Consider the following 125,644-nt stretch of genomic DNA (forward strand, 5'->3'; position numbering starts at 1 on the left):
AGTTAACCCAAATGAAGCCCACATCCACCTCCCCAGCAATAAAGGTCTTGCCTTTGTGTATATTTTCTCTGGGAACAGGCATGCAAAGCCAGGATAATTTCCCAACTATTACTGCCTATCTTGGTGAAAATCCAGGTCACACTCTTTAAAATGATGAAGGCATTTACTTGGATATATGCAGGTAATCTATTTCCTCTGTTGGAGGAATCCAGGACAAAGTGACGTGTAATCTTCAAATTAGAGCAGGCCATTTAGGATTGAACTCGAGAAGCATTTTTCATATGAAGGACAGAGGGAATTCAGGAAGTACCATTGCTCCCCACCAGTCTAACACACTCCACATCTTATAAACTTCCAAAAGGCTATGGATGTTGGTTCAGGTCCAACTTTCAACCCAGATAGCAACAGCATCAATAGATTCTCATTAGATCGAAGCATCAAGGGATATGAAGCAAAAATAGGCAGAAAATAAGTTAAGATATGCTTAACTAAGATGTAATAGAACACCAGAATAAGCTCTGAGGGACAAATAGTCTCCTTGTTTCTTTGTTCCTAAATATCAAAGGAATATTTTCAAAGCAATATAATCAACTTAAAATGAATTCTTACATGATTATCTGACTAATTACAAAACTGTTGAAATTCAAAAATGACTAAAGAAGTTAATCTAAAACATCCAATCTATTGTTGTTGCTCTATAATATTTCACAATTTTTAAACTTTCTGATTTGATTGCAATATCACAATAATCACTAACTCCTTCAGCTTTCTCGCTTCCTAATTTTACAGACGTTGACTATTTTTCCCTTTCATGGACTGATGCCATTCTTCACCATTTGATGGTGGCTCTTCCTTCTCTTTTCTTTGAATACCAATGATGTTGCACAGTTTCATCAGCAACAGGTCAATTACTTCATCTTCCAAAGGCTGAAAAATAAAAATCCACCAGATGATGGAATTGTTCAACAACTCAATTGTAACACTCCTAACTAATCTTAATTATGTTTATACAACTAATGAATATCATTGTATGATTTTTAATCAACATAATACAAATGACTTTAGCCCTTTACCTGTGTCATAACTTTTATTCTTTCATGGGACGTGAGATCAAAAATAACACAAAATCGGCAAAAATAATTTTTGGACCAAAATAATGAAAATTGACATCAATTGCAGCAAATATCAAAATTTTGAACAATAACTTTGCAATCCTATGTCTTGATCTATTGAAGAAGCCTGGAGTAAAATATTAACTTCTGTACTCATTGTACTAGAGCACAGTCAGCACTAAAGCTAGAGACCTCTGGAAAAAAAAACATGAAGTGCAAGAGGTTAACACACATCATTTTCATGGCTATAATGGGATCTCTTTTGGTTCTTCACTGATTGGTTAAGGAGAATGCAAAGTCATGAACTGTCTCAAGTAGCTTCTACCTCAGTGACTTAGCAGAAGTGGGTAAAATAAATCTCTGCTAATCTCAAATGTGAATTTCTGTCTGTACTGTTAAAGCACTTGCTGATTTTTCATTATTTTTGGTTTATTCCTTTGTCAATTTTGTGACCTGAGAACAGTGAGCTGAATATGACCTTTGGACTGTGGGCAGCAGCTTATGATTCAGAAAAGGAAGTGAGAAGAAACAAGCTATAATTAACTGTGAGGCCAGACCTAGAAATTAGTTGCACATTGATTCTCGATCAGATGCTAGGAGGGGTTATCCAAAAGGTGGGTCAGGAACCACTGGGATCAATTTTGAGGGTCTTTGAAGGTTTTAATTTTACCATGTTATGAATACAGAGGTATAAATTCTGAGTTCGTACAACTGTCTGTTTCCATGTTGTAATAGTGCGCAAGCGTATGTGCATGTGTTGTATTTTTCCTTTCTGATTGTTAATCCATAATAGTCGGCAAAAGCAAAATAGAGGTTCTAGAATCTTTTTGGTACAAACCATTGGGTGATGCCGTTCCTCACTGAAGGACATAAGTAAGGCAGAAACAAAAATGTTGACGAGAATGAAGGTCATGATGATAACACAGGTACTGATGATGATTGCACCCAAGAATGGGTTAGTTCTCAGCACCTGAACAACAGGAGAAAAATAATTGATGTAAATAAATAAATATCTAAATTAGTGTTAAGCTTTCAATGATTAAACTCTTAAACCCAATTATTTTCTTTACAACATTTATTGGTAAAAGCTGGTATTAAGTAGCATTACTGTTGGGTAGGGCTGAAGATAACACGAACTGATAAGAGGCTTTACAATAGTCTGTTACAATGGGAGTTACACTGTGTTATTCAGGTCCACTAAGAGACAAGATTGCAAGAAATCAATAACCACTGTCTCTACCAAATAAGATTTGTCACATATACAGATAATTCCAAATAAGGCATAAATTGGCACAGAGACCTATCCTTGATTTTCACAAGACTTTGAAGAATAACTCTGCAGGAGGTATCCTACATCAGGAGGCATGGTGAAGATGCCAAGAAGAGTTCCAGCCTGCCCAGCTGCCAACTCTTCCAGGTAATAACATTTGGGGTTAGTTACAGAATTCAGGGTAGTGAAAGACAGTGATTGAGATATCTCCAGTTGTCAAAAGCATGCATTATTTATTTAAGTACTTGATAAATTAATTGGGTTTTATAGAGCTCTAAATGGCTCTGATGTGTCTTCATCTATGTATATTCTGTGGTCTTTCGGAGATGAGCAACATTACCACATTCATTTTTATATGGATAATATAAAACCTGTAGTTTTTTGCTCTCTTTCAGGGCTAAAATTCCTGAAGGATTCTCTTGATCTGTCATTAACTTTGGCAAAGATTTGGTGGAAAATGAGTAATAATGCTCTGGCACAAGATAGTAGGAGAAATCTTGAAGTAAGTCGCAGGGATGATATTTACACCAAACGGTAAAACTGGGAAAGCATGTAAATCAGATTTATTTGTTGCATGAAATAGTGACCTGTCCATTGTATATGGCATTGATGTTAAAAGAAAGATGTAATTTATGGTATTTGAAAATTCAGCAAGGTCCTACTGTCTTCCTTTGTAACTGTTAACATTTAGCAGTGGCACAACATCATTCCTCAAAGACATGAGGGATGAAACTTCAATTGGAATCCATGTGGGGTGAGTCTGAACCGGATGCAGTCACTGAGGAACGTGATGCAGCTGTGGAAATGAGTTTTAGAAAATACTTGGTGAAACACTAGACCTGACAGTGAAATTAATGTCAGTGGACAAGAAGAAAAATTGGAACGGGAATCCCATCGGAGAAAGGAGCAGAATGTCTTCAAGGTTGGCATGCCCAGAAGAGATGTGGCCATGGGTTAAATACTAATTAAAAACCAAAGGAACTGCAGGTGCTGTAAATCAGGAACAAAAGCAGAAGTTGCTGGAAAAGCTCAACAAGTCTGCAAGTATCTGTGGAGAAAAAAAAAATCAGAATTAACATTTCAGGTCTGGTGGCCCTTCCTGATGATATTTTCTTACAGAAGCTGCTACACTTGCTGAGCTTTTCCAGCAACTTCTGTTTTTGTTCCTGATTTACAGCATCTGCAGTTCTTTCAGTTTTTATCATTCCTCAAAAACCTGCTGATCGTTCTAGGCACCAAATCGCATGTGTGTCTGGAAAAGTGCATATCAATACTGAACTCTCAGTATTGTAGCTAGGGTTGGAAGTTTTTTTCCCCTGGAGAATGCATGGAATTGTTTAAATGCATTTAATAAGAGAATGGATAAGCATGTTGGAGACAAGAAGTAAATAGGAAGTGGCTCAAATAGAAGTATGGATATTGGCATGGTCTTGCTGGTTCTCCCCAGTTCTAAATGGCTGACCTCTTATCCTGAAATGATAATCTGGAATCTACATTCAGAGAAAACAGCCTCTCAACAGCCACATTGTTAAGCCTTTGGAGAACCTGATATGTTCCAATGGCTACATCTTTATAGTTCAGAACACCAGAGGCCCATTCTACTTAAATATTTACTGATAGGTCAGCTTCTTATCTCAGAAATATACATACTGTACCTTGCACCCCCAGTAATACAGATATCTTTTTCCTCAGATACAAGATGACCAAAAATGTCACAGTACATAAGGATCAGAGCTGAGCCTTGATCTAATGGTAATTAACTGATTACATGCTGCCATCCCTAAAATTACTCACATATCTCTATTCTCTTTTCTGTCTGCTGACAATATTCAATCCACAGTTATACATCATAGGAATTCCCCCAGTATTAAAATCGGGCCGTTTTCCCACGTTTCTGTCTCCATCTTTTCCTGACAACAAAGTTATATTTGCTACCTTCCAATCCATGGGGACTATTCTCATGCTCAATTAACAGTCAATCATCATACGTTGCTCAAATTCCCTGCTTTAAAGCAGGCAGCAAAAAGCTGCAAGTTTACAGAGCAAAGCTATTTTTTTCTGCAGCACCAAAATACAGCTGAGCTTGGGACACTATGCATGAATCATTAAGGATTTAGCAAGGTTTATATCTTCTTTTTAAAGTCCTAAAGATTTAAGATGGTCTGATTGAAGTGAGGATAACATAATATTAAAAAGGGTTAAAATTAAAATGCATTGAAGTCTTGAAATAAGAGCTGTAGTTAGGCATGTTATGCATTGTTAAACAGAGCAAAGAAATCAAGGAAACTGACAATTTATGGAGCCCTGGGATTAGAATGTGTAGTTATATGTGTAAGGAAGTGTCAGCTATGCAGCGTGCTGTGAGTTGTGCTGGTATGCTGTGCCACTGCATTGATAGAGGAGGCTCCTCCAGACTATCAGCACTTTACCAGGGACACAACCAGCATTCAGAGTGGTGTTGGCCATGCTAATCTATTCCGGAATTTCCCTGGCGTGTTTTCCTGGCTGCAGTGAGTGGTAAATTCAGGCTAGCATTGGACAAAAGAAAGAAGGGGTGCAGCATGTAGTGTACGAGGCATGTTTGGGATAGTACATCTAGATAAATCAACAGGCTCCATGGAAAGAAACCCTTTGCAGAGTTGGACAAAATGGCACTGACCAAATATGGTAAATTCATCCCTCTGTGTTTTTGAGAAGTTCTTTAGGGAATGAGATAAGCTTCTCTTTAACTATACCTGTTTGAAACTGGTCATTTTTCACCACAACACAGGGATTTTGTTATATTGAAAAGTACCATAATGATTTCATTTTAGTATGCTTCAATAAAACTACCTGGCTAAATTTTCAGGATCGGTCCATTTTGCTATAGCCTCACAAAAGGTCTTGTAATTGCACAGTTTAATTCATAGATGGTACACTAATACTGTAGCAATGGGTACAGTACTGTATTGTAATAACATGAAACATATAATGTGTATCATTACAACATGATAAGTTAAAACAACTGATTACTCACTTGGATCATTCAAAGTGAATTGGTTTTCTGCTGTACACTTAAGAAACACATCACATTCTCTCCAACAAAACAAATCCAACAGTCTTACCCAACTACTCCAACAATTTATCTTGTCTTTTAAAAAAAAACTTATAACTTACTATAAAACTTACAAACTATGAACCAAAAACAGTAACCAAAAAAATACTACATAACATGCTGATAAATTCCTCAGAAGGGCCCTGCAAGGCATTTAGTGGTCAAAACAATCCTACGACATTAATAGGAGCACGATTACCACAATGACTGTAGTAATTCAATAAGGTACACCAGCACAATAATAAGTGAGCAACAAGTTAACCTTTGGCATGCTCCAAAACTTAATTTTAACAACAGCTTTTGTACTAATTTTGTTTGTTGTTTGGAGAAAAATTAGAACACCCATGATAATTGAGAACGGCTACTTCATCAAACTCATGCTCTTCTCTTCATCCCTTATCAAACATCTCTCTCCTGTGCATTAATTGTTTTAAAAGATGGACAAGCACTTATAAGAAATGAGGAAATATAACAATTGCTATTGCGATATTAAATGAAAAGTTACATTTATGCAGACGTTTGGTGAATTCTGTGGTGGGATTAGAGGTCTGAATAAACTTTCAAAGAGATGAAACTTTCACTAATGTGTACATTGTGCTTTAGCAAAATTATTCCAGCATAAACATTTACCAGTTATTGATAACACAGTGTGGAGCTCAAGGAACACAGCAGGCCAGGCAGCAGAGGAGCAGGAAAGTTTGTGTTTCGGGCCAGGACCCTTCTTCAGAAAATCACTTTTTATCAGGTATTGGTATGTTTTCTGGTACATACAATTGGTCAAAGCTGCTAGCAGATTGTCCTGGGTTTTCATGTAACTTATGCTGTAATTGTATAAATCCAGTAATCATAGACTAAAGTAATCTGTGCACCATCAGGAAGGACACGTCACTTCTGTGGTGAGACATAGCCCAAGTGAGTATATAGCTCAGGGGATTTGAAGGCAGTGGTGCGGAGGATGAGGTATTTTTTGCTTGTCTTTTTTGGTTCATAGTTTGTAAGTTTTTTTAAAAAAACAAGATAAATTGAAGCCTAGGATCAGGGCTCAGCATGAAACAAAGAAAGATATCATAGGAAAACCATAAGTTCATTCATTGGTTAAAGCTACTAATTTCACTCTATTATTGATTACTTTCAGATTGAAGATAAATAGAGGAAATATTTACAAATTACAAATTAAAAGACTAGTAGGGAATTAAGAATAAAATTAAGGGCTAAGTAAAATAAAATAGAGATGCAGGGCCGGATGATGTGTTGCACCTGCATGATATGAGAGCTGGAGAACCCCAATGTAGCAAAGCGATCACATCTGTAGCAAGTGTTGGTGGCTTGAGGAACTCTGACTCAGTTTGATGATCTGTTTTGAACACTGACACATCAGGGAGAGGGAGAGTTACCTGCTGTGTTTCAGGAGGCTGTCACAACCCCTGGAATAACTTTTTCAAATTTGTCCATTAGTCAGGGCCAGGAGGGTGTGACGACAAGCAGGGCAAGGTAGCGGAATCCAGGAGGTAGTGCTGAAGGAGCCTCAGCCCTTGAACTCATCTAACTGGTTTGAGATTCTTGCTCCTTGTGTGAATGAGAGCGGAGGTTTTAGAAAGGATGAGCAAACTGAACATAGCACTGTGGTACAGGGAGCCATTCAAGACAGAGAGGAAAGAGAAATTCAGTTATAATCAAGAATAGTATAGTCAGGAGAATAGACTGTTCTCTGTGGCCAAGATCAAGAGTCCTAAAGGCTGTGCTTCTTGTCTGGTGCCTGTGTTCAGGATATCTCATCTGGGCTGCAAAGGAACTTGGAGTGGGAGAGAAAAGATCCAGATGTTATTATCTACATAGCTACCAGCAATATAAGTAGAAAGAGGAGAGGCTGTGCTGAGGGAACATGAACAACTAGGGACTAAATTAGAAAGCAGAACGAGAATGTTAAAAATATCTGGATTACTACCTGACCCATGAGCAAAGTGATACCGAGTCAACAAGATCAAAGAGGAAAACACACGGCTCACGGATTGGTGTCGGAGAAACAGGTTTGAATTCATGGAACCAGTACTGTTCTGATGGGATGGGTTCCACCCGAGTCATGCTGAGACCAGAGTCCTAGTGAATTGCACAACTAGGGCTGTGGATAAGGTTTTAAAATAAATAGTGGGGAAGTGGATTCAGTTGCATGGAAAATTATAGAAAATGTCAAAGGCGGAGAGATGTCAGAGAGGTTATTAAAGTTCTGGATGTGAGTTTGCTCACTGAGCTGGAAGGTTAGTTTTCAGACGTTTCGTCACCATTCAAGGTAACATCGTCAGTGAGCCTCCGACGAAGTGCTGGTGTTATGTCCCGCTTTCTATTTATCTGTTTAGGTTTCCTTGGGTTGGTGATGTCATTTCCTGCATTGGTGATGTCATTTCCTGTTCTTTTTCTCAGAGGATGGTAGATTGGCTCCACATCAATGTGTTTGTTGATGAAGTTCCGGTTGGAATGCCATTCTTCTAGGAATTCTCGTGCGTGTCTCTGTTTGGCTTGTCCTAGGATGGATGTGTTGTCCCAATCAAAGTGGTGTCCTTCCTCATCTGTATGTAAGGATACGAGTGACATCAGCAACAAACCCAAATGAACAAACAAAACGGGCCCAGAAACCATAACCACTCTCCCCTACATCAAAGACATTTCCGAAATGACTGCCAGACTACTTGGACCTCTTGGCATCAGGGTAGCCCACAAACCCGTCAACACACTAAAACAGCAGCTAATGAACTTAAAAGACCCTATACAGACAACAAATAAAACAAACATCATCTACAAAATACCTTGCAAGAACTGTGACAAACACTACATTTGGACAAACAGGCAGAAAGCTAGCCACCAGGATACATGAACATCAACTAGCCACAAAACGACATGACCCACTATCACTCGTATCCTTACATACAGATGAGGAAGGACACCACTTTGATTGGGACAACACATCTATCCTAGGACAAGCCAAACAGAGACACGCACGAGAATTCCTAGAAGCATGGCATTCCAACCGGAACTCCATCAACAAACACATTGATTTGGAGCCCATCTACCATCCTCTGAGAAAAAGAACAGGAAATGACATCACCAACGCAGGAAATGACATCACCAACCCAAGGAAACCTAAACAGATAAATAGAAAGCGGGACATAACACCAGCGCTTCGTCAGAGGCTCACTAATGATGTTACCTAGAATGGTGACGAAAAGTCTGAAAACTAACCTTCCAGCTCAGCGAGCAAACTCACATCCAGAACCTCAACCTGAACTACAAATCTTCTCAAAACTTGCTAGGTTATTAAAGTGTCCAGAACAAGTAAAAGGACAAAGAGTATGGAAAGGATCAGAAATCTAATTTCAGGAATGGCAGATAAAGAAATAACTTTGGTGAAAGGCGCAATCAATGCAGGACTGATGGTGTTGTACTTCAATGCACACGCTATACAAAACAACATTGATTGGCAGGGGGCCTAGCAGAGAAGACAATACAGCAGCAATGGCAGAAGTTTCTGGGGCTAATTTCTGGAGGCACAGCAGAAATTCATCTAAAGAAAGAAAAAAACATACTAAGGGTGGATGAGGCAACCACAGGTGACAAGATAGGGACAGCATAAAAGCAAAAGGAAAAGCAATACAATGCTGGTAAGATAAGTGGGAAGCCGGAGGATTGGAAAGCTTTTAAAACCAGCAGAGGACACTTAAAAAAGAATAAGGGAGGGAGAAAATGAAATATGAAGGTAAGCTAGCTAGTTATACAAAAGATGATTGTGAGAGTTTTTTTTAAGATATATGAAAAGTAAAAGAGGCAAGAGTGGACATTGGACCACTGGAAAATTAGGCTGGAGAAGTTGTAATGGAGAACAAAGAAATGGCAGAGGTACTTACAGTTTTCACAATGGAAGACATCAGCAGTATTGCAGAACTTTAAGAGAGTCAGGGGTCAGAGGTGAGTGTAGTGGCCATGAATAAGGAGGTGGTGCTGGGGGAAGGTGGAAAATCACCTGGACCAGATAGAGTACACTTTAGAGCTCGAAAGGAGATAACTATGGGGATTATGGAGACATTGGCCATCTTTCAGGAATTAATCGAATCAGGGAGGAAGGGAGGGTCCCAGAGGATTGGAAAATGGCTAAGGTAACACCTCTGTCAAAGAAGAGAGGGAGACAGAAGACAGGAAACTATAGGCTGGTTCACCTGACCTCAGCTGTTGGTCAGATTTTAAGAGCCCATCATTAAGAATGAGATTGCAGAGTACTAGGGAAGTACAAATAGTAAAATAGGACTGGGGGAAACATGATTTTGACAAGGACAGGTCATGCCTGACAAATCTGTTGGAATTCTTTGAATAGGTAACGAGCAAATTAGACAAAAAAAAGGGCTGTTTGGGTTTCTAGTAAACCTATGACAAGGTGCCACACAGGAGGCTGCTGAATAAGATAATAGCCCACAGTGTTTGGAGCAAAGTTCAGGCATGGATTAAGGATTGGCTGACTGTCAGTAGGTGGAGAGTAGGAATAAAGGGGTCTTTTTCCAGAGGGCAGATGGTGACTAGTGGAGTTGTGCAGGGGTGTGCTGAGACCACAACTATCCACATTATACATTAATGATCTGGACAAAGGAGCTGACGCCATTGTTGATATCTTTGTGCCATCTGCAAACCTAAGTGGAATAACAGGTAGTGTTGGTGAAGTAGAGAGGCTGCAGAAGGACTTGGACAGGCTAAGGGAGTGGGCAAATAAGTGGCAGATAGAATACAATGTGGAAAAGTGAGAGTTTATGCTCATTGGTAAGAAGAATAGAGCCATAGACTATTTTCTAAATTTTGGAATCTGAAGCAAAAAGGGACTAAGAGAATCCTGAACAGGACTCCCTGACATCAACATGCAGGTTCACGTGGGAGTTAGAAAGGCAAATGCAATATTAGCATTGATTTCAAGAGGGCTACAGTACAAGAGCAGAGATGCATGAGTCCTTATAAGGCCCTGGTCAGACTGTATTTGAAATATTGTGAGCAGTTTTGGGACAGGTATCTAAAGAAGGATGTGCTGGCATTGGGTGGGATCTCGAGGATCTTTACAAGAATGACCCCAAGGATTACCGGCTTGTCAAATGAGGAATGGTTGAGGACTCTAGGTCTGTCCTCGAGGGAGTTTCAAAGGATGAAGGGATCTCATTGAAACTTATACAATACTGAGAGGCCTGGATGGAGTTGATGTGGAGAAAATGTTTCCCCTAATAGGAGAGACTAGGACCCAATGGCACAGACTCAGTGAAGGGCCGGCCCTTTAGAACTGAGATGAGAAGGAATTTCTTCAGCCAGATGGTGGTTAATCTATGGAACTCATTACCGCAGAGGGCTAGGGGAGGCCAAGTCATTGAACGTATTTGAATAGTAAGGCAATCAAGGGTCACAGCAAGAAGGCATGGGCCTGGGGTTGAGAAACATGATTGAACGCAGTGCATACTCAATGGGCCGAATGGCCTAATTTTCCTCCTATATCATTACAGTCTTATTCTGTAGAGATAGTGTAATCCCACCTCATTATAGTCGAAGGCTCCAAGCTGCAGACGGATAAGTGTTATAACTGCAGTGCTGAAAGTTCTGTACGAAGATAGGTTTAAACCAAGCACCAGGTTACACTGAGGGAGAGAGAGTCAACCGTTAAATTTACATAATATAGATTCTAATTAATCGTACTGAATTGGAGTATTGCTGAAGAAAGACAATTTTAAAAAGCTTTTCATCTTGCAGTTAGTTGGACAATTGGCAAGAATAATATTTCTAAGAGATAATTCTACATGTGCACCCCAATGAGAGGAAGGTACTGATTGGTTGGTAAATTAACCTTAGGCGCAGCCATGGAGAATGCACCAAATGATGAATGACAGTTAACAGCTAGACTTTGCTTAAATTTCAGACTGTATAATTTAACGCTGATCAGGACATTGCTCTGAGAAATTGACCAGCAAATCATTGTTATCCTATTTTGTTGAATTGACACAGGCAAAGTGTATATGCATGTTCTTTCAGTCTACAAAGATTAGGACATTAATATGTTTAGCTTCCATCACATGTAAATATGCCCACACTGCTAGCTTAGCTGAAGATCCTAAATTAGTTGTTAGAGTAATTCTTTGCATACTCAGGATTATTGAGCAAATGGTGTCTAATTGCAGAATTACATCTAATGTTAGATACTGAGTTTTGTAAGCATGGGCTGGTTGGGTATCATCTACACTTTGTATGTTGTCCATCGGGTCCTGGTAATTGATCTTCAGACCTTTCAATTTTTCTCGCACCTTCTCTTCAGTGATAGCCACCATAGTCGTCTCTGCCCCCGACTTACTTGAATTTTTGGAATGTTACTCACGCCTTTCACCACAAAGGCTGATGCAAAGTGTGTGTTCAGTTTACCTGCCATTTCTTTGTTCCTCATTATTAATTCGCTAGTGGCCTAATGTCCACTTCTGGCTCTCTTTTGCCCTTTATATATCTAACAAAACCCTTGCAATCTTCTTTTATATTACTGGCTAGCGTAACCTCATATTTAATCTTTTCCCTCTATTTCTTTCTTAGTTGTCCTCTGTTGTTATTTGTAGGCTTCCCACTGCCCTTTACCACATTATATGCTTTCTCTTCTGCTTTTATGTTGTCCCTGACTTTCGTTGTCAGACATTGTTACCTAGTCCTCACTGTACCATGCTTCTTTTTCCAAGGGATGAATTTTTGCTGTGTCTCCCGAATTACTCCCGGAAACCCCTGCCATTGCTGTTCCATTGTCCTTCCTGCTAGGCTACTGTCCCAGTCAATTCTACCCACCTCCTCCCTCATGCTCTGTAGTGGACTTTATACAACTGTAATACCGTTACATATGATTCGAGCTTCTCCCTCTCAAATTGCAAAGCAAATTCTATCATATTATAGTCACTGCCTCATAAGGGAGCATGAAGTAAAGAAACCCTTATCAAGTCTGCCTCATTACACATCACTAAATCCAGAAATGCCTATTGCCTAGTTGACTCTACCACAAGTTGCTCCAAAAAGCCATCTCGTAGACATTCCACAAATTCCTTTTCTTGTGATCCACTACCAACCTGATTTTCCCAATCCACAAGCATATTGAAATCCCCCACGATCATTGTAACCTTGCCTTTCTTACACACCTTTTCTATCTCCTGGTATACTTTGTGCCACACAGCCTGGTTACTGTTGAGGCCTGTACGTAACTCCCTTTTTAAAAAAAACTTCTGTAGTTCCACAACTCTACCCACAGATTTCACATCAACTGACCCTACCTCATATCTTACTGCCAATTTAATTCCACTTCTTACTAATAAGGCAATTCCATCCCTCTGCCCACCTGCTTGCCTTTTTGACAGGATGTCCATCTTTGGATCTGTGACTACCAGTTCTGATCCCCTTACAGCCACAACTCCGTGATGCCCACCACATCGTACCTGCCAATTTCAATCTGTGCCACAAACTCATTTACCTTATTTTGTATACTGCATGCATTCAGATACAATGCCTTCAGTGCCGTATTTACCATCCCTCTTCACATTGACATCTCTTTATCTGATGTGCTTGAAGTTAGATTCCTAACCCTTTCCAATCACTCTGTCCTATTTTGTGCTGGAGACGTTAATAACCTCTCCTGATCTCCTTTCTTTTCATTGTTTTCATACTTTTACATGGAGTTGAATCCACCCCCTCACATGCTAACCTGCTGCTTTGTATCCCATTGACCATTGTACTTCTTGGAAGTTTTATCTTTCCAACCCCCCCATCCCCTAACTTTCTAATTTTAAGTCCAGTTGACCAGCCTATTTGCCCTTTTCACAAGAACATTGGTCCCAGTTTGGTTCAGGTGGAGACTGTCCCAGCAGTACAGATCCCTCATATTTCCAATACTGATCCCAGTGCCCCGTGAAAAGGAGCCCCTCTTTCCCACACCACTCCTTTAGCTACATGTTTAGTTCCCACATTCTTGAATCCCTATGCCAATTTGCACATGGCTCAGGTAGTAATTCAGAGATTATAACTCTCGAGGACCTGTTCTTTAATTTAGTTCCTAGTTCCTGATAATCCCTGAACAGGACCTCTTTCCTCGTCTTGCCTATGTTGTTCGTCCCGATGTGGCCCACAACTGCATCCTCCCCTTCCCTCTTTAATATTCTTGCAAGCCAGTCAGAGATGTTCCTTACCCTGGCACTGGGCAGGCAATGTACCATGGTGGACTCTTGATCCTGCTTACAAAAGATGCTGTCTATTCCCCTAATTATAGAATCCCCTACAACTACCACTTGTCTTTTTTGCTCCTCCCTCTCGAATGGCCTCCCATACGATGGTGCAGTGATAAACTGGCTCATCCTCCCTGCAGCCCTCTTCCTCATCCACACAGGGAACAAGTACCTCATACCTGTTGAACAAGGCCAAGAGCTGAGTTGCTCCTGAGATGCTGCTTGGCCTGCTGTGTTCATCCAGCTTCACACTTTGTTATCTTGGATTCTCCAGCATCTGCAGTTCCCATTATCTCTTCTGTTCCTGACTGCAGGACCCCTCTACCTGCCTCACTTGCAGTCATACCGTTCATGTCCCTGACCATAGACAGAATTTGAGGTATTTAACCTACCAGGCATGACCACCTCCTGAAACAAAGCGTCTAGGTAACACTCCGCCTCCTGGGTGTGCCGCAGTGTTTGAAGCTCAGATTCCAGCTCTTCAACTCTGAGTTGAAGTAGGTCCAGCAACCAACACTTGCTGCAGATGTGATTACTGTAGCCTGCAATGGGATCTGTCAGCACCCACACCATACAGCTACAACACATCATCTGTCAGTCATCTCTACTTTGTTAATTAATTTATTAGCTAGTTAATCCCTAGTTAATTAATTTATTAATTGGTTTTGCAGGTTTATTTTAGGACAATTTAGGACAGATTTCCTACCAGCCAATCAGGTCACAGTTCTGCTGTGACATCACCTTTTTCAGTTTGGCTTCAGTTACTCTATGCACTCACTGCTCCGTGCTCCTCCCTCTGACTCCACTCCCTGGAAACTTGCGATATTACATTATAGCGTGTGGAACTGTAGGAATCCCAAATCCATACTGAGCAGTGAAGATAGATTTGTCGCCTTAGAAATATACCTTGCAGTTGCACAATTTAATGCATAGATGGCACAGTGATACTACAGCAATGTGAAATGATTTTCTGCTGCTAATGGTGAAGAAACACTTAATAGTTGAAGAAACACTAGCCAGATTTAACAGCCTTACTCAATTAGATTAGATTAGATTAGACTAGACTCCCTACAATGTGGGAACAGGCTCTTTGGCCCAGCAAGGCCACACCGCTCTTGAAGCGTCCCACCCAGAACCATCCCCCTATAATTCACACACCCCTGAACACTACGGGCAATTTAGGATGGCCAATCCACCTAACCTGCACATCTTTGGACTGTGGGAGGAAACCGGAGCACCCACAGGAAACCCACGCAGACACGGGGAGAATGTGCAAACTCCGCACAGACAGTCGCTCAAGGCTGGAATCAAACCCAGGTCCCTAACGCCGTGAGGCTGCAGTGCACTGAGCCACTGTGTTGTTAGGTTTGTACATAATTCCAGTCTCAAACTATATAACAGGCTGATAAAATCCTTTGAAGGGACCTGCAAGGCATTGAATGGCCAAAACAATCTTATTACTACAGTCAGAGCACCATTGCTATGCCAACTGCAGTGATTCAATAAGGTACACCAGCAACTTTCAGCGCAACTACAAATGGGCAATAAATTAACCACTGGCATGTTCCAAAAGTAAATTTTAAAACGCACTTGCTTCAATCTTGCAAATTGTCCTGATGAGTTCCAGACAAAACGCTTTAACAAAATGGTCCTCTTTTAAAACATATTCAAAATATAAATCACAGTACAGGTACCATTAACATAGTAAAATGTCTCAAGGGGCTCAGGGAGAATTATCAAACAAAATCCAGCATTAAGCACAGAAGGAGAAATTGAGAAAAATGACCTAAAGCTTGATAACAGAAGTAAATTTTGAAGAATGCATGATGAGGTAGAGAGTCAGAGAGTGTTATGAGGTGCTGCTTCACCAATGACATAGGTCAGCAGGCACAAGATGATGGTTGAATGAGAATTGTCATGTGCAAGGATACAATCTCAATTTTGGATGAACTTAAAGTTATGAAGTGTGGACACAGGGGTTAGCCAGGATTGTATTCAAACAGTTTAGAGATAACTATGGTAGAGAAGAGGGCTTCAGCAGTTAAGCTGATGCAGAGGCAAGTTAATGTGATGGAAATAGATACTCTTAGCAATGGTGCAAGTATGTAGTGGGAATTTCACCTCAGGATCAAACATAACAACACCAAGGCAGTCAATTGTCTGGTTCAGTCTTATTCTGCAGCAGGGAAGAAATTGGTAGCTTATGTTAGAGGTAATGGTCTTTCCAATATTTCATTGGAGGAAATTTCTGTTCATAAATACTTTATGTCAGACAAACAATGAGAAATTTGTGATAGTGGAGGGGTCAAGTGAGGTGATAGTGAACTGAAAGTAGGTGCTGTCAGCAAACATATAAACATGTTTTTTTTCAGACAGTGTCATAAAGGGATTGCATACTGTTGAGAAATTAGAGAAGACCAAGTATAGATCCGAGAATGGTATGAGCTCCCCAAATTTATACATATAGAATTAATGTTTAGAGATATACTGATTTGTTTTTAAAAGATCTACTGTCAGCAGGAAAGTCTTAATTCATAGATCAGTAATCTATTCTCTATGTTCTGTAATAGAGTCGGTTCTAAACCAAGACTTATCCATGAGATTATTAAGCTGTGTGTCTGAAGGAATGGTAGCTGAAGGTGTCAATGCCTTTCTTATATTTATAGGCCAGGGTTGGGTTGGACAAGGCTCAGGAATCCCAACTTCCTTTTATGATTGATAGGCTACATCATATTGCAGGCTGAAGAACATCTTGAAGGCATGGATTTACCTGCAAATATCACATAATTTAACCTGCCAAATTGGCTAATTTCTGAACATGTTATCTGAACTTGTAGCCCCTCCAGGTGAAGTGACCTGCAAACTGTACTTTACAGTATGGTAACTGAGATTGTACAGTATTTAAACCTCAAGGACACACACACAAACACACACACACACCACAAACAAATACATACAGAATAAACCCATACATACCACAAACCCCCACACTCACATTTGAATTTTCAAAAGTATCTTTTGGAAGGTCTCCTCAAGAGGCTCCATTTTCATGTTGTTCCAGAAATTCTGGTCATATCAGGATTATGAAATATTGTCATTCCATCTGGAACCAATGACTTTCCCTTTCGATAGCAAATTATCTGCCTGCTGTCAGCAGCATGGCTTGGATCTCTGGAGCCAGGTTTTCCTCAGCTGCTATATATCTGGTTGTCAGCTACTCTATCTCTGTCACAATGACAGAACCACTTCATGTGTTAAAAACTGTTGTACAGTAAAGCTTCTGATTGCACAGTCACATTCTTTCCCATCTTGGCTATGACTGTGTACGGCCTGAGGTAAAATGGCGCATCCATTTTATCTGATTCTCCCGGCTCACCATCACATCAAACTGCCTAGCTTCCTTTCTGTGCTCTAAATAAAACTTTGCAGCACTCTTTTTCTCAGCATGATCTTGAACCTCCTGATCAACACTGATATCTCTCAGCTTATTGGAGCAGATTACCCATCCAAACAGTTCAGCTTTCTTTTTCCTATTGTGCATAGGATTGCCCTATATTTGTCCATATTTGACATTAACATCTTCCATTCGGAATCGTCAGCCTGAACAATCCTCATCCATTTCTCTGAAGATTGGTTTTTGTTATTCCACTTGTGCACATGCCTGTGGCCAGTTAGGGGGTCACTTGTGAGATGGATTGTGGCCCATTGTCTGAATAGAGGGTGACTGGTTGACTATACCCTTTAAATAAATTAGCGAATGCGGAAACTATATTTCCTCTGTTGTAGTGAGAGAGAACCATTGCAGAGCCAGAGCCACAAATAGTGCAGACCAAAGCCACTCTTGGTTGGGAAGTAACAGAGGAGTGGGCTAACAGCTGGGAAAGATCTAGGTTGACTAATTGTGCAAAGTCCCTGAGTTCACAGAGGTCTTGAGAAGGAGGAGGATCGTTTTGTGGCTGGGAGGCAACATTGTTGTTTTACATGGTCAGGAGAAATTAGTGTAGGAGTTCCTCCAAGCAAACATTGCTGGCTGATTTGATATCACAAGTTAAACACGACTAAAGTATCCTGATAGATTTTCACCAACAGACAAATATCCATCATAAATAGTTCATTCCTCTCAGTTACACATTTCCATTGATGTTTATAAGGATTCACTACCAGTGGAACAAAGAATCCCTGTTTGGTAATGTGTGCAGTACATGTGTTGACTTTGCCAGTTACACAAGCAGTCAGCACTAGTATGGGCTCTCCTGGTGGTAGTGGATCCATGAAGTCAGCCATTACATCTTCCCATGTAACTATGTGACATAAACTGGTTCTTCTTGATTGGGTCTGCTGACAAATTGACATCCCTGACATGTTTTTAAAACCTCTGCTACATCTTTCTCTATCCCTGGCCACCATCTGATGATTTGTAAGTTTTATTTAGGAACACCACTGCCTATGAGTTAGTGTCACCAATTTAGATCTAAGCTTTCGATGCACATCAAATGTGATGCCTCTGAGAACACATTTCCAAATTGTGCACAGTTCAAGCAGCTGCTTGGTCTGCTGTGCTCATCCAGCTTCACACCAGTTTCACGTGTTATCTCAAATTCTCCAGTTCCTACTATCTCTTGTGCACAGTTCATTTTGTTTAGCAAAGCATACATTGAAAGGCAATTTTCCCCATTTCTAGCATTGGTTCTCCCTCATAGCATCCAATTCTAGATCTTTATCTGACTCGATTTCAATCTCTCTAGTTGCTATTTCTCTGGGAATAGCACAAGCTGCTCCAAACCAAGTAATGATTCAGCTTCTTCTTGCAATGATCTGTGTGTTTGATTTTTTTTCTCAATAGTCATGGTAGTGGGTCTGCATTGCTCATCTTTCCTGCAGAGTGAACCACCTTGTAGTTGTACTGCTGAAGTCTCACTTCCTAACCATTGATTCTGGCACATCTCAGATCTGAGAGAATAAATCAGTTCTAATAGTTTGCCAGGTTCAAACTTAATTCCAAACAAGCAGTGTGGACAGGCAAATGATTCCACACGTACTTGTTTGATATTGTGGTAATGTCACTCAACCAGCAATCCAGAGGCCTAGGACACCCAGGCGACACAGGTTCAAATCACACTCTGGCAGCTGATGCAATTTGAACCCAATTCACATATCTGATTTGGAAAGCTAGTCTCAGTGATTGTGATCAAGACACCAATCATTAGTTGTTGTAAAAACCCACTGACTCACTGTTGTCCATTATGGAAGGAAACTGCAGTCCTTACCTGGTCTTGTCCACATGTGATGCCCCACAACAATGTGGTTGGCTGTGAACTGTCCTCTGAAATGGCCTAGAAGGCCCTCAGTTCAAGGGAAACACATCGGTCTGATCAGTGATACTCGTATTTCATGAAAGAATAAGAGATCAAAGAATCCCGACAGTGTGGAAGCAGGCCATTCGGCCCATCGATCCACACGACTCTCCAAAGAGCATCCCACCCACACTTATCCCCCTACCCTATCCCTGCATTTCCCATGGTTAATCCCATAAACGGCACATCTTTGGACTATGTCAAAGGGTTTATTTCTCCAACTAAGAATATATTTCTCCATCTGTCTGAGATCTGCCTGCATTGGCAATGGTTCTTGAACAATCAGAATGCACAATGCTGTTCCTAATCTTAATGCACTATCTCTGCTATGATGCTAGTGGGCACATTTAGGTCACAGCATCCCAGGGTTTATGCACTGGTCAAGCCGTCTTTCAAAGCTTTGAAGGCAGCTTTCTGTACTTGATCAAATCTGAACAATATGATACATAAAGCAGAGGACCACAACCCCCCATCATGCATTAATCAGATATTGGTATCGTAACTAGATTTCTGCTCACCAGGGCTGTCTTGAGTAGTTCCTGGGCACAGCCCTTTGACGCCAAGGGTGAAAAAAAATGATCCATTGGTCAATCTTTTCAGATGCAATTACCTTTCATTTGGGGAACAGACTCTAGTATCCACTCAAAGCTTATATTGAAAGTCTATCCCTGATTCAAAAGGCAGGAATGTGACTACTAAGCCAAGGGTTCACTTATATTACTGGTTACCATTCCAAAATATAATGCATTTCCTACCAATAAAAACACAACATCATACATGGTCCATAGATTTCTGACCAAGATTTGCTGGAGGAAAATGAAAAAAAATTCAGGATAATTTTTGCATTGTTATCTCATGAGTAAAGGATTTGGAAAAAAAACAACTGATTGGAGATAATTCACTCTGAGCTTGCAATGGTTCCACAATATAAATATCAATTTTTGCTGATCTCCAGAACCTTGTGAACAACTTCAAGACTCAGTGAGTGGTTCTACAAAGGACAATCAAATGATGCATGCACGTGTAGCTCCCAAGTTTAATCAAAGCAAAAAAATGCTACTCGCATTTTGAGTCAAATAGCTCAAGAATGTCATAGGTAAGTCTTGACTGAAGAACTAGGTTACGGCAAAACACAATGGATGAATTAATTAGACACTTTTAATATATTAAACTAAATAACTCATTCATTGTCCTGGCATTAGTAGATTCATAAAAATTAATATTTCTATTCTCTTTTCCCCAAACTTTGGAAAATTAAGCCTCCCTTGTAAAGCACCTGTATGTTGCACCAATACCTGGCTAGTGGCCTCATCTTAGGGCCCTTCAATGTCTTAATCCATCTCTCTGCCCATCCCTCTTCAGGGAAGTGCTTCCTATTTACTTGATGTTGCCGATCACAGCTTGGCTATGAGTATACAGAGAATCATTTGTACCACCTTAATCCAATCAAAAGCGTGACATAAATTTGTTTAATCACAGGGTCAGATCATCAGGTTAAAGCTTTCAAATTCAAATTTTTGACAGAATTCTCAACCAGGCTGCATCATTTGGGTAGATTTCCATAGAAAATGTCAAAAGGTTATTATGAATAAATTGACACAGTACATGAGGAACAAATGCCACGGTTGTTTCCTAGTTCACTCTGAGCTGTTCGTACTTTGGAGAAGGGGTCCTGTTGAGATTAATTTAAATTCCATTAGTGGCAGCATAAGCACCATACCCGCTGACATATATCCCTGCAAAATAGGGTCTTTGTGCTATTTGGTTGTCTGAATCTAAACAGTGCTACAGAGATCAAAAACCTTTTAAGTTTTAAGAAGGTATGGGTTTCTTACTACAGAGGAATAGGCAATAAGTAACACCATCAAGATGACCAGAAGTCCCAAGAGATTACTCCAGGCTCTCTGTAGTGAAGAAGTAATCAAATGCATCTTGGGATTCAAACGCAGCAGATTCCACAGTTTAACAATTGCCAGCGACATTAGGAAAGCAATCACATATCCCAGACCAGAGTCTGTAATTGCAGTGTCGTAGAAATTTACAAACCTGGAAGTAACGACCAACATAATTTAGATTCATAATGGTTTTGAAAAATAATGTTTATATATTAATAACAGCCACAGTCATATTGAACTATTCTCGTGTTTAAAGCTGCAATTTGACATAGTTATTGCAGTTATAGGTTTGGAGTTGTGTCTTGCCAACTCAGAACGTTCTGGTAGAAATGTGGGAACAGCATTCCTGATCATGTAAAAGATTCTGACACACTTTGAAGAAAAGCACAACATGCTGACCAACAATGAACCCTCAACTAATTCAATGAAACCTGGATTCTCACTTACAAAATATTTTAGGTGAGATAAATATCAGTAAATAGAACATGTACAACAGAGAATTGCTGAGGAGAGGAATGATTTCGCATCAAATTTAAAAAAAATGTTCAAACTCAATGCCTTGCAAAATCAATAACCTTATCTTTAAAGTAAATTGTAGTTCTCAATGTAACATTTGGGGATTATAGTTGATTCATTTTATTAAATTGCTGTCATAGTTCTCAATATCAATCATAACATAATTGAAATATTAAGGGCATTGACTAAAAATAAAGACAAATCAATCATTTAGTTAACTCTGGGGAAATATGAGGCATGCGAAAAAGGGACTTTTGCTGCTTAACAGTAGTTACAAGTTAGAGGCGGGGCTGGAGCCAGTAAAGGTGAGTGTAGGTGGGGAGGCAGGGAGGAGATAGGTCAGTCCAGGGAGGACAGACAGGTCAAGGGGGCGGGATGAGGTTAGTAGGTAGGTGGTGGGGGGTGGGGGTAGGAGTTGGGAGGAGGGGATAAGTGAGAGGAAGAACAGGTTCGTGAGATGGGGGCGAGCTGGGCTGGATTTGGAATGCAGTAGAGGAACAGGAAATTTTGTGAAAGCTTGTGAAATCCACATTGATACCATTGGGCTGCATGGTTCCCAAGCGGAATATGAGTTACTGTTCCTGCAACCTTCAGGTGGCATCATTGTGGCACTGCAGGAGGCCCAGGATGGACATGTCGTCTGAGGAATGGGAGGCGGAGTTGAAATGGTTCGCGACTGGGTGGTGTAGTTTAGTGCGAACCGAGCGTAGGTGTTCTGCAAAGCGGTCCCCAAGCCTCCACTTGGTTTCCCCGATGTAGAGGAGCCACAACGGGTACAGTGGATGCAGTATACCACATTAGCAGATGTGCAGGTGAACCTCTGCTTAATATGGAAAGTCATCTTGGGGCCTGGGATGGGGGTGACGGAGAAGGTGTGGGGGCAAGCGTAGCATTTCCTGTGGTTGCAGGGGAAGGTGCCGGGTGTGATGGGGTTGGAGGGCAGTGTGGAGTGGACAAGGGAGTCAGAGAGTGTGGTCCCTCCGGAAAGCAGATAAGGGTGGGAAGGAAACAATGTCTTTGGTGGTGGGATTGCAGATGGCGCAAGTGTCGGAGGATGATGCGTTGTATCAGAGGTTGGTGGGGTGGTGTGTAAGGACAAGGGGGATTCTCTTTTTGGTTGTTATTGCGGGGACGGAGTGTGAGGGATGAGTTACGGGAAATGCAGGAGACACTGTTGAGGGAGTTCTCGACCACTGCAGGGGGGATGTTGCAGTCCTTGAAAAACTCATATTCCACTTGGGAACCCTGCAGCCCAATGGTACCAATGTGGATTTCACAAGCTTCAAAATCTCCCTTCCCCCTACTGCATCCCAAAACCAGCCCAGCTCATCCCCACCTCCCTAACCTGTTCTTCCTCTCACCTATCCCCTCCTCCCAACCTCATCCCACCCCCTTGACCTGTCCGTCCTCCCTGGACTGACCTATCTCCTCCCTACCTCCCCACCTACATTCACCTTTACTGGCTCCATCCCCACCTCTTTGACCTGTCTGTCTCCTCTCCACCTATCTTCTCCTCTACCCATCTTCGATCCTCCTCCCCCTCTCTCCCTATTTATTTCAGACCTCCCTTCCCCACCCCCATTTCTGAAGAAGGGTCTCGGCCCAAAACGTCAGCTTTCCTGCTCCTCTGATGTTGCTTGGCCTGCTGTGTTCATCCAGCTCTACACCTTGTTATCTTGGGTTGAAAAGTAAATTACTTACACAAACTGGAGTTTGAAACAAGGGAAAAAAACAAAAGGTTGCAGCAACATAAAATTGTAAATGTTAGCAGGAGTGCAGAAGTGCAGTTATATTTATCTTAACAAGGTAGCCTGATCCTTTAAGAAAGGAATGGTTTTGCAACAGACTTAAAAAGCAGAGATTTAAAACCTAACCATTGAGAGAAGTTCCAAGATGAATTGTGAAATTACTGTCTGATAGGCACCAGTATTTATCCACAACCCAGAGGTGCAGTTCAAAGAACATTTATTCGCACAGGGTGGGTCAATAGTAAGTACTTGCTGCCCCATATACATTAAATCCTCAAGAATGTTAAAGTATTTCTTTTGACAACTTTTAAAACAATTGCTGCACCAGTCCCCAAAGCACAATTCAGCTGCTACTTTCTTTGTCAATCAGGAATGAAATTTATCTTTTGAAAGGAAATTAATCAAAACATTTTTTACTAGACCAACAATGTATGCTCATCCCTACAATTTGTTAGAGCTAAAGCGTAAAGTGCTTCATTTCTGCAGCATTAAATTTTAATTCTTAAAACAATGGGTCATATCATCCTGCAAGCATTATGTCTGGGCACAGACCCTGGCAGTAAAACTTTATGTCCACTGATTGGAATATATCTTCAACAATATGTAGGGTATAAGAATTTGGCTACTCACCTGTCCTGATTTTGCAAGTAGTCATTCATAACTTGAGTTCCAAGGACAGTCCGTTTTATATACAGTCCAAGTGCACTGCAGCTGCACAAGATAATGGCTAAATTAATCAAGTTCCATTTGTCCCAGAAGTACTTCATTTTTTTTTGCTTTGGGAGTTTTCCCTGAAAGAGGACAAAACACAGTTTGAGTCAATCTGGATAGATTGAAGCTCTTTCTTCACAATCACAACATTGGGTCAAATTGTAGTTCTGACCCTTTTTATGTCTTTTTTTAAAAACATGCCATTTTCTTAAAAGTTCTAAATTCACTTATTTCTGCATCTCTGGTTGATTTCTGTTTTATAACTATAGGATTCATATCATTACAGTGTCTTTACTCAAAAATGAGGCAAACCCTCTGTTGTTACAGCTGGTTAATGAAGCACTTAGTTTAATCAAAAGAGTTGTGGTTTGTTGATGAAATAGCTGGTGTTAGGAAGGGCTTGAAGTAGGATTGTTACAAATTAGCCTCATCCCTTGTGGCAGGAAAGAAATTTGGGTCCCACAGAGGGATTATTTATCTTTTGGAAAAATTGTGCCCTATATATATAGTTTTTTTAATGTTGTGTAGTGGAGACATTGTAAAAGAGTGATAGCCCAGCCCAGAAAAAAAATTCCTGAATCATGACTGTGGATGATAAGTAGTGGATCAAATCTCTGGATAGTAGCATATCAATGTTTAACCTGCTGACCTAAATGGTCTTCCTCTGACTTTTTTTAAACTAAGTAGGTTCACGCCTCCAGTAAAGTAAAGTAGTTAATCTGCAGCACTTCCAGGTTTTGTTTCAAGGTCAGAAGTCACATGACACCAGGCTATAGTCCAACAGATTTATCTGAAATCACAAGCTTTTGGAGCGCTGCACTTTTGTCAGGTGAAGGTTTTGTTTCAGTGTAGTTGATTATCATTGGCATCACCACAGCTCCTTTAAGTGCTATCAATGTTAGTTTTATGAAATAATAAAACAATATTTCCACAACCAGTTGATTAACATTTCTCCCTTAGACTTCTACTTGGAACTCAGACTGAGAAAGAGATTTGTTTTAATTATCAAGTGATTAATAAGCAAATTTCAATGGTTGTCTGCCCCACTGCATTGTGCTAGAGAAGGCCTGTGCCATTTTAATGGTGGGACTTGGCTGAAGTGTTTAGCTCACTGGTAAATAGGTGGCTGCTGCACAGGCTCAGAATGAGAGAATTGGACAATATAGTACTGTATGTGTTTCTGGGTGAAGCAGAGTGGGACTATGTATGACATGTTCCATCACTTGCTTGCACAAATTAAAAACAGGGTTCTTCATACATGGCAGAAACATGCTTTGCATGGACTATTCCTTCAGAAGGATAGGCACCCCAGCTGTCCTTCATCTGACCTCTTTCTAGTTTTGACGGAATCACAGAAGAAAATGGCTGGTACATTTTTTCTGGCAATTTTGATGGGACAGCCCACTGTGTTAAGGAGCCACTGTACATCTCTCCCAAAACATTCACAGTCTCTTGTTCCTCTTATAAAGTCCAGTCTGTCACTGGTCTTGGGTGTTCAAATGTATTCCATCCAAAACAATCAGATTGAAATAAATGCTGTGTGACTAAACAAAGAATCACAGCTTATCAAACCTCTCCCTTTTTACTCCATTTGCTTGTAAGCTTTGATCCAAGAACAGGATTTAATATTAACACCTTGATTCAAATTCTAAAGATTTACCAATTACCTTGGCCCAATAAATCTAGGTACTCCACTACCAAATGACACATCAGATTGCAAGGCATTTTACTGCATATTTACCTTTGTATAAAACATGTGCCCAAAGCATTGCATTAAATGAATGATTAAATCATTGACTGATTAATTTTAATGTTTGTTTGTAGAAATCACAATGTAATTATAACATGTATTTATTCGGTAGTAATTTATGAAAAAGATTAAACTTATTGAAGTGATATTCAGTTTCATCTTAAGGAATTCTTCTCTTCTACTATAACTACGAGTTAGTAACTTAGTTATTCATATTTGTTGCATATTTCCAATCGGGGAGCATGATTGCATCCAAAAGGTTGCTCCCACTGAATGTCACTGGTCATAGTTAACATAAGTTTCCTAATTGCCAGACAAAGCATCATTTCAAAGAATACTTTTCTAGATTGGTGCTGGCTGGAGATTAGTAGTCAAGTACATTGCAGATGTAAATACAACTTTCACAAATTCTCAAACCCAAACAAGGCTGAATCATTTGCTAAAGCAGAGCCCATACACGGGATGGTTCCATTCCACCAGCCACGTACAGAATGGTTTTACCTTGCTGTTAATATCAATGGCAGGTAACACATATTAAAAATCAATTACTAGTGACATATGAAGATGGGACATTGCATAATTTCCAGCTGTCAATCTGATGATTCTCTTGTCACTTCAATGAAGGTTCACTCAAGGAAATCAATTATTCTTTCTTTTCATTTTGGTGCATCCCAAATGTGAAATTAAACTGAATCTTGATTAATAAACCCAATTACAGATGCTTCATATGAAGTCAGTGATGGAGAGGTGTGTAAAGAGGCTGACTTTACAATGTGCTCAATTGTCCTGTAGACAGCTCACACTGTTCTCTCCAAATGTTGAGATCTTTTGATAACAGAGCCTTCTGCATTTGAATCTGTCCAAGTTTGTTTTATTTTATTCCTCCCCATATAGTGGGAGCTACCTTACAAACTCTGAGATTGGCTTTCAGAGTGGCTTTCTATCTGAGTTTAGGATGTTTCATGGTGTGAGTTCCTGTGCTCAATTGGTGTGAATCACCACCTTTGGTATCAGAAGTCCTCTATGCAAAACACATGGCTGACCCAGCATTGTTGACTTCTGATGAGCACATTGTTGATACTAGGCATGAAGCACTTTGTAAGAATTCTTTGTCTTTTATGTCCTGCCGCCACATATTGCTGATAGAGCTTAAGCAGCAAAAATGTAAGGCATCTAATTGCGTAATGTGGAACTGGTACATTGTCTGTGCTTTATAGTCACAGAGGCATGATGTGAGAGCCACTGACTGAAATCAGCTTTTCAAATAAATTTCATGCTTTCTCCCAAGCTTGTGAATTTACAAGTCAAATGCTTACCTTGCTTTTTCAAGGGGATAGGTAATTTTTCATTTGTGAGACAATGGGCAATATTATTGCACAACTTAGTGTTGTGGGAGATGAAATTCCCAAAATAACATTATGAATTGAGTTAAATGCTTCTTTAAAAAAAAGCTCACTCATGAGATATGGGCATCTCTGGCTGGCCAGCATTTATTTTGCCTCTTTAGTTGCCTTTGAGAAGGTGGTGGTCACTGCCTGCTTAAACTGCTGCAATCCAAAGCTGTAGGTAGATCCTCAATGTCATTTGGGAGGGAATTTCAGGAGTCTGACCCAGTGCCACTGAAAGAACAGCGATATATTTCCAAGTCAGGATTGGGAGTGACTTGGAAGGAAACTTGCAGGTGTTGGTGTACCCATGTATTTGCTGCTCCTGCCCTTGTGTGTGTTTGGAAGGTACTGTCTGAAGTGTTTTGACAAATTTCTGCAACACATCTTGTAGATGGTACAAATTGAAGAATTTAAAGGGTTCCATACATTTGGTACAGGTGTAAACCAGTGAACCAGAAGCTGACATATGTAGGACTCCTCTATTCATCTTCGATTCGGCTCTCCCTCTCTGCCTATTTAGTTCAGAACCCTCTCCCCCTCCCCCTTTTCTGATGAAGGGTCTAGGCCCAAAACATCAGCTTTTGTGCTCCTAAGATGCTGCTTGGCCTTCTGTGTTCATCCAACTCCACACTTCGCTATCTCAGATTCTCCAGCATCTGCAGTTCCCATTATCTCTCATATGTAGGACCTCACAGGGCTAGGAAACCCATTAGCTTCTTCAGATTAACCTGGAGCCAGGGTATTATACTCCATGGCCACAAGGACATTTCCGTAACCTCACTCTGTATAAACAAAATGAAAATGAGTCTGACTATCATAATCATTGTGGTGTTTCCCTTCGGTCCACAGCAAGAAAACTTCATCCAGTGGTTAGTCTCAGGGGTTGCCTCTGATTTTACAGACTCAATGTATCTCTGTGGATTTCATGCCAGATGATGAAAAGTCGATGGAATCTTTGTGGTACTTCAAATTCAGAAAAAAGTCCTGCAACAGATCAGGAAGATCTACATGGTGTTCATTGGTCTGATCAAGGCCTTTGACACAGTGGTCCTTGAGGCCTGTGGGAGGTACTAGATGAATATAGCCCTGAAATGTTGATCAGGTTCATCCACTTATTTCATGATGGCTTGATGTCCAGTACAGTGCAAAATGGTGTTATCAGATGTTCTTCTTCTCAATAAGCAATGCTGCATAATGCCCCCAGTTCAGTTTGCCAACTACTTCTCAGCCATGTTCTTATAAGCACTGGGTTTACACAATTGGCTCAGGACAGGTGACAGTTTCCTCAATCTGCAAACGCTAAAAACTCAGATAAAGATTACAGGACAAATACTAGTGAATTCTTGTTTGCTGACAGCTGTTCTGTCATAGTGTACACCCTGAGGGACATGTATCTGCTTCTTGACATTCCAGGATAATCTCTTACAAAAACATCCGAGGCTTATATCAAGTTTGTATATTGTTTTCATAGACACTTCAGAGAGTATTACTCAGTTTAAACAGCAGACAAAGGAATCATTACCAATATCTTCAAACAATATCATTATGCAACATAATCTTCAGGATTTTACCTCAAATTCACTAAAAAGCCAATTTTCTAACTTCACGTTCCATCTACCTGCTTAACCATATAATAAATAACAATGATGATGAGGACAAATTGTGCCCCAATAACTGCAGAATAATTCTGGTCTACATAGTGATAGAGGTGGATAATTTCCATTTCCACATTACCAAGGAAGACACCTGAAAAATTAAGTTTATAAATGATGAGGGTTTCAACATGTTAAAGGTTGGTCAAGTGTTTGTGTACTGCTCACCATTAAATACAAGAACATAGTGTTAAGCATTACATGACTTGAACAAAGGTTTTTGGCTGCATCATTTCATTATAACTATTTCAAAAAGATATTCAAAATTAACTAACATTCTGAAATATCAAGGACAGAGTACATATAAGTCTTAGATCACAGGTTATTAATCAGCTGTTCCATATCTTAAATAATTTAACATTAGGATTCTACAGGGTATATCCATGATGAAATATTAAATTAATTCAAGTATTCTGAAGGCAACTTTCAAAATATGATTACTTTAGAGCACAACATTTAGTCAATCTTTGAATTCTTCAAAAATTCTTCTAGAAACAGGAGTCAAAATATATGCTGAGTATAAAATGCAAAATGCTGCTGTTGGTGTAGGGCATCACAGCTAATTCATAATCAGTTGCTGTGGCACAGTTTATTGAATGAGTTAATTCTACAAGAATGCTTTTACCTATAATCAAACCATTTTAGAACCATAAAACTCATTGTCATTGACATCTAAAACAAAGAATTAATCAAATTCGCTGCAAGTCATTTCAACTGTAGCACCGTCAGGTGGATCCTGCTCTGGACTTGATGCTTTTATCCTCAGCATCATCCCTCCATAACAAATCTTCCTCTTCATCAGTTGAATTGAATATTCTATATTTTTGAACAATCTGATAACACTTTGTGCATGATGAGCATCCCACAATTTGTTGATTGAAACTTTACAAAACATCAAGTGGCATTTCCATTTTTACTGAACCATCCACCTATTTCATTCAGCATGAATATGATCCTGGAGGAGACAGCTATGCAAAGATTGACCAATGGGTGTTTGAGCCCAGGAGGGCTGCAACATGGGTGTTATTTCTTTCCAGTTAGCCCTTGATCTCATTAGGTCTATTACATCTGAACATATTCCACATAAGTTTAATTCATTATATAGACCATCAAGCACCTAGTTCATGCATTATAAATTCATAACTTCACTCTATCCTCATCCAATCATTTCATGGATATACACAAAACCCCTCACAAAGCACTTAACTTTGATGTAGGGTCTCTCGGTTGGGAGAAGTGCCTGACAATCAGGGGCACCCCTGAAAGGCAAACTTTTCAGCATGTGTTGGATGGCATTCTGAGGCTCAGGAAAACCACGTGGCTCCCATGTAATCCCTGAGCCACCAGTGAATTCTAAATTTTTATAATCAACCCGTTCAGAGATGTTACTACACGTCTCTTGAGCAGGCAGAACTTAAATCCGGGCCTGTCAGTCTGGGGTAGGAACGCCACCACTGCTATCCCACGAGCCTAAATGAAGTCCTTTGCATCTGTCAGTTCCTGCCTCCAAATTCAACCGGAGGTTTTCCTGTCACCAGGAGTCTGCTATCTGGACGACTCTTTGATCAGGCCGATCCAGCCTGTTGCTGTTTTGAGAGCTGGGTTAAATTCTGTCCTAGACTGTTACCCCTGAAACATGGTATTAATGATAGGTGTCCATTGCTGTCTCTTAATGGGAAATGTAATCACAGCAGATACAGTTATAATATATGTGTGAAGCAGTCTGTAGACGTATGAACCTCACCCCTCACAATAAATTTCCTAAGTATATGCTATTTGTGTAGAACTTACGACAATAGGTCTCTAAAGTTTATATCTATCCTCCACATGACATTTGTCCAAATTAATGTGTAAATATCATATTCTTACTTCACATAGCTGTCATGTCAGTTCTTCTCCTTGTGCCATTCTCTGAGTAGCTGATGTATAATATATAGCAATAGCTTTGTCTCTTACCTATAGCATTCATCTCCAGCATCAGTGTGACTACACAGAATAGGTTTACATTTGCCTTATAGACTGTGAACTCCACAAAGATGGCTCTCGTGTACATATCAACCCAAATGTTTTCTTTCAGGTAGTTAATAACTCTGTGGAGAAAAATACACAACAGCAATTATCTCATTGAAATATTTGAGATAAATTGACAAAACATGTATTCTAGTGGAGAAATCTACAATTGTGTATCAAATAAAACACATGAGCCTAAAGGAATGGCTTTGCCTTTTTAGGATGTTAATGGCTGGGAGTGAACCAGCGAGGAACAAGTAGGCAACAGTCAAGCATATAATGTGATTGGCCCAGAAGAGAAAAGACAGCTGGAGCTTGAGCAGTATCTTTAGGGACTTCCTGCTGGGAAGTGTTTGGATTATTGGCTGTGACAGATTCAAGCTTGGCTACAATGTCAACAATGAATGGACAACTTACTAACACAAATCTCTAGTCTTGGACATGAAGATTAGGCTGCACCTTAGTGATGCGGAACCAATGTCCAATGACAAACAACAGATCCATGAACAGAAAATCAGAAATACTTGAAGAAACTTGCAAAAAACAATTGCTGATGATCTTTACTCCCACAAGAGATGTGTTGAAAACTTGAAGACTTGAAGTGAGAAAAAAATCATGAATTAGACTCAGTATTAATCCAATCAAAAATGGAAAAGCTGCCAATAGGTTCTTACAACTATTCAGAACTGCAGCAATTAGTAAACTCTATCAGGAATTGTCCCTTTAGTATAGTCTTACCATTCATACTTGCATAATTGACCTGGATAAGAGCCAGACATCATACACTTGATAATAAGATATAATTGCGTGGGAAATCCTTGCATTGATTGGGGACTGGATGGTATTCAAGATGTGGGTTTCAGAAAGGTTTAGTTCTTAAACTGTGATTTGCCAGGCAGTATTCCAAATGAAAACTATACCCTTCTCTTTTCAATTCCCTCAACACATTATTCACAATTTCCTGCACCAGATGTCTCAGACCACATCTGGTGGAGTGAATGAATCCAACAGATAGCATGCTGTTTGTTAATTCACAATGCAAACCTAGAGGGAAGTCTTAAAGCAGATGACTTGTGCTCTGTCACTGAGCTGTAACTATTTCCAGAAAGTTTTTGTTCAGAATAACACAGCTATTTCATTTTGTTAATGCATAAACCAGATGCAGCAGTAAAGTTTGTAGTATAGTCTCACAGAACACAGATGTGGTACACAATCTGGTCTCATTTATCTTTCTATTCCCAGGATTCATTGCATGAAGGAAGAATGTTTATTGACATTATGCATGACAGATTAAGTATAACATGGATAAATGAGAGGTTATGTACTTCAAGAGTGAAATCAGGAAGGCAGATTATCTGAATGGCGACAGATTAGGCAAGAAGGAGGTGCAAAGCAATCCGGGTGTCCTTATACACCAGCTGCTGAAAGCAAGCATGAAGGTGCGGCAAGCAGTGAAGAAGGCAAATGATATGTTGGCCTTCATAGCAAGCGTTATGCAACACAGAAACAGGCCCTTTGGTCCAACTTGTCCATGCGAACCTAGTTTCCCAAACTAAGCCAGTCCCACTTTCGTGTGTTTGGGCCATTTCCCTCCAAATCTTTTCTATTCATGTACCTATCCAAATACCTTTTAAATGTTGTAATTGCACCTGCATCTGCCACTTCATTCCACATTTGAACCACCCTCTGTGGGGGGGGGGGGGGGGGGGACTGTCCCTCAGGTCCCTTTTAAATCCTTCTCCTCTCACCTTAAAAATATGTCCCCTAGTTTTGAACTCCCCCACCTGAAGGCAAAGATCTTGGCTATTCATCTTATCTATGCCCCTCTCTAAGGTGACCCCTCAACCTCCTATGCTCCAGTGAAAAAAGCCTCAGCCTCTCTTTATAACTCAAACCCTCCAGTGCCGCAACATTGTGGCCAATCTTTCATGAACTCTCTCCGATTTAATAATATCCTTCCTGGAGCAAGGCAACCAGAACTGTACACAATATGCAAAAAGTGGCTTCACCAACATCTAGTACAACCTCAACATGATGTCCCAGCCCCTATACTCAATGATAGTACTCAATGGGAAATGAAGGTAAACGTGCTAAGCGCCTTCTTAACCACCCTGTCTGCCTGTGTTGCAGCTTCCAAACAACTGTGTACCTGAACTCCTAGGTCTCTCTGTCCTAAAACATTACCAAAATCCATTGCCATTGCAATTAATTTTCTAGATCTTGCCCTGTTTGTGTTACCAAAATGTAATACATCACATTTATCCAAATTAAACTCCATTTGCCACTCCTCAGCCCAATTGATCATAGTCCCTTTATAATCTTAGATAATTTTCTTCACTGTTGACTTTGATTGTAATAAGGTCAGCCAGGTGGACCTCATAGAATATGAGTTCCCTGATTGGGGCTGCTAATATGATCCAATTAGGGAGCTCTGGCTTACAGATTATAACAGGAATGTCAGAAATCTTGATCACTCAGAGTTGGCTTTGAGGGAGCTGGATCAGTATCAAGGACTCTCTGGGTGTAAATAAAGGGTGACTTGGTGACGGGATATCAGTCTCTGTGGAGTAATTTTAGGCTATATCATCGATTTTGACGTCATCCACAAATCCACCGAGCATGCCTCCTAATTTCTCATCAAAATTACTTAAATAAAGGAGAAACAAAAGTGGACTTAGCACTGATCCCTGAAGAACACCACTGTTCAGAGGCCCCCAGTCCGAAAAACAACCCTCCATCACCTCAAGATAACAAAGTGTGGAGCTGGAAGAACACAGCAGGCCGAGCAGCATCTTAGGAGCACAAAGGCTGATGTTTCAGGCCGAGAACTTCATCAGAAATAGGGGAGGGGAAGGGGATCCTGAAATAAATAGGGAGAGAGGGGAGGCAGAATGAAGAGGGATAGAGGAGAGATAGGTGGAGAGGAGCCAGACAAGTTAAAGAGGCGGGGATGGAGCCAGTAAAGGTGAGTGTAGGTGGGGAGGTAGGGAGGGGATAGGTCAGTCCAGGGAGGATGGACAGGTCAAGGAGGCGGGATGAGGTTAGTCGGTAGGAAATGGGGGTGTGGCTTGAGGTGGGAGGAGGAGGTAAGTGAGAGGAAGAACAGGTTAGGGAGGTGGAGATGAGCTGGGCTTGTTTTGGGATGTGGTAGGGGGAGGGGAGATTTTGAAGCTTGTGAAATCCACACTGATACCATTGGGCTGCAGGGTTCCCAAGTGGCATATGAGTTGCTGTTCCTGCAACCTTCGCATGGCATCGTTGTGGCACTGCAGGAGGCCCAGGATGGACATGTCGTCTGAGGAATGGGAAGGGGAGTTAAAATGGTTCACGACTGGGAGGTGCAGTTGTTTATTGTGAACCAAGTGTAGGTGTTCTGCAAAGCGGTCCACAAGCCTCCGCTTGGTTTCCCCAATGTAGACAAGCCACAATGGGTACAGCGGATGCAGTATACCACATTAGCAGATGTGCAAGTGAACATCTGCTTAATGTGTAAAGTCTTTCTTGTGGCTGGGGATGGGTGTGACGGAGGTGGCGTGAGGGCAGGTGTAGCACTTCCTGCGGTTGCAGGGAAAAGTGCCGTGTGTGGTAGGACAGACAAGGGAGTCACGGAGAGAGTGGTCCCTCTGGAAAGCAGACAAGGGTGGGGAGGAAAAAAATATCTTTGGTAGTGGGGTCGGATTGTAGATGGCGGAAGTGTCGGAGGATGATGCGTTGTATCCGGAGGTTGGTGGGGTGGTACGTAAGGACGAGGGTGATTCTTTTTTGGTTGTTATTGTGGGGACAGGGTGTGATGGGCAGACGAACATCTGCTTGACAGGGGACAGGGTGTGAGGGATGAATTGCGAGAAATGTGGGAGACACGGTCGAGGGCATTCTCGACCACTGCGGGACCATACTCTCCGTGACTCCCTTGTCTGCTCCACACTTGCCTCCAGCCCCACCATACCCGGCACTTTTCCCTACAACCGCAGGAAGTGCTACACCTGCCTCCACACCTCCTCCCTCAACCCATCCCAGGCCCCAGGAAGAATTTCCATATCAAGCAGATGTTCACCTGCACATCTGCCAATGTGGTATACTGCATCCGCTGTACCCATTGAGTTCTCCTCTACATCGGGGAAGCCAAGCGGAGGCTTGTGGACCACTTTGGAGAACACCTACACTCGGTTCACAATAAACAACTGCACCTCCCAGTCATGAACTATTTCAACTCCTCCTCCCATTCCTCAGACGACATGTCCATCCTGGGCCTCCTGCAGTGCCACAACGATGCCACCCGAAGGTTGCAGGAACAGCAACTCATATTCCACTTGGGAACCCTGTAGCCCAACGGTATCAATGTGGATTTCACAAGCTTCAAAATCTCCCCTCCCCCCACTGCATCCCACAACCAGCCCAGTTCATCCCCGCCTCCCTAACCTGTTCTTCCTCTCACCTATCCCCTCCTCCCACCTAAAGCCACACCCCATTTCCTACCTACTAACCTCATCCCACCCCCTTGACCTGTCCGTCCTCCCTGGACTGACCTATCTCCTCCCTACCTACACTCACCTTTACTGGTTCCATCCCCGCCTCTTTGACTTGTCTGTCTCCTCTCCACCCATCTTGCCCTCTATCCATCTTTGGTCTGCCTCCCCCTCTCTCCCTATTTATTTCAGAACCCCTTCCCCTCCCCTATTTCTGAAGAAGGTTCTAGGCCGAAATGTCAGCTTTCCTGCTCCTCAGATGCTGCTTGGCCTGCTGTGTTCATCCAGCTCTACACCTTGTTGTCTCGGATTCTCCAGAATCTGCAGTTCCTACAATCTCTGATATGATTTTAAGCCCTCCGTCACCTCCCTCTGTCTCCTACTGTCAAGCCGATTTCGTATCTAATTGGTAAGCTCCCTCTGAATCTCACGTGATCTAACTTTACTAATTAGTCTGTGTGGAACCTTGTCAGTGGCTTTACTAAAGCAAAAGTAGATAATATCTATCATTCTGCTCTCATTAATCTTTTAGGTAACATCCTCAAAAAAACTGAAATCAACTTTGTAAGGCACTATTTCCAATGCACAAAGCCATACTGATCATCTCTAATCATTCCTTGCCTCTCTGAATGAGTGTAAATCTTATAACTCAGAATTCCCTCCAACAATTTACCCACCACTGATTTCAGACTCACAGGTCTAGAGTTCCCAGGCTTCTCCTTACAGCTTTTCTTCAATAAAGACACAACATTGGCAACCTCAAGTCCTCTGGCACTTCACCCGAGGCTGTAGATGATATAAATATCTTTGCTGGAGCCCCACAGTTTCTTCCCTAACTTCTCACAAAGTCCTGGAATTCTGTCCCAGAGAAAGTGGTTAAGGCCAAAATGTTTCTGAGAAGGAGATAGATATAACTCTAAGGCCTAAAGGGTCACAGGATATGAGGGGAAAGCTGGAACAGGATATTGAGTTGGATGATCAGCTGTGATCACATTGAATGAGGCAGCATGCTCGAAGGACTGAATGGCCTATTCCTACCTCTATTTTCTATGATTCTACAAGAAAAACTGTCCCCATTCTGATTAAAAATGTCATTGTTATCAACAGGATTCTCGTGTGGGCATGCAAATTATTCAAAGCAATTGGAGCATTTTGAGTAAATAATGAAGTTAAAACCTTGTGATTTCTAGTAATTCAGATTCAGGCAAAGCATTCTGTAGGTGTAAAATACAGCAAGTGTAATTACACATTGGATGATCAACTTGTATCAGGAATTGTTAACTGTTACAGCCCATGGCGTGAAGATGCCAAACCAATGAACAATTGTAGGTGAAATGTAAGGTGCTGCATTTTGGGAAGGCAAATCAGGGCAGGACTTACACACTTAATGGTAGGGTCCTGGGAAGTGTTGCCGAGACCACGGGGTGCAGGTTCATAGTTCCTTGAAAGGTGAGTTGCAGTTAGACAGGATAGTGAAGAATGCATGTGGTACGCTTGCCTTTATAAGTCAGTGCATTGAATATAGGAGTTGGGAGGTCATGTTGCAGCTCGAGAGAACATTGTTTGGGCCACTTTTGGAATACTGCATTCATGGAACATAGAACATTACAGCACAGTACAGGCCCGTCGGTCCTCGATGTTGTGCCGACCTGTCATACTGATCTGAAGCCCATCTAACCTACACTATTCCATATACGTCCATATGCTTGTCCAATGACAACTTAAATGTACCTAAAGTTGGCGAATCTACTACCGTTGCAGGCAAAGCGTTCCATTCCCTTACTACTCTGAGCAAAGAAACTACCTCTGACATCTGTCCTATATCTTTCACCCCTCAATTTAAAGCTATGCCCCCTTGTGCTCGCCGTCACCATCCTAGGAAAAAGGCTCTCCCTATCCAACCCTGTGATTATTTTATTCAGTTCTGGTCTCTCAGCTATAGCAAAGATGTTGTGAAACTTAGAGTTCAGAAAAGATTTACAAGGATGTTACCAGAGTTGGAGGGTCTGAGCTATAGGGAGAGGGTGAATAGGCTGGGGCTATTTTCCCTGGAGTGTCGGACACAGAGGGGTGATATTATAGAGATTTATAAAATCATGAGGTGCTTGGATAGGGTGAATGGTCAAGGTCTTTTTCCTGAAGGCAAGGGAGTCCAAAACTAAAGGTCATAGGTTTAAAGTGAGAGGGGAAAGATTTTAAAGGGGCCTAGGAGGTAACGTTTTCATGCAGAAGATGGTGCATGTATGGAATGAGCTGCCAGAGTAAGTGTTGGAGGCTAGTACAATAACAACATTGCAGGCATCTGGATGGATACATGAATAGGAAGGATTTAGAGGGATATGGGCCAAATGCAGACAAATAGAATTAGATTAATTTAGGATATCTGGTCAGCATGGGTGGGTTGGATGGAAAGGTCTGTTTCCATGCTGTACAGCTCCCTGGCTCGATGTGTGATGGCAGTAAGACAGATTATAGCAAGTGATTGTATTAGGAAAGGTTGGTCTGATTGGCTGTACACTCACTGGAGTCCAGAAGAATGAGAGATGATTTTTTTTTTTACAGACATAGAGGTCTACAGCACATAAAAAGCCATACAGCCCATCAAATCTGCAGCAGTCAAAAACAACCAGATTCCAGCACTTGGCCCACAGCCTTCTATGCCTTAACATTGTAAATGTACATCTAAATGCTTCTGCTCTACCACCTTTACAGGCAGTGAGTTTCAGATTCCAATCCAAACCTCCTGCCCTGTACCTTAAGTCAATGCCCTGGTCAGTGATCCCTCAACCAAGGACCAAAGTTTCAACATTGAAACAAGAGATTCTGATGGTTTGACCAATGTTCCCTTTAAACTGCGCAGCCACGTAGACGGTCAGGGGGTCCACATGCAACCATTGACACACATGCCGGGCATGGTCTTTGGAGCTCTCCTCCATGCCAGGAATAATTGGAGGATATGAAGGTTCAAACAGGTAGATGCCGCAAGGATGCTTCCCTTTGTGGAAGATGTAGAACTAGCAGCATTGTTTTAGAATAAAGGGTCTCTTCTTTAAGACAGAGAGGAGGAGGAACTTCGTCTCTCAGACTTTGGAATTCTCTACCCGAGACTACTGCAGTGGGTGAGTAATTAAATATATTCAAAGCTGCAATAGACACATTTTTGAATTCTAGAGGAGTCAAAGGTGGTGAGACACTGAGCAGAAAGTGTAGTTGAAGTCAAGGCTGATGGTGGGGCAGATTTAAGGTATCATATAATCCACCCCGGCTTCTTTTCGCTATGTTTTTATGTCTTTCAGTAGAAGTATACAGATAGTATTTCTCATTCCATAATTGACATTCCATGCAAATAGAATGATTTAATTTTACTTTCTTTCTTTGAAATAATAATTACCTTGCTGCAGTTTTGTTTACTGTTCCCAACTCAGCAACAAATCTGCCTCCTCGGTAAAGAGCGAGCTTTCCCCAAACTGGATATACTTTCAGCTGTGACTCACTCTGATAATGCCAGGCAGAGTCTAGTAAGAGGGGCTCTGTGTTCAGACCAAAATTCCCTTTATTTCCAAAGTCCGACATTTCTTCATCACCATAGGAGTAGGGAGCACGACACTCTTTAATATTATCTACCAATTTTGTTGGCACAGGGCAAGGAGCAGGTTTTATTCTGACCTGTCGAATGCGAGGACTTCCGAGCAGCTTTGAATTCCCATCAGTGATAAATCCTGTTTAGAAAATACACATTGACTTTCAGGTCACTCTGAAGGTTCACTTGCAATTTTTAGTGTGGTGACTTAGAGAATGAATATCAAATGTTTGCGATTGTTATATTTTTTAGGCACATTATGCAGTATGCATGGTACATATAATCATAATATAATGCCAGCATTACAAACATTTCAGACATATTAACAAGGCTAATTCCAGAAGTGCAGAATGCATGATCAATCTCAGCGTCCTCTTCAGGCCCTTAAGATGACAGATTAAAATCTTCAGTCCATTTGATTCACTCCACTCGCTATCTAAAAATGGTTGAAAACACTACATTCTGCAATGGGCCCTGCCAACAATCTGATAATAGTACTGAAGACTTGAGCCCCAAAACTAGCCGTGCCTCTAGCCAAGCTGTTCCAGTACAACACTTGCATCTACCTAATAATGTCAAAAATTGCCCAGGTATGTCCTTGTCCACAAACAGAAAGGAAAAAAATCCAATATGGTCATCATTTTAATCAACAGTAAAGTGATAGAAAATATCATTGACAGTTCTGACAAGAGTCACTTATACACAGCAATCTGTCACTGAGGCTCAGTTTGGATTCCACGGGGCCACCCAGCCCCTGACATCATCTCTATCTTAGTCCAAACATGGACAAAATCCATAGACTCAAGAGGTGAGCTGAGAGTATGTGCCCTTGACATCGTGCCACCATTTATCTGAGTGTGGAAACAAGGACCCCGGTAGAATTTAAGTCAATGGAATCGAATAAGTATCTCTTCTAGTTGGAGCTATACGCAGCTCAATACATGATGATTATGGTTAATCTCAGACCTAGGACATTACTACAAGAGTTCCTCAGGATAATGTGCTAGGACCACCCATTTATGATTGCTTTTACAATGAACTTCCCACCATCACAAGCTTAGAAGTGAAGATATAATTGCACAACATTCAGTTCCATTTGCATTTCCTCCAATACTGAAGCAGACAATGTTCATAGGGAGCAAGATTTGCACAACATTGAGACTTGGATTGGGTGGATACCATTGACAAGAAACTGAACTGAACTGGACATATAAATATTGTGATTGAATGAACAGGTCAGAGATAGCAAATTCTGAGGCAGGTAACTTGTGTCCTGACTGCCAAAAAACCAGTTACAAGGTACAAGTCATGGATGTGATGGAACACTCTCCAATTTCTAGGTAAATGTGATTCTACCCACATTGAAGAAACTTCACACCATCCAAGACAAGCGGTCGACTTGAATGGCACCATATCTACCAAATTAGAAACTCGGTCCTTCCATTACCCATCACAGCGGCAGCAGGCCATGTCGTACACAGGATGCGCTACTGCAACTCACCACAGCTCCCAAACATGTATCCCACATCATCCAGGACAAGAGCAGCTTACTCTTGGAGATACCACCATCTGTAAGCTCCTCTCCAAGTCATTCACCATCCTGACTTGGAACTGTCGCACTGACTCTTTCTTATTGCTAGGTCAAAATCCTGGAACTCCTTAACAACACAGTTGTTATTCCTGACCCCAAAAGACTGCAGTAATTCAAGAAGGCAGCTCACCACCACCTCCTTAAGCGCAATTAGAATAGACAGCAAATTTTGAGCGTACCAGTGATAGCTACATCACAGGAAACAACAAAAGAAAAGGAAAATACTAGAGACAAATATATTAAGTAGTATTAAACATATTTTAAAAAAATAACAGATCAAATGCTGGATCTCAAATTTTGCAAATTTTGGATTGAGAATCTAAGGACCAATACAAATGTATCCACAACATGTTTACCATGGATTCATATTTCTCTTTCAATATTATCTTAGGATTACCTTCATATGGCCCATATAAGTTGGGTAATAAGATTTCATCAGCCCAGATGAAAAAGTCATCAACAGCCAGAGATCCATTGAACTTCTTGGTAAAGCTATCATTGAGAGCTTTGTTTAAATAAAATGAATGAGGACTTCACTCTCCGTAAGCAATAATTGCCAACGCCACCAGAAACCCCATGAGCTAGAATGAGCAAAAAATGTATGAGAGAAATCAAAGAACCTAGTTTCATTTTTATCATGTAGGTAATACTAACTCAAAAATCAAAATTTCACTTGTATGGGTGGAGAATTCTACTTTATTAGATATCTGTGGTTCATAAATTCTGATTTATTCATCAAATCAGTCTGGTCATCAACAAGTGGACAAAATACGCAAAAGTGATGAAAGCAGCAACAGTTTGGCCAAAATGTGAAATGTTAAACATTCAAGCAACCAATGCCACATTTGAAAGAGCAATATTCCACCCAATTCTACAATACTCATATTTTTAACAATTGCTTGATTTCGTACTTCAATTAATAGTCACATGATCTACTCAGCTCCAATATAGAAGATATGATCAAATGCCAGCAAATTGACCTTTTGCAAAATAACAATACATTGATTTCACTGTCTGCAGTTTCCTCTGTTTCTTTCTCTAAATTCTTTTTTCTCTGTCTCTTCTTTTTCAATCATCTCCAGTTCTCAGTTTTTCTCTGCCTGAATGTTCTTTTCTTCAGATATTTTGATTCCTGTCTCATGTTCTCTCTCTCTCTCTTACAGTCAGTTTTGCCTACACTATGCATCTTCTTCCATACATTTCCCACTCTCTCTGTATGCGATCCCCATGTTAGCTTCATTAGTTGGCAGCACACTTAGAGAGTGTCAGGTTAAAGCTCCATCGACAAAAGGACATCGAAGGCTGAGACTGTCAGTGGGGTAGGAAGGAGAAAAGGAGATTGTGTTATCTTTCAGACGAGGGCTTCAACCATACACTTATTTGCCTGTTCAGGTGGACATAAATAATCACGTCACATTTTGAAGCAAAGCAGTACAAGTCTGACACTCTCAGACCATGGCGACATTGATCTTCAGACTTCCAGATTTTCGATAGGGGATTTGTAACCAGACCAGGATTAAATAGGCAAACCTCATTTGCCTGTTTGATATTCCCAGATAGCTAACTGTCAAAGACTGTTTCAATTTCAGCTTGCCGTGACTCCCAGGTAGAGGTGGGCTGATCTGGAAAGGTGAGTCAGTGACCAGGAAGGAGGTGAAGGTACTGATGAGAAATTGGGGCAGCAAATGAACAGCAGCTGCTGGTGATATTAGCGCATTCATTCAACTTCTACCTTAGGGCTTTTGTGGTGCAGTGGTAGTGTCCCTATTCCAAACTAGGAGGCCCAGGTTGAAGTCTCACCTGCTCCAGAGGCATGTAATACCAGTCCTGAACAGGTTGATTAGAACATATGTCAACTCCTAGCTTTGTGTTCTTTACTGGTAAAGACTGACAGCAATCTCTTTAAAGATGCTGCTTGAACTGCAAACCATCCATGATGGCTTCATGCAGAGCAACTTAATTGTATAAAGGGAGTTTGTGTGTAAGATATGGTCTCTTAGTGGCTGAGGCAAAGGCCATGATATCTATTTGAGGCACAGGTCCTGGTTCTCTTTTGATGCCTACAGCAATATTGCAGGTGGACATGCACCTCAGAATGTGATGCCTAGTGTGGTGTTTGCCTGTAAAACAAGTCAGTCATCGCCTTTTCAATTGAATATTAAAAATGTCCAGTTTTTGGACAACTGGATTTTCAGGGTCTGAACCTATTTGCTCTTCAGATGTCTTGAAGAATATTCTTCCCTTGGCTACCATCAACATTCCCTCGGGATAAGTGAGATCACTATGCAGCCACTTATGGATTTGAATCTACCTCGTCACAAATTTTCCGCAGTGGGCAGAGGAGAGAGGCCCATTTGAAGCCCACCACATCCTATTCCTTGATTGGGAAAGGAGTGTGTTTCTATTTGGAGGTCCTCCACCACAAGATATGCCTCACTCTGGGTTTCTCCACACCCCTTAACTACTAGTGAAAACAAAAAATGCTGGAAATCACAGCACCCACGAAGAGAGAGCAAGCTAATGTTTTGAGTCGAGGTGACTCTTCACGCACACTGCAGAGTCAGAAATTCCACCTTTTGGATGATTAAACCTCATATCAGCCTACATTGACCAACAGATTGAAAACAGCCCATGGACTATGTCAAAGAACAGAAGATAATTCTTCACAATATCCTAGCTAATAGTTGTCTCTCAATCAGCAAATAAAAATCAGGTTATTTAATTACCATTACATTGTTGTTTGTGATAGTTTGATTTGTGTTAACTAGCTGCATTATTACCTTCATTGCAAGAGTTACTACACATTAAAAAGCATTTCATTGGCTGTAAAGCACTTTATGATTTCTAATTTCATTGAAAACATAATAAAAATGCAGATCTTTCTTCCTGTAAATTGTCTGTAATTCCAAGTTATCTAATTTTGGCCTTCAAACCTTTTATTTAATCTTTCCTTCTGAAAAATTATTGCAATTTGTAATCATAAATAGAAAGTATATTTACATACCAATTACATCTTTAATAAAACCGTACATTTTCTTTTCCTGGAGGTGCAGTGCTTTCATTTTCTCCACATGTTTCAGAGATGGTGGCTTGTAAATACCAGCTTCTGACCTTTTTGTATAGTTGGGAATTATCACATCGAGATCCTCATATAACAAAACACTTTGCGTGAATTGGTTGAAATGGTGGACGTAGAAGATGTTTCAAAGTGAGATGGTAACGTAGGCACTGATATGACTGATATTTGTCCTCATTTATGCTCAGGTTGATACTTCTTGAGCATTTAAAATGCATTCCTGACATTTATGATGTCGTGTAACCACAACATCCATTTTGTTTTGGATTGAAATTCCTGGAATGCTTGTGAAAGCCCCATGATCATTAAGGAAACTGTAGCTGTCAGACCAGGACTTTGTAGGCAAGGACTACCGTGGTAATGACACAATTAAGAGAATTTCTACCACACATCAAATATTTTGTGAAGCTGCAATTTCAAAGGTACAGCACTTTGGAACAATGTTTTGTTCTTGATTACAGCAAATTAACCTTTACTTCAGATAATTTAGTAAAGTCAAATTGAAGTGTGGATGCATGTGATTTTTCTTATCCTCTCTACTGAGTTGGGGCTTCTTCATACTTCAGTTCCAGTGTGCTCCACACAGTTTTGTCTATAGTGGTGAGCCTTCTGAATGTACTCGTTTGTCAGAGTGTTGAGGCTATCTTTTTACTCCTGGGCTACTCTTTCCTGTTGGAATAAATAACTCTCCTGATCATTAAAATCACCACCTCAGACATTCACCTTGTGAGCCTTATGATGAATGGCATACCCAGACTAAAGCTGATAAATCCAAGTTTAATTAAAAGGAGATTGAAACCTACACTATAATCAGTTGAAAAACCTCATGAAACCTAAAAACTGAAAAAAAAACTGCAGATGCTGTAAATCAGAAATAAAAACAGAAATTGCTGGAAATGCACAGGTGTGGCAGCATCTGTGGAGAAAAATCAGAGTTAACTTGAGTTCTGAGGAAGGGTCACTAGAATCAAAACGTTAACTTGGATTTCCCTCCACAGATGCTGCCAGACCGCTTGTGCATTTCCAGCAATTTCTGTTATTGTTTTCCATTATAGCCTGACTGCTATTTTTGTTTTCAGTGCATGTTAATATGATTCAGACTCTCAATTCATTCAATTACAATCAGTGGAAAACATTATCTGGATGATATCTATCAGGTGGTTGCAATAAATTAAATTCAGAATAGAATTCTAGATCATGCCATTGAAGATGACATGTTTTATACTTCAATTTAAAACAAACTCTGTTTGCAGGCACTTCAAAGACACAGTGACATAATTTTTAGAAATAAATAACATTTCACTTGAGCTCAGAACATTTAGTTGTGCACTCATAAATGTTAAGTGTTTAAATGAAAGACATTGAATTGAATACTCCTCTTCCCATTTGATATCAATCAGGTGCACTTACTCCCCACTGAAACCGATCTTCCTAAAACAGCATTCAGTATTCTTGCATAGTGTGTTCCCTTTGGGACCTCAGCAACAAAGGCAAGCTCAGCTGACTAGGAAAGTACAGATGGGTACGGCAGGCCGCACACTGCAATACTAGAAGTAACAATACCATTTATCTCCTGGACAGAAAGGTCCCAAAGTTCAGAAGACTAAATTTAATCTTGGACATGTGGATCTAGAACTCGAGAGCACAGTCTGAGAATTAGGGCCAGGCTATTCAGGAGAGATGCTAAGAAGCACTTCTACACACAAAATGAGAGAGATGTTTGGAACACTCTTCCACAAATGGTAGTGGACGCTGGATCAGTTATTAATTTAAAATCTCAGATAGATGTGTTGTGTTTAGTTCTGGTCACCTCATTACAGGAAAATGTGGAAGCTTTAGAGAGGGTGCAAAGGAGATTTACCAGGATGCTACCTGGACTGGAGGGCAGGTCTTATGAGGAAAGGTTGAGGGAACTAGGACTTTTTTTATTGGAGCGAAGAGGGGCGAGACGTGACTTGATAGAGGTGTACAAGACGATGAGAGGCATTGACAGAGTGGATATTCAGACTTTTTCCCAGGCCAGAAATGTCTATTGTGAGGGGGCATAATTTTAAGGTGATTGGAGGAAGGCATAGGGAAGATATCTGAGGTAGGTTCTTTATGCAGAGAGAGGTGGGCGTGTGGAATACGCTGCTGACAGTGTTAGTGGAGACAGGTACTTTAGAGACTTTTAAGCGACTCTTGGATAGGCACATGGAGTATAGTAAAATGTGGGATATGCAGGGTAGTTTGATCTTAGTAGGATAATAGGTCGGCACAACATCGTGGGCCGAAGGGCCTGCACTGTGCTATACTGTTCAATGTTCTATGAGAGATATTATAGGATATCGCCTAAAGTTAGGTCTCTGGAGTTAGGCCATAGATCACCCATGATCTCATTGAATGGTAGAACAGGCTTGAGTGGCTGAATGGCCTACTCCTGTTCCTGAGTTTTGGGACTTAAGGAATGGAATCCTTCAAAGCAGAAAGTTTGGATGCCAAACAGACTCATTGACACAAAGGGAAATGGTAGGCGCATACAAAGATAGAGCTCCTTTGTTGTAAGTGAAAATGACACCGGAAAGGAAGGGTGTTATATATGTCACATTCATAATTCAGTACAGAATTAAACTGCATATGATAAAGTAAAGAACTTAGAAGTTCTAAGCTACTAAAAAATTTCTAAGTCACTAAAATCAGAATTTTGTATCTATTTTACTAGAGAAGAGGTTGCAACTGATGTCACAATAAGAGAAAGGGGTGATGTTAGAGAATTTATAGCTGTTAAAAAATATATGGAGGAAAGGAAATGACTGAAAGAGAGTTCCATTTAAGGGACACAGGATCAGTTCAGACCTGTACCTGTCATTTCGAAGTTTTACATGTGTGCCTCCTGTCTGGTTGAGATGCTCCTTGTGTTGTTGCAAAAGGAAGTATGGAAATTAGAAAGGTTTTAAACATAATCTTCAAATCTACCCAGATACGAAAATAGTGACCAGAGCACTGCAAATTTCACACTCTGTTCAAAATAGGGAACAGGGATTCTCTCATGTGTGTCAGCCTAACATCAGGAATGGAGAAACATTAAGAAGATTAATCAAAGACAATATAATAGTCTTTTGAAAAAATATGGTTTAATAACCAAAAGTGAACACATTACAGAAAAATTATGTTTGACAAGTTTGATTGAAATTTTTGTTTTGGAAATGGTGAGGGTTCACAAGAGTAGTTGATGCTGATCATATCACTTTTGATAAGGCATTTCATTGACTTGTTAGCATCGACAATGTCAAGAGAACACACAGGCACAAAGTAGAATCAGCCAAAAACTTAAAAGTGCAATTGGACAAATATATGAAGGACAAAGAACTGATGGGCTATAGGACAAGAAAATTGAAAAGCTTTTTCAAAGAGCTAGTACAAACACTATGGGCCGATGGGATTTGTTCTGTATTGTATCATTTTGTGATTTTATGAAAAAAGTGCAATGACAGACCTTGTGCTACGACCCTTAAGGACCATCAGCATCTCTGTCCTTCCATTCCTTTGTGCCAGCAGCAGAGTGCTGGTAAAGTAATGGGATTTTGAGTTTCCATGTCCCTCCTCTCTGTTACATGTGTCAGGACAGTCACGGCATAGTCACCAGCATTGCACGTTGTGAGACATGAGACAAAAGAAGGAAAATCTTAGTCGGTACAATGATGCAAAATTGGCCTCCCATCTGCGTTGCCCTGTCTATCCTGCACTGGAAAGTAGAGGAATGTTCAGATCTTATATTGTCAAGGACACAGCAATGGAGGTCTGCAAATCTCCACTAAATGTGCTATATCTGGAAGAAATTCAACTGCATCTTTACATTATTATTCACTGAATCACTAGCACTGGACACACTTCATGCCAGGTCTATCACCAGAATATTCTTTGTCTTAGGTAAACTTACTCATGGTAGAAAGCAAGCCTTCACTGTAGCTTTCTTCATGTTCATTTCTCTCAATCTTTTTGACAATAAGAGCAATGAAGGCAGCAACAAGTAAAACCTTAACAGAACGGCAATTTAGACAAGTTGGTTACAATGTCTCCGAAATGAAAGGCACTTAGCATTGGCGCTGTGCTTTAGAGATTGAAACTGCCTCGTAGATTTTATTGAAACCTCTACTTTAAACTACTAACTGAAAATGCACATCCAATCAAGGGCATAATTCCATGCCCTCCTTTAGTACTTTGTCCTGATATGATGACAGAAGCATAGGAATTTCCGGTCCTAGACCAGCTACATGACCCCAGGCCATACCTAGAGTCCCCTCAACCTGAATCAGGTTGGGATTAAATCAATGTTTTGAAGGAAGGACTTGTTTGGCTTCTTCGGCCTGTCCCTAAGATGTGCAGCTGCATTTGTTAGAGTTAGAAAAATCTTAACATAAATAGAGAATTCTAAGCATCAGCACCCTCCCACCACAGACACTGTAATGCTCCTGAGGATCTCCATGTATGCCCAGGAATATAGGAGATCCCAAGCTGAATCACAATGTGACTTTTTCAATGTCACAGTGGGAAAATCCACTGCTACACTTGATCCAGACATCTGTCTGGAATAAAAAGGGAATTTCTGCTTTTGCCCATCACCATCTTCCATTCACAAGTTGATCTTGTTGAATTAGCTGAGCTCAGCTGGCTACTTTGATAACCCCTTGAAGGTAGTCATCCCAATACCATTTGAATCAGTGCTTGATTGATGTGTGTTTTCATTTTTACCACATTTATGGGGTAGTTTCCATTATCTGCTAATTCTGCTATTACCTTTAATGGCTGTATGATGAAAACACTTTCGATGAAGCTGACAATCATGGATTTGAGCCATTGGATGGACTTCTCTCTGCCATAATCGAAACTGTAAAGCATGGTGAAGAATACAGAGACACTACTTGTGACAAACACCAGGAGCCAGCCAATATAAATGAACCACTGAGGGAGACCTTTTGAAAGAGGGCTTGTTTTCTTATTTCTGTATGTAATTTCCCTGTCCAATAAAGTACAAACTGCTTGTGAAATTAATTAACAAATGAATAGTAACAATAAATTGCAATTATGATTTATGATGAATGATTTTTCAGCAAAGCAGTAGGGAAGAGTGATGGATGAACTTGCATACTTTAGGGCTCAGGGATGAAAAAGGGTATTCCTATTATATTCATAATCACTCACAAATCAATTACGCAGAATTCCTAAATACTCACCATCAGTTTTAAGAATTGCTTCAATAGTATAATACATGTATTTCTGAAATACCAGTAATGGTATCCCATACCTCTTAGTACTGCGGTTATCATCTGCAGAGCTAACTGCTGCTTTGATGAACTGTATTATCTTCTGCACTTGATCTGTAGCATGTATGAGTCTAAGGATTCTGAAATGTCTTTAGTCCCATCTCCTGCAGTTCAGTTTCCACATAGTTTAGCAGAAGGCTCACATAGTGTAAGAAGTGTTTCATCATTTGATCTGTTTCTTTATCAGGATCGCTGCACATGGAATTATTGTCTTCAGTTTGTTCAGGATTGCTGACCATGGAATTGCTATCCTCATTTTGTTGATCAGGACTACTGGCAGCTGAAGGATCATTTTCTAGAAACACAGCATTATCCATCATGTTGGGAATAGAGGAGGGGTGTTACTATATATAGCCCTAGAGGTCTACAGCACAGAAATATTCCTCAATTCCCCTCACTGTTAATCTTACACTTAAATACATCTATGGAGTTTCAATGATTTTGAGTTATAAAGAAAACACAACAGAAAGTACACATTTGCAAAGAAACACATTTTAACAGATACTTCAATGTCACACACTTTGACCCAAATCTGACATTTAAAATGCTGGCAGTAGATTGACAACCAAAGTTCTGCAAGCCTCAGCACATAACCACTACCAAATCCTTTCACGGTCAATGCAATGGACTAGCAATGTAAACTTCAGGATTGCCATTTGTGACAGGACATGCCACATTAATTATGAGCTATGGAAATATATCAGAAATATATTTAAATCGATCATTTGCACCAGTTCTTTAAAGTGGATTCTGTGCATTGTGAAAATGCAGTCCAGTTCTTAAACTCTTTTCAGAGTTTATTCAGCAATCTTGTGTTCCCAGCATGGAGCCCGAACCAGTTGGAGTTAATTCTGAGAAGCAACAGCACAATCTTGTACCTTTGATCCACCTCAGGAGTACAGGATTATTCAATTTATCCTTTGTATCTCCATGTAATCATGTTCGGTTATTCCCAGTGTTCCCTGGGACCAGTGGCATGATTAATTGTATAACTAAGGTTGTAGGTAGGGTATTAAACAGATTAATGGAGGGTAGCGTTTAAAAAAAATCAAAGTGAAGCAACAGAGCAGAGATGCAGGGTAGCAGAGAGGTAAATGATCATCAAAGTATAATGTGGAAGGATAGAAAATATACACACATATACACAGAAGAGTCCAGTAGAAATTAAAACCAGAGTAAGTCATAATGGTAAAAAGTCAAAGCTTAAGGGTCTTTCTCTGACAACACATAGCATTTGACATAAGGTGTATTTGTTGAGCGCGCAAATACAAAAAAATGATTATGAATTGGTAGCTCTCACAGGTGACCAAGACTGGAAGCTCAATATTTAAGGATATTTGACATTCGGGAAGAGTAGGCAGAAAGGAAAAGTGGATGAAGTAATTTGTTAATTAAGAATTGTATCAATGCCAGACTGATTCCTGGCATGGCCGGACTGAAATAATGAGAGAGATTGAATTTGTTATGAAAAACCTATAAAATTCGAACAAGACCGTGGTAAACATGATGTTCTCACTGTATAGGGAGTCCAGAACCAGAGGTCACAGTCTAAAGTAATAGGGTAGGCTGAGGAGCTTACCTAGACGAGAAATGTTTCCATCCCAGACAGAATCCTGTTGAAGCCAAAACAAAATAATCAGAGGGTTAGATAGGGTGGTTAGGGAGAGCCTTTTTCCTAGGATGGTGACGGCGAGCACGAGGGGGCATAGCTTTAAATTGAGGGGTGAAAGATATAGGACAGATGTCAGAGGTAGTTTCTTTACTCAGAGAGTAGTAAGGGAATGGAAAGCTTTGCCTGCAATGGCAGTAGATTCGCCAAATTTAAGTACATTTAAGTCGTCATTGGACAAGCATATGGACGTACATGGAATAGTGTAGGTTAGATGGGCTTCAGATTGGTATAATAGGTCGGCACAACATCGAAGGCCGAAGGGCCTATACTGTGCTGTAATGTTCTATGTTCTATGTTCTAATGCAGTAGTGAGTAGAGATATAGATTTACTAGATCAACACGTGTAATCAGTTTTGGTGGAAATAAGGACTAGCAAGGGAAAGAAAAGGCGAAAGTCATCCATTGGTCCTTGTAGAATTGTTGCAGGACGAAGTGTAATCAGGAAATAATAGAGGCACCTAAGAAGTGATTTTAATCTGCTTATTGACTGGACAAATCAGATTGGCTAGAACTACACGGAAGACAAATTTGTAGAAGCAACAGCGCAGTGTCGCTTTGAAAGGGGACAGGTCTTCAGCATCCACCACCTCTGTTGTCAGCTTGGGCCTGCATCAGACGGCAATGATCCTGACTCAGGCCCATCCCCGACTCCCTGGGGAGAAAGCTATGGTTTCATTCAGAGTGTATGAACATGGAGTTAGCTCACTTCTGGGCTAGAAACGACAGAGTGGTCTTTAATCCACCTATATCCCTAGTTTCCATATCCCTTAACACTCCGACTGAACAAAACTCAGTTTTGAAATGTTAATTGATTTTACTGTAACAGTTTGGGGTAGGGATGCGGGTGAACAGACAGAGAGAGAATTCCAGATTTCCATTCTTTTGAATGAATACTTGCTCCATCATTTTGGTCCTAAATGCCCTATTTCTGATTTTAAAATACAAGTAATCATATGCACTGACCGTTATCTGGAATAGCAACCTCTTGAGTATCAGGCTGTTCATTACAGTGCTGAATAATGTTTGCTATTAATACCAGTAACTTATTTATGTCATTTGCATTTCTGATATCATCTTCTAGTGTTGGCATTGCATCTTTCAATTTTCCAGGCAAAGAACTAGCAATCCTTTTGATGTCCTATAAATAAAAAGAAAAGATTAAGATTTAGAGATCTAACTCTGCAACTTACAATAAGCAGAAATAGCCACACTTCTATTTATATGCTGCAGTTCTGGTGATGGATATTGATACCTAATGGAATAATATTTCCGCTGATCAAAGCCTAGTTGGCACTGTTGTGCCTTAGCTGGGGGTAGGAAAAAGTGCGAGAAATAGGGAAGAAAGTCAGGGTCTGGTGGATGCACTGCCTTGCACTGCTGCTGGCATTTTACCAGTGGCAGGGAAAGTGGAAGGCAGCCTTCCCATTGGAGTTTAATGAAGATCCTTAATGGCCAATTAATGCCCTGTTAATGTCCCCTTCTTGCCGCTGCTGGCATTTTGGCAGCAATGGGTGGGACCTCTGTCATGTAGTGTGGTCACCAATTATACTCTGGCAGTGACCTTTCAGGCTTAGTGAGGGGGGCAAGGGTGCCTCTTGATAGGGTATGTGGTGGCTATCCTCAAAGACACAGTAGGTATGCTCTTGATAGCATAATTCATGCCATCCCACTACTCCCACCACTTCATGTAGCCCTTGAATACCCCATTCACTTACATCCAGGTTGGCATCCAGAGGACTATTGTGGAGAGGGTGCAGTTCCAGCAGTGCCCACCATTCTTGGGGGCAGTGCTAAGACTAAAGAGCTGTTTGCCAGCCAATTGGCTGGCAGTTTTTGCAGATGTGAGCTAGCCTGTTAAAAGAGATTGGAGCTCTGATATTATGACAGTCTTGGTTCAAACATGGACAAAAGAACTGAACTCTGTTGGTAATGAAAGAGTGCCTGCCATTGACAACACCGCCACATTTCATCGTGTGGCATCAAGAAGCTCTAAAATAATGAAAGTTAATGGGAACCAGGACAGGCCCTTTGCATTACCTTGCACAAAGGAAGATGGTTGTGGCTATTAAAGGTCAGTTATCTCAGTCCCAGGACAGCTCCATAGGAGCTCCTCAGGGTAGTGTCCAGGACACTACCATCCTCAGCTGTTTCTTCAATGACAACTCCTCCAGAAATAGGAATGCTCATTGATGAATGTATAATATTCAGCACCAACCTTAATTCTTCAGGGACTGAAGCTGTCTTGCCCAATTGTAGCAAGTTCTGGACAATATTCAGGCTTAAACTAACAAGTGACAAGTAACATTCACACAACTCAAGCGTCAGACAATTATCATCTCCAAGAAGACAGAATGAAATAATTTCCCTTGGACATTCATTGGCTTAATCGTGGTTCAATTTCAAAACCAGGGAGCTACCATTCACTAAAAACTGAACTGGGCTAGTCAAATAAATGCTGTGGTGACAAAAGCAGTGCAGAGGCTAGGAATCCTACAGCAAAAACTCACCTCCTGACTGACTAAAGCCCCATGTCCACCATCTACAAGGCACAAGACAAGAATACGATGGAATGCTCCTCAGTTGCCTAAAAGACTGCAGCAGCAAAATCACTCAAGAAGCGTGACATCATTCAGGACAAAGCAGTCCGCTTAATTGGTATAAACATGTACTCCTTCTATGATTGATGCTCAGTAACAGCAGTGTTTACCATCTAAAAGATATCATACAGAGATTCATCAAGACTTCTTAGACAATGCCTTCCAAATCCACGGCCACTACCATCCAGAGGGACAAGGGCACGAAGTACATGGGAACATCAGCACCTGAAATTACCACCCCCACCCCCACTCCACAACTCCCCAAACTACTGACTCTGCCATCTTGGAAATAAAATGACATTCCTTCAATGTCACTAGGTTAGATACTGAAACTCACTCTGTCAAAGCACTGTGGGTGAACCTGTACAAATGGATTGCAGATTGTTCAGGAAGGCAGCTCATCACCACCTTCTCAAGAACAATCACCACCTTCCTGTTCCTCTGATACTGCTTGGCCTGCTGTGTTCATCCAGCTCTACACCTTGTTATCTCAGATTCTCCAGCATCTGCAGTTCCTACTATCTCTGAAACATCTTGGGCTGCAAGTGTCTTTTGGAGGCAGGACTTTGGAGTTGGGGATTTTTCCAATGTTACACTCCCACATTTGTTTTAGCAGGTCGGTCAGGTGGGATTTTTATCTATTGGAGGGATTATCAGCCCAAGGAAGAGACAGAAGCAGGCTGATGCCAAAACAGCTAGTTAAAACTACAGCTCTATGCATACAAATAGTGACTGTGTTTTACTGCTTAGCATAAAACCCAATCCCCATTATTCTCTAACAGCCCTGCCTTCTCATGTCTATCTATTTCTATTTCCCTAACCCCAAAATAACCCCAATACCCTCTTCCTCTGCCCTACATACCGCTTGCCCTTCTCAAACCTCCATCCCATTCACCCAGTAAAAACAGATTTCACATGGTCCACAGTAACATTCAATAGTCACACAACTGTTAATATCACTAGAATAGGCACTTGAAAAACCTTTGTTTTCTTCGTAAGCTTATAAATCTCTCAAAGCCATCAAACGCGCATTCCCGTGAAATTGAATAAAACAAATTTTGTACTTAAGAATTTACCTTGAAGGCAGCCAAGCCACCAAACAAACATTTCTCACAAGCAGCTGTAAAAGCAAACTCTGAATTTTAGAATCCATTAGTGCTTGGTAGCCAAACCAAAACTTACACATTCCTAAGAGATAACCGGGAAAATAAAAACAGCACTTCAGGATCCATTACTGCCTTAGAAAGCAGATAAAAGCTCAAACACCAATGAATCAAAACTTTCAAACAGCCAAAGAGATGGTTGAGCTGTTTTGCAAAGAGTAAGTAAAAGCCCCAAGAGGGTGTTAACAACAATTTTGGATCTCATGCTAAGATAGAATTTCAATATTGTACCATGCAGAATAGTACTTTATTCAATGGATAATGTATGTAGTATTTATACAATGCTATTCCTTCACTTCTTAGCTTGCCAGTTGACAGAAATAACAAGCTTGCAACTATTATTTCATGATTACTTGCATTTTCCAATCATTGTCACCATTGATTTTGATATAACTCAGAAAATGGCATTTCAGGGTGAAATGTAAAGGAGACAACATCACTTTTACACATGTTTTATATTCATCTCACCTCCAGTCCATGCTTTACACCTCTACTCTGCAGCTGTGAATTAGGAAGTTTTCCAAAATGCAGCTGCTTTGATGAAAATTGTAAAATTTCTGAAATGCTTATGCCAAAATGATGCCTCATTTTTAAACAATAAGGTGTACAGCTCAAACCGATGACATTAGTCAGTACCAGAAATGGAACTGGGATTTCCAGATATACACCTGGCCCCCATTCTGTTTCATGCCTGACTCCAATTAGTTCTGCACATGACTGAGAATACTGCGCTTCATTTTGGCACGTGGAATTTTACAAAGTATTGTCAACAAATATCAGACTAGTATGTGTGGAATGAGTCATATAGGGGAGAAAGAAAACAATTCTCACCATCATTACATTCTCAGGGGTTCGCCGACATTCTGAGGGGTCATCAGAAGCTGGCTTATTTAGCATTTAACATAGACATAGAACATAGAACATAGAACAGTACAGCACAGAACAGGCCCTTGAGCCCACAATGTTGTGCCGACCATTGATCCTCATGTATGCACCCTCAAATTTCTGTGACCATATACATGTCCAGCAGTCTCTTAAATGACCCCAATGACCTTGCTTCCACAACTGCTGCTGGCAACGCATTCCATGCTCTCACAACTCTCTGCGTAAAGAACCTGCCTCTGACATCCCCTCTATACTTTCCACCAACCAGCTTAAAACTATGACCCCTCGTGCTAGCCATTTCTGCCCTGGGAAATAGTCTCTGGCTATCAACTCTATCTATGCCTCTCATTATCTTGTATACCTCAATTAGGTCCCCTCTCCTCCTCCTTTTCTCCAATGAAAAGAGACTGAGCTCAGTCAACCTCTCTTCATAAGATAAGCCCTCCAGTCCAGGCAGCATCCTGGTAAACCTCCTCTGAACCTTCTCCAAAGCATCCACATCTTTCCTATAATAGGGCGCCCAGAACTGGACGCAGTATTCCAAGTGCGGTCTAACCAAAGTTTTATAGAGCTGCAACAAGATCTCACGACTCTTAAACTCAGTCCCCCTGTTAATGAAAGCCAAAACACCGTATGCTTTCTTAACAACCCTGTCCACTTGGGTGGCCATTTTAAGGGATCTATGTATCTGCACACCAAGATCCCTCTGTTCCTCCACGCTGCCAAGAATCCTATCCTTAATCCTGTACTCAGCTTTCAAATTCGACCTTCCAAAATGCATCACCTCGCATTTATCCAGGTTGAACTCCATCTGCCACCTCTCAGCCCATCTCTGCATCCTGTCAATGTCCCGCTGCAGCCTACAACAGCCCTCTACACTGTCAACGACACCTCCGACCTTTGTGTCGTCTGCAAACTTGCTGACCCATCCTTCAATTCCCTCGTCCAAGTCATTAATAAAAATTACAAACAGTAGAGGCCCAAGGACAGAGCCCTGTGGAACTCCACTCACCACTGACTTCCAGGCAGAATATTTTCCTTCTACTACCACTCGCTGTCTTCTGTTGGCCAGCCAATTCTGTATCCAAGCAGCTAAGTTCCCCTGTATCCCATTCCTCCTGACCTTCTGAATGAGCCTACCATGGGGAACCTTATCAAATGCCTTACTGAAGTCCATATACACCACATCCACAGCTCGACCCTCATCAACCTTTCTAGTCACATCCTCAAAAAACTCGATAAGGTTTGTAAGGCATGATCTACCCCTCTCAAAGCCTGATACGTCAGTTGATTTGGGACGAGTGTTTCAAAAAATCTGCACAATTGTGAGATTCACAGGAAAAATGATCAAGGCGCTTTCAACTCCAATGATTAGCTCCCGCCAAGTGACAACGTGGTTATCTGTAACAACAAACTATCTAGTTAAATTCAAAATATAGCAATGTACCAGCTATGATTTCTTTTCCTGAAAATTCTTGAAAGTAATAAAATTTGTACTTGGCCAATTATGCCTTAGTGGGTTTTATTTAAAAAAAAACTTTTTTGAATTTACAGTGAGTTTGAAATAGTTAAACACAGAGGTGCCTTGTATTTGTCAAGTTCAAAACTAATAGATTGCTATTTAAAACAATGGACTATGTATGGGGTTGAAGATACTCAGCCCATGGTTGAACACAGAGAAGAGTATGTAAACAGTCTGGTTCAGCCCAAGACAATAGCAAGAGATGAGGGTAGAATAGAAACATAAGTAAAAGGAGTAGGTCATTCAGCCCCTTGATTCTGTTCCACCATTCAATGAGATCGTAGCTGATCTGTGGCCTAACTCCATAGCTCTTAATATACAAAAACAAAACTTAAATAAAAACAAAATTTAACAAAAATTGGGGCATTGGTTAATACTGTTGCCTCACAGTGCCAGGGACCCAGGTTTGATTCCACCCTCAGGTGATTGTGTGGAGTTTGCACTTTCTCCCCATGTCTGTATGGGTTTCCACCAGGTGCTTCAGTTCCCTCCTACAGTCCAACAATGTGCAGGTTGGGTGGATTGGTCATGCTAAATTACCCATTGTGTTCAGGATGCATAGGTTAGGTGTGTTAGCCATGGGTAATGTAGAGTTATAGCGTAGGGAGAGGGGTCTGGTTTGGATGCTGTTCGGAGGGTTGGTGTGGACTTGTTGGGCCAGATGGGATTCTATGAAAAAAATTATCTTTCTCTGATTTAACACCAACAGCGTGGCAGATGGAGTTTAATTTAGATACATGTGAAGTGTTGCATTTTGGTAAGGCAAACCGGGGCAGGACTTATACAGTTAATGGTAGGCTCTGGAGTGTGTTGTCAAACAGAGAGACTTTGAGGTGCAGGCTCATAGTTCGTTGAAAGTGGAGTCACAAATAGACATGGTGATGAAGGTGGCATTTGGTTTGTTTGCCTCCATTGGTCAGATAACTGAATATAAGAGTGAGGAGGTGATGTTGCATCTGTATAGGGCATTGGTGAGGCTATTTCTGGAAAATTGCATACAATTCTGATCACCCATTTAGGAAAGATCTAGGAAAGATGTTGATACACTTTAAAGGGTGTAGAAAAGATTTCCAAGTATGTCGCTGGGACTGGAGGGTTTGAGTTGTGTGCAGAGACTGAATAGGCTGGGGCTTTTGTCCCTGAAGCATCAGAGGCTGAGGGGTGACCTAATAGAGGTTTACAAGATCATGAGGGCCATGGGTAGGGTGAATAGCCTGGGTCTTTTTCTTAGGATATGGGAGCCCAAAACTAGATAGTGTATGTTAAAGGTGAGAGGGAAAAAATTAAAAAGGACATGAAAGAAAACATTTTCATGCAGACGGTGGTGCATACATGGAACAAGCTGCCAATGGAAGTGGAGGAGGTTGGTACAATTATAACATTTAAAAGATATCTAGATGAGTATATGAATAGGAAGGGTTTAGAGGGATATGGGCCAAATGCTGGCAAATGGGACTAAGTCAGATTGGGATATCTGGGAGGCACAGATGAGTTGGACTGAAGGCTCTGTTTCCATGCTGTATAACTCTATAACTGATACAGCATCAATTGCTGTTTGTGAAAGAGAGTTCCAAACATTTACTAGCCTTTGTCTATAGAGTCGCTTCCTAACATCTCACGAGTGATCTGGCCCTAACGTTTAGACTATATCACCTAGTTCAAGTATCTTAAACCAGTGGATTTTTAAAAAAAATTCATTCATGGCTAGGCTTGCATTTATTGGCTCAGTGGTTAGCACTGCAGCCTCATAGCACCAGGGACCCGGGTTCGATTCCAGCCTCGGGCGACTGTCTGTGCAGAGTTTGCACATTCTCCCTGTGTCTGCATGGGTTTCCTCCGGGTGCTCCAGTTTCCTCCCATAGTCCAAAAGATGTGCAAGGTAGGTGGATTGGCCATGCTAAATTGCCCGTAGTGTTCAGGGGTGTGTGGGTTATAGGGGGATGGTCTTGGTGGGATGCTCCAAGGGGCGGTATGGACTTGTTGGGCCGAAGGGCTTGCTTCCACACTGTAGGGAATCTAATCTAATTTCCCCGGAGTCAAACACATCGCGTGGAGTCATTTGTAGGCCTGACCAGGTAAGGGTGGCAGTTTTCTTCCCCCAGGACAATTGTGAACCAGGTAAGCATGTTAAATATAGTAACCACATGTTGCAGGACTTGCCTCATGAGACAGCAGTTCCTCAGCTCTATTTAGTTGGGAGGATTCCTGTAGCCGGGTTAAATTTCAAATGATGAGTAAAGACAAAATTGAGCCACACAGCCTCATTATAATATTAAAAATCTGAAAAAGCCATGTGGATTGATATTGAGTTGCTGTCAGAACTGACACCTCTCACACTTCAATAATCCACCCTCCCTAACTCCAGCCAATTAAAAGAGAGTAAGCGTCATCCTAATCTTTCTATGATCGGATGAATTGGATGGGAATCATGTCAGAGAACATCCATTGAGTCAGATATTGGATGAAAGATGTGGGAGGGGAAGACTGAAGATGAAAAATGTTCAGTTATCCAGAGGAGAGATAATTCACTCTGCCTAGTCATGAAAGAAATGATTGATGACTCTGGATCAAGACCTAACTTGTTTACACACATCTCTATATGCCTCCTTAGCTAAAGTGAAGATTTATTTTACAATCTCATGAGGATGTGTTGGTTGGAATATCCAGATTGCTTTCAGGCTGAAGAGAAGATAAAATCTTTCTTAGTTAAAAACTAACTGCACAGAATATCCTGATCAATTTTCCATGTTCAAGTTGTAAAAATTAATTTTCAACCATCTTTCGTCTTTAGATTCAAATCCAGTTCAGATTAATGGAATGAAATTCCCTTCTGTCTAGTGAGTGAAAAGGCAATGTGCAAAGTTACCTTTCGGTCAGCCAACCCGAACATAATGGACATTAGTCCAAAATGCTAGCTTTCCCGTACCCTGCAGTAAGATGGAACTCAAACTCCAAAGCTGTTATTAGGGTGCCCCGTTCAAAACAACTATGGACTGGACATTTGCTGTTACAGTGTATTACTGCCCAAGCACTCTGTCTGTGGCTCATCATTGGAAAAGTGGATTTTCTGAATTTAATCTTCAATGGTTATCTTTACAAAGATAATTCACTGGTGCAATGAGGGTGTTCCTCTGATGTTAAAAGAGTAACTATTAATTTATAGAGTGCATTTCATGTCCTCAGGATAGCTCAATAAATTTTACAGTCAGGGAATTAATTTGAAGTCAGTAATTTATTTTCAGAGGAGAAGCACAGCCGCCAACTTGCACAAAGCGATGGGATAAGTTATCAGTTAATTTTAGAGCAAAAAGAAAGGTTTAATCTAAATTTCAAAAAGGAATGCACTTCATACCCTCAGCATGGTTGGCTATTAAAGTTCCTCATAGTAATGGATTAAAAGATATTTTGCACAGAACGTATAATGTATTAATTCAGGAGGCTTAAACTCCTAACTGAATACTTAAAAACATCTTACAATAAATCAAACTAACAAACAATAGCAAAAGAACTTTTTTGTTTTTTTTTCTTCATTCACTCACAGGATGAGGGTGTTGCTTTTAGGCAGCATTTATTGCCCATCCCTAATTGGCCAGAGGGCAGTTGAGAGTCAGCTACATTGCTGTGGGTCTGGAGTGACATGTAGGCAAGACCAGGTAAGGATGGTAGTTTGCTTCCCTAAAGGGCATTTGTGAACTAGATGGGTTTATCCCCAACAGTCAGCTACGGATTCATGGTTATCACTAATTCCAGATTTTTTTTTATTGAATTCAAATTCCACTGTCTGTAGTGGGGTTTGAACCCAAAATGTTAACTTTGTGTCTGGATTAACAGTCCTGCGATAATGCCACTAGACCATTGCCTCCCCTCAAAAGAATTAGCTGGAGGCTAATCTTGACTATTGGTTTAGACTACTAGAACTTCAATTTCATGTTTAAATCTTTTGAACGCTTTGATTACAGCACCCCTCTGTGAGTAACTCCTCATTTCCATTCATCTTTTATATAATTCTCATATGTATTTTAGTGCTGAAGTTGGAAAGCAAAGTTCTTCAAACAAATATAAAAAACATTAAAAACATGAAAAATTATCCGGTGCAGCATATGAGAAAAGATCATATTCACTTGTATCGCCCTCCACAGTGAAATAGCCCACTAAGCTTGACTGGCCACATAATGCATGAATAGCAGATGCATCGGAAAGTTATTGGGGGAACATTTAAAAATGGTGCAATTACAATTTACAGGGCATTACCTTCAGGTGAAAACTGGCAAATGAAACCCCAGAGTGCTTAAAATGTGTGCTAGAGTTAGTCAACATCTGAAAGAATAGATTGACTTTTCAGGATGCACCCCTTGTCAGAACCTATAAGTGTTTGTAACATCACATGGTTTTAATTGACATCTTTTATTTTTATTTTCACCACTAAATAATTTACTGCAACAGATTGCTTACCTGATTGCTCATCCTGTTCAGTCCCATTATCAGCTGTCCCCCAGAACATGATGTTGGTCAACATGGTACACAAGAGGAGAGAGAAGCAGCAGGAGACCCGCTGCACTCTGGTGAAGGAGCTCCTTGAAGGTCGAGCAAACACCGAAAACCAGATATGTTGATCAGTGAAACTTTCAGATGTCTTCATAAAGAAAAGATTCCTGGAACACATTGAACAGGTCAAGTATCAGTTATGAATTATTTCAAAGTATCCTTACTTGAACATAAGTTTAAAAAGTATGTTGTTTATGTTAATACTATAGACTAGGTCATTTGAACCATGTCAAAGTGATATCAAATGTAATATTAGTCACACATTTGACATTAAGTTATATTTGTTGGAAATGCAAAAATAGGAACTTCACAAAGTCAATATCAAAATTTCAATTTACAATTGCTTATAGAGCACTTTACACAGATCATTGTGAGATGTACTAGCTTCCTTTCCATCTCAGAAAAGCAAAATAGTGCAAATTCTAACAATTATAAAATACAAATTACATAAATAATCGCCCCATCAGCAGCCGAAAAAGATAGTATTTCAACTGAGTATTAAATTATATCTGTTGACTTTTTGAATGCTAATGGACCTGTCCAGCAATTTCAATTTTAACAATCTTGTCAGTGTTGTAAAAAGAATTGCAGATGCTGGAAATCAGAAACAAAAACAGAAATCACTGGAAAAACTCCTCCATTCTGCAGCATCTGTGTTGAGAAATGAGAGTTAACATTTTGGGACCAGTAACCCTTCATCAGAACTGATGATAACAGAGAAAAAGTTGTTTTTTTATGCAGAAGGTAGGTAGGGTAGAGGGGATAAGGAGTAAATGATAGGTAGAGATACAGCCCAAAAGAGAAAGAAAAGCAGTTGGACAGAGTGGGAGTGGAAATTGGTCAGCCTGAGAGAATGAATAACTGTTACTAGGGACTGCGTGTGACTAACAATGGGGTGTTGGTAATAGCAGACCATGTGATAGCAAGACCTAGTGTGTGCAGGTGGGGGTAAGTGTGGGGAAGGTGTCTCAAACTCAGAAGTTGTTGAACTTAATATTAAGTCCAGAAGGCTGCAGAGTTCCCAAGCATAAAACGAGGTGCTGTTCTTTCAGCTTGTGCTGAGCTTTACTGGAGCACTGCAGCAAACCTGAGACAGAGATGTTGGCCAGGGAACAGGGTGGTGTGTTAATCTGGAAGGCAACTGGAAGCTCAGGGTCTTTTTAGCGGACAGATTATAGGTGTTCTGTGAAGCAGTCACCCAGTCTACACTTACTTTCGCCAAGGTAGAGGAGACCACATTGTGAGCAGCGAACTGAGTAGACTGGATTGAGTGAAGTACAAATAAAGAGCTGCTTCACCTAGAAAGTGTGTTTGGTGTCTTGGATACTGAGGATGGATTAGGTAAGTGGGCAGACTACCCCTTTTGCAGTGGCAGCGGAAGTTGTCGTTGGGCTGTGTGAATGTGTTAGGACTGAAGGAAGAGTCAACCAGGGTGTGCCAGAGGGAACGGTCTCTGCGGAAGGCTAACCAGGGAGGGGAGTGGAACTCCTGTCTGGTGGTGGCATCACACTGGAGGTGGCACAAAAAGTGGCTAATGCTCCTCTGGATGTGGATGCTGGTGGGATGGTACGTGAAGACACTTTTCAATGTTATTATCTATTTCATCAAGGACATTGAGGGCTATTGCTCTCCTGTCTAAGTTTACTTTGTATTACATGCTTTTTTTGTGAGCTCCAGTAAACTAGTTGACAGTGATCCTGGGCAGATTTTACAATAGTGTTGACAACACATGAGGATCTAAAAATACATTAGTTAAAACCTCACCAAAGGGAGAGGTAGAATTTGCAAGGGCATTACAGTTCCATTAAGATGATCCTGTGGATAGCATAGATTATAATTATAATTCTCTCTCAGGGTAAAATTTTATGCAATGTAAAACAATTAAACTCGAACCAATTGATGCAATAACACCCTTCTATCTGTTCATTCAACGCTGCGATGAAAACGTGTTCTGAGTTGATATCGACAGTGCCCTCGATTTATGTTGTGCCTTGAATGTAGAAAAATGTCCCTTTCACAGAGGGGAATCAAAGACAAAAATTGATAAAGAATCAAAGAGAAAGATGATGAGATGACTGAAGGAAATGGGTTTCAAAGGAGATTCAGAAAGTGATCTAGACAGGCTGCAGGATTCAGAGAGGGAATTCTAGAATGTGAGGGTTGAAATGACTGAAGGCAAAGGGAAGTAACGATTCAAAAGAGTCCAGAATCATAAGAATAGAGAATTTTGGAGATGGTTATTAGGCAGAGAAAAGTGACAGAGATTGGGAGGGGAAAAGCCACTAAGGGATTCAAACATAAGGATGAGAATTTTGAATCAAAAGCAGTAAAGTGCTATGGTGCAATCCTCTGAGCCAGAAGATCTGGGTTCAGGTCCCATGTACCTTTGGACCTGATGGCCATGGGAAAGTGAATGTATTTCATGGCCAAATAGGTAAATGAATTCCTGATGTTAACTTATTCATTAATGGTGTGCTAACTGAAACTAATGTACCTTATCCACTGTTATGACAAAGTGTGAGCAAGGCCAGACATAGAGAAGGAAAACATGAGCAGAGCTATTCATATAAAATGTTTGGATTATACCTGAAATCTGTCATTTCTGCCTCGGAAGCGAGATGGAAAGTTTTGTCAAGGACACATTGTCCAACATCAACAGCTAACCAGCAATTGCAGAAAAAGTACCATTGCTCCCTTGTTTCTGAAACTTGTACAATTACATGATTGAAGTACCTGCAGATAATGAGACATTCAGCAGTTAAAAAAAGCAAAGAATTCATTCTGTTTTAAGTTAAGCTTCATCAGGTTTGACGCTGTCAGTAAAACAGCCAAAGATTCATCTTGTAAAAGAACACTGTACAGGACTGTGAAAGCACAAAAGAATGAATCAATTAAGTACATTACCAGGATGGGCTGGATCCTGAATTATTGTGCCATAGTCTAATGTTGGTGAGATTGCCCAGAAGGAATGGAGTAGCGAGGAGAAACTCATCCACTGAACCTTGCTGAAAGACTGGTTTCTTTGGGTCACTCAGATGATGAGAGTCACTGTGGCCTGCTGAACCATATAGTGTCAATACCACCTAAGCAAATAATAATAAAGCAAAGCGTTATGCACTCATCACCACAACTACTGAATTTCCATCTGTCAGCTGAGCACAATAATGGGCTTGAAATTTAGACATTTTCATGAGGAAGAAAGTAAGATGAAATTTGCATCAGATCCAAAAGAGGAATTTTCTGGTCCTAGTGACAAAAATCCAGGAATATCATCAAATGTGTACAAGAAAATTTGGAAATTGAGTGGCACATCTACAGATGCCCGTCCATGTGGTCAGTCTCTGGTTGTATTGAGCTGCCACATTACCATCAACCACATTGCACTGTTTTTGTTGAGTTCAGGTGAGAGGTAATTCTGCTGTGATTTGTTCACTCATCAAGCTGGTTCATTAGTTCACAGACGTTTCATTACCCTGCTGGGCATCATCATCAGTGCAGCCTCCAATGAAGTTCTGTTGTATTTTCCCGCCTGGTATTTAAACTCCAGGGTCCATTGGAATTGATTACCCCATTTCCGGTTTTTCCTCACAGTGGGTTATATATGGTCTAGCTTTATGTGTTTGATGATAGATATGTCTTGCAGGCTCTTCACTTGTGTGTCAAAAATACGATTTGTCATGGAGTTCTGGGAAGCACAAGTTATAAAATCTCCTTTTCTGTTCCTAGGCCCAAATCCTGAAAGTCCTGACCGAACAGCAATTACCCAAGGAAAAGACCTAGCTTCTCAATGTGTAATTAGTGGGATCTCACCAGCATTGTTCAAACTCAAGAAACAAGTCAAAAAATGTATGAATCAACTGGTTCTACCAGCAACTGCAATTTATGAAAAAATATTTTTGCCTCTGATTATAACAATCAATTCTTACTTGATTTGTTCCTTCAGAGATTTCAGTAGCTTATCTTGAAGCACGAATTACTCTCTTAACATTTCATTTTAATTGGATTTTTATGGTATTTGCCTATTTTTCATTTTCCAAACCTTTGATGTAGTGCCAGCTCCTCTTCGGTGACCTGTGAAGACTTTTACCAAGTAATGGTATTTGGCAGATGGATCATTATCTGCAAGAACAGTTTTCTTCACCTAAATGAAAGGCAAGTTTTAAAGTGATACAATGGAGTTACTACTAAATAGCAATTCCAAGGTTTTAATACAAAACTTATTTTTAAGGTTGTGCAATGATTGATGATCAGATTGTTGTTCTTAGTCAGGGTTGTCTAACTCACAGCCCAGAATCTGACCATCTGCTCTCTACACAGTCTGTGAAAAAACCTTTCTGCATGCAGGTACGTAGCAGTGACTAGTTGGCCATTGGTGCTACGCTGCCAGCACCCCACAGGAGGGCATAGGGTCAAGCTGGCAGACCAGGCCAAGGAGGCCAGGAGGTGCAGGTATTAGAACAAAAAGCGCCTGCCTGCACAGGACAGCCAAAGTCGTAGACAGGATGAAGTGAGGAAGCTTCTTAACACCTTCACAGCCATTCCAAATTCCACCTCCATAGTAAAATGTCTGAACCTCTCAGGTTCTGGGAAGGAATTACTGGGGTAGTGGGTCAATGAGAGTCATTAAGGGAGCCTAGAGGATAGTGTGCGCTTATGACAGTGAGAATATCAAGACTGAGAGTGAACTAGACACAGTCTAACTGCTCTCTTCAAAAACTTGTCCACAAAGTCAGTTAACAGAGCAGGAAAACTTAGGCTGAAAGACTCTGTGCTTTTGACCTTGATTTTGACATGAATTCCGGCAAGGCTAGCTTGGAACGTGCATGTGCAGAGATGAAAGTCAAGTCAATATTAACTAAATCCAACTCCTTAGCTTATTCCCAATTCAATCCCTAGTTCCTGGTGATGAAAACCTAGAGCCTAGTCTGTCTTCATAAGCAAAAATGGCAAAAAAAGTCTAATCAATTTTATTGCTTGTTAATTTTTAATTGTCATTTTTACAGATTACACTTTGGTTTGACATTTTTTTTTAAAAAACTTAATGTTTAATTTTACGCCACATTTTAACTTTCCAAAATTTGCTGATCAGCACCTAGACTGAGGTGAGAGGGAAAGAAAGGTGATTCAGTTGTGAAAGACTTGGCAACCCAATTCAAATCCTTGAACACTTAAGATGTTGGACATTAGTTCATCACAGACCCATGATCCTCAGGTGGCTAGATTTTGATTTTAGGAGGCTCTTGGAGAAATCTCCATGCCAGTGAATCACATCACTTAATAGAGGGAAAATAGACAAAATATGGAAAAATTTAGAAGCTGTCACCAAACTATGGTCATCAAGGCTTCAGAATAGGCTGACTTCTCCATTAATCTTTGGTGGCTGGCACTGGAAATTGAAGTAAATTGAAGTAGAAGCCAAATAAATAGAATAAGCGTGTACTGTTCTTACCGTAAGTCCAGAGTTGCCGACAGTTAGGAACAATAAGAGATGACACAAAACTCAGAATTGTGAACCATGCAAAGAATAGGACAAGACTTCAAGATGGCTTAACCAGGATAATGGAATGGGAAGGCATTGTACTTTTAATGTAGAGAACTGTGAAATGATTTGTTTTGGCAAAAGGCATCCATTGACTCACTGTGTACTTCCTCGGGAAAACAACTAACATAGTCAAAAACCCCTCCAACCCTGTTTATACACTCGTCCATTGGGCAAAAGATGTAAAATTTTGAATAGACATACAAATAGGTTCAAGAACATCTACTTACTCACTCTTATCAGACTTTAGAATGGACCTTTCGAACATTAATTCTGATCTCTCTCTCTCTCTGCACCTTCCCTGCAGCTCTAACACTGTATTCTGCACACTGATCTGCTACCCTGATGCACTTTATATAATACAATCTACCTGCAGAGCATAGAAGACAACACACTTCACTGTATCCCAGTACATATGACAATAATAAATCAACCAAGAGGAACGAGAGGCAATCCAAACTAAACCATACAATTCTATGCATGATCATAGCAGATTTTAGCTCTGCAGAGAAAGTGGCTAATAGGTATTTGGGATCCTGTTTTTTTTAAAAACACACGCATTGAGCATATACACAAGTTACAATAATTCTTTAAAACACTGGCTCAGCGGTAACTCAAGAATTGGGTGGAATTCTACCAGCCTTAGCATAATGTAGGTAATGATGAGAATGTGAGAATGAACAAATCTGATTGTCAATGTTAAGAAAAAAAAACTGTTCTTTTCCCCTTGAGGTTTTAACATTGAGTTTGAAATCTCACTAATAAATGGTTGCCATCTTATTTCATGCATTTTTTACCTCATTAATAGCTACTCTCATCTTCTTTCCACACAGTTCACATGTACTGGCAGGAAATCTGATGGCATTAATTTCTGGCAGGAAAGTTAGTGTGGCTCCGAGGCAGAAGCTGTGTTTGCCATCGTATCATTTCACACTCTATGGAAAGCAACTGCTTCCATCCTTCGTCAACAGGAATTTACATTGACATAGTACCTAACCTCACCACATCCTCATGGCTGATCTCAGAGTAATTTACAACACACTTCCTGACTATTCACAGACACCTTATATTACAATGTTCCTGCCAGATGCAGGGCACATACGCATCTCATGCAGATACACAGGATGCATTTTATAACATTTAACTTACTTCTTTGACACTTACTTTGGACTTGTCAGTTCACAGCATCTCTACCTTGCCTTGCCTTGTAGAGCTGACAGAGATTCAGATAGTTGTCATGGTTGTTCCTACTGTAGGAAAGGGGGACTATGATCAGTGAGTGGCTGTCAGCACACTCAGGAAAACGCGTTGTGTGATCCCAGTCCAAGGAGGTGGCCCAAGTCAGTCAGGTGTTCGGTGCGATCAAGGTCTGGGGATCAGTGTCCTTCCAGTGTGAGGAGTGGGTCCATGATAGTCCTGTGGGCATGAGAGCTATAGAGACATTACTCGGGGCTAAGCTATGATCAATCATGAGTTTTGAAGTTTTGAGCCCATGCGGGAGCAGTCCATACAAGGAAGTGAAAAGTAGGGAAGTCAAGTCTGGTGATGGTCTGAATTAGGCTGGGTAGCTGATGGGAGAATGACTTTGAAAGGGAGCAACTCCAAATCTATGGGTCAGCACTGTTGCAGCATTGGACGGCTTGGGTACAGTGGGGGACAGGAGGTTTACAAAGATACCAATGCCCTGGCTTCAATGGGGGTGAAACAGTGAATCATTATGGTATGTGCAACAATGTAGTAGACAAGGGGATGAAGTGGAAGTTAGGGGATATTAGCCATTAAATCCAAATGTGGAGAATGCAAAAGCAGATGGGATTGCCACATCCTGGAAGCTGCCATTATGCTTATATTCTTGATAACTCAAGTTCCTGCATCATTCCAAGGGCTGAATACCATACATGGATGGCTACTGGGCAACAAAAGCTGTCCTTTCCGGATTGGTAGCTCCTTTATGGAGCTCACTGACTGAAGCACAATACAAGTACAATGCAGCCCAGTCTCTACTGGGGCCATTGTGGAAAAGACAAGAAGGCTCCTCAAGATGAGGGTCAGATGTTTGAAGTGCTCTGGTGGGGCTTTGCAGTGTACTCTGCACAGAGTATGGTACATAACCCTGTCATGCTGTGACCCTGTACAACTGGAGCAGGCAAAGAAATATAGCATGTCATGGATGCTGAGGAGCAGAGAGAAAGGTAGCAGCGTTCCAAGGAGGAAGAGGACGACATTGTGCAGGGTGGCTTTCTGGATAGAATGAGGAGCTTCTCTTCAAAGGGGATGAGGAGCTGAATTTTAGCTACTCAATTTGGCCCTTTCTGCTCTGTTGTGGGACACTTTAATTATGCAATGAGGCAAAAGAAGGGATTGAATGAGATGAAAGTAACTGGACGGACTGTTAGCAGCCATAATGGAACAGCAGATGTGCTGAGGCATCCCAAGTGAGTATATAAGAACGTAAGAACCAGAACCCAATGTGCATTGGGCACAAAGTGTTAGTAGCTTGGGATTGAGACAGGCGAGAGATGTTAAGTGGCAAAGCTAGATGTCATAATGGCGGTAGTAGATCATGAGCCTTGAGGGAGGTAGGTGCAGTTGTAGTCAAGGGGTAAGGTATCAGAGGGACAATGGGGCACTATCCTGGTAAAGCAGAAAAGATTGCTGATCTTCTTGCAGCTCTAATGGGCATATCATTTTGTCCGTGAAATAGCAGCCCTGGGCAGAGCTATCTCAGACCAGGCTGGCAGGCTCCGATGTCAATGGACTCGTAGCACGCCATCCACCATGACTCCCGGTCTCTTTCTGCAAAGAAGGGTACTGGCTTTCCCTTCCTGAGACAGCTCAAGGGAAAAATGCCGAAGCAGCAACGTGTGAAGGACAGTGATTAGCTTGCATTTGGAATGGTGCACTGCTGGTCTTTAAATATTGTGCCAAGGACATGAGCAGAGTGAGGTCCTGGGACCAGTGAGCACGTCTGCTCTGCTACCACATGATTGCACAAGAAGGGCACCATTGAGTCCACATGCATCATAAATAAGGTGAGCAGCAGGAGACTGCATGGGAAAAGTTCCGAGAAGCCTTGAGAGAAAGTCTGCAAGAATCTCCCCAAAAGAACACTTGGCCAAAAAAATGCAAAATTCAGCCCATTATTTCCAATTCTAGGCACTTTATTTGAGGAAGGATGTGAAGACTTTAGAGGGTGTACAGAAAAGATTTATGCAAAATGATCCCAGGCATGTGGAGTTCAATTATGTGGATAGATTGGGGAAACTGGCACTGTTCACCTCAAAGAGAAGATAAAGAGGAGTTTTGATATCAGTTTTCAAAATCAAAAGGGTTCGGAAGGCAATTAGAGGAGAAACTAATTTTTTTTTGCAGCAAGTAGTTAGGACCTGGACTGCCTGATGGTGTGAGGCAGATTCAATCATAACTACCAAGAGGAAATTGGATAACCATATGAAAATATAAAAATGGTAGCTGGTCTGTGGAAAAGGGCTGAGGAGTGGGACAAATGAAGTTGTTCCTGCAGAGAGACAGCATAGATGTAACATGCTGAATGGCCTCATTTTGTGCTGTAACCATTCTGTGATTCAATGATAATAACAGCAGAGCTTATCACTCAGAAAATAACAATTTAAAAATAAACACTTAATCTAAGTAACTGGTGGCTGGAAAACTTTGTAACACTCTGTCATGCAAAGTAAGTGAAATCACTAGTGTCTGCTAACATCCAGCTATTTAAAACAGGGTCCATGTGGACCCTTTTCAAGACTTACGATCAAGAGCACACATGTAAGCATTTCACTGAAGTCCATCGTGCATGCTCCACAATGTCAGCATACACAGCCCTTTGTAGACATCAAGATAGTTAAACAATACACTACAATGTAATCATTTGCATAATGCTTGAACGTTCTGTTCAATATTATGTTCACTGAGGTAATTAGTAAAGTTTCTGTTTATGTATAATATAGTATATACTAACATTAAGCTGGCATGCACTGCCAGTTTAACAAGAAATGTTAACACTATACCGTCTCATGTTACTTGTAAGATTTTGAAGGTTTATAGTATTTTCAAATTGTCAGGACACATCGATACATGTAGTTTAAAATAGAAAATACTACAACAAACTCAGTTAAGCATTAATATAACTTTGTTACACCCTTTTTTAAATTTGTAATTCAACTAGATGGTAGTAAATAAAATCTCAAAGTTGAAAGGTCTTATAAACAGTTTTCTTACCTTCTTTAAATCCTGTCTGTCTTTCATTCGAGCCCAAACGACTAGGATGATATAAACTCCAAAAACAGCAGCCAGGCATGAGACTACTACAGAGTTGTCTTTGATTTGAGAGAATAACTTGACAGTTTCTGTGACATCCACCGTATTGGGCAAGAGCAGGAAAGGAATAGCAAACAAACTGAAATGGTTGCAAAGACACTGGATTTTATTTAGATTTGATTTTGGGCCCACCTACATGATAAAGATAGAATAAATGTAAATCATGCTGTCCCTGCATGAAAAGCAAATGCTACAATCAAAACTTCTAGAACTTTCTGGAGGAGTCTTCTGAGTGGAAACTGGAGACTGGCAATTAATTACAAATTCAACAATAATGCATAGTAGGTAAACTGCATTTTATAAGTGAAAATATAAATTTTGTCCTAATTTACAGTTCTTTGTGTTTGAATTTCTCCAGAACAGAAATTGTGATTGGTCCCAAACAATAATGGAGGGCAATATAATGCTCATCACTCAGATAATGGGAACTGCAGATGCTGGAGAATCCAAGATAACAAAGTGTGAAGCTGGATGAACACAGCAGGCCAAGCAGCATCTCAGGAGCACAAAAGCTGACGTTTCAGGCCTAGACCCTTCATCAGAGGTGGAGAAGGGTCTAGGCCCAAAACGTCAGCTTTTGTGCTCCTGAGATGCTGCTTGGCCTGCTGTGTTCATCCAGCTCCACACTTTGTTATCTAATGTTCATCACTCAGCAGGATTTCAACATAGATTGGCAACCTTACAGATCTCCACATGGGCAGGAAAACAATATCTCTGAAAATATTAAAAGGCTGAAAAGGTTCAAGTGTATCTTGAGCTGGAGGAAGGCAGTATGGTGATAGATAAAAGAGATGGAAAAAGGACACCTCAGGAGAATACTTCCAAGAAACTTACGATGGAGTGAGTGAATGACATAGCAGAGGTTAGTTCAATAGCCCTCGGGAATGTATGTCAGGATTGCAAGGTGAATTGACGTTCACACAAGATTTTCAAAGCAGCTAACACACCAACTTCTGCAGCCTGATAATGAACCCCAGTGCTGCATACCTACAGTGCCAGCTGTATTGGGAGTGGCTGCAGAATACAACAGAGTGCATTGTGGCTGAAGCAGACGCTGCAAGTCATCATACCACTGAGACCCGGCAAAGACACAGTGGGACATGAAGACGCACAGTATGGGAAAAGCACTGGGGGGAGGTGGGGAAGCTCAAAGATTTCCTTGGAATGCAACAATGCACTAATGCCTTTGCAAATACTTTGTCAAACCAGAGGTATGCAAGGCTTCGCCAGGAGCCATTTTTGGCTTTTAACGTCATCGTAATGTCCAAAACACAGGTGTAATACTTCCAATTTTTGAACCAAGCAAATTAGTGGCACTTGGACTCAACAGCTGAGGCTATCTGGGAAGAGATGGTATAATGGTTTCAAAAGCAGAAACTATTGCCCAGGCAGCAAGTAACCGGATTTCAGAAATACTTTCCAGAATATATGACTGCAGCAGATTACCAAGTTAGGGTGTGTCAAGAAATAACAGATCCAGAAAGCATGGATGACCGTTTAATGTCACCGAGCTTGGCAGTGGGGCAATGAGGTGAAGATTCAGAATGCAGCATTCCAAAGGAATTGTAATTGACACTTTGTTCACTCAACAGGAGCTGACTAACTGCCTCTTTGAGTAGGACAGTTTGCATTTGCCCTTTTGTCAAGGTACACTTTTTATTTACTCTATTTTCCTTGTTGTTTTGCAGAGGACAATGATCTACTACCAGCTAAATATACATTATTTTGTACTTGGTGAGTATACTTTGGTTTTCCTCATGTGCTACAAGCCATCTATAAGCACATGTCTGTGTCAAAATGGATATACTATTCATATTGCACCACCTGACTAGAGTAAATCTCATCAGATTTAGTCCCCAGTGAAAGCATGGCAATGGAAATTCTCAGAACCCTGCATTTTGCCAGCACGCAAACTAATATAGTGCTTCATGTGATATAATACTGGCACTTTGATAATTAAAAATAAATTCTGCTCCAGAATCAGTCAGTTCCACAAAACCTCATAAATTTGGATGCAACGCTGTTGCACAAAATGCCAAGATCTTAAACATTCAATTTTTTTGCCAGCTGATTTCACACTCTGCAATGCTGTTTACTATTCCCAGCAACGATTTGTTTCCTTTATTGTAGGACAGCTCCTGGTGGACAGTGGCTGAAACACTGAGAAGGTGCAATCAGAAAAAGTGATAATATTTAATTTTGCTACATAATGTTGTAGTAATGAACTACTTGGAATAACCATATTTTTGACGGTCACAATCTGTTGCTCGGAACCGAATTAATCAAAAAATGTACAAGACTATTGTCAATTTTGTACAGTGTTGAGGTTTCCTTCACCTTACCTTACATCCATGTGTTGACCATTGATGCTGTATCTCATCCCAGTATAAGCATTTAGTACTGATGGTACTTATAGTGAAAGTTATGTTGGCCTCTGAAACATTTGACAGTTGGAGGGGTTTGGCTGCTAAATAATAAGTACCGTTCCTGCCCATTAACATTTCAGGTGTTATAACCCAACTGTAGGCTGCAACTGGAAAGATAAATAATGGAAAATGTGTGATTTACAGTCACCAGCTAAGATTCCAAATTTAAAAATAAACAAGTTAAAGAAGTGTGATTGTGTATACAAAGACACAAACTGAATCTGAAAATACCATCACAGAAAATAGCAGCATAGAAGAGGCCATTTATCCAATAGGCCCTGTTCAAGCTCTTTGAAAGAGAATCCAATTAGTCACAGATTCCTGCTCTTTGTATTTAGCTGTCTCAAGGTTCCCTTTTGAAGTCCATGATTCACGCAATTCACTTTGAAAGTTACCATCGAATGTGCTTCCACAACCTTTCAGGCAATGTACTCTTGAAGACAAGAACCTGCTACATTATTATTAAACCTATCTCCCGCATCTTTTACCAATTTTCTTAAGACTGTAAAGTCTAGAGTTATTGTCTTAAATCATCTTGCGAGTGGAAAGAGTTTACTTTCCTCATTCATGGGACATGGGACATTTATTGCCCATCCCTAGTTACCCCTGAGAAGATGGTAGTGAGTTCCCTTCGTCAACTGCTGCAGTTTGTTTAATGCACATATACCCTCAAAGCCTTTAGCGAGGGAGTTCCAGTAATTTGAGGTAGCAACATTGAAGGAATGATGATATATTTCCATGTCAGGGTGGTAGGTAGCTTGGAGGGAATCCTGCAAGTGGTGATGTTCCCATGTATTTGCTGTCCCAACTTGCAATTCCCTCTTCATGCCAGCTCCTCATAGCCATCATTTCCCTGATATTTCAAAATCTGTATAACTATTCTTTAAATACTTTCAGTGATTTAGCTGCTATAACTCTCAGGGGGGAGAATTCCAGGCATGAAAAGTTCCATGCTCAGTGTTACAAGCCATGGTCAATGGTACAACCAGGAAACACTTGGTGCTAAAGGTGCAAGTGCTAGAACTTCTTTACTAATGAAAGAAGAGGGTCAGTGTTTCCTTTAAGCACACAAAAGGAAAATCATATATCTCATATCTTGCCAAGACATATCACTCATTGAAATGGAAAATGGGAAGCTTCTGAAAATAATTGAAGAAAATAAAAGCAGGATTTGAAGGTCTGGTGAAATGACCAGAAGTCTCTCGAGCAGTTCTTGCAGTTCTCCAATACCCTTTTGCAGAGAGAGCAACCTTGCCCTACTTTAACTCCATCTCTTCCTCAATGAGCACAGAGAGGCCTTTTATTCCCACTTCATGCCCCCATGCTCCTTGGACAGAATCTTGGTATTGTTGAGGTCTCACTTGCAAGCTGCCTCATTGCAGGTAGGTGACTAAACCACAAATTAATCAGACAGTGGTGGGACCAGAAGCAGGCAATTAATGGCCAGCAGGCTTGTGCACTCGGTAACTGAGTAATGCAGAGTTGAGGTCATGGAGGAGATAGGTGACATGGGGGTCAGAAACAAGGGTAGGGGACAGCACTCTAAAGGCCCGCTTCCTGATGTTAAGTCCTATAATCGGGGACTGAATGTCATTGATCAAGGGATCCTCTCTCCCACCTGCACCCAAGATGAGGGTCAGCCCACACTGCATCACCCATCCTGCACCACCACATGGTGACAGGCAGGGGTCGTTATTTGGCCACCAAAGGCCTCACTTGATAGAAGGATGGGAAAGTCAACCACGGCCCCAATTCTGGAACAGACAAGCAGCCAGCAGAGTTCAGATACATCACCATCCTGTTTAATTAAATATTCTTCCTACCTCCAAGCTTGCGACTACTGGAAGCAGAAGATTTTGCTCCTATGTAATCATTTGCCACGTGAAATATTTAGCCTATTCCTCCTGTCTTACTGCCTCTTTCCTCCCATTTTCCTCCCCTTTTCCTATTTGCTAACTGTCTATTTCCTACCTGTCTCTCCAACTGTTAACCATCATTCTGTTTTCCTTCCTCGCCTTTATCTCTGCTGCCTCTCTCTTCTTCAACATTCTCTCTGTTCTGTCCTCTATACACTCTTTTATATTCCTCTTCCTGTCCCTCTCCACTTTCCTTCTTGTCCCCCAATCATCCCTTTCCTGTTCTTTTTCATTCACCTTCCTAAACAGCCAATACTGACTAAATGAACACCACACTCAATCTTGTGATCAGAGATAGTAGGAACTGCAGATGCTGGAGGATTTGAGATAACAAAGTGTGGAGCTCGATGAACACAGCAGGCCAAGCAGCATCTTAGGAGCACAAAAGCTGATGTTTCGGGCCGTCTAGGTCCTTTTGTGCTCCTAAGATGCTGCTTGGCCTGCTGTGTTCATCCAGTTGCACACTTTGTTACTGCACTCAATCTTTATTGCCAATAGCTTAATTTGTGAAACTGTTCTCAACCTCTCAGAACTATATTCACTTTCATGGTTTTCACTGAAACAAAATCAACTGGTATCTATTATTTTACCATTGTTGGTGTTCTGTGGAATGAAGCTTTCGTCAAATTCATACAGTGTTTCATTGGGCTTAGAAGCATGTTTGAAGTACAGTAGTATTGAAGTAACTGGCTTGCTTTCTACAGAGATCACAATGGCTGAATCTGGATCAGTTACACGGAACTTATGGAAAACTAGGTTCATGTCAGTGGTATATGTAGCTGGGAAAAGTTGAGTTGAGCTCGATCTGGGTAGTAGAATCTTTGAGATGAAAAGAAAGACAACACTTAGTTACACTTCAATATCAAAAGACAGTAAAATATAAATTTGTAAAATAAAAATGAGAAAACAAAAATGAATTCCAATATGATTGTCACTTCCTGAAATTACCTCAACGGGGTCTGACAAATCCTTAATCTTCAATTCTGATCCTTCTGAAAATAAAGATAAATTGCTCAAAGGTCCACTGATATTCCTTTGCACATTCCATGTGCGAGGACTCTCCCTAAAATTAACCATCTGAGGAACATTTGGGAAAAAATACAATTAAAAATCATAGAAATCTTACCAGCAGATTATGCATTCTCTGTTATCACCAAGATAAACACAATCCTTAAGCATATGATCTAAACAAAATAAATTGAAATAAACTGCACACTATGAAATATTTCTAAGCCTAGCCTACTTTAACTGATTTATGGCTGTTGTTTATAGACTACCAAATTGGTTTTCCCACAACAATTTTCACCAAGTAATATTCTCCATTTGCTCCATAGCTACAAGAAACAATTCTGTGACTATATCATGCATAAACATGAAATAATATCACCGACCATGGTTCCTACTCTGGATTGTACATAAATGATCCTAAAAGCATACTAAACTGTTCATTTCTACATGTGTGCTACATTATTTGGCACAGTGATGGCAATCTCGTTGTATATAACTCAAGAGACAAACTCTTATAAGTGTACAATCAATGTACCAGTGAAAGACTTGTGGGAGAGGCCCAAGTAGGACTGGAACAAGGAATGTATCTTGTACCACAAGTGATGCTTATGGCCTCTGATGTGGCACATCTTAATGTACAATCATTACAGAGGCTTGGATGTGCTTGAAACAGCAAAACATTGTGTTGCCCGAGCGAATTGCTGATCTGGGAAACAACAGGCAACACACACACACACACACACACACAAAATACGGGCACGGAAATCATGGAAGGGAAATATTTGACTATGAAAAGGACGACTCAGGATAGAAGAACAGTGTAGGCCTAAATATATCTGTGCTGTTGGGAATATAATTTAAACAAAGTAGATGTAGAGACGTGTCAATAAAAGGATGGTATTGTAAGAAAGTGAAGGATCAGGTTTGACAAACAAAATAGATGGATCACTTTGCAGTCATGGAGTTTGGAATGGTATCATCCCTCCTAAGCATCAAGAATGAAGAGTATTACAACATGGGTGGAAAACTTCTGAAAAAGGAGAGAAACTATCCACAAGCCATGTTTCACATTAATAACCAATGACATAGAAATGAATAGGTTGAAGACCTCGCAACACAGTTTGAATAATTATATTCTAAACTGCAGTATATCTCAGTAAACTCAGGATTACTTCTGATGGTGGGTACTTTTATATCTTTTGCACCCTTCCCATGGAGTAGGATTCACAAATCAATTACAAACTGGCTTGTTAGATGGGGAATGAGAAATTGAGACAGGCAGGCAGCAGCACATAGAGGAGCATGTGAGAGAAGGACCCACAGCCAGGAAACAGCAACATGGGGGAACAAGCAAATAAAGAATCCCAAGTCAGGCAGTCATAGATAATTTTCTAATCAACCTGCTTCAAGATGTAGGTAAGACTTGAACACAAGCCTCCTGGATCAGAGACAGGGACACTACCACCATGCCACAGAAACAAGCAGCCATATACAGGGCTAGATTTATGACCTGACTGGTAAGTAATGGACTCGAATTGGCAGAGGCACTGCTATGAGGAATGCTGCTATTAATGCTGATTGGCAATTAGCTGTTAACTCTTGTTTCAATTTTAAACCAGGCAGGTCAGGGCTCTTGTGGTGCAGTAGTAGAGTTCCCACCTTTGAGCCAGGAGATCTGGGTTGAAATCCCACCTGCTCCAGAGTTGTGTCATAATGTTTCTGAACAGGTAGATTAGAAAATATAATTTTTAAAAAATTAGCCTAGGCCCATTAACTCTTACTTGTTAGAGCATTGCCCTGAGGAAATGAGCTATGAATGACTGTCATTCACTCTCTGGAGATACAGCCTTCTCCACTCTCTGACCTGGTGTGTCCCCCTGAGGATGCAGTGCTCTTGCTACTGCAACACAATGATAGTTGTTGTTGGGCCCTGAAGTACAGAAACATATTGTAAGATAATAATGTCTATCCATAACAGCTGCCTACTGAACATTAGTGAGGATGAAAGTTGCATGTGGGAGTAAAAGAGAGAAATAAGCAACGTTTACACAGCCACAGCATGTTACCACTTGGGTAGAAGGATACTAATTCACCAAACAATCACTTCCAATGAGACATTTCATTGATCATAGCCTCCAATCACATACTTACCCTTAACTGAACCGGTTTGTCTGAAATACTCTGAAGATCAGCAGAATCTGGGAAAATGCAACTAAATGAATTTGCTCTAAGGTATCAACCCTGCTTCCTTTTAATTTCTTTGAATCATACCTGAAGTAATAACAAAAGAGAATTATAGAGCTTCCTTTATATGAGCTGCTAAAACTATGCAGCAATTAAAGTAAAGGATGCTGTCCTTGACAAAAAGGCTATCATTCACTTTGTACTGTAACAGTACCACTTCAATAAAGCATAATTCATTGTCAGGAAGGATGTTTGCACCCAGTTGCTGGTTCAATTTTATATTCACCAGTAATTCAAGAAGTCGGCTGTTTTACAATACTTTACGTAACAATTTTTCACAACTCAAATTTAACCTGTGCCGACAGAATCTCCTCTGTCTTTTAATTATCGCAGACAAAAACTCTTTTTAGAGTCATGCAGTAATACAATGTTACTGGGAGTCCTACTGGTACAGGTTCTTTACCTTTTTAACAATGTGCTGAAGGATGATGCCTGGAAAACAGTTGGAGGGTCATCTTCATGAATTTGACTCTCAAGGGATGAAAATATTTTATCCATAGATGACAGGAGAACTTCAAACATATTTGCCATCTAAGCTCAAAATCAAAAGTAATAACGGAATGCATTTTGTTAGAGTGAACATTTGAAACATCTTTCCAACAGCTTCAAATCATATTAAAGTTGGCTATTCAATTTCAAAATGTGAATTTTACAGCGTTGAAATAGTGTGGCCTGTTGTCTTCCCTCTGACCCGATCCCTGCTGGTGGCCTTAAATGGCCAACTGATGCCCACTTAAGGCCCTCATCCTCTGTCGCTTAGGCTCCATTCATGGTGCTCCCTGGGCCTTTTGGACGGCCCCTCAAATATTGATAACTCCCCAGACAGTCCCCAGCTCTGCAAGAGGGGAAGCTTTGGGCAGGAACATGCGTACCCTGTAAATCCAGCCATATACCTTACTGTTCCTTTGTTCCACAAGCTCTAGACTTTGCTCACACTTTATCCCTACCCTTATCAATCCTCTCTGGTAGCACTTCAAAAATCCCAAGCAGTCCCCAGAGTCGATTCTTAATTAAACTACGATTGGCTCGAATGGCTAGGAGCTTTGGCTTGAATTGGAATTTCTAAAAGTTATCCCAGGAAAGAGGTTGAACTGACTAGTCAAGAGGGTTCATGTGGCGCAGTGGTAGTGTCAATATCCCTGAGACAGTAGACCCTGGTTCAAGTCCCATCTACTCTAGAGGTGTGGTGTAACATCTCTGAACAGGATTATCTAAACCAACTGGCCTGCCATCGCTCAGTTTACCATAACAACTTGCTTTGAACAACGGTGTAAGTTGCATTGTCCCAGTTCTCTGACACCACTTGTGAGTCTGAGGATTGAAAAGTTATAGCCAGTGCCTCGAAGTTCCCTCAATCCTACACTTCAGTAACGTGTTGCATGACAAGAGCCATTCCCTGCCTTTGTTGTGCAACCCTACTGTCCCCTTTCAACAGCAACCCCTGCCACACACAGCCACCCACTCTCATCCTAATTTCAAAAGCAGAAAATACTGGAGAAGCTCAGCAGGTCCAGCAGCATCTCTGGTGAGAGAAGCAGAGTTAATGTTTTGATTCTGATACACGTTTTCTTCAGAGCTTAAGGTAATGGGAAAATTGTGTTTTTTCATGCTGTTTATGGGGGTGGGAGGAAGTTGAGGAGGAGGAGAAAGAGGAACTCATTGAGGAAGAGGCCAGGCTATGAAAGCTGTAGAATTTAATATTAAGGCCTAAAGGCCGTAAAGTGCCTAAGTGAAAAATGAGGTCTTGCCCCTCAAGCTTGCTTTGTGCTTCATTGGAAATTCTTGTAGGCCCAGGACATAAATGTTAGCAAGGCAGTAAGGCAGTTTATTGAAAGGGTAATCAACTGGGAGGTCAGAATCATTTCTATGGACAAAATGAAGGCATTCCACACAAGTCTGTGTTTGAGCTCACCAGTGGAAAAGAGAGCACATAGTGAGAAGCACATACAGTGGACCAGTCTGAAAGAAGTACAAGTAAAATGCTGAAGAAGGAGAAGGTGAATGGGCAACGGGTATGTATAACTTCTGCGATTGTGTGGGAAGGTGCCATGGGAGAGTGAAAAAGCATTAGGCACTATGGAGCAGGCCCAGGGCTAAATGGAGGGAACAGTCCCTGCAGAATGTTGATGATGGAGGGGAGGATAGGTGTGTAAGGAGGTGGTATCCAGCTGGAAGTGGCAGAAATGGTGGACTATGATCCTCTGAGTACGGAGACTCTAGGTGGGGTTCAGTAAGGATAAGAGGAACCCAAACCATGTTCTGGGAAGGAGGGAGAATGGGTGAAGGCAGAAGTATGGTAGATTGCTTGGATGCTGTTGAGGGCCCTGTGAGCTAAGGTGGGAGACAATCTTCAGTCATGTCATCCAGTGGAAGGTGGAATTATTTAAACAGATGTGAAGGAGACAGAATAGAATGGAATCTTCACAGGAAGCCAGGTGTGAGGAAGTGTAGCAACTATGGGAGTCAATGGAGTTGTAATGGATATTGGTGGACACCCCATTCCTAGGAAGTGGAAATAGAGAAGTCAAGAATCTTATCTGTTTTGATTAAGTCACCTCTGACTTTACTAAACCTGAGAGAGTTCAGGCCGAGCTTTGTTTTGCTTTTCCTCATAAGGCAATGCATTCATTTTTCTGTATTAGTCTAATAAACCTCCTCTGAACTGCTTGTAATGCATTAACATTCTTCCATTATTTGGGTGACCAGTACTGTACATGGTTCTCCCCAATGCCCTGTACAACTGAAGCATAACATCCCTACGCTTACGTTCAATTTCCCTCACGATAAACCATAACATTAGCAGCTTTCCGGTTTGCCTGTTGTTCCTGCTTACTAATCTTCTGTGATTCATGCACTAGGACATCCCAATCACTCTGCATTTCAGAGCTTTGCAAACTCTCACCATTTAGAAAACACATTTTCTTTTTATTCTTTCCACTGAAATGGAAAATTCCACACTTTCCCATTTTGTGTGTTATTTACCAGATCTTTGTCCACTCACCTATCCTACCTATGTCCCTTTGTAGGGTCCTTGTGTCCTCTTCACAATTCAATTTCCTACCTACCTTTATGTCATCAATATATTTAGCCCATGGTCCCTTCATCCAAATTTTTTTTTAAATTGTAAAGAGTTAGGGCCTGAGCACTGACTTCCATGGCACAGCAATGTGACATTGTGCCAGCCTGAAAAGGACCCAATTATTCCTATTGTCCTCTTCCTGCTGGTGGCCTCCACACTGTCTGATCCTTGTTGAGCCTGCATGAATAGAGGCATCACAGGTGCCTTGCCAGTTCTCTAGCCAGCTGATGAAAAGTCACATTGCAAAACAAGGTTCTGGTTCCTCTAATGAAGATGAAACATGTTATGTGTTCCACTGTAAAATTAAATGGATACCACAAGAAGAAACACTGCACTGCCTTCTCAACGAATTGATTTCATTTTAATTCTGAGCCATTCAATTCTAAACATTCAAGAATCATTACCTTTTCTTCCTCCACATCAAAATCATTTGTTGCCGTGGAAGCAATTAGAAGATTATTAACTGCATAAAGACCAGTTTTTGCTCCATGGAGCTTCCACAGTTCATCACTTGGCTTTACACGAGGAAGATTCTGCAACTTGTCACTCAGGGTCAGGAGTATGTTATTTGCTTCTTCCTGAGGAGAGCTTGCAAGCTTTCAAAATAGAAGTTTGCTGCAATACATTCCTCTGGCAGACCCAGGTATGATGCTGAACCCTTTTAACATCTATCGTTCAATGGAACTTTGTGTTATTCCACCCTGGAGTTCTCAACTAATAAACTAAAAAATTCACAGAATTTGGAATTTTGTATTCAAACCAATAGGTCTTCATCTGGAATCTTCACTGCTGGGTTTGTGTATCTAGGGTTAGATCCCTTCATGTCTCTCCCATTAATGGGTATAGGGCCACTGGGGGCATATCTGCAATGGCCACCACTGCAGATGGAAAGTCCATTGAAAACAAGAACTGCTGCCGTGATTGTGGGCACCCTTTCTGGAACCAACTCAGTGCAGCCATTTTCATAAATATGCACATATGATTGTGGTTTGTAATATTACCATTGTTTGGGAACTTGGGTTCTAAAGTAGCAGTAACGGAGATTGTGGTTTTCAGTACTGTGAAGGTCTGACTTTTGCTTAAGGAAGGATCAAAGCCATTTGGCACAGTGAGCTAAATGAGCTAAAGCTTTCCAAGAAATCAAGCTACCTCAAAAAGCTACCCAAACAGATTATTACTTAACCAAATTGCAAAGATATAAATTACAGACTATCAAGTCAGATTATACTTTAGAATCTAACTCGTCTGGTATTACCATCAGTTGGGATCATAATACAGGGGATATTAATAAAAAAATCTTTTCATGTCCAGAACCCCATATGGCCCCATAACTGCTGTCCAACAATACTCATGACCGTAAAGATAACCTTTTAGACAGGAACACAGACAGATCCCGATCCTCTTTGTGACAGTACCTTGGAAAGAACTGGTAAATAACTTTCCTCATCAGCCATGTCAGACATGGTAATTACACAATAGAAGGGGATGACCTAAGTTCAGGAAATCACAGTGGCAAAACATTTTGGATAGAGATCAGAAATGATAAAGGTTTAGGTCCCCTATCAGTAAACACATAGTCAAGTGGGGCAAAGAGGAAGAAATGATAAAAGATTGTAATGAAGGCACACCAATATTCATATGATATTTTGATCTACACATCTATTAGAAATGTCAGATGTGAAGACCACAAAATTTATTTGCGATAGTTTCTTACAACAGCACGTAATTGAGCCAACAACAGACTAAAGCAACTCGTCGTAATGCAACAACATAGGATTAATTATCTTTCAATTAAGCAGCCCCTAGGTACTAACAACCAGTGTCATTGTATTTTGCATTCAGTTTGAGGGAGAGAAGGGTTGGTCCAAGACCAACTTTTCAAATTTAATTAAAAGCAATCATAATGAAAGCAGAACTGGCTCAAGTTAATTGGCAAATTAAGCAAAAGGATTGGTCAATAAAAATGCACTGGCAAATACTTAGAGGGATATTTCAGAATATGCAGAAATTATTTATTCCAATCAGTAAAAAAAAGCCAAAGGATAGACCCACCATCCATGGTTAATATAAAATCTTAACAATAGTATTAAGCTAAAATAAAAGAGTATATCATTAAGGCAGGTAGGAGGTCAGAAGGTTGGATAGAATTTTAACATTAGCAAAGAATGATTATAAGGAGGACAAATCAGTGCGCAAGAGAAAGCTCACCATAAATATAAAAGCAGGTAGTGAGAGTTTTCTTTATAGACATTTAAAAGATGATAATAATTAAAGTGAGCATTAATCTTGTAGAATGTGAGTCTGGAGAATTAATAATGGAAAATAAGGAAATGCCACATGAATTGAACAGGTATCGTGCATCATTTGTCACTATAGAGGAGTGATCCAAACATTTTAAGCAAAGCATCACTTTTTGAATTTAAATGCAAACCAGGAAAATAGAGAATAAACAGTTTATTTTCTAGTGCTATATAAACCTAAAACCAAGTACATAATATTATTCATTGTGTCCTCTGCTCACCAAGTCTCAGAGAAACACACGTGACTGTACATTATCTACCTGTGCCTTGAAGTTTGTGTTAAAGGTTGGGACTGCCAGTAGTGTACCGTCCATCAAATGGATATCTGGGAGATGGTGCGATTTGTGGGTTTTACTATCTTTATTTGAGCGAAGGCTGTCTCATAGAGGAGTGTGGAGTCAAAGTAAGTTTTCACTTTAAAAGCACAGAATGTAAATGTGGATATGTTACAAATCCCCTAAACTGACATTCAGTTCAATGTTATTTTGGATTGTAATTATATTCAGCAACTCCACTGCTTTGATGGGATTTTGTAGCCAACTCATCAACGTCTACTTGAAAGAATGGATTTGAGACAAACATGACAATTAGTTTAATCACATTTCTGAAATTCCTGAAATTGTTTGTTGAATTTGAAGTGCACAAGGGTATTCAGGATAGCACTTCATTTTTTAATCTTTGATTTCTTCTCTAATATTTTCTCTAAACTCAAAGCATTGCAGCATTGTTTTTATTGGGAGGACCATAGACCTAGCTTCAGTCTGAATACATTCACAGCACTGCTCATGTCTAAGTCTCTACGCATTCCCTACAGTTCATAGTTCAGTTTGTTCAGTTTTGACATTAGGTTTGTAAAAAACCCAAAGATGAGTAACCACACATTGTCAGATAGCTCACTGAACACATCATTCCTTGATTCAAGAAAAGTGACAATTTCAGGTATCAGGTCTAAATATCTTTGCAGGACCTTCCATTGATTTAATGGCATTATATCAGCATGGAGGATTAATTCAGTGCAAGCAATACCGAGTTCAAATAGGAATTTAAATCTGCGCTGTAACAGGGTTGCTGGAATTGAGTTTACAATGTTAACAACGTTTGTTACATGAGAAATATCCACAACTTTACTCACTAATAGTTGCTGGTGGATTATAAAGTGGGAATTGACAAAACAGGTGAAATCAAGATCTTATCTGCAAAATCCAACAAAGCTCGTATTTGTGCCAAGCATGGTTGATGCACTCGTTGTGACAGAAATCAGTTTCTTGCTTCAAATGTTTTTCTCAAGAAGCACTTTCAAATTCATTGCAAATATTCTGACCCTTTGTTCTTCCTTCAAGGGGCAAAAGGCTGAGAAAATTTTCTTTATTTGTTATGTCCTTAAAAACTGTACACACAAAAACAGTCAGCTGGTTTGAGAGAGATAATGGGAACTGCAGATGCTGGAGATTCCAAGATAATAAAATGTGAGGCTGGACGAACACAGCAGGCCAAGCAGCATCTCAGGAGCACAAAAGCTGACGTTTCGGGCCTAGACCCTTCATCAGAGAGGGGGATGGGGGGAGAGAGGGGGAGGCGGACCGAAGATGGAGAGTACACAAAAGCTGACGTTTCGGGCTACTCTCCATCTTCGGTCCGCCTCCCCCTCTCTCCCTATTTATTCCAGTTCCCTCCCCCCATCCCCCTCTCTGAAGAAGGGTCTAGGCCCGAAACGTCAGCTTTTGTGCTCCTGAGATGCTGCTTGGCCTGCTGTGTTCGTCCAGCCTCACATTTTATCAGCTCGTTTGTGGTGGTGATGTCGACTGATTCATTGGACTGCAATGAGAAGTGGTCTTTATACTTCAGATCCTGCTGTCATTGCTGAAAGATGACTTTCAACAAGGGTTCTATTGTCTTGCTACTGATGAAGCACCAAGTGACATTCTCTAGATTGCCATTATCATTTCTTCTTCATCAGCAGACTTTGCTTCTTTAACTATTTCACCGTCTGTGAATTCTCATGCTGCTGTTCAGACCTCCCGGTCCAGGCATGGCAGCAGCTTCTGAAACTGGAAGTCCTAGCACTGGCATGCCAAGGCCATGCAGCCTCGAAGGAACATTGCTGTGAATGATTTTTGTGTGTTATGCCAGAGGATGGCAAATATTAAACGATGCTACCTTGGAAGCTTGATCTTTTGCTGCTGGTTTGGAAAATAATGAGATTTCAATACAGCCTTTAGCTTGTCAGCTTTGTCTGAAGAGTGCTGTTCAAAAGAAATCTATCCTTGACTTTATTGTGCAACATTGTGTGCTTTTATTCTAATTCCCCATTTCACTTATTAATATAGTTTGGTGATATATAAAGCAAGCCCTTTTATCTTTTACACTTGTGAACAGAAGTTCATTTTCCCATTCTGTGTGTGAAAGTTGTGCATTTTTGGTTTTTGAGGCTCCAAGATGACAGCGGAGCAGGAATCTGGGGCTCATCAGCTCCTGTCTGCTTTCTTTCTCATTTCTTTTCTTCTTTATGCTTTTGCTCGTTTTCTTCTTTTTCCTTTAAAGCCTGGAGAGTGGCAGGTGACGGAGGCGTCCTCTAGCAGCAACACCAGGATGAGCTCTATCCCACCCTGAGGTCTCTTGTTGAGTGAGGAGCAGGTCCCAGGATGACTACCTCGGTCCAAGCTCACAGGCTCAGCTGGGGCTCCATGTCAGCGCTGGACCCAGGCTCCTGAGCGAGCAGAAGCATCAGTGAAAACGACGGCAGAGGATCTCGATGACTGATTACTGGTGGCACCAAGTGGAGGAGTGTTGGATGGGGAACAGGAGGTACAGAACACATGCACCTTCAGACCCATGGCTTCAGCTCAGATGTGGCAGTTCCAATTGTGGCTGACCCCAGAGCCCCTTACAGAGAGACTGATCAATGTCAAGCAGCGACTGGAGGAGCAGCAGAGGAGGAACAAGAAGAAAACAGATAGATAAACTCTGTTGCAGATACAGCTTGCATAGTATTCAGTGTTTCAAGATGGCACTGGACACCGCATGGCAAAACTCTGCGAATTACATGTGAGAAAACAGAAATGAGGCATTTTTTTCTCCCAGGAGGTTATGAGTCTTTCAAGCTCTCTCCTTGAAATGGTGCTGAAATGGAGTCCGTGAATATATTTAAGACAAGGATAGATATATTTCAGCTAAGCAAGGGAGTGAAAGATTATCAGTGGTAGGCAAGAATGTGGATTTGAAGTTATAATCAGAATAGTTATGACCTTATTGAGTACCATAGTGGTATGAGGGGCTGAATAGTCTATTCCTACTCCTAATTTGAATATTTTTATGTTCGAATGTAATATGCTAAATCAAAAAATTTCAGCCCAAAAATACATATTCCTGGAATAAAGTGTGAAGCTGGATGAAGACAGCAGGCCAAGCAGCATCTCAGGAGCACAAAAGCTAACATTTCAGGCCAAGACCCTTCATCAGAGAGCTCTCTGATGAAGGTCTAGGCCCGAAACATCAGCTTTTGTGCTCCTAAGATGCTGCTTGGCCTGTTGCGTTCATCCAGCTTCACACTTCATTATCTTCGATTCTCCAGCATCTGCAGTTCCCATTATCTCTATTCCTGGAATAATCTTTAATTGAAACATAGTTTGATTTATTCAATCATTGTAAACGAGTGCTCTTAACAATAGTTTACAAGTTACATGGCCTAAAACAGTGCATCTTCTAATGAAACAACGTGTGTATATGTATGAATGAATACATAAAATGTGTGCATAAGTGATCGCACATCAGGTAATATACTTACTGTACTTATTATCAATGTAAAACAACCTCAAAGGAAGAGCAAGAAGGCATCTCAATAATAAACAGCCTAAAACTTACAAGTAATAATAACTTCTTTTTAAATGACTGAAACATTACATTATTCTAAGGCATGTGAAATACCCTCAGAGTTTTGTAAAAGAAAGATGTAATTTGCAAGTGAATGAAGTATTGTTCCTATTTTCATCATTTTAACATTTAACCTGTTAAGAATACATGTTTTTATGTAAGGACTATGTGGAACTGGAATATGAAAGGATTTGGACTTGCTGAAATGGAAGGGTTTTGAATGGATATGAAATTTCTGGGAGGTATGCTCAAAAATAATTACTGAATAGTCAATCTAGTCTATTGTATCCACTGCTCACAATATGGTCTCCTTTGCATTGGGGTAACAAAGCGTAGACCAGATAACAGCTCTGCAGAACATCTGTGTTCCGCCTGCAAAAAAGGCCCTGAGCTTCCAGCTGCCTGCCCCTTTATCCTGTTTCCTGACCAACATCTCTGTCTCACGCTTTCTGCAATGTTCCAGCAAAGCTCAACGCAAGCTGGAAGGACAACACCTTGTTTTCCACTTGGGGACCCTGCAGTCCTCCGGACTCAATATCAAGTTGAATAATTTTAGAGCTTAAACACTCCCATATCCTAGTCCTCTACCCCACACAACAGGCCTTGTTAATAGATAGTGACTAACAATAGGTAGTGTGTAATGGTAAACTAACAGTTGCTATGAACAGCTATTTACTCTCCTAGCCAGATCGTTATCCACTCTTGTCTATCCAACCATTCTTTTCTCTCTTTGCGGTCTATCCCCACCTACTGTTTACTCCCTACTGCCTCCCCCATCCTATCTTCTGCATATAATCCAAAATTTTCCAAGCTACCCATCTGTTCCAAGGAAGGATCACCAGATCTGAAATGTTAACTCTTATTTCTCTTCACAGATACTGCTAGACCTGCTGACCTTTTCCAGCAACTTCTGTTTTTGTTTCTGATTTACAGCATTTGCAATTCTTCTGGTTTTATTATTACAAAGGTCAATTGCCTGTATTGAACATTGACTTGCAACAGGCTCTGAACTACAGTTGCTGTTTCAGTACAAGGTATTAACTGAACTAAAAGGCCTCTAAGGAGGGAGCAGCAGAAAGAGTGATCTCTCCTGAAGAAGAAATCTTACTGAAGAACCTGCGTGGGTCTGTCTCAGTAAATTTTCTTCTGGAAGCCTGGAAAATGTTCCAGAAATCAGTATCTTTAATCTCACTTAAATTCTGCAAGTGGAAATGTTACTGCCATTCAAAGATTAAGTCTAATGGACTCTCATCTGAAATGAAGTCTGATTCGAGAATCTCATTCATTCTGGAACTGTCAGCATTGCAACCTCAATGTCAGGACATCAACAGTGTGAGATGTCCTCTCTTTTTTATTCTTGAGTTTGGACCCTTATGCAATTGGAGTCATTTTCACATTATCCTATTTTGTCAAAACGCACATTATTGCTGCAAAGTTCTATCATCTTTTCTGTGTTGTGAGTTTGTGTGTATGGAATTAAGGAATATAGATTTAGTTTAATTCCACATAGTTGTACTACTTATTGCAACAGCAAGTCGGCTTCTGAAAAAAAAAGTTATTTTTGAGTTTATTGAGAAACCCAGTGAATGTCTCCTTTTGTTCTGGAGAACAGCAATAACGAGAAACAAATTGATCATTTTAGTGATTCAGTGAAATATTTACATTTTTGATACAGCTCATGGAGTAGTGGGGCTCGATTATCAGCTCGCTCCCTCCATAAGAATCATAACAAAGGGCAAAATACAAAGCCGATCTTACCTGTGATGTAACAGACAGTTTGTCAGGGTGTGAGGTGATCGCATCAAGGTAAGTATTTGCATTCTCTACTCCCTGTAGGGAGGATGCATTCATTGCTATCCCAGAAAATTTCTGAAAGGTATCCTCAATTGCCTTATTACAGAAAGTAAAACAGAAGCATTTTTGAGAAAATAATAATTTTGATTCCTACTACAGAATGATGAAAGATGAGAAGGGAACAAATTGACAATGTTAGAAATGCAGGTCCCTTTAAAGGTAAAACAGAATAATTTCAGAGTCAGGTAAGAGCAGGGAATGCTCACTGGTGTTTGTACTTAGAGCTGGGATTTTACCCAGTAGGGGATTGGGCTTCTGGATGGTGGCAGGATCAGAAGGGAAGCATAGAACAAGTACTTGCAATAAAAGATAACAAAGTGTGAAGCTGGATGAACACAACAGGCCAAGCAGCATCTCAGGAGCACAAAAGTTGACGTTTCAGGCCTAGACCCTTCATCAGAGGGCCTGCTGTGTTCATCCAGCTTCACACTTTGTTATCTTGGATTCTCCAGCATCCGCAGTTCCCATTATCTCTACTTGCAATAAAATATTGTGTAAAAATAAAAGAACAATAAATCTTTGAAAGTATTTTACTGACAGATGTGGTATAATGATAGCTGCCTGATGCAGTATAATGATAAACATGAATGAGATTGGGAATTGTATTATTCATCACAGTAGCATGACAATATGCATACTCTTATCTGAAACACAATAGAAAGGAAAATATCATTATAAATGCACTCAGTGGACAGCCATAAAATTTAACTGAAATGAACTGTAATGAATGGTAAGGTGCCATAAAAAATTAATATCTTGAGGAACCAGATAAGAGAGGATGAAATGTTTACACAATATTACCATTCTGAAACAGCCAATCAGAAACTGGAATACTTCTGATTGCAAAATAAGCATGTTTATATTGTGTAGGCTGTCAGTCATTCACAGGATTCAAAACATCAACTCTAGCAAATGGAAAATTTAACTTTAATAAGTACTTTTTAAAATGTACATTCATGTCCTACTTTTAATAACAAATGGCACTTTACCTTTCCTGAAGGTGTCCAAGGACTATGTCCCAGTTACCCTACCTTCCAAAGAACTCTGACTACTTTAGATGTTCTCCTAACAGACCTAAAGTGCACAAGTCACTTTTTGACTGTCATGTGCATGAAAATTTTGGCAGCCAGAAACAGCTGTACTTTAACATGTGTAGATCTGTGAACTACAGATATGCAACTTGGAGCCTGCCCCAATCCCCAACCCCCACCAAAGATTATTTCTGCCATTAATGTTTGTGACGCTATTAGTGTAATCAAAACAATTTAATATTTCAAATTTTCTGTCAATATCTGTATATATCACTCAGTCCCTTGTCAACATGGAAATTTGTTCACAAACACGACAAATGAAAATCACATTCTACATTCTTTACCTGCTCGAGGTTGGGAGTGTTAGTGAAAAGATCTTCAGAATTTGGAAGTGTTTTCAATAAATGTTTGGTTGCATCTGAACCTTGCCTTGAGCATCTTGTCGTACAAAGTTTAATGTTCTGTTTCAAAAATAAATAAAATAGTTCACCTTGGTAAACTTGCAACTGTAGTTTACTTATGCAGTGATCTTAAAGAAAAGGAGTCAGATTTTTGTCATGGTGTAGACACTCTTCATTATGGTGAAGATCTTAGAAATCAGAATTTCTACCATCAAACATGTCATTTCTGGTTTCATGGGTGGGGTTTTGGTGACAGCCCAGGTTTCACACATCCACAGAGTTTGTGGAGAAAGCTTGCCATTATTAGCTGTCTCAGTTTAAATCCCACATTGGTATTCCTACCGCCTAGAATCCTGAACAGACAGCAGACCATGTCTGTTACAGTGAATTTATTTCAAAGAGCTGGGGGATTCCCTTGGAGAGCTGACCTATCCTTATTAATATCGCCTCAGGTCACTTTGCAGAAAGGCTGGTTCAGGTTCACTTTAACAACTGTCTATTTCCAGCAACACGCCAAAGAAAGTTTGTACTGACTCATTGGTACTGGCACAGTATGGTTAGTAAGTTTGCAGATGACACTAAAATTGGAGGTGTAGTGGACAGCAAAGAAGGTTATCTCAGAGTACAATGGGATCTTGATGGGCCCATGGGCTGAGGAGTGGCAATGCGAGACGCTGCGTTTTGGAAAGGCAAATCAGGGCAGGACTAACACACTTAATGGTAAAGTCCTTGGGAATGTTGCTGAACAAAAAGACATTGGAGTGCAAGTTCATAGTTCCTTGAAAGTGGAGTCACAGGGCGACAGAATAGTGAAGGCGGCATTTATTTCCAGTGCATTGAGTATAGGAGTCGGGAGGACATGTTGCGATTGTACAGGACATTGGTTAGGCCATTTTTGGAATACCACATGTAGTTCTGGTCTCCCTACTATAGGAAGGATGTTGTGGGGCTTGAAAGGGTTCAGAAAAGATTTACAAGTGTATTGCCAGGGTTGAAAGGTTTGAGCTTTAGGGAGAGGCTGAATAGGATGGGGCTATTTTCACTGGAGCATCAGAAGCTGAGGGGTGACCTTATAGATGTTTATAAAATCAGGAAGGGCATGGATAGGGTGAATAGCTAAAGTCTTTTCCCCAGCATGGGGGAATCCAAAACTAAAGGACATTTGTTTAAGGTGAGAGGAAAAAGGAGCAACTTTATCGTGCCAAGGTTGGTGCGTGTATGGAATTAGCTGCCAGAGGAAGTGGTAGAGGCTGGTACAATTACAACATTTAACAGACATCCAGATGGGTATATGAATAGGAAGGGTTAGTGGGATATGGGCCAGATGCTGGCAAATGGGACAAGATTAATTTAGGATCTCTGGTAGGCATGCACAATTTGGACTGAAGTATCTTTTTCCATGCTGTACAATCCTATGACTGTAGGATTCCTGTTATTGAATTAGTATAGCATAGATGGTTTCACCAGGGATGCTACCATTTGGTGCTTTCCATCTTATTTTAATTGACTGCCACAACAGTTTTTTAATGGTACAATGAATTCCTGTAACTCAGTTTTATTCACTCATGGGATAAAAGCTCTGCTGTAGGGTCAACATTTATTGTCTAATCATAGTTGCCCTTGAGAAGGTGGTGGTGAACAGCCTTCTTGAAGCACTGCAGTCATGGACTGTAAGTACACTCACAATATTGGTAGGGAGGGAATTCAAGGAGTTTGACCCAGCGATACTGAAGGAATAGCGATACATTTCCAAGTCAGGATGGGGAGTGGTGAGTGGCTTGAATGGTAGGTAGCAGTTGGTAGTATTCCTGTGTATCTGCTGCCCTTGTTCTCTGGCTGCAAGTATCCTGCGTAAGGAGACTTGGTGAATTTCTGCAAGTTGTAGACAATATATAACACCATTGCTGAGAATTGGTGGAGGAGGGAATGGGTGTGGTCTCAATCAAGGGAGCTGCTTTGTTCTGGATGGTGTCAAGTTTCTTCAGTATTGTTGGGGCTGCATCCAAGCAGGCAAGTCGGGAGTATTCTGTCACACTCCTGACTTATGCCAATGTAGATAGTGGACAGACTTTGGGGAGAAGGAGGTGAGTTAGTTGCTGTAGGATTCCTAGCTTCTGACTTGCTCTTGTAGTCACTGTATTTCTACGGCTACTCCAGTTCAGTTTTTGGTTAGTGTTAACCCTCAGGACGTTGATGGTGCGAGGTTCAGTGATAGTAACACCACTGAATGTCAAGGGGAGAGAGCTAAATTCTCTCTTACTGGAGATGGCCATTGCCAGGCACTTATGTGTCATGAATGTTACTTGCCACTTGTCAGTCTGAATATGGTCCAAGATCTTTCTGCATTTGAACATGGATTGTTTCAGTATTTGAGGAATCATGAATGGTGCTGAATATTGTGCAATAATCAGTGAAAATCTCCACTTCTAACCTTATGATAGAGAGAAGGTCATTGATAAAGCGGCTGCAGGTGTTTGAAACTAGGGCACGATCCTGAGAAACTCTGATTGAGACTTCCAGGAGCTGCAGTGACTGATATCATTGATTAGTTTATTTCATGGCAACTGTTAGATTTCCCTTCTCACAGATTGAAGGAACTTCCCTTACAGAGGCTTCTGTGGCAGTAATACAAGGAGAAATGAAGAAGCTCTGGCTGTTATGGAACTCTCCCTTGGAGGTGGCTTGGCACATTATGAACAATCACCCTCAAATATACTGTTCACTAACAATGCACCATTCTATGTCACCCTGAAATCACCTATTCAACTAGTCATAGATTATCAGCTTCTCTATCCCAATAACTACACTGTAGATTTTAACTAAAAATATGATCAGCTCTCATTACTTACATTGGGTAAGGATCTTTTCCTAATGGCAGTGCTCCTGTTAGAGAAATCATTTGTAATCATTACATGGCCCACAATAAGCTGCTCAGAAGATATTTGTAGCAGTTACCATCACAAGAAATGTACCTGAAATTGGTGGAGAAAAGAAAGTAAAAATGGCAAGCTGAAAGTAAGGATGCAACATACCATTCTCAAAGTATACATTATTTTAAAAATGTCCTCCCTTTCCTAATTTACTCCATTCTGAAACACAACATTGATACCGATTAATATTCGAGTGTTTGACTGAGAGGTGGGAAAATGGGGCCTTTGAGACTTCTTACGCTCATTTCATTTTACAATGTGACCAGTGCCTGAGCACAGTGCAAATCCATGACTGGACTATTGATAAATGAGCAATTTCTAAATGGCTAACAGTATCAGCCTTCAATGGAACTCAAAGCCTTGTATTTATTGAGTACCTTTAAGGTAGTAAACGCTCTAAGGCATTGTACAGGAGTGTAATCAAGCACACTTTGACACCAAATTGCAAAATGGGATATTAGAGTACCTGATGAGACCTTTGAAAGGTGTCTTAAAGAAGGAGAGTGACTTAGAGGCAAAGAAGTTGAAGGCAAAAAAACCAAAGCTGAGAGTTTAATTATCTGAATATATAGCCATTAATGGCAGTGTTCTTAAAATTGGGATTGGGATGCTTACAAAGCCAAAACTGGAAGAATGCAGATTTGCTGTAGGCATACAGGAGGTTACAAAGATAAGAAAAGTCAAAACCATATAGGAATTTGAAAACAACGGTAGGAATATGTTTTGTTGTGTTCTACAGTGAGTATGCTTTTAAGAAGCATGCTCATGATGTCATCACGACATCATAGCATGTAACCTAAGGGCATTAAGATCTCATACTCTATCTTACATCAGATCCCTTAAAGCATGATGGTCTATTGAAAAAACTCCACCACTGTAAACTAAATCGATTCTGGCCCAGACACTTAGGCGCTTAAGGCATGTAACATTTGTACATAGTGGTTGCAGCGGTGTATCTGTTAGATTCTTCAAAACCACAATATCCACACCCAGTTTCTTACATTATAGAAGATACATAAGATTTCTAAGATTACATTCATCAAAAGAAGGAAAAGAAAATAAGGTTGCAGTGTTGTTCTGAGCCGCAACACAATGCAAGTAAAATTTACTTAAGAAGCTTGAACAACACTGTTAGCCAGTGTACATGGTACATTCCTAACAGGTTCTGATAACAGCAGCTGCAAAGTCTGTGGTACTTAACTGAAGGAACAGTTTTAAATTTACACTGACAATATCAGGGACACATCATTGACAGTGATACAGTCTAATGTTTTTAAGGTGGGTTCATGGGCAGTGGAAACCCATTTTGACAGTCTTCCAAAGACAGGTTTACTGAATTATAAAATAAAAACCATAAGAACGGTGAATGCTGTAAATCAGAACCAATAACAGAAATTGCTGGAAAAGCTCAGCAGATCTGGCAGCATCTGTGGTGAAAAATCAGAGTTAACATTTCGGGTTCGGTGACTCTTCCTCAAAACTATTCATATTCTATTTCTATTTTTGCTTACTGAATTACAGCTGTCCAATGTAAGCTGTTCTATTTAACAGGTCAAGTAAAAAAAAAAGAGAAAAGAGGTCTAAAAACATTGCTTGCCATTGGCAAGGAGAGACTTCTCAAAAATAACTTGTCCAGTCATTCCTTGGATGGTCAGAAAGGTCTAGAAAAGTTCCAAAGACATGCACAAGATCAGACTAACATCAATCTTAACAGATTTCAACTAATGCCATGCAGCTATCAACTCCATTGATTAGCTTGTCAGAAGTTACCCCATCAAAGGGCAGGAATCTGAGTCAGAGAAGCTCATCGAGTTTGTCATCACATCTGCACCAATGCAACACACCTTTAGGAAGGCTGTTTTGGGCAAGGAATAGGGCCAAACCTCAGAACGAAACACACATGTTCAACAAGCCAATGCACCACAACACTGGCAACAAGGAGATATTTAAGAAGGTTCACAAGTGCAAACACCTCAATGAGAAGGGGTCTGGAGAAAGGTGACTGGACCTGAAACATTAAATCTGCTTTCTCTCCACGTATGCTGCCAAACCTACTGAGCCTCTCCAGTGATTTTTCATTGATTTTGATTTTCGGCATCCACACGTCTTTGTGGTTCTTTTATTATTTAGGTTCTCCAGGGTGATTGTTACCCAGACCAGAAAAAGGTGAACTTTCAACATGCTCTGAAATACTCAAAACCACAGCAGGCCATCAATGAACATAAAATAGTGCAAACAGGATGGAGTCCTGATTGTGGATGATCATACTTGAGCTGTCAAGCATTCAAAAGTGATCACAGCTTGTTAACTTTGTGTATGCAGATGTATAGTTAACAAACGCAGCTTCCTACATTTATAAACAGATCTTAATGTGTATTTTAAAACATTTTCCCAGCACCTTCCTCACTCTTTCCATTTCAATTGGCAGATAGCATTTCCCTCTGATCGTTCTCTGGCGTCTGTGGGCCCATTCTGTGAGGGTGACCGCCCCCCCCACAACCGCAACAGCCCCCCCCCCCCCCCCAACCCCACGGGCCCACATTGCTAAGGTGTGGCCCTGGGTCTGCTCTGGCACGGGTGGTCCCTGACTTACTCTAAGATTGAACCCAGGGCCCACTCTATAAGGGTGATCCCTACGTTCCATCTTCCAAACCTATGACCTAGATGTTTGAAGGCAGCAGATGAATGTGAATACTAGCATCACCAAGTCACGTGTCATCCTGAATTCACTGCCATTGGCTCATTGCCTGGAACACCTTCCCACACTTCCTGTCTACTTTACCAAGAGGAGGAAAAGGTAAAAATCAATTGTGAATTTAAAAAAAGTTTGAGGAAAGATCTACCATCCAATAAATGTCTCAGAGCCACAGTCGTGTAGTACATTCCAATTTTCCATCAAACTACCTTCTAAAGTACAGGGAGACAAGACACTCAAAACTCACACTAGCCCTTTCTTACCTTCTGGACCGAATTTGTACCTGCACTCTAGCCCCCTTACCAGCCACCCACACCCACCTCCCAAGTTCAGGGCACTCCCCATCTTCTCCCCCAAATTCAGGGACCAATGCCCATCAGAGGCAGGGCTCACCCCAACACCTCCAGGTTCAGGGATCACCTCCACCCCATCTCTGACAATAAGAAGTACCTATGATTCATTTTTTTTTAGTATCTAAAGAGATGAACTTGGCCGATGTCAACAAATAATTTTCAAGTGCATACAAGTCTGAATGCCAAAAGCATGGCAGCATTGCCCATAATCATGCCCACGACAAACCAGGAACCTGTGCATATGGAACTCACAAAGCACTATCATATGAATCTACGTGCTGGGCATGGATGAACTGAGATTATCAATACTTGTGAGTGTGTGAGAGGTTTGACAAATGTATCAATCCTGGTAGCAGCTCCATGTATATACTGCCTATCCACTCCCCAGACGAAAACCCGAATAGAATTGGTCACAGTGCAAGGATCACTTCCCTGAGGGTTTGCAAAGTTTGATGACACACAAAGAGCATGACTACTGTTGACAAGATGAACATGAGTTTCGTTCTATTCGATGTCTCAGAAAATGACAAACCTTATCAAGACATGTACCAAGTGCAGTAAAGCCTGTCTTGATGTCAGAAGCATCTATTTCTCTGAATCTATTATGTAACTGCCACATACTGAGGCAACGTATACATCTCAGCAGACTCCTGCACTTCAATGCTGCAGCACCATTCACGACCAAACCATCATCTCCAACACCATTCACGACCTCATCACCTCAGGGGACCTCCCACCCACCGCCTCCAACCTCATTGTTCCCCAACCCCGCACGGACCGTTTCTATCTCCTTCCCAAAATCCACAAACCTGCCTGCCCTGGTCGACCCATCGTCTCAGCCTGCTCCTGCCCCACCGAACTCCTCTCCACCTATCTGGACTCCATTTTCTCCCCTTTGGTCCAGGAACTCCCCACTTACGTCCGTGACACCACCCACGCCCTCCACCTCCTCCAGGACTTCTAATTCCCTGGACCCCAACACCTCATATTCACCATGGACGTCCAGTCCCTGTACACCTGCATTCCGCATGGAGATGGCCTCAATGCCCTCCGCTTCTTCCTGTCCCGCAGGCCCGACCAGTCCCCCTCCACCGACACTCTCATCCGCCTAGCTGAACTCGTCCTCACACTCAACAACTTCTCTTTTGACTCCTCCCACTTCCTACAGACTAAGGGGGTGGCCATGGGCACCCGCATGGGCCCCAGCTATGCCTGCCTCTTTGTAGGTTACGTGGAACAGTCCCTCCTCCGCACCTACACAGGCCCCAAACCCCACCTCTTCCTCCGGTACATTGATGACTGTATCGGCGCCGCCTCTTGCTCCCCAGAGGAGCTCGAACAGTTCATCCACTTCACCAACACCTTCCACCCCAACCTTCAGTTCACCTGGGCCATCTCCAGCACATCCCTCACCTTCCTGGACCTCTCAGTCTCCATCTCAGGCAACCAATTTGTAACTGACGTCCATTTCAAGCCCACCAACTCCCACAGCTACCTAGAATACACCTCCTCCCACCCACCCTCCTGCAAAAATTCCATCCCCTATTCCCAATTCCTCCGCCTCCGCCACATCTGCTCCCACGATACGACATTCCACTCCCGCACATCCCAGATGTCCAAGTTCTTTAAGGACCGCAACTTTCCCCCCACAGTGATCGAGAACGCCCTTGACCGCGTCTCCCGTATTTCCCGCAACACATCCCTCACACCCCGCCCCCGCCACAACCGCCCTAAGAGGATCCCCCTCATTCTCACACAGCACCCTACCAACCTCCGGATACAACGCATCATCCTCCGACACTTCCTCCATTTACAATCCGACCCCACCACCCAAGACATTTTTCCATCCCCTCCCCTGTCTGTTTTCCGGAGAGACCACTCTCTCCGTGACTCCCTTGTTCACTCCACACTGCCCTCCAACCCCACCACACCCGGCACCTTCCCCTGCAACCGCAGGAAATGCTACACTTGTCCCCACACCTCCTCCCTCACCCCTATCCCAGGCCCCAAGATGCCATTCCACATTAAGCAGAGGTTCACCTGCACATCTGCCAATGTGGTATACTGCATCCACTGTACCCGGTGCGGCTTCCTCTACATTGGGGAAACCAAGCGGAGGCTTGGGGACCGCTTTGCAGAACACCTCCGCTCAGTTCGCAACAAACAACTACACCTCCCAGTCGCAAACCATTTCCACTCCACCTCCCATTCTCTAGATGACATGTCCATCATGGGCCTCCTGCACTGCCACAATGATGCCACCCGAAGGTTGCAGGAACAGCAACTCATTCCGCCTGGGAACCCTGCAGCCATATGGTATCAATGTGGACTTCATCAGTTTCAAAATCTCCCCTTCCCCTACTGCATCCCTAAACCAGCCCAGTTCGTCCCCTCCCCCCACTGCACCACACAACCAGCCCAGCGCTTCCCCCCCACCCACTGCATCCCAAAACCAGTCCAACCTGTCTCTGCCTCCCTAACCTGTTCTTCCTCTCACCCATCCCTTCCTCCCACCCCAAGCCGCACCCCCAGCTACCTACTAACCTCATCCCACCTCCTTGACCTGTCCGTCTTCCCTGGACTGACCTATCCCCTCCCTACCTCCCCACCTATACTCTCTCCACCTATCTTCTTTACTCTCCATCTTCGGTCCACCTCCCCCTCTCTCCCTATTTATTCCAGTTCCCTCTCCCCATCCCCCTCTCTGATGAAGGGTCTAGGCCCGAAACGTCAGCTTTTGTGCTCCTGAGACGCTGCTTGGCCTGCTGTGTTCATCCAGCCTCACATTTTATTATCTTGGAATTCTCCAGCATCTGCAGTTCCCATTATCTCTAATGCTGCAGCTCAGTCTTGTTTAACTATCATTGAATGGCAAAGCAGACTTGATGAGTTTAATGGTCGACACCTGCACCTACATCTGATAATCTTATGGGCTGTTTATTTGCTCTCATAGCACTTGCTTACTCACTCAGCCTTTCTGGATGCTCACCGCTTGTCTGCTTTGGATTTCCTTGCCTTGCCTTTTTGCACTTTGGCCATTCAGCCAGAGATACCAGCCTCAGAGTATTGCTGTGCTGTTTAATACACACACAATTAGCCACGCTTGTTAACAGTTCTCAGTCATAGAGTCATAGTCACATCAAGCAAGGAAGCCTACAAACAGGGGTTCTTAGCACAGTAAATCAAGGGCAAGTTTTGATATCAGTCCAGGATCTTGGACACGATCAGTCTGCGTTCAGGGCAGTCACAGTCAGGATCCAGCCACATATGGGCATGTTATATAGCCCAACACATGTCTTAGCTTTCACTATCATATTGTAGGCTACTTTCCTCATGGAATGATAGAGGCAGATATTAAGGGAGATGAAAGTGTGTGGTACAGTGTTACTGTTAGTGTAGGTGGGGAGGTGATCTGAGTGAGTGAATAGATAGCACAAAGAACATGCAGAGTTAGTGGTGTCAGAATTTGGGGTGGGTGACAGTGAGTAAGGGAATATGTTGCAGGTAATAGTGAGAGTGGTGGAGTATCAGCCTTAATAGAGGTGAGCAGTGGGATGGTACCACTTACACCGTTGGAGTAGAGAAAGTCATTGACTTTCTTTCTAGAGTCTGGGTATTCCTCCAGCCTAAGACTGCAGTAATCTGGGCAGTAGCCTCAGACCAGGCTGGCAGGGTCTGGTGTTGTGGCATCCACTGCTGGTCCTAGGGAGAAGGAAGTCTGCGTCTGGACCAACACATCCAGTAGAACTTACTGGTCCCTGATTGCAAAGTGGGGTAATGACTGCCCAGTCTAGAGCATAATCCACCCTATAGATAGGGCGGACAGTGAGAGCCTTTTTCCAAGGATGATGACTTCAGCTTGTACGAGGGGGCACAGCTACAACTTGAGGGGTGATAGATTTAAGACAGATGTCAGAGGCAGGTTCTTTACTCAGAGTGGTAAGGGCGTGGAATGCCCTGCCTGCCAATGTAGTTAACTCACCACATTAGGGGCATTTAAACAGTCCTTGGATAAGCATATGGATAATGATGGGATAGTGTAGGGGGAGGGGCTTAGATTAGGTCACAGGTTGGCGCAACAGAGGTCCGAAGGGTCTGTTCTGCGCTGTATTTTTCTATGTTCTATGTTCTATAATAAGGAACTGTGGAAGGCAGCTGCAGCCCAACCGTGCTTATCCCAGTGCTCAAGGGGTTCTTAAATGAAGGCACTGGAACCAGGGATGTTGGTCAATTCTGCAGCAGTGGTGAGTTGTTCTGGGAATGCTGCATGGTAAAATGGAGCAAGATGATGTCATGGAGTGAGTTAGGTGAGTTTTGTAAGAAACGTCAAAAGATCCAGCTAAGCCTCATGGAGAAAAACTTTGTGAAACTTGACGAAGCTTGCTGTAAAAAATAAGGTTCAGCCACAGGGATGTAGCAAGTTTACTTGAATTTTCAAACCGTGGGGGTTGGTGGATAATGTGAGAAAATGGGAGACTGTCCACTTTGGGAAGAACGGAAAAACAGAATATTTCAATGGAGTGAATTTACAAAATGCTGCAGTACAGAGGGATCTGACTGTTCTTGTTCATGAATCACAAATGGTCAACAGACAGGCACAGAGTAAATGGAATGCCAATGGGATATTGACTTTTATTCTAAAGGGAATGGAGTATAGTAGTAGGGAAGTCATGTGGTTGTTGTACAGGGAACAGCATATCTGTAGTACTCTGCATGGCTTTGATCTCCTTATTTAAAGAGGTGTATAGCTGCATTGGAGGCAGTTGATAGAAGGATCTGTTGGCTGACTCTTGAGATAAAATAAGTGACATATGAGGGAAAGTTAAGCTATTGGGCCTATACTCATTAAAGTTCAGAAAAATGCAACATGATCTTATTGAAACATACAGGATTCCAAGAAGGGTTGACAGGATAGACGCTGTGGGCAATGTTACCTTCACGGTGGATCCAAAACCAACAAAGTTCCAATTCAAAACGTAGGGTTTCCCATGTAAGACAGAAATGAGGAGGAATTTAATCTGTGGAATTCTCTACCTCAGAGCAGTGGTCATTGAGTATGTTCATGGTGGAATTAGGCTGATTGTTGATCTACAAGGAAGTCACAGATTATGGAGGGAAGTGGAGTTGAGCAACATTCAGGTCAGCTATCATTTGTTGAATGGCTGCAGCTATTATTAATTGAATGGCTGCAGCTATCATTTATTGAATGGGTGCAGAAGTCTTGAGTGGCCAAACAACCCATTTTTCTTCCTATTTCTTGTGTCCTTTTGTTCAAGAAAAGGATGTAAGAAATGGGGCAATCAATTTAGTGACTATTGCTATTTATAAACTTAATCAGTAAATAATTCATGCACAAATTATGGAGTTTTGTGGGTTGTATCATATACTTAAATTAAAGTTATGTTACATAACTTATTTCTGAAACAAAAATTAAACCTAAAAGCAATGCAACATTTACCTTCCTTCTGCATTGGAAATGTATAGACTGGAAGATTCCATTAGAACTCTCCACTGCATAAGACAAAATATTGTAAGCATCGACAAAATCAAATTGCAAACTTATTGGTGAACCCTGAGATACAGAGACCCTCATGGTGACATTGTTGCCCAGTTTCAGGGCATGTGACTCTAACTCAGCCTTCAAACCATAGATCTTGAGAAGAAGGTGAATTATCATGTTCTGAGATTTCTCTGTGGAGCTATTTTTTGCACAAACAGTCACACTATGTTGACCTGGTCCAATAAGGGATTGCAAAGACTCATCTATAACAATAACTCCTGGTATCAGTGTCGATTCGCGAAGAGTGGTATTTCCAATTGATATTGTATAGGTCAAATTGAAACCTGCAGGGAAAACAATTATAAAAATTATATGTAAGACATACATATAGAAACCAGAGCAGTTACTAAATTTCCTTCACACGTTTTAATATTTATTTTTGTAGGTTATATCAATTAACTGCATGATTCAGTTCAATCTATGCTATTTAAAATCAAAACTGAACCACCCAAGTCTTCTGCAGTCAAGTCAATTGCTTCAATAATTTAAGTTTATTCAATAAAGCTCATGATCTACTGCATTATCATGTATTGATTTTGTACTGCAAATGTTACAATGAAACCAGTTCACCACGACATTGGAAATGCTTGATCCAAAGGAAGAAAAGCAAGAATTTTAAATGAAAAAGACAGAAAAGATCAAAATATCTCCCAACATTTACACTTACCATCACTTCTATTCAGTGATTATTCATTATGTTATCAGCATCTATATTTTAAATATTCAAGAAGGAAGGTAGAGAGAAAACAGAGAATTATAGACCAGTAAGTCTAAGTGGGGAGAATTCTCGAATCCATTATCAAGGGCTTTATAGCAGAGCATTTAGAAAACAGTGGCAGGATCAGGCAGAGTCAGCATGGATTTATGAAGGGGAAATCATTCTTATCAAATCTGTTGGAATTCTATGAAGATCCAACTAGTAGACTTGACAAGGGAGAGCCAGCCAAAGTGGTATATTTGGACTTCCAGAAAGCGTTTGAAGAAGTCCTACATAAGAGGTTAAAAACCAAAAAAACTGTGGATGCTGTAAATCAGGAACAAAAACAAAGTCGCTGGAAAAGCTCAGCAGGTCTGGCAGCATCTGTGAAGAAAAAAGCAGAGTTAATTTTTCAGGTCCTGTGACCTTTACTCAGAACCAAGATTAAAGTGCATGGGAATGGGGGAAATGTATGGAGATAGCTAGAAAACAGGTTGGCAGAGAGGAAACAAGGAATAGGAGTTAATGGGTCCTTTTCAAATTAGCAGGCAGTAACTAGTTGGGTGCTACAGGGATCGGTGCTGAAACACCATCTATTCACAATACATATTAATGATTTGGATGAGAGAACAAAATATAACACCTCAAAGTTTACAGATGATACCAAATTGGGTGGGAGGGTGAATTGTGACGAGGATGCAGAGATCCTTCAGCATGATCTCAACAGGTTAGGTGAATGAGCAAATCAATGGCAGATACAGCATAATTTGGATAAATGTGAGGTTATTCACTTTGGAAGCAAAAACAAGAAGGCAGATTACTACCTGAATGGTTATAAATTAGGAGACAGGAATGTGCAGTGCTGACCTGAGTGTCACTGTGCACCAGTCGCAGAAGGCAAATATGCAGATGCAGCAGGCGGTAAAGAAGGCAAATGGTATGTTGGCCTTCAGTGTGAGAGGTTGAGTACAGGAGCAGGGAGGTGTTGTTGCAGTTACACAGGGCCTTGATGAGACCACACCTAGAATATTGTGTGCGGTTTTCGTCTCCTTTTCTGAGGAAGGAAGCTGTTGCTCTCAAGGGAGTACAGCGAAGATTTACCAGGTTGATTCCAGGGATGGTGGCTCTAATGTATGAGGACAGATTGACTAGGTTAGGATTGTTTTCGCTCAAGTGCAGATGAATGGGGTGGGTGGTGATGGGATCTCATAGAGACTTATAAAATTCTAACATGGCTGGACAGGGCAGATGCAGGGTGTGTCTGGAACCAGGGGTCACAGTCTGAAGATTTGGGGTAGACCATTTAGGATGGAGATGCAGAGACATTTTTTCACCTGAAGAGTGGTGAGCCTGAACACTGAATGTATTCAAGAGGCAGCTACATATAGCACTTGGAGCGAATGGGTTCAAAGGATATGGGGAGAAAGCAAGATTGGGCTATTCAGTTGGATGATCAGCCAAGATCATGATGAGTGCTGGAGTAGGCTCAAAGATTGAATGGTCTCCTCCTGCTCCTACCTTCTGGTGTTTCTATTTTTCTAGGTTTCTATGTAATACAAGCTACCTCAGTGGCTATACGTTCATTTCAGTACATTCTTAGATCATGAACCACATGGGTCAAGTATCTATTCAACTTTTGGAATTGTTGTGTCAGATTAGACTGAGTAATTGCCCAGGCAAATTAGGTGGTTGTGTAGTACACCATCAATAGATTTTCAAAGGATAAGGAGTTCTTGTGAACAGATGCACCTGCAATTCTTATACATAGTTGGTTTGAAACCAGTGTAGGACTGAAAATATATATTTAGGGTTTATCACATATTTTTTGTATGTGTTCCACATACTTACTATAGCTTAAATGTATCTAAATATCAACACTACATGGGATAAATCAGATAAAACAGAACTAATGATGATTTGGCATACTCTTTGTGCAACAGCACTTTCCAAACCCTCAACATCTAGCACCTGAAAGGACAAGGGCAGTAGATGCATGGTCAAATCACCACCGGCATGTTTCCCCTCCAAGCTACACACCCCATCCACTCTTCGATTTATATCAGTGTTCCTTCACGGTTGCTAGATCAAAACCCTTCCTAACAGTATTGTGGGTGCACTAGCCACATGAACTACAGCAGCCCAAGAAGGTGCCTCACCTTCTCAACAGCAATTGAGCATGCACATAAATGCCGATGAATGAATACATTTTAACAATGAGAATTCAGATGAAATGTCATTAAGCTGGAACATTGGACAAAATCCAAACTGAAAGAGCCAAGGATGAGATAAAAACAGAAAATACTGGACAAACTCAGCAAGTATGGCAGAAATTGAGGAGAGAGAAACAAAGTTAATGTTTCAAGTCTGATATGACTCTGATGAAAATTTAGCCCATCAAGTTTGCATCAGTCAATCAATTATGGTTCTGGCCAATCCTGCATCTCAATGTCACAATCCTGCCCTCTTCCTTCACCCGTTGGTGCCTCTAGTCTAGAAATCAGTTTATTTCTTAAATATTTTCAGTGACTTGGCCTTCACTGCTTCTGTAGTAGAGAATTTCAGATTCACCACTTTCTAAGTGAAGGAATTTCTCCACATCTGTCAGATATGGTTTACCTTTTATGAGATTGTAACCCTTAGTTCTAGATCCCAATTTACGACCATGTAATTAATATTCTACCCATGGTTTTCCTACTGAAGTGGATAAAGTATGTTATACTACACCTGCCACGTATTTGCCCAGTGTTATGACACTGAGACAGAAAGCCAAACTAAATCAGCCTTTCTACCACTGTATTCACAACACAGTAAAATTAAAACTGTCAGACACCTAATAGTCACTTCAATGGTTTGAATAATCAATCTGACTTTTGAATAATTGATCCCAGACTTTGAGAATAATTAATCATTTGTATCTTAAACATAAGACTTAACTATTTATTAAATATGCAATATCTTTAACAGAGAGAAAATTAAACAACATGGTAAACTGATGCGTGTCTGTGCTTTAAACCTGAATGTTTATTTTTAGCCCTTATTCAAACAAAAGACAAAAACAGACAAACATACACAGTTAAGGGATAATTAAAATAAAATAACAGAACTGGCCAGATTGTTGAAATAACTTTCACGATGTGTTGTTTCAGAGGCACAAATGTGTAAGTTTTGGTTGTTTTTCTGAACTGCCAATAAGGGTCACCTTCTCAGTTCACCCGGGCAATAGCAGCAATACTTTTAACTCAGCTTTCTACTCTTGGGCTTCCAAAAGCCTGTGAGGGAGATTAGGCAGGGAGGTTTCAAATATTCATGATGCTTTGTCAGCAGCCCAGAACAGCAGTTAAGAGTTGTGTATACTAGACTGAGACTGTGACACTGCGAGCCATTAGGTTTATTCCCCGGCTCCAACACAATTTTGGACTTGCCGATTGCCCAAACATCTTTGCTGTTCTTACATTCAATGGAGGGCCATCATCACTCTCCAACCACGATGGGCTGGGAAACGCAGAATTAGGGTTCTAATCTTCTAAATGAGTTAAACAGTACAGAAAAGCAAATTTTGCCAAGAAACAGGTTTGAGACTAAATGCTACCATTCCCCAGCAAGCCTCTGCCAACTGTGAGAACATTACTTTCATTCGCATTTTTGCACATTGATTTCATTTGTCTCTCCAGAGTTGCTACCTGAGCTGCTGAATTTTTACAATATTTTGTTTCTGCTTCTGCCTTGCAGCACCCACAGCATTTTGCTTTAGATGTTAAATTAATCTTTGATTAGTAGCAACATTTCTGTTTTCCAAACAACTGCAATAACAATCACCCAATTAAGCCATTGAAGCAAAGGTTAGCTATGAATTCACTCTTTATCTTATTATTGCATAAGTAGCATGACCTATCTCAATAAACAAAGAGGACGTAGGACCACACAAATACTATCAGCCAGGATATTTACAGGACAGAGTTACACTGTCATGCAAATGCTATCAAAACATGAGAAATACAATTAGAAATGCATGTTAATAAAACAATAAACATTTGGGAGATTAGTGCAATGTTTGGATGTGATAGGAATTTGTTTTTCACATAGTCTGATAGCTCTTTGGTGTATAGTTTCATGGAAGGAAAATCCTGACCGATTGGATATGAAAGATGGTTTCAGCAGTGGATGAGCTGAAATGGGAAAAAGTTGGGCAATGTTATAAAGATGGGAATAAACAGTCTTTGCGATGACACCAAAATGTAGTCAGAAGCTCTACTTGGTTTCAAATATGACACCAGGATAAATCTCAGACCATTGCCAGGGAGAGAACATAGGAAATAGTTAGGAAACTGAATTTGGAGCAGGGACTAAAAATTACAATCAGAGATAATGGGAACTGCAGATGCTGGAGAATCCAAGATAACAAAGTGTGTAGCTGGGTGAACACAGCAGGCCAAGCAGCATCTCAGGAGCACAAAAGCTGATGTTTCGAGCCTAGACTCTAGAGAGGGGGATGGGGAGGGGATTCTGAAATAAATAGGGAGAGAGAGGGAGGTGGACTGAAGATGGATAGAGGAGAAGATAGGTGGAGAGGAGAGTATAGGTGCGAAGGTGGGGAGGGGATATGTCAGTCCTGGGAGGACGGCCAGGTCAAGGAGGCGGGATGAGGTTGGTAGGTGGGAAATGGAGGTGCGGCTTGAGGTGGGAGGAGGGGATAGGTGAGAGGAACAACAGGTTAGGGAGGCAAGGATGAGCTGGGCTGGTTGTGTGATGCAGTGGGGGGAGGGGATGAGCTGGGCTGGTTTTGGGATGCAGTGGGGGGAGGGGGGGGGTTTTGAAGCTTGTGAAGCCCACATTGATACCATTGGGCTGCAGTGTTCCCAAGCAGAATATGAGTTGCTGTTCCTGCAACCTTCAGGTGGCATCATTGTGGCACTGCAGGAGGCCCATGATGGACATGTCGTCTAAGGAATGGGAGGGGGAGTTAAAATGGTTCGCGACTGAGAGGTGCAGTTGTTTATTGCGAACTGAGTGGAAGTGTTCTGCAAAGCAATCCCCAAGCCTCCGCTTGGTTTCCCTGATGTAGAGGCAGCCACACCGGGTACAGTGGATGCAGTATACTACATTGGCAATGTGCAGGTGAACATCTGCTTAATATGGAAAGTCATCTTGGGGCCTGGGATGGGGGTGAGGGAGGTGGTGCGGGGGCAAGTGTAGCACTTCCTGCGGTTGCAGGAAAATTACAGCCTGCTTTTTTGCCATACTTTATTGAAGAAAGATTCTGCTCATCCAATTCTATATGCTGGATGAACAGTCTCATAATTGAGCAACAGTGGAAGAGTCAAGAGGTGATTGTCAGGTCAAGCTGGGTGTAACAAAAATAATTCTTTTACTGCTAATTTAAATTAAAACGTAAAAATTCAACACAAACATCTAATATCAGTTTGTAATGTATCTGAAATAAGTTATACCTTTCTCCTTTTCTGTCTGAACCCACAATGTGTCTCCATTTCGAACTGCACAGTTAAGAATTGTGTCCAGTAGGCTGGGGCTGTAACACTGCAACCCATTAAGTTTATTTCCTGGCTCTAACACAATTTTGGACTTGCCAATTGCCCAAACGTCTTTGCTGTTCTTACATTCAATGGAGAGAGAATAAACGCCTAAAGCGTTGTACAGGTGTGCCATTGTAAATGATCTAATTAAAGTAAAAACGGGAACAAAAGTGAAAGCCAATGACAACAAGAACAAATCAATATTTTACTTAGTCATTCACTTTATCTAAAAGTTTAAATATTTAAAGCGTGGTTGTGTGAATAAATTAATAACATGATAGTCCTTTTATACCTTAAAGTATATAAGGTTGAGTTTATGTGGAGGTCAGTTCATTACATTTGTTTGTTCCTATTCATTCAGTAAAGGTGATTTTATTAAATAGGAACTTAGGAAGACGTATGAGCCTTTCAGCCCATCAGCCTACTCTGCTATTCAATTAGATCATGGCTTATCAACTGTCTTAACATTACTCAATCAGAAAATAGATCTTCAATATCTTCACTTATTCTCCTCTTTCAGTTCTGCATTTGTGATTCTCTGACTTGTCAACTTCGATTTCTGTCTTGCTGCCATACTTTCATTTGTTTCTCACGTTTCTCTGTTTTTACTTTTCTCTCCTAACTCACTTTTGGCACTCACTTTCCTCACTGATTTCTTTTTCTCTTTCTTTTCAGTTTTTTCTTTTTGCTTGCGTCGCAAGTTTGTGGCAAATAGAATAAAGAAACTAAAGAAATAATAGTCCCCAGTCAATCTGTAATGAAACCAAACCACATCATTCAATCAAGCAAGATTGTGTTATTTATGTGCCAAAACACATCACCCAAGTTTTAAGACCTATGAAAAATAAAGAAAAGCACATTTTAAAGTGTTAGAAGATTACTTACTGTTCTTGACGATAGAAGTAGTACATTTTTCCATCTCCTGTATAAACTGTACATGAGAATTTTTCTGGGTTTGGATTGAACTGCCACTCCAATGGGGGCATGATATGGAAAATTGAATAAGTAGGTGGCATCTTGGAGTCTATACCGAGCACAAAATTCACATTACACACTACATTGCAAATGGTTTTTGTTAAATTACATAAAGGTCTTTATTGAAATATACAATTATTTGTGATAATTACTATTTACTGACTGCTTTAGGATCCAGACATAAAATTAGCTTGCTTTACTTCACTCGTACTATTTGCAAAGATAAATACATAACTATATGCTATTGGGATTGATGTGTGTTTAGTTTGTAAAGCAAGGTGTTAGATTGATATCTGAAATAGCATCAGGTCAGCACAAGTTCACAGCACAGAAGAATATCATTTGGATCATTGCTAGAACAAATCATCTTGCCTTTTACCTTTCTTCTGCACCCTTGCATCTTCCTCTGTTTCAAATTTTTAACTGTTTTGTCCCATTCAAATGAGGCAATGGTTATTTTAATAATGATTAACTAAATTAGGTGGAATATGATAACACATTGCACCTGTTTGATTTTTACATTTAATTGAATTCTGTGCTAACTGATGCAGACTATTTTGATATAAGGAATGGAGCTCTTTCTTATCACAGGTGCCTGTTTTGGTGCCATCACATACCATATGTGAAGGGGGTCAGTTATTTAAAGTTTTCAAGAAGATTTGTAGCTCAGGTTGTAGATGAGGTTGTGGCCCTGCTTGCAGAGCCAGTGGGTTTGGTTGCAAACATTTCATTAGGTGCACGGTAACATTGTCAGTGCATCTCTGGTGAAGCGTTAGTGTTCTGTCCCGCTTGTTATTTATATGCCTCAGTTTGCTGGGGTGGATGCTATTACTTCCTGTTCTTAGTGGTTTGTACACAGGGTCTAATTCAATGTGTGTGTTGATGGAGTTCTGGTTGGAATACCAGCCTCCAGGAATTCCCTGGCGTGTCTGTCTGGCTTATGCGATTATGGATGTGTTATCCCAGTCGAATTCATATCCCTCGTTGTCCATGTGTAGTGAGATAAGCGACAACTGGTTGTGTCTCTCAGTGACTAGGTGTGTTCATATCTGCAGTCAGTTTTCTTCTGGTTTGGCCTATGTAGTGTTTCTCAGTTTCCTTGCATGGGATTTTATAAATTACACCAGTTTTGCTGGTTTTGGGTATGGTATCTTTTATGGTCGTCAGTAGCTGTTGTCAGGTGGTTGTCGGCTTGTGGGCTACTCTGATACCTAGGGGTCTGAGTAGCCTTGTGGCCATCTCTGAAACGTTCTCCATGTACAATAGGGTGATTAGTGAGTCTGGTCGTGTTGTGTCTTCCTGCTGTGATACGTCTCAGAGGTTTCAGCAGATTGTGCTTTTTGGGTATCCATTCCTTTTGAATACTCCGAATGGGTGCTCCTGTTCTGCTTTGCGTAGACCTGGGGTGCTGCAATGTGTTGAGATTCATTCAAATAATGTCTTGATGCAGCCCCGTTTGTGGATGTCTGGGTGGCTGTTAGTGTAATTGAGTATCTGGTCTGTATGTGTGGTCTTTCTATATAATACTAGTCTGGAGTTGCACGCTGTTATTGCATTCAACCATTATGGCCAGGAAGGGTACTTGGTTATTGTTCTCTTCTTTTTTCGTGAATTTTATCCCAGTATGGATGTTGCTTATGTATCGGTGAGTTTCTTCTACTTCTGTATGTTGAATAATCACCAAGGTATTGTCTACATATTGGACCCAGAATTTGGGTTGTATAGTGGGCATTGCTGCTTCTGCAATCAGTCCTGATATTGGGGATCTTATTAGTGCTCTGCTGATTTGTTTTCATATGTTGCTGTTGAAAGTGAAGTGGGTTGAGAGGCACAAATCTAGTTGTTTCATGGTGGTGCCCCTATTGATGCTCTTGGTGTCCTGGGGTGCCTGCCTACTTGATTTGTTCAGTAGTGTGGCAATTGTTTCTTTGATCAGGTCAATGCTTATGGATGTAAATAGTGCTGTTACATCGAAGGATATCATCATCTCATCCTCTTCTATCCTGGTGTCCTTGATGATGTCGAGGAATTCTTGAGATGAGAGGATGGAGTGGATAGTGTTGTCCACTAAAGTATTTCTATTTCTGTTGTAGCTCTTTGGCAAGTCTATATGTTGGTGTGCCTGGTAGTGAGACAATGGGTCTGAAGGAGACCCCTAGTTTGTGTGCCTTGGGGAGGTCGTAGAATCGGGGTGCGTTGGATCCTGCTGGCTTCATTTTTTGGTAGACTGTCTTGCTGATATCTTGCGAGTTGTGTAATTTCTTCAGGGTAATTGTAATCACTTCCCTAACTGTGGTGTTGGGTCTATTGCCATCTGTTGGGGTAGGTTATCTCACTATACACAGACAATAAGGGACACAAGTTTGACTGTGGCAACACATCCATAATCGCACAAGCCAAACAGAGACAACGTCAGAGAATTCGTGGATCCTGGTATTCCATCCGGAACTCCATCAACAAACACGTTGAATTAGACCCTGTGTACAAACCACTGAGAAACAGAACCAGAAATAATACCAACAACAGCAGCAAACCGAGGCATATAAATAACAAGTGAGACAAAACACCGATGTTTCACCGGAGGCTCACTGGCTATGTTACCTAATGGACTGACAAAATATCTGCAATCAAACCACTGGCTCAGCAAACATGTCTACAACCGCAGGATCAGCTATCTCAATTGGCTGGAAAACTGATTTGTGACACCAACAGCATGGGTACAATTCCCACACCAGCTGAGGCCACCGTGAAGGACTTTCCTTCTTAACCTCTCCCCCCACTGAGGTACAGTGACCGTCAGATTAAACCACCATTTCTCTCTCTCTCATGGAACAGCAGCCTTACAGTCTGATTGGGCAATGACGACTTAACCTTTACATTGCTGCCTCCCGCTACCAACCACTCTGGATATCTCTTATCTTTTCTAATATCAAAATAAACATTACAATACAATGTCCACTATCCCTCCACTGACACTTGAGCTAATTGGTGGACTTCATTTCCAAGAAGTGGTTCTAGTAGTGCTTCCTCTTTTGTTGGATGGGCATATTCTGCTCTGCGGAATTTTCCTGATTACAATCTGAGATTTCTTGCCCCTCTCTACAATTAACACTACCATCGTCCCAGTCCAGCTTCACTTAAAGCTTACCCATAATAAATGCACTGTATTGCTTGCACTCCTTTGTATTTTCCTTGCAGATTAGTTCCTGTACATCTTTCTCAATAGTCAGTTGTCTGTAGACTACACTGAGCTATACAATTGCGCCATGCTTGCTCTTTAGTTCTAACCATATTGATCTGTCCTTGACCAGCCGAGGACAAGTTATTTCCCACATACTGCAGTGTTCTCCAGAACCAAGGCTGCCACTTCTCCTCCTTTTCTGCCTTTGCTGGGCATATAGTAACCAGGAATATTTAAGACACCATTTCATCCTTTCTTCAGCCAAGTCTCTTATCATCACAACATTGCAATCTATGCCAATATTACCTATTATTCTCCATGCAACCACATACTTACAGTGTAATACTGAAAGTTCTAATTTCTCCTGTACTCTAACACCACCTATTAATTTACTATTCTCCATTTTAGCGCTTTCTGTCTCGCGGCATCCCATACGTACTGGTATTACTCTCTGTTCTTCTCACCTGGTTCCCACACCCCTGCAATTTTAAATTTAAGTGTCTCTGCAAAATGCTCTGCAAGAAACTGTGAGCTCCATTCAGCAGCTACCACCGAATTTGTACAGGTCCACCCCAGAACCAATCCCAGTGCCCCACGAATTTGAAATACTCCCGCCTGCACTATTTCTCCAGCCACGTAGTTACCTGTCTCATTTTCCCATTTCTGTATTGACTGGCACCAGGATTAATCTGGAGATCCTGCTTTCTAATTTTCTACCCACCAGAGCAAGAGGGCATTGCCTCAAAATAACGGGCAGCCGATTTAGGACGGAGTTGAGGAGGAACTTCTTCCAAAGGTTTGTGAATCTATGGAATTTCCTGCCTGGTGAAGCAGTTGAGGCTAACTCATTGAATATTTTTAAAGCAAAGCTAGAGAGATTTTTGAACAGTGAAGGAATTAAGGGTTATGGCGAGCGAGCAGATAAGTGAAGCTGAGTCCTTGAAAAGATCAGCCATGTTCTTATTGAATGGCAGAGCAGGATCAAGGGACCAGATGGCCTACTCCTGCTCCTATTTCTTTTGTTCTTATGTACCTAGCTCCTTAAATTCTGACTGCAGAACTACATCCCTCTTCTTACCTACATCACTGGTACCAAAATGATTGTGCAGATGGAAGAGCTGCACATTCAAAAAAAGGAGAATCTTCAGACAAGATTCAACAAGGCAGAATCCATAGACAATGTCAAAAAGCAATTCAAACCTGGTAAGAGACATACCACATCAAGTGTGATTGATGAGCTCCATAGAGCTGGACCATCAGTCACAAGGCTTTGGGTACAATAATCTGTTGCAGCAGTTCCAGATTGGCATTCATTCATTGAGCAAATGAACATTGGACCCTCTGTGATTAAAGTGGAGGGTAAGGGAAAACTTTTCAGGCTAGAAAAGTGACAAGTAGAGACTTTCTTCCAGCTCAGATTGAACAGGTTCCACAAGGCAAAGCTTTAGTAAGGGAAATCAAAAGCTGGAAAAGCAATTTGAAATGAGGTTCAGATCCAGGAACATTACAAAGCCAGAATTAAAACAATAAATGGGCATTTTTCAAAGCCTGTGCTAACATTAAATGGAAGAAGGAAATTAGACGACTACTGAGGCCACAGAAAAGGCAGGAGATCCATCACTTAAACTGCATTGAAGGCAGGATGCATCCAATCAGAATTCAATTAGTAGACTCATCCATGCAAAAACAAGTATGAAAGCAATGGGGATTACTTTTTAGAGCCATAGACATGAGCAGTTATCTGCAAAAAAGTAAATTAAAGGAATGGGATTCATCTTATAAAGCTGCAAATAGTGAAAGTCATTTACTGAAACTATATTTAGAACAGGAATTGCCAGTTAAAGCAGCAGGCAATGGGATTTATTCTGGAAATAAATTAAGGAAACAGAAATCATTTATTGAGGACCATCAGGATTCATCTGAGAAGATACAAAATAAGGTTCCAGTCCTCAATTTTACTCAGAAGATGGAAAGCCTCCATTGTGACTGCAGAAACATGGTAAAGCCATCCAGTGCAGAGGTACACAGCAGCAGGATTGCTCTTATTCAAAGTTAGAAGCCTTTAAATCAAGGAAAGTAAATAATCACATCGGGAATACATGGCATCAGAAACAATATTGCCCAGAAGACGTAATATCAGAAATGACCAAAGATATCACAGAGTTGCATACTTTGAAGAGATCAGTTCTTGAGATACAGAATAATTTTCAAACGAGATGCTAAATCTGTAGTTGAACAAATCAAAATACTTCTACTTTCCATTGGGAGTTCGGTTGATGTTGTTACAGTGCACAATTGTAAAAGAAGCAATAGATTATTTTATGAAAATGCAAGATATAACAGAAGAATTTAACAGACATTCTACAAGAAATTCTGGGCTGAACTCACTTTATCAAAGATTCCAAGAAAGGCTTTTCTGTATGAAATAGGTGATCAACACCTATCCTTTCAGCAAGATGATTTTATGTCAATGGGCATCTCAATACTTTTACACCCAATACAGGGGTGAGTGTCCCAATATTAGCAGATAGTGTACCATGCTTGAAATCACACTGTCTACAGCCAACAGCTGTGTGACTACAAGCTCCAGCAGGCATAGAATTTAAGATTAAAGGTATTCTACAGACAAGACAAGGGACAACAGATAAGAGATCTTACACCTTTCACAATCAAGGATTATCACTCATGAATGTTAATGTCATGATCTCAACATTTTCAATTGCCTGGTCTGGCAATCCACGATACCAAATAAATGAAATTGTCTTTTAATATGGCAGCTGTTCCCCAGAAAGGTAACCCATGAGATTACCCTGCAGGCACTGCATTACAGCAGGTTTCTGTTCCAACAAAAAAGACATGCTCCATGATGGAAATCCAAGAGTCAAAAAGTCTTCCAAGCGTGGTCAAAATGTCCCTAACTTTATTTCCTTGGAGCTAGTCACTCTGGTTGATAGCCCCATAGCCAATATTCCAATTAGCAACTCCTCACTGAATAGGGCACATTCAGGGGCCCAGACCCGGGGGGGGGGGGGGCAATAAGGAAATTGGTGCCCTTTCCTGCTCAAGGGCTGGGCAGTGTAACCTGCCAGGCTTCTTACTGTCACTGACACTTCCCACCAGCCTCAAGATTGATGCCAGATGGGAACACAAACGTTGAGTGGCCATTCAACCTCAAAACCGGGTGCGCCCCCATTAGGTCTTATTCACCGATCCCCTATAAAAACTGCCACCAGCAGGTGCACTGGCTGCAGGAAATCCACCTGGACAATTTTGAGTCCCACCTCACAAAACTAACAACGGGGCCCATTAAACAATATACCTTCACATTTCATTATTAACAAGGTCTTCTACCATAGTTTAGAACCAAAGCATTCATACCAAATTCACAGATGAAAGAAAACATGCTGTTACAGTTGGTTATGACCCACTTCAGGTATCCACTTGTCTTGCAAATATATTCACAATCTGCTGGAGAAGAGGATGGCTGCACAAGCCAGTTTTTGTAGGTCAAGCAAGATCCATCTAACCAAGTAAGAGCTGAGAAAAGAAACAATTCAAAAGGTTTTGTTTCAAACAGTAGGCATTTTTTTCTGCCTTAAGTTATGGACAAGACTTACAGACTTTTAAACTTCTGAATAAATAGTTGGCTAGGAGGACTTTCAAGATTTTTGCAACTTTGTGGTTGGACACTTCCCACTTTTTGATGCAGGTTTGTTATGTCAACAGATTTCTGAGCCTAAATGAAATAATAACTACATCCATTTATTAGCGAATATATTGCTTTGATTGAGTCATTTTGCTAATGCCAATAACTTAAGGGCCTGCATCAACTATAAATTGAAAGTTGAAACTCATGCAACAAATACTTCATCAAAGAAAGTGATAGGACAACAATATGAAATTTGTGTTAAACGTTTTGCGTCCAGTGACCCTTCCACAGAACCCCTTCTGAGGAAGGCTCACTGGATCCGAAACGTTAACTCTGATTTTCCTTCATAGATGCTGCCAGACCTGCTGAGATTTTCCAGTAAGTTTTGTTTTTGTTCCTGACTTACCGTATCTGCAGTTCATTCAGTTTTTAGGATGAAATTTGTTCTGGTTTGGGTACCACTTTTTGTTTTATGAAGTGATTTGTAAATAAATGGCAGTCTCTCTAAAACAGGTAAAGAATTTGCAGAAGACAATGTGTCAGGAGGAAGATCTGCAAGATTAGAAAATTATATCTAGAAAAGCATCGAAACAAGGAATTTCCTATATCCAATGAATACTACCTTCATTAATGTATATAAGATAGCATTGATGGTTGAAAACCATGTCTATTTGTTAACACTGTGAAACAAAAATGATGAAATTCACTTGAAAACAAACATTAGCAGTTGCTTGACCATGGCACAAATGGCATACAGATTTCTTGGCCTAATGCGAAGAATTTATCAAAAATTTTTCCTTGAGGTAATGCTTCTTAGCATCTCACATTATGGCTTATTATTACCTATAGGCCATTTTGGTTATAAAATTCAGGGGCACACTTCCAGATTGATTGCATAGTTGCCCTCAGGAAAAATGAGGTGGGTTCTGTAAATGTGCAGCAATCTATTCTGAATATTTATCACCCATATAACGAAGGTAAAATCTTAACTTGTACATAGTTAATGCAAAGCCAAATCAAATTGTGCAATTATGTTGCAGCATTTCACAAATACAGAAGGACATTTTCAGACACTTTAATTAGATGAAATTCATAGAATGCCTACAGTGTGGAAACAGGTCCTTTGACCCAACAAGTCCACACAGACCCACAGAGCATCCCAACCAAACCCATCTCTCCTATAACCCACCTAATCTACACATCCCTGAACACTATGGGGCAATTTAGCATGGCCAATCCACCTAGCCTGCACATCTCTGGACTCTGTGGAGGGAAACCGGATCACCCAGAGGAAATCCACACAGACACAGAATGAATATGCAAACTCCACAAGAACAGTTGCCCTATGATTTTATGATTCTAAATTAATTAATGGAAATGTATAGATTGGATCTAAAAGTTAAAGTTCTAAATTGGAGGAAGGTCAATTTTGACAGTATTTGGCAAGAATTTTCAAAAGTTGATGGGGCAAATGTTGTAGATAAAGGGACAAGTCGGAAATGGGAAGCCTTCAAAAATGAGATAACGAGAGCCCAGAGATGGTATGTTCCTGTTAGGGTGAAAGGCAAAGCTGGTAGATGTAGGAAGTGTTGGATGACTAAGAGAAATTAAGGGTTTGGTCAAGAAAAAGAACAAAGCATATGTCAGGTATAGACAGCTGAGAGTGTATCCTTAGAAGAGCGTAAAGGCAGTAGGAGTGTACTTAAGAGGGAGGTCAGGAGGGCAAAAAGAAGACATGAGTCAGCTTTGACAAATACGATTAAGGAGAATACAAAGGGATTCTACAAATACATCAAGGTCAAAAGGGTAACTCGGGAGAGAATAGGGCCCTCTAAAATTCAGCAAGGTTGCCTTTATGTGGAACTGCAGGAGGTGAGGGAGACACTAAATGAGTATTTTGCATCAGTGTTTACTGTAGAGTAGTAAGGGAATGGAACGCTTTGCCTGCAACGGTAGTAGATTCGCCAACTTTAGGTACATTTAAGTCGTCATTGGACAAGCATATGGACGTACATGGAATAGTGTAGGTTAGATGGACTTGAGATCGGTATGACAGGTCGGCACAACATCGAGGGCCGAAGGGCCTGTACTGTGCTGTAATGTTCTATGTTCTAGAAGGATATAGAAGACACAGAACATGGGGAAATAAATACCAATATCTTGAAAAATGTCCACAATACAGAGGAGATGGTACTGGATGGCTTAAAAGGTATAAAGGTGATTAAAACCTCAGGACCTAATCAGGTATGGACTAGAACTCTGTGTGAAGCCAGGGAAGTAATTGCTGGGCCCGTTACTGAGATATTTGTATCATTGATAGCTACAGGTGAGGTGCTAGAAGACTGAAGGTTGGCCAGCATAGTGCCACAATTTAAGAAAGGTGATAACAAAAATCTAGGGAACTATAGGCCCCTGAGCCTGACATCAATGGTGGGCAAGTTGTTGGGAGGGAGTTCTGAGGGACAGGACTTACATGTATTTGGAAAGGCAAGGAATGATAAGGGATAGTCATCATGGCTTTGTGCTTGGGAAATGGTGTCTCACAAACATAATTGAGTTTTCGATGTAACAAAGAGGATTGATAATGGCAGAGCAGTGGACTTGATCTATGTGGACTTCAGTAAGGCATCCAACAAGGTTCCTCATGGTATACTGGTTAGCAAGGTTAGATCGCATGGAATTCAGGGAGAAATAGCTGTTTAGATACAGAACTGGCTCAAAGGTAGGAGAGGATGTTGGTGGAGGGTTGCTTTTCAAACTGGAGGCTTGTGACCAGCAGTGTGCCACACGGATTGATGTTGGATCAATGGGCTACGCAGCATCAGAGGAGCAGGAAAACTGGGACCCTTTTTCAGAAATGGGGGAGGGAAAGGGGCTCTGAGCTTACAACCCACTGGTCTCAATGCGAACTTACTAGCTTCAAAATCTCCCCACACCTGGCCTCATCCCAAGACCAAACCTCCCTCTCATCCCCAACTCCATGACCTGTCCATCTTCTCTCCCTCCTATCCGTTCCTCCCACCTCACTGGCCAATCCCCCCACTACCTACCTGCTATCACCATCCCACCTACCTTTCCCAGCCCAACCCCCCTCTATTTATTTCAGAACCCCCTTCCCCTCCTCCATTTCTGAAGAAGGGTCCCGACCCAAAAGGTCAGCTTTCCTGCTCCCCTAATGCTGCCTGACCTGCTGTGTTCTTCCAGTTCCGCACTGTGTTATCTCAGACTCCAGCATCAGTAGTTCTTAATATCTCTTGGTTCTGGGTCCACTGATTCTCATCATTTATGTAAACGATTTGGACATGAACATAGGAGGTATACTTAGCAAGTTTGAAATTGAAAGTGGGGTAGACAGCAAAGAAGGTTACCTCAGAGTTCAAAGGGATGTTGATCAGATGAGCCAATGGGCTGAGGAGTGGCAGATGGAGTTTAATTTAGATAAATGTGAGGTGCTGCATTTTGGAAAGGTAAATCAGGCGGGACTTACACAATCGATGTTAAGGTCCTAGGGAGTGTTGCTGAACAAAGAAGCCTTGAAAGTAGAGTCACAGGTAGATAGGATAGTGAAGAAGTTTTGGTATGATTGTCTTTATTGGTCAGTGCATTGAGTTTAGGATTTGGCAGGTCATATTGTGGCTATACAGGACATTGGTTAGGCCACTTTTGGAATATTGCACGCAATTCTGGTCTCCCTGCCATAGGAAGGATGTTCTGAAACTTGAAAGATTTCAGAAAAGATTTACATGGATGCTGCCAGAGTTGGACAGTTTGAGCTGTAGGGATAGGCTGAATAGGCTGGTGTTATTTTACCTGAGGTGTTGGAGGCTGAGGGGTGACCTTATAGAGGTTTATAAAATCATGAAGGTCATGGATAGGGTAAATAGACAAGATTTTTCCCCAGGGTGGGGAAATCCAAATTAGAGGATTTAAGGTGAGAGGGAAAAGATTTAAAAGAGACCGAAGGAGCAACTTTTTCATGCACAGAGAGGTGCATTGCAAGGAATAAGCTGCCAGAGGAAGGTAGAGGCTGGTATAATTACAACATTAAAAAGGCATCTGGATGGGTATATGAACAGGAAGGCTTTAGAGAGATGTGGGCCAAATGCTGGCAAATGAGACTAGATTAATTTAGGGTATCTGGTCTGCATGGATGAGTTGGACCAAGGTGTCTGTTTCCGTGGTGTACATCTCAATGACTCTAATTGCTTACAATTGTGCTTCAATTTCTATTTAAGTGATTTTATAGTCAATGTAGGGCAAGAATCAGATACCCATGCCTGATATTTGCAGTTTGAAAAGTCTGTTCAGTAAGTATTGTACAAAAAGCAACTACATATTGATCAATCCACTGAAAATCCTCAGCCTAGTCCTAACTGAAACCAAATTCAGTGCCCAAACTACCTAACTGTAAAAATCTCAAAAATATCATGTCTCGCAGCTTTATTATCCTGTCAAATTTCTATGAATATTTGCCTCAAGTAATAGTTCATCCAATGTAGTCGATTTTACATCATACTGCATTGTTGTATAAATTGATGCTGAGGGCTATATTCTAGTTATATTTTAGTATAGATATAAACTAAAGCTGTACATTTCCGTGAATTAGGTAGCTGCTATATTTGTTTTGTGTTCTTTACGCTAACCACAAAAAAGTTACCCTTTGTATAACGCTGGACAAAACTAAACTACATATGAACTGTACAAATGTGTCGCATTTCAGAAACTCTTACACTTGTAGAATGCTACATAGTAATTGCCTGTTGCTACTTCACTGATGAAAAAAATGAATGTTACTTCATATAAATTACTGTAGTGCTACTCTATTATTTATGGGATACTTTCAAACTGAAAAGATAAAGTTACTAATGTTTGTTGTAAACCATTTTGTTTCACTTTTCATTACCTTAGAAATACCACCGTGCAGTTTAACAGCACTAACAGAACAGCACAGAAACAAACCAATAGATCTAACACATTTGTGTTGCGTTCATGTTCCACATTCGCGTATCAGCAACTTAAACACAGCACAATAAATGATCAAGCACATTCATAGTCCCAGACAAGCAGCAATCTAGACCAAGGTGTGTCAGACAACAGATGTTAGCCTGTATTTAAATTCTTAATTCTCACTTTTAGTTTGCTGGCATTTTCTTTACATTTTGTGACTATGCATCTCTCACATAAAGCCCTTAAACTTGCATTTAGTTCTTGTTTTACATTTCTTACCCATGTCATTAGATTTAGGAATGAAATCATGTACCAAATAAGCCAGACCAATCCATCTATTCGTATTATCTGTGATGTGGTCACTCAGAAATGTATATATTACACTGTCCTTAATAAAGGCGAGATGCCCACCACGTTGCTTGCACCAACTCTGGGCACTGGAAAAGTTGAGCGGCATTGGCACAAATTCATAGCATGAACTTCAAAACTCAATCTGATTTTTCAGGCAAGGTATCGCATCAGTCCGATAACAAGCGTAAATGGCAATTACAAGAAACAATCGGAACTCCATACTGCGAACTTCAGCAATATATAAAGATCTGATGTGATCTCAAGAATTATTTTATAAGCCATGTGGTTCCGCCCGGTAATAAAGAATTAATTCATGCATGTCAGACTACAATGATGGCTCAAATTTCTGAACCTGAAGTCCGAGATGTATTTTGCATATTTTCTTCAGTGGTCCATGATGTCAAAGGAGGAACACTGAGCCAAAAGTACAGTGGGCCACAATGCATTTTATAAAGTTACAGACGGATAATCCAGACACAGCTTCAAAGTAAATTACAAGTGAAAGGCAAGGAGATGTTGGTCTAAGCCAGTATAAAGCAGATTCAGGACAAACGATAATTATGACATTCAAGAGGAAGTTGGATACTGTGACACTGGGATGGCAGGTTTTCATGGGGAAATGGCAACTCATTTCTTTGTATCTCAATTTTCCTTTTCGTAATTCTTCATCAGCACGTATGATGGTGAAGCACAAATCAAAATAGTGACATTAGGCCTTAGTTTGCATTACTGATTAAAGCAAGGCATCTTTGTCTTTCTTGGGAAGGTGTTACATCGACACAGCACATTTTAAAACATTTCCATAAAATCAGCAGGTAGTCCTTATGCAGCTGTAAGTTTATCACTGATTAAAGTGCAATTTGAGAAAAATCTATGAACAAATACACATACAAATCTATGCATTTCTCAGTTGAACCATTTTCTTTTACATCCTGACTTGAGTCCAAGTCCATATCGTGTTATTCTCTGTTAATTTAGACATTTGTTTGTTCGATTTGTGACATCGATTCAATCAACATTTACACAGCAATAGGACACAGCAAGAACTGCAGATGCTGGAAAGTCAGAGACAATAGAATGTGGAGCTGGAGGAACCCAGCAGGTCAGACAGTATCAGAGGAGCAGGAAACTCGATGTTTTGGCTGGGGACCCTTCTTCAGGACCTGTATCACTATCACTCCACACTATATCGACTTCACACAGTCATATGAGATAATGGGAACTGCAGATGCTGGAGAATCCAAGACAACAAAGTGTGAGCTGGATGAACACAGCAGGCCAAGCAGCATCTCAGGAGCACAAAAGCTGACGTTTCAGATGAAGGGTTTAAGGCCCGAAACGTCAGCTTTTGTGCTCCGGAGATGCTGTGTTCATCCAGTTCACACTTTGTTATCATATAGTCATATGTTTTTTTTTCAAAAGTACAGGCATCAACAACGGGCGGCTTTGCTGCAGTGGAAGAAATCAATTCTATTCTATCTGACCTCTTGTTTATATTTGTCCCATTCTCCTAATCTTTTCCCATTTACTTTTCAGTTCATCTCCAAGAACTTCTACGTATTCAATTACTTTTCTTCTCATGAATTTAGAAGTATCTATTAAAATGACATGGCCTCCACTGAATGAAAATATGATCACTTCTTACTTCATTGAAATTCATGACTAGTTTTACCATTGTTCATAAATGTAGGTTGTTACATGAGCTGAATAGCTCTATCACTGACAGGTAGGATGGCAAGTAATTCATCACCCTCCAGGTGCTTCATATTTAATATTCAGATCTGGCAGCATCTATGAAGAAGTCAACATTTAGAATCCAGTGTGATTTCTTAAGAACAATTTCTTTGTGGACGGATGCTGCCATACCTGCAGAGTTTCTCCAGCATTCTCTGCTTGTTTGAATTTCCAGCATCCACAATATTTTGCCTTTATATTTAATATTGTTTGGAAGACTTAAGTTTTGAAGGATTGTGGGGAAAATGTATTTAAAACTTTGTGAACATGCCTGCAATGGTCTCTTTAAAGAATCTAATTGAAAGTTCACTGGAGATTTTTCTGAACAAGACTTTCTTGATATCAAGCATGCGAACAGCAATACTGTAATCTGGGCAGACTGAAAATATCCAACTCTTAAAATTGTGATCAGAGATAATGGGAACTGCAGATGCTGGAGAATATGAGATAACAAAGTATAGAGCTGGATGAACACAGCAGGCCAAGCAGCTGCTGCTTGGCTTACTGTGTTCATCGAGCTCCACACTTTGTTATCTCCAACTCTTAAAATTCCTATTTTTGCATTATAGGTGAGGGAAAAGGACTCACATTTGGCCAGGACAAGGTTCTGGAAAGTCTCTGTGCCTTTTGAAAATTGTCACCAGGAAGTTAATTGTTTCTTCTTGTACCCACTGTTTGATGATCAGATGAGATTGACAGCAATACAGCACTTATTACAACACAGACAGCTGAATCAAATCAGGCACATCATCCCCGTATTCAAAAGACCACAAAATTAAAGACAATAACTCTCAAAATTAACCTCAAAGGTTCCAAACCAGACTCTTTGAATAACCAGCACAAGACTTTGTGAACAATCAACACACTAAGTTTGTAGTATTAACATAAAAATTTAACTATTAATAACAGTAGCTTTGGCAGAGCAACATTAATGACCTAAACCCAAACTTCTTTGATTCCAGCCTCCATTCATTCAAAGATGGATAAAGAGACATGGGTAAGGGATTAATAAAAAGAATAAAATGATATGTAACCAGCCAGGCCACTTACACAGTCTTCATGATCTGTAATCTCTCAGAGATATGGGATCATATCTTCATTGGTTCAATCAATATTCTAATGCATGCAAACAGCTTCCAGTAGTCTGAGCAGCGTTCACTTAATACTTATAACTGAGACTGAGTTGATGAGGGGGGACAAACAGGAAGCAATCAAGCCTCCATCCTGTAGTTCTTTTTTACAAGCACAATCTTCAGACTTCAACAAAGTCAGAAAAATCGCTATAAAACCCTAATTCAACCACACTTAGAATATCATATTCAGTTCTGGTCACCTCATTATAAGGAGGATGTGGAAGCTTTAGACAGGGTGCAAAAATTTACCAGGATGCTGCCTTGACTGGAGGGCAGGTCTTATGAGGAAAGGTTGAGTGAGCCAGGGCTTTTCTCATTGGAGTGAAGAGGGATGTGAGGTAACTTGATACAGGTGTACAAGATGATGACAGGTATAGATTGATTGGATAGTCAGACCTTTTCCCCAGGTGAAAGTGACTGTTACGAGGGGGCATAATTTTAAGGTGATTCGATTCGAGGAAGGTTCTTTACACAGACTGGTCGGTGTGTGGAATGCACTGCCGGTGGTGTTAGTGGAGTCAGATCCATCAGGGACATTCAAGTGACTTGTACAGGCACATGGCTGATAGTAAAATGAAGGGGATGCAGGGTAGTTTGATCTTAGAGTAGGATAATAGGTTGGGATAAAATTGTGTGCCAGAGGCCTGTACTGTTCTATGTTTCTGTTACCAGTTCAAAGTCTGGTCTCTCCCTACCAGCAGTTAATATTCAACACCTGCCACCTGAGCATAATGGGTCTCCGGAGCAAAG

At 40.9% G+C, this 125,644-nt stretch overlaps 1 protein-coding gene across 1 annotated transcript; it reads right to left on the reverse strand.

Annotated features, from left to right (window-relative positions):
* Nucleotides 1–756: 756 nt before the first annotated feature.
* LOC125459954 (polycystin-1-like protein 2) lies at nt 757–109,910 on the reverse strand. The gene is given in 26 exon segments (XM_059651536.1): nt 757–927; nt 1,951–2,082; nt 11,026–11,127; nt 20,918–21,128; nt 23,872–24,032; nt 28,709–28,836; nt 30,699–30,832; nt 38,610–38,937; nt 40,787–40,970; nt 48,912–49,063; nt 51,404–51,578; nt 52,948–52,979; nt 61,060–61,259; nt 63,739–63,885; nt 64,057–64,235; nt 65,192–65,293; nt 70,931–71,161; nt 73,372–73,562; nt 75,962–76,190; nt 76,320–76,448; nt 82,107–82,280; nt 89,631–89,762; nt 102,595–102,980; nt 108,841–109,067; nt 109,518–109,676; nt 109,810–109,910. Coding segments are annotated over 26 exon segments (4,470 nt in total). The 3' UTR covers nt 757–783.
* Nucleotides 109,911–125,644: the final 15,734 nt, after the last annotated feature.

The sequence above is a fragment of the Stegostoma tigrinum genome, chromosome 16 (genome assembly GCF_030684315.1).
Source record: "Stegostoma tigrinum isolate sSteTig4 chromosome 16, sSteTig4.hap1, whole genome shotgun sequence".
Lineage (NCBI taxonomy): Eukaryota > Metazoa > Chordata > Chondrichthyes > Orectolobiformes > Stegostomatidae > Stegostoma > Stegostoma tigrinum.